Source organism: Amblyomma mixtum, chromosome 1, assembly GCF_055824585.1.
Source record: "Amblyomma mixtum isolate Tamu chromosome 1, ASM5582458v1, whole genome shotgun sequence".
Classification (NCBI taxonomy): Eukaryota; Metazoa; Arthropoda; class Arachnida; order Ixodida; family Ixodidae; genus Amblyomma; species Amblyomma mixtum.
In genome coordinates, this window is record NC_143012.1 from 169947414 (window position 1) to 170081036 (window position 133623).

General features: G+C 47.0%; 2 pseudogenes; both read right to left on the minus strand.

Annotated features, from left to right (window-relative positions):
- Positions 1 to 49319: 49319 nt before the first annotated feature.
- On the minus strand, positions 49320 to 53330 carry LOC149369751 (uncharacterized; annotated as a pseudogene).
- Positions 53331 to 77207: 23877 nt separating this feature from the next.
- Positions 77208 to 78614, minus strand: LOC149369752 (uncharacterized; annotated as a pseudogene).
- Positions 78615 to 133623: the final 55009 nt, after the last annotated feature.

Sequence of the window (133623 nt, forward strand, 5' to 3'; positions counted from 1 at the left end):
ATCCTGGTGGTTGAGCCGATGCCGAGCGTTTGGACCCTTAAGGCCCCTCGGCGGAGGCAACACACCACTTTGGCCCCAGCTTCCTGTAGACGGCACCTCCGGCCTGACCCGACCGGGGGAAATCGGCAGTCGCCTTTTCCTGTTCTCCTCTCCATCTTTCACTTTCCTATCTCCTTTCTTACAACTCTCCTGTATCCTCCTCTTTTCTTCGTTTTTCCTCTTTTTCCTGGCGGCGAGGGTTAACCGTGTGTGACCAACTACCCTGAGTTGAGTCATATTAGGTTATAGTTAAGGTGTACAGCTGGCGTGGGCAGGACTTGCTTTCAAGTTCCTGTCGCGTCCCCCTGTTGGACTCCATGGTGGGTGGCTGGCACCATGACCGAAAAACATCAATTTTTTATGGCTCCCCCCCTTTCAAAACCTGATCGCTCTCTTAAAAGAGTGCGGAACGAAGCATCAGACTTTTTTTCGAAAAAGAAACCTACATTCTCAAAGTTTCATGTGATACATAGCAACAGTGACCAAAAGCAAGCTCGAATAATATCCCCATTTCTTGTGACCAAATGTTTAACAGATACCTTAGGGCCTGGCTACAAGGTATCCAAAATGTCCAGCGGCGACCTACTCCTCGAACTCCGTGAGAGCATCCAATGCTCGAAACTCTCAAACATTGCTTCCATAGGGGACATCTCTGTCTCCGTGACTCCCCACCGATCTCTTAACACAGTTAAAGGCGTTATCTCAGAAGCTGACTTCATCCATCTAACAGAAACCGAAATGCTTGAAGGACTTTCTGATCAAAATGTAATTGACGTGCACAGAATCAAAATTCGCAAAGACAACAAAGAAATAGACACCAAACACATGGTCCTCACGTTTAACACTAGCAGTTTGCCCGAAACAATCGATGTTGGATACCTGAAAATCACCGTCAGACACTACATACCCAATCCCCGCCGCTGTTTTAACTGTCAGAAGTTTGGCCACGGCTCACAGAGTTGCCGCGGCCGCAAAACCTGCGCGAAATGCGCTTCGAAGGACCACCCTTCTGAGGAATGCGACGCAGCCCTACGCTGCGCGAATTGTGAAGGAGATCACGCTGCATACTCCAGGGCGTGTCCGTCCTGGAAAAAGGAAAAAGAAATCATCACCATTAAGACCAAAGAAAACATTTCATTCAAAGAAGCGAGGAGGCGTTTTGCAGTTAACAACACATTCTCCTTCACAGCGAAACCAAACTTCGCTGATGTGGTGCGCGGGGGCGTAGCACCACACAGCGCTCCGGCACCTGCCGCGGCCACTTCCACCGCGCCTGTGGCAGTGCCATCCACGCCCCAGGCAGAGACAGCGAAAGCTGCTCTGCCAACTACAAGCCAGGGAGTGCCGGCCCACAAGTCAGCATCCCGCAGGACTTCCCCCCGTCGGGGGAGGCCTGACACCCACACACCCGCGGCTTCTTCGCGGTCGTCCAGCACCTCTTCCGAGGTGATGGACCAAACTCCCAGCCCGCCTGCTCTACAGCGGCGGAACAGCTCTCTTGAGCGAAAAAAAGGCAGGGCTACCATAACGGCCCCAGAACATAAGTAAACCTCTCGTTGCTCCTACCCCAAAACATAAACATGGCTTTTCTAGTTCAGTGGAACTGTAGAGGAATATTGAGAAATTACGATGACATAAAAAACATTTTAGGGTCAATGTCACCCGTAGCCTTATGTCTCCAGGAAACGAATCTAGGTCCGCAACATATGAACATCCTGAAGCATTATAAAACTTTTAGACGAGATCGTGAACAGGCAAATAGACTCTCTGGAGGCGTCGCGATTGTCGTGCAAAGCGGCGTCCCTGCTCGAGAAATCTCACTCAAAACGAAGCTTGAAGCTGTTGCGGTCAGTGTCGTCAGCCATAAAACAATTTCTCTCTGTTCTGTATATATTCCTCCACATTCTACATTAACAGTCCACGATTTACAAGAACTTATCAATGAACTTCCAGAACCGTATCTAGTAGTTGGGGACTTTAACGCTCACTCCCCCTTTTGGGGAAGCGAGCACTGTGACTCTAGGGGTCAAATAATCGAAGATTTTATCCTGACAAACAATGTATGTATTTTAAATACAGGAAAAGCCACCTACTGCTCCCCTGCCTCGGGGAAAATGACCTTTTTAGATTTGTCTTTTAGCTCACCTTCTGTTTTTAATGATTTTAACTGGGACGTCATTGACAATCCATATGGCAGCGATCACCTCCCTGTACTAATCACTTTAACATCCCCACCGGAAATAATCCCCACAAGGCCACGGCGCTGGAAGCTTCACCTCGCCGACTGGTCACTTTTTAGAGCAAAGGCAACTTTAGAAAATATAGTTTTAGAAAATCTTACTATCGACCAGATAAACGAAAAGTTTACTAATTGTATCATAACTGCCGCACTCACAGCTATTCCTCAGTCGTCAGGAGTGACGCGACAAAACCATAAAGTATGGTGGACAAAAGAATGTAAAGAAGCTAAAAAACAACAAAACAGAGCTTGGGGTAAATTCCGTAGGTATCCGACACATGAAAATCTCTTAATTTTTAAAAAAGCAAAAGCTAAAGCTCGGTACGTCCGTCGCAGTGCCGAGAAAGCTTCATGGCAGAATTATGTTTCATCTATCAACAGTCAGATCCCATCTAAAAAAATGTGGGAGCAGGTTCGAAAATTAAACGGTAGCTTTTCACCATTCACAATTCCGCTTTTAACAACACCCGGCACACAAACAAGCATAGAGGAACAGGCAGACATACTAGGGGAACATTTCGCTGCAGTTTCAAGTTCATCTCACTATACACAGTCTTTTTTAAACTACAAAAACACAGCTGAAAAACAGAGGCTCCCGACAAGTGGAGGCACAAATGAAAAATACAATTGTCAAATTACCCTCCAAGAAATCAATAAAGTACTATCTGCCGGCAAAAAAACTGCTCCAGGACCCGACGAAATACACTATGAAATGCTTGCGCATCTTTCCGAGCCAGCCGTGGACGCACTTTTAAGATTCTTTAACACAATATTCATGTCTGGGAAAATACCGGAAGCCTGGAAGAAAGCTATTATTGTACCGCTTCTTAAGCCTAGTAAACCCCCAACTTCTCCTAGTAGTTATAGACCCATAGCCCTGACTAGTTGCCTTGCCAAATCCTTCGAAAGTGTCCTAAATATAAGACTAACCTTTGTTCTTCAATCTGGTGAACTTCTTGATATCCATCAGTGTGGATTTAAAAAGGGATGCTGCACTACAGACCACCTAGTCCGCCTTGAAAATACTGTCAGAGAAGCTTTTATACACAAGCAACACTGTCTTAGCGTCTTTTTTGATTTAGAAAAAGCATATGATACAACCTGGAGGTTCGGGATCCTCCAGGACTTAGCTGAGCTTGGCATCCGTGGTAGAATACTGAACTCAATTAAAGACTTTTTGACTAACCGTTCATTTAATGTCCGTCTAGGCTCAACCCTTTCAAGGAATTTTATTCAGGAAAATGGAGTGCCTCAAGGGTGTATTTTAAGCACAACTCTTTTTATTGTAAAAATGAATTCTCTTAACAAAATTATACCAAGGTCCATAACATATTCAGTCTATGTCGACGATCTTCAGATAGCGTGCACATCTTCCAATATATCTACATGTGAAAGACAAGTACAACTTACAATCAACAAACTGGCAACATGGGCAGACAAGAATGGTTTCCAGTTCTCACCACAGAAAACAGTGGCCTTACTTTTTTCGCTCAAACGAGGCTTGCACACAGATCCCACATTACACCTAAACCAAACCAAACTGCCTTTAAAAAAAGAACACAAATTTCTAGGCATCACCTTCGATAAAAAGCTTACTTTCCTGCCTCACATAAACGCACTAAAGAAGAAAGCGTCGCTATCACTGAACATACTTAAAGTCCTTTCACGCAAACACTGGGGTTCTGATCGGATATGCCTTCTACAGATTTATCGCTCTGTAGTACGTTCTGTTTTAGATTATGGCTGCATAGTGTATGGATCAGCAAGGCCGTCGTACTTGAAGCGACTGGACCCTGTGCACAATATGGGTTTGCGTCTTTCAACTGGTGCTTACAGGACATCACCCATAAAAAGCCTTTACGTAGAAACCAATGAACCACCACTTGCAGACAGACGAACAATGCTCACATGCTCATACATCTTAAAGATCCGTTCCCAGCCTAAACACATCTGTTACCCACTCGTTACAAAGTGTCCATCTCGAACACTATTTACCAACAAACCTCTAGCAATCAGACCACTTCTTCTCCGCTTTGAAGAGAAATGCCAAGAACTAGACATAATGAACATATTACCTAATATTGCCCGCAAACCTGATCCACTCCCGCCTTGGTACTGCCTGCCATCTGTGTGCGACTTCACATTAACACAATTTCGGAAAAAACATACACCACATGAACAGATATTACAAGAATATTTAGCACTCAAGGAAAAATACAGAAAATACGAAGCATTTTATACCGATGGATCAAAATCTGCGCACTGTGTGGGAAGTGCTGTAGTTCAGAATAATTGGGAAAAAATAGTACGGCTACCTGAGTGTACATCCATTTTCACCGCCGAGGGTTACGCAGTCTTGGTGGCTGTAGAAAAAATAATAAATGAGAACACTGAGAACAGTATCATTTACACTGATTCTCTGAGCATACTAACCTCACTTCACCATAGAAATGCAGTGACACCACTAATTGGTAATATCATACACAACATAAAGAGCGCCACAATACAGGGACAAGACATAAAATTTTGCTGGGTTCCCAGCCACATTGGAATCACTGGCAATGAGAAGGCGGATGAATGTGCTGCGAAAGCTCGCAACAAAGAAATAAAGAAAGTGAACATCCCCTACAATGACTGTATGAAGTTGGTACAGTGCAAGCTAAGAAATAAATGGCAGTCGCAATGGAATATTGAGCGAAATAATAAGCTCCACTTAGTAAAACCATTTATAGAAGAATGGAAGTCATGCTCCCACCAAGAACGTTTCATCGAAGTTATTTTATGCCGCCTCCGTATTGGACACACACATCTCACACACAACTTCCTACTTACAAAAGAAGACAAACCTGTTTGCGAAAAGTGCGGAGATGAACTAACAGTAAACCACATATTATTCTCATGTACAGAACTCGAATCACTAAGAAAAAAACATTTTACTACCTTTTACAAAGAACACATTCCTTTTCATCCAGCATTGATTTTAGGCAAAGATGCACTTGTCAGTATACCGTGTGTTTTTAGCTTTTTAAGGGAAGCCAGTATTCTTCATCACCTCTAATCTACTCACCCTGTGCTTCGCTACATACAATTATACACCTCAGCCACTTTCTCAATCACGAGAAGGAGGCTGAGGTCTTTATCTGAGCTGTTGGGAGCCTCGAAATCCTTGCCGAGCCAAGGATGTCTGCGGAGGTAACCCAACCTTTAAAAGTTTCTGCTATCAGACATTTTTTTAAAATTCTTGTCTTTCTTCAGCTAGTTAGTAAAAATAACTTTTAGGCCCTTTACACCACCGTTTTTATCCACTTTGTTTTCAAACTCTGCTCAAGCATATTTTCTCCATACCTTGTTCTTGGCGCATGATAGCCTTAGCTGCTTATGCGCCAATAAACCCAACACAACACAACACAACACAATAAACACAACTTTTGTATTTTTTTTTCATCAATTTCAAATGGTGAAGCTTTGCACACCAATAACCATGCGACGCTCGCAAGCGTTTTCGCCCAAACAGCCAGCTTTTTAAAGCAAATGGGAGCGGGCGCGCCGTGTGAATTTTGGTATAACAAAATGTGTCAGAAGCAAACCTCTAGCAATTTCCCTAGCAGCAGTCAGGCAACGGCAAAAAGGTCTGGTATGAACTGCATATAGCTGACCTGTTTTGCTGTATGCTGTTATTAATAGCGTGGGCTATTTCGTCACTCGCGTGTCATTATTTTAAAAGCGTTTGAGTATTTAGCTTTTACTGTTAGAAAGAATGCATAAGATTGTTGTCTGGGCCACATATTTCTACATGCTAGTTACCGACTGTAACCCTTCTCACGGGCTCTGTTCGAAAGACACTGGCAGTTGGTGTTCACACACAAGCCTGATCAAATACTAATCCGAATTAGTTACGCCATAGAGTCTGTTTTTGACCATTTCTTCAGGCAGGTCTCAGGGAATACTTTCGCATATGAACCCAAAGTGCCAAATGAGTCCTGTAACCGTGTCGTCACTTAGTCTACACGAAAGCATAATTACATTGCCTTCTTTACAAAGCCCATCTCTCATTTGCCATGTTACACAGCATTACGAAGCCGACACCACTGAAGGTGCTTGGTATATTACTGGAGTGATACATTGTTTTATGGGTACACGAAGTGGACCTACCACTCTAAAAATGCTCACAAGTCTGTCAGTATCGCCGCATAACAAGAAATCAACTTAGTTCAGTTTAAACCATATGAATTTCAAATTATTCTAAATGTGCTATATTGATTACTTCATGACAAAGCAGGTAATATATTTAGTTAACACCAGTGTCCATTAAGGCAGTATCCTTGGTCCTTAGCTTTTTAATCTGTATATTAATGATTTTGAAAGTCTGACACTACTGCCTGCTTTACAATTTATGCAGATGATACTACTACCCTTATGTCTGGCGACACCTTCAAAGGTCTAAACATACATGAGAATGACATATTAAAACTTTGGAAACGCTCAGGCACAACTTTTTCCTCGGTAAACATGAACAAAATCCAAGGCTGCACTTTTCCGTCTCAGCTGTAAGATTTGTAATGCAGAAATAGCTCTACCTTCCAGATCGCAAGTACCTGAAGCAGTGAACTCAAATTACTCTGCCTGTACTTTCAAGAAAAGCATGCAGTGGGATCCCTGTGTTAATGATGTGATGTTGAACAAGGCATGTAAGGCTGTTGGGATTCCTATTGCGTCATAGAACTATTTGACGAGAAAAAATTCAAATTAAGTGCCGTATAAAACTTTCATCTGCTGCAGCCAAAATTACTCCACACAAGTGTGGCCAACAGCACATTGTAACGTACAGAAAATATTGGTATTTCTTCAAAAAAACATTCTTTGTATAGTCCATGACCCACCTAGGAGGCACGCAACCCAGGATCTCATAATTAACTATGCAATCATTACGAAACACAATATTTATGGGTATAAACTATTGCACTGCTTTAAAATTGAGAAAAAAGACAAATCAACACCATTTTATCACTGGTTCACGGGCATCAAACTCAGTGGCCCTTATCCACGGTTACGAACCACACTGGATTTCAACCATTACAACAGGTAACTACGACCGTGAAAAGGTTGGTTACCAGTCAGAGATTTTGCTGAATATCTTTACTACACGTAAGGAGAGCTTCCCTGATATTAGTATGTCACCTCTCCGAACTGCTATTGTTCATTTCAGATATTGTTAATACATTCTGTACTGCTCTGTAGTGCATTTTCCTGTTTTTTTTTTGCTCATTTATGTTTATCTGCATATCGTTTCATTACATATACTTTCACGTATTCTACTGGACTGTGCACACTACAGGTGATTTTTTTATATGTTATGTTACAGTGAATAATTGACTCACTACATTTGCACAAGCGTTTCTTGTCCCCTGTCACTGCCATCTTTACAGGAGCTGAGCGCATTTGTCATGCGGGTTTCCGTTATTTTTCTGCCCTACTCCCTCAAATTGTAACTGTTCCGACAAGACCACTATCTAGATGCTGATATGAACCAGCGTATGCAGGCATATCCTGAAAACTGTAGAAATGTTAGGTTTAAGTCTCCACATTGGGGAAGTCAGTAATAACGCTAACCAGAAGACATCAGCCTATAATATATGTACAATTGTCAACAACCTGGAATATTATGATAGGAAACCATTATTCGTGCAGTATTGCAGGGGAATTACCCCACGGTGGTGTAGCTTTGTAATAACGGCGAATTGCTCATAATCATCCACCCAAGTGCAGCCTTAATGCTACAAACAAAATCTATATCACTGTGTAGCCTTTTCTTTCAGTCGAATATGCCCCCACTTGTATTGATGCTAATGAGCATTTACTCCGTTTACAAAAAAATTACACCAAATGGGCAGGGAAGCACCATGTGCATACACCATGTTGAAATCGTACCTCAAAGAGGCGCACAGGGGGATGAGAATCAACGGACTCATTCCCAGTTGCAACAGAACTTATAATTTTTCTATATGTACAACTTCTACCGGTCTGCACAGTGTCAACATGATGCGACAGAAAGCCCAAAGCTTGATACAGTGCTCAAGTCGCTTCTTTCATTCGACATATGCTAAAGCTGCCCTGAAATTTAAAAATAAATACATTGTACGCGCCTCTTCTTCCCACAGTGTTAACATTCATTTGATCAGTGTGACCCTCATACATGCGTGGAGACAACTAACACCAAAGCCAATCTGTTTTCAATATGCACTGTAAACTGTTCATTATAGCACTAAACAACGGAAACACCAGAGAAGCCTCTTTATTGTCTTAGTTGTTTAGCACTATGGTGTATAGTTCAATCCAACCAGGCCAACTTTCCGTTACTGTAAGATGCACTGTCAACAATTGGGGAAGGGGTGTAGTGTAGGTTTCAAAAGCACCCAGACTGGCGAGTATGATGCTACAGTTGCACAAATTAACAGCCTACGAAGTTTCATGCTATAGAGTGGCAAAATCACTTTGTACTCAAATAACTTCACGTGATCAGCATTGCTGGAAATGTGCTGCCACTAAAGCAAAGTAATGTTACTGTTCAGCAGCACATGCAACGTGGCATCATTTGAAAATGTGTACGGTGCAAAGTCACTGCAATGCTTTTATGTACACCTAGAATGCAACTGTCAAGTATTGCCTCGAGCAGTTCTGTCAGAACAAAATGACAAAGGTTCATATGCTAGCTGCGCAAGCTAAAAATGCCCAGTCCACAACACAGCACCTTGGAACACATTTCTGTTAAGTACACACTCACAGGAGTGTTCAACTTGTTGCCCTGCATTTACGAGGCTCTCTTGAATTGGTTTCTCCTGTACATATTCATTATAAGTAAGCTTTGCTATGCAAACTGTTCCCGAGCTTATATGGACGTATGGCACTACACGGATTTCAGTAAAGCGCACCACGGCGCGAGGCTGCATGTATAAGGAATGAACAGTCTGCAACATGAGCAATAGTTGTTTCAAACTGCATGTTTATTCAGCTTCTAAGAAGAAAGCAATCCACAAGACGCTTGCCCGCGGTGCTCCTAAGCGAAACTGCATCTGCCTGTTGGTCCGCGAGGAGCAGGCACCACTACTGTAGACTGTGCTTATCACTGCACTGCACTACAGCCGGCCCCCTATCCGCCACCTGGGGACCGCGCTCTCTAGATGGCAGGTTCTGCCGAGAGTGCCACTGCATGGTCTGGTTTCCCAGCCGTTGAAAGGATATGAAGGTGGAAACGTGAAGCACACAGACACATAATTATGGCATATAATTAATGATGATGGCGAAGGTGATACTCGACACAGCCCAGCGAACACATGTAGTGGCATATACAGAAGCAACAATCTCGGAAAAGGATATGCAGACGACCACAGTGTGGGCTGCAACACCTCCATACAGCTTCAAAGCAACCTTTGCCACAAGCCTGAAAAGAAACAGAGGCACAAACAGACAGGCACAGGCACAAACAGAAAAAGGACGAAACAAATAAAACAATGTCATCAGGCATGGCACACGCAAAAGATGAAAACCTACAGGCAACTTTCACACAACAGACTGACATGCACATGTGCATGTGATGCGAGCTGTGCAGCCAGGCCAGGGCACTAAATGTGGCCGGTTGGTCTGAACCTGGGCCATCCAAGCGCCTCTGAAAGGGCCCGTTGAACCAGGCTCAGGCCGAGAACTGGTAGCGGCAGCAGAACGACATCACCGTTAAGGATTCAAGAAATGAGAACCAAGCCTACAAGTGCGCAACACATATAGCGTCTTCGCGCTGTGCTGCCACTGCAAGTCAGTAATTGCTTCAATTCCTAAATGCAGTGCGCAGAACACATGCAGATGGCTATTTACAAAGCAGTGCGAGCTGTGCAGCCAGGCCAGGGCACCAAATGTGGATGAATGGTCTAAACCTGGGCCATCCGAGCGACTCTGAAAGGGTCCGTTGAACCAGACCCAGGCCAAAACCTGGTACAGGCAGTTTAACTACAGCACTGTTGCCTTTCATTCTGGTCCGTCCTGGTTGTCGGCAATGTCCTGCATGAACCGGACTAAAAGCTGTGCGTGCCTCCTCTCTGGAACATTCTTCATTAGGTGGGCTGCATTTAACAAAAGCAATTCAAGGTGATTAAGTTCCGAAATGTGCCTTTTCGTGCACATTTGTTTGTTTTGCTCTGTCTCTTGAACCATCTGCTTGGCACACAAGGCAAGCAGCACTTGTCCCTCGGTGGGCACAGCGCTCTGCCGTTTCCTTTTGGGGACTCGCCATCCAGTTGGACGACCTCTGCCTGGCAGCCTCCTTCCACCTTGTGGTGAGTCGTTGGAAGGGCCAGCTGCCGGCTCCAAGCGGTCGTGCTGAAAGTTATTGGCATACTTGGGCTCTTGGTTTCGGAGCAGAGTATGAATATATGGGCGTGATTAAGAATACAGCCAGCGAAACGCAGCCTGTTATCCTGATGGCAGAGTTTCAATTAATAAAAGATTACTTATTAGTGGTTCTGTTAGGCTTTTCTTTATGCAAGTGCCCAATAGCTCTTTTGTATTACTATTGCAGAGTTATACAGAGAGGCAAATCTTTGTACACGCTGAATAAAATATACTTACCGCCTCCTCCATGCAGTCTAAAGTGAGGTTACGCATGCCGTGGTCATCGCAGGCGACCTCATTTTGGCTCTGATCTTCCAAGCTATTGTCCTCTTGTGGCTGGTCACTGCTGCAGTTGAGCAGTATGGTGCCCTGGCTTGACGGTTCAGTCTGTGACCATGCCATGGAGGATAGCTGCAGAACAGTTGGAATAATATGCAAGCCTCACTAACAATGCAAACAAACTGTGCATTGACACGTTGAGATTTGCAGGAAGGAAACAATACTGTCACGTTGGAGTGACGGCATTCCAGCGTTCAGCAATACAACAACAAGGCTTGCAAACAAAGCTCTTTATTTGGGCTGACTTGCGCCCGCAAAAGAACTGAATCACTCGGCGGTGGCGTAAGCAACAAACGTGCTCGTCGGTCGTCGTACTACGGAATGCCCGCTGCCCGCGGCATCGTTCAATTTAAAGCCGGCAAGGACACTTCGAGATAACCAGTCGAGATCATCTAGAGTAATCTGGAAACACATAGATGCAGCTCTGTGTGGCTGTGATCAATAGAGATTAGTCCGGTCGCTTCTCGCGTCCCGAACAAAAATGATAACACCCCTTTCCGGCCGCCTTGCGCGAACGAACGGACACTACAATCACACGTGGCAATACCTTCAGCAGTGAGAAGCATTTCACCTGCTGAGGAAGCACTGAGGTACAGAGACGCATGCCGCACGCTGGTTTCATATAAGTCTCTCCTGAACGAAACGTGAGGGTGGCCAAGTCAGCTTTCTTTGGAGTGCAGAACTGACTTGTGCAACAGGTGCTACTATCATGCTTTTTGTTCACTGTGCACCTATATTGAAATTCATTTGCAACTTGAAATGACTGCTGCATTTATATTCTCTGTATGATGTAGACACTAACACTTAACTGCCTAAAAATTACAACCTCATTGCAATGAGCATGGTATGTACAGTGGTGAGCAGCCTTGTCTAGAGCGCTCGTGCGGTGCACTTCCTTGCAAACAAATCCAGATTTTGTGGCAGCCTCTAGGGTCCATCTGCAACGCTTGCACGGAAGTAGCGCCAGATAGCTTCGTAAACAAAGCAGGCACGAAAACTTTGCCCTGTAATGAGGGGCTGCTCTCTAATTTCGGTTTTTGTTACAAAGTGCGCACTGCTCAAGCGCTCTAGACAAGGCTGCTCACCACTGTACATGCTGTATATGTAGGGACATATTTTTATTGTGTGTATGCGTCATTTTTTTTATTTGCTGTTACTAAATATAGATGAAATGTTAGACGCCATGCTGCATTCACTTACGTACCTCCGACCCGTGGCGTGGTTCAGCAGAAAAGACATGAGCTGGAAGTATGCCCAACACTTTGCTGAACTGCCAGCTAAGCCGCTCTTCGGCATTTTGTTTACCACTTTCTGAAACTAGTCGCATAGATACGTCCACTTCCTTTTGCACAGTTCAGCTGAACAGAAGGCAGCAGAAAAAATACGCGATGAATGAATCCAAGATTCTTTATAGATTGCCCAATATAGGTTACACAATATAGATTACCGAATATAGATTACCCAGAAATGTTAGACGCCATGTCGCTTTCACTTACGTACCTCCGACCCGTGGCGTGGTAAAGCAGAAAAGACATAAGCTGGAAGCAAGCCCAGCACTTTGTTGAATTGCCAGCTGAGCCACTCTTCAGCTTTTTGTTTGCCACTTTCTGAAACTTGTCGCGTAGATACGTCCACTTCCTTTTGCACAACTCAGCCAAAAAGAAGGCAGCAGAAAAAAATACACGATTAATGAATCCAAGATTCTTTATAGATTGCCCAATATAGATTACCGAGAAATGTTAGACGCCATGCCCCTTTTACTTACGTACCTCCGACCCGTGGCGTGGTCAAGCAGAAAAGACATCAGCTGGAAGCAAGCCCAGCACTTTGTTGAATTGCCAGCTGAGCCACTCTTCAGCTTTTTGTTTGCCACTTTCTGAAACTTGTCGCGTAGATACGTCCACTTCCTTTTGCACAACTCAGCCAAAAAGAAGGCAGCAGAAAAAAATACATGATTAATGAATCCAAGATTCTTTATAGATTGCCCAATATAGATTACCGAGAAATGTTAGACGCCATGCCCCTTTTACTTACGTACCTCCGACCCGTGGCGTGGTCAAGCAGAAAAGGCATCAGCTGGAAGCAAGCCCAGCACTTTTTTGAATTGCCAGCTGAGCCACTCTTCAGCTTTTTGTTTGCCACTTTCTGAAACTTGTCGCGTAGATACGTCCACTTCCTTTTGCACAACTCACCCAAAAAGAAGGCAGCAGAAAAAAATACACGATTAATGAATCCAAGGTTCTTTATAGATTGCCCAATATAGATTACCGAGAAATGTTAGACGCCATGCCCCTTTTACTTACGTACCTCCGACCCGTGGCGTGGTCAAGCAGAAAAGACATCAGCTGGAAGCAAGCCCAGCACTTTGTTGAACTGCCAGCTGAGCCACTCTTCAGCTTTTTGTTTGCCACTTTCTGAAATTTGTCGCGTAGATACGTCCACTTCCTTTTGCACAGGCCGCCGCGGTGGCTCAGTGGCTATGGTGCTCGGCTGCTGGCCCGAAAGACGCGGGTTCGATCCCGGCCGCGCCGGTTGAATTTCTTTGGAGGAGAAATTCGAGGCCCGTGTCGTGTGCGATGTCAGTGCACGTTAAAGAACCCCAGGTGGTGGAAATTTCCGGAGCCCTCCACTACGGCGTCTCTCATAGCCTTAGTCGATTTGGGACGTTAAACCCCATAAACCAACGAACCTTTTGCAGAGCGCAGCTAAAAAGAAGGCAGGAGAAAAAATACACGATGAATGAATCCAAGATTCTTTATAGATTACCCAATATAGATTACCCAGAAATGTTAGACGCTATGCCCCTTTTGCTTACGTACCTCGGGCCCGTGGCGCGGTTAAGCAGAAAAGACATCAGCTGAGAGCAAGCCCAGCACATTGTTCAACTGCCAGCTAAGCCACTCTTCAGCTTTTTGTTTGCCACTTTCTGAAACTTGTCGCGTTGATACGTCCACTTCCTTTTGCACAGCTCAGCTAAGAAGGCAGCAGAAAAAATACACGATGAATGAATCCAAGATTCTTTATAGATTACCCAATATAGATTACCCAGAAATGTTAGACGCTATGCCCCTTTTGCTTACGTACCTCGGGCCCGTGGCGCGGTTAAGCAGAAAAGATATCAGCTGAGAGCAAGCCCAGCACATTGTTCAACTGCCAGCTGAGCCACTCTTCAGCTTTTTGTTCCTTTTGCACAGCTCAGCTAAAAAGAAGGCAGCAGAAAAAATACACGATGAATAAATCCAAGGTGCTTGTCTTTCCCTGCAAACAGATGTCACGCGCCAAGATAAACCAATCGGTGGCGCTGCGCGTGAGCATGTTAATGCTAGAGTTTTGTTTGACACATGTGCCAAACGAAACACTAGCTACTTGATTTACCACGCTGCGTCTCGAGAAACGCATGGCTGTGTTCCATCCAAGCCGGCTAGACCTTGCGTTTTTTTTTCGCTGGCACAAACCCCGCGAATTTGAAAGTCGCCACATGATAGGTCGCCCGAGTGGGACGCAGTGACATGGCGTGCAACTTCAGCATCCCAGAAAAATATTAACGTGGTGTTTTTTGCACACTCTAGGATAGGTGAACTGCGATACAAAAGCGTATGCGGCTGGCGGGGGCGGGCTGTCCACTAGGCAACAAAGAAGACCCAGAGAACGTGAAATACATGTACAAGAAGGATATATACGAAACAACGTTCAGCTGGCCTAGTTGTGTCCAAAGGATGGGTGTGTCGGGTCTTTTTTTTCCCCCGAATCACTGCATGGGTCAGCTGTGATGCCTAGCAAAGAAGAATGTGCAGCGTTGTGAAGGTGTGCACACGACATGTAGATGTGCTCCCGAATTAGTTACCGTGCTGGACATGTACGCTACCTGTGCGTTTCCTGAGTTGTTCACAGAGTGCGATAGGTGGCTGTTCATTTGGCCAACAATTATCGGACATTTTCAGTTACCTAATCTCATCAGATAATGACTAAAGAAAGGAACGAAAAATGAACTTACCGTCGATGCTCGATTCTTGTCCAATCGCAATCAGCATGAGAATCCTCTTCGCGTTGTCCTTGTACTCGGGAAGTGACATATTGTACAGGGCAGGGTTGACCTGAACAAGGCCAATTAATCTTTGACGTGGGAGTCGGTCAGCGAAGATGATTGATTACCGCCAGCCATGTCGAGATCACCTTGCGGATGCAAGAGAGTTGCACGTGCTTGGTCCGTCTTATATATACAGATGGATGTGCTGTGGGGTGAGTGATTCTCTCCCTCGCGTGGTACCCAGATTCCGGATGGGATTATTGCTTCCCCCGGGTTTCTTTTCTCCCGTCGTCACCAAAAACCTAATTTCCGCACACACAATACCGCTAAATAATGCGTCTTCTAGTCAGCTCTACAGGCAGCCGTTGGAAAACATGCGCAGGCGCTGCTGCTTATGGCACGAAGGCGCTGCGATTTGCATTTTTGAGCCGCATTTAAAAGGTATGTCATATACCACTCCTTGTGCACATGGCACAAAGGGTGATTCATGATCCACCTGGCATGCATTTTTTCTTTTGCCTCTTATTTGCTTATGTTCCCGGGCTCTTTTGTCAACAATAGCACAAAACTTGCCTAGTTTCTTAGGGACCAAAAAGAGCACTTTAACCCCATATCTAGTGCCAACCTGCTTAAGCCTATGGGATAACTGATGAATGTAGGGTATTACCGCATACTTCGTTCTATCATTACCGGAATTTTCCTGTGCTTCATGTCTACCATTTCATGTCTACCATTTCATTCATGTCTAGCATTTTTGAGATCACAAGCGCGGGAAAACAACCAAATATTTAACGAAAACCACACTTTCTCCGGCAACTGGACGAACGACATCCCAGGCAGCGCAACAACTTTGGTCGAGCGTCGGGCAATTGTTGGCAAAAATTGGCACGAGCATCGGTCCTACACTGGCATTTGGCCCGAGGGCTACCACTTTGACACATTGGCCCTACTTTCATGCCAGTTTAGAGCCAACGTTCGGCCGATCAAGCGGCCAACGCAGGCCCGATGTTCTTTCTGCAGCATGGGTCAGCAAAGGTCTCATACTGGCATCCAACTTTGAAACATTGGTAGCCAGCTATCGAATAATGGTCTCCAGCTTTCGATTAATGGCATCCAGCTTTCGATTAATGGCATCCAGCTTTCGAATAGTGGTTTTCCAGCTTTCGAATAGTGGTTTTCCAGCTTTCGAATGGTGGTTTTCCAGCTTTCGAATAGTGCAATCCAGCTTTCGAACGCTGGCACATGCAAACCCAGCCGCTGGCTACTGACCAGAATTTTAGGTCTAGACTTCGAAAGTAACCAGGCTGCATGGCTGGCTTCTTGCATGGAGTACCAAACATATATAGGGTAAGAACCCTAGGATCTCCTCGCCGTCCAAAACTCATCGTTAGAGAATTAAGAGTTCCCCTATACAACTGTGATGGAAACTATGCACCCTGGTTACTTTTTGCAAATATGGTACAATTCCACCTACCAAGCCACAGGAAGGCAAGCAAGAAATGCGGCAACCAAATGTATTCACAAAATAAGATCAAATAAGCTGTGCTTGGGTGTGCAGGGGTGGGTGCGGGGCAGGGACTGGGTGGGAGGTAGGACTTGGGGTGGGATGCTGGAATATGGGTAGGGTGCCAGGCTGGGCCTGGGGTGGGGTGCAGGGCAGGGCGAGCAAGCAGGGGGAAGAGCCAGCGCTGGGCTGGGTGGCTGCCGAGGCGGCAGGTTGGAGGGGCTACCTAAATTCCTCGGCATACCTCCTCGGTAAATTGACCCCGGCAGCCACCTTAGAATAAATCCCAGTGCTTCAGCCTGGCCAACCCCCTGCTTCTCAGTAACTGCACCTGTGTAAAATAAGTATACATTAAATAAAACATTTAGGGGCGTGCGACAGTACTTTCTCAACAGCAAATACAAATAGCTTAGCTAAAAACCAAACTGAACAGGAATGAAGCTAAGATTCACTACTTGTGCTAATATTCGTAGAAAATGATTATCGTGCCAAATATTATAGCATCAGTAACGGTGCTGTGTTAAAATACTAAAGGCTAACACCCCCGCAGATAAAAGATGCAACCCTAATCTCCTCGAAGTGGCTGTAGCATGAAGTCAGCATATTACATCTATAAGAATAACGTTATATGTACGGGCTATTTTTGACTAATGAGAATAAAATTGAGGCTGCACCTCTGAACAAAAGATGGGCGCCTGCTACATATGAGCCATAGCCTCAGAGATCTGCCATCAAAGCATGGTTTTCCGAGCTTGCTTGAGCCCGTATGTGCCGTCCAGATTTCAAGGCCATGTACGAGTCCTGTGTATACTGCTACACAAATTGACCATGCTGTGGCACTGAACTCTTGGTCCCATGCATATGAATTGCGTCAGAATGGCTCATGGCATTGGTGTAGGCGCCGTTTTTGAAACAGCTGATGAAAAATACAGCAGGTCTTATTTGAACATTGTGCCAATTATTTGAAAGCATTCCAGCAGTTGACAACATTATGAACAATTTTGAACAAACAGATTTGATTCATTTGAATAATCCCACATCTAGCAGGGTGCTCATTTCATTTCACTATTCAAACTGCTGGGATATTCGCATACTCTTGAAATATGTGGCAGCACGTAGTGCTGTCTACAGGCAGCAGAAGAATAGAACATAGAATGGAATATACATGTCGCCACCTTGCACAGCGTCATGTTGATAAACGACTTATTTCCCTTCCGTCCGTGAAGACTAAATTGCTCCTGCACCCTCACACCCATGATGCTCGTCATAATATTGGACCCCACCTCCCGCAAGGATCGTCCATCCAAGCGGGCCAGTTTCCTTTGCTACAAAAATATAAGAAATGCGACACGACCTCTTTTTGGTTATAACACTATCTTCAGCCGTAGTAACTACCTGTCAGCACCAAACAGAAAACAAAACAGAAAGGAGACGCAGTTCCGCTGAAGCCCTAGCGAAGCTGAAAAAAAAATGCTTCAAATAAGTGTTTAGAACCAAATCATCATATGCCACTCCCCTACTTTGCGAGAGGCTAAAGACCTAAACGAACACTGACTGGTGAAGCAGTCAGTGGGGAAAGTACAGTATTGTACATCTTTATCGCGAAGACTTTAAAAAAAATTTTCGCCTCAACAGCTTGCTCGTTTATACTGAAAATGTCCACTGAACTTGGGTATTGCAGGTAACTTTTGACTCGTAGTAAGTTTGTCAACAGTACTTGCCTGGTTCAGCCGCACATGGTGCAAACCCGTAATCGTTTGGTTCGAAACTGATAAACTGAAAGCCGGCAACCCTAGGTTTTCACAAAATGGTGTTCGTGGCGCCATCTGTTGTTTACGGAGGAATGCGCCACGACGCAAAGAGTGCCGAGATCAACATTACAAGCTGCGCAGGTCCCTCGACGGCGCCACTGCCGCCCTTCGCGGCAATCTGGCGTTGGCGGCTTTCAGTTCGTGGTTCTCGGTGCAAACGATTACAGAGTTGCATCATTTCCGGCTGATTCAAGTAAGTATCAGTGTAAAACTTGCTATGGGACAAAAGTTACCACAGCGCGCAAGCTCTGTGCCCAGTTTTGCCACAAACGAGCCAGCGGTTGAGGCGAGAAAATATTTTTGAAGTCTTCACGATGAACATGAACGATACTGTATACCTGACCAGAAAGGGTTAATATGTATATTCACATGCCACATAGGAATTATGGGTAAGAAAAGCATCATTACTAACCACTGCATCCAACTAATCTTGGCGGGTGACTTATTTCTTAATAGAACTAGGAAAAACAAGCAAAACACTCACATACATTTATCACTGGTCACTGCAATCACTGCATAAAATAAACAAACAGCAGATTACCACAGCAGCGGCCACGCCCGAATCCTGTACTGCTGCTTCCGCTGCCTCCAATTCCTCCAAGGTATACGCAGGTAGGGTGGGCAGCTCCACACTTGGGGCTGAAGGAGGCTGAGCTTCAGCCTGGGCCCCGTTCGATGCCTCCAGCCCCGCCAGCTTCTCTGAGATCTTTTCATTTTGCTGCGAATTATGATGCAGCTGCTGGCGCACCTCCAGGAGAAGGTGCAGCACCCGCAGAGTGATCGCTGAAACAAACATTTAAGTCAGAGGAGGCTTCTGCACATCAGACAGTGACACATCCACATACAGGACAACCTCCATAATTCGAACTCTGTTGGTTCGAAATCACGGATAATTTGAAGAATTTTTGCAATCCCATTATTTATACTGCAAAATTGATCATATAATTCAAAGCAGCGGCATGCACTAGCCCGGTTATTTGATGATCTTAGATGCCATGCGAGGATGTCCGATCCTGATTTTGTCACAAACCGATGAAGTGACAGCCACTTCCAGCCGCGCCGCGAGGCAACGCTGCAAAGCATTGCCGATTAGTAATGCCGATGCTCAATATGCAAAGCACCCCAGTCCCAGTACTCACAGCAAAAAACGAATCAGCTACGGCTTGTGGACCGCTGAAGCATGCGCCTTCAGAGGAAAAGACATGTTATACTGCAACACAGGCGAGAATACCAGCTTCCACGTGACAGGCTCCCCAACGCTTCGTCAAGACATGGCCAAACTAGAGGCAGTGGTGCGCATGCTTGTCGCTCATCCCCGGCCTGGTCGCGGTCAAGACAGCATCTAGAAGGGGTGCTGGCATCAAAGCACCTCCTGGCCCTAACATCGTCAGTGTGTGCTTCACAATGCGACCATTCTGATGTGCCGGCGACAGGTTGGCTCCACGCAATGCCGCCCTGCGCCGTTTCTTTGAGTAGTGTGTGCCGTGACATGAGGGTTAGGTCAAGCTTCAAATTACGATCATTCTAAAATTCGGTATCGACCTGCACACAGAGTTAATCTATTTAACGGTGTCTAAGGTTGTTTGGACGAGCACCAGGTAGTACGCACCCTGAGCTGGTGCCTGTTCACCGGCAGGATGCATGGGGCTCCTTACATAAAACAAAGCTGCTAATTCGCATGCTAATCAGTTCCTCTGAAGAAAATTCAAATTTTGCGGTGTTTACCCAGCTCATTTGCGCTGGCGATCACTTCCTTGGACAAAGGGTAGGTAGTACAGGGACACATTTACAACCGTTAATATCCAGGGTGTGCATCGCACCGCAGTATGAACCTACAGAATCGTAGTTTAGTTGGTTGCTTGTCATTGAGGCCACACGCGAGTGTGGAACACCGCTTTTTTGCTTGTTATTTTCAGTGGCTTCAGACTGCTGTCCTTGTAATTGCGTAGTTACACATTTGACATTTGTTTCTCTGAGTTTCGCGTGCGCCGCGATGCCACCCCGTGGGAAAATACAAAACAAAATGGAGTGGTGGGACAAAGCATGCAGAGCTAGGGTGTGCAATGACCTTTTTTTGGGGGTGAGGGCGAGCAAGGGCTACGAGCCGGAGGGTCGACCTTTCGTAATTATAATGTAATCACAAATATAGCATATTCTCGCAACAAAATTTTTGCCTGCGTCCATTTTTTTTGCTGTGGTCTTTTAATTCGAAACCCGGTTAATTACAATATTTTTTGCAGTCCTGATGACTTCCAACTAATTAGGTTTTACTGTTTATGCCAGTGACGCTTTGATCATTGTATATGTTGTGCCCTCAATGAGCTGATATCTAACGCTAATGCTAAGTGCTAATAATTGCCACGTGCCACGTATATACGCAGGCCTCAACCAGTGGACCCTCTGATTGCTTAGCTTGCCTCGCATTCGGCCAGCGTCAGTGTTGCGCCAATGATGATTATGATGGGATTGTCATACCCTTTGTAGCGAGCAGGCATTTCACAATGCGCTGACCACTGCCTCCACATGGCAGAACCAGCAAGTACAACGCTGACCCCCGGGTCGGCGGGCCCAAAGACCTTTTCCCACAGGTCGAGGTCAAACTCGAAAATCAATGTGCCTCCTGCACGGTCGTCCAGTGCCTCTGCAGAGGTGATGGACACGACCCCGGGCAGCCCCTCGCCGTCCACGTCGGGCGGTCGGCGGAGCTCCCTGGATCGGTCAAAAAAAGACAGGCCCCGAGTCACGGGGCCATAAACAACTTGATCTAGTTTTTCAATCAGTACAAACACAAAACTAAGATGGCTTTCATAATACAATGGAACTGTAGAGGACTTCTAAACAACTACAGTGACATAAAAGACATACTAGGATCACACGCTCCTATCGCCTAATGTCTACAAGAGACAAATTTAGGTCCTCGTCACACGAATTTGCTAAAGAGATATACTGTCTTCCGTCGTGACCGAGAGGGCGCGAGCAGACTTTCAGGAGGCGTAGCCATCTTTGTGCAACCCGGAGTTGGAGCTCGAGAACTCACACTGAAAACTAGGTTCAAAGCCGTAGCAGCCACTGTGGTTGCTCACAACCATTACATTATGTTCCATATATCTTCAACCACACCTCGAAATAACACTCCATGAATTAGAGAACCTTCTACAGCAGTTACCGGAGCCATACCTGGTTTTTGGAGATTTTAATGCACACTCTTGTTTTTGGGGCAGTGAGAAAACAGATAGCAGGGGTCATGTCATCGAAGATTTTATACTACTTAATAATATTTGTTTATTGAACACCGGTAAACCTACTTATTGCTCTTCTAGCTCTGGAAAAATGAGTGTTTTAGATCTGTCTTTTAGTTATCCATCTGTGTTTAGCGATTTTAAATGGGATGTTTTAGACAACCCCTTTGGAAGGGATCATCTGCCTGTTGAAATCAGTCTGTCATCTCCACCATCAGTCACCCCGACAAAAGCACGGCGTTGGAAGCTTCATTTAGCCGACTGGAAACTTTTTAGAACAGAAGCCACTTTAGAAAAAATTGTTTTAGAAAATCTTAATGTCCACGAAATAAATGAACAGTTCACAACTTGTATCATGGCTGCCGCACACTTGGCTATTCCGCAATCTTCAGGAGTAGTACGACAGAATCATAAAGTATGGTGGACTCGAGATTGCAAAGAAGCAAAAAAACTGCAAAACAAAGCTTGGGGTATATTTCGGGGATACCCTACGCAGGAGAACTTTATTAACTTTAAAAAAGCAAGAGCTAGGGCTCGGTACGTGCGTCTAAATGCCGAAAAAGCATCATGGCAGAGCTTCGTTTCATCAATAAGCAGCCATATAACGTCAAAAAAAAAAAGGTGGGAGCAGGTACACAAACTAGATGGTCGTTACTTCCCATTCACGGTTCCTCTTCTGACGGCTCCTGGTGTGCAGACAAATATAAAAGAACAAGCAGATATTGCCACGTTTCCAAAAGCAGCCACTAGGCGGCTGCTCTTCGCAAGGCGCGTGCACCGCCGTGTGAAAGAAGAAGAAGATCGGTCCCGGCCTTCTCTGGGTGCTCTTGGTTTGTTCTCCGGTGCCGTCCACGTCACCCCCCATTAAAGCCTTTCGGTTACGAGCCCCAACGGCTACGTAACACTGGTGGAGGTGCATTCACGATCCCATGTCCCGGACCTCTTCTCGCAGCGGTTCAGCGAGTCCCGACCGACTCTCGCTGGTGTCTACGCCCGTTCATCGCAGCAGCCGCCGCGTTCACGGCCTCTCCCCAGAGTTCGGTCTCCTTCCCGACCGCCGCCCCGTCCAGCTTCATCCCATGGCGCAGGCGAGTTCCCCTCATCTGACCCTCCAGCAGCCCCGTGTACCGACGAGTTTCCATGGCGCTCCTGCTGAAGACGTCGACGACTGGCTTGAACAGTTTGAACGTGTGGCCAACTTTAATCAGTGGAGTAATGCCATGAAGCTGCGCAACGTATACTTCGCGCTGGAGGACGGCGCCAAAACCTGGTACGAGAACCGGGAGACCGGTCCTCAAAGCTGGGATGCCTTCCGCCAGCAGCTGCGCGATACGTTTTCCAGCCCCGACCGCCGCGACCGAGCGCGCCGCCTCCTGGAAGCCCGTATCCAAAAGCCCAACGAGAGCGTCGCCATGTTTGCCGAGGACGTGACCCGTCTTTGTCGGCGGGCTGATCCCGACATGACGGAGGCCGCGAAGTTGCGCCACCTGATGCAGGGGGTAAAAGAACATCTTTTCGCTGGTTTGGTGCGGAATCCCCCCCAGACCGTTGCCGACTTCATCAGTGAAGCAACCCTCATCGAGCGAGCCCTGCAGCAACGCTCCCGACGAAATGAGTCTGCGTGCGTTCAGCCCTTCAGCTCAGTGGCCGCTTCGTGCAGCGCCAGTGAACATTCCTCTTTGCGAGAGTTGATCCGAGACGTAGTTCGCGAGGAGCTCCGGAAACTCCACATCATCTCGCCTGATCCCACAGCCGCTGCCCTCACTGAAGTCGTGCGCGAGGAGATCCGGCAAGCGTTTGCACCGCCTCAGTTGCTGCCCGAGCCACGCCCTCTGAGTTATGCAGCAGCTGTCCGTCAGCCCGCGGTGCCTCCCGCGCAGCCTATCCCGTTCGACTCGCAGCCGCCGTCCGTTCTGCCGCCACCCTCCTACCAGCGGCCACCGCAGCAGGGACTCGACATGCAACCACCGGTCCGGAAGGCCGACATCTGGCGCACTCCTCGTCAGCGGCCGCTCTGCTTCCACTGCGGGGAAGCCGGCCACCTGTATCGGCGCTGCCCCTACCGGGAACTCGGGCTTCAGGGATTTTCACGTCACGCCCCGCGCCCACGGTTCGGTGAGCGACCTCGGGAAATCGAGGAATACCTTGCTGCCCAGCAGACTTCACCGAACGGCCGCCAACGGTCACCTTCTCCCGTCCGCTACTCGTCACCTAGCCGTCGTACTTTCAGCGATACGATGAGGGGGCGGTCGCCAAGCCCACGCCGGGGAAACTGAAGGCGGCGACCTCAGGGGGGCAGGTTGCTGAAAAACGAAACCGACGTCCCGAAGACCCCCCCGTGACGACGCAGCGTGATTCCGTGACAGCGATGCCGCCGCAGCGTGATTCCGTGACTCCGAGTTTCCCTCATACCGATGACACAGCTAGCGCCGACCTTCCCGTGCTTGTTGACGGGCACCCAGTGACTGCTTTAGTAGATACAGGAGCAGACTTCTCAATAATCAGCAAGAATTTCGCGGATCGGCTCGCAAAAGTTAGGACTGAATGGCCTGGACCCCAAATTCGTACTGCTGGTGGCCACCTTATGACACCTTTAGGGCGTTGCACTGCACGAGTCACCATTGCCGACTCCGTGTTTGTTGCGGTTTTCGTTATTCTGCCCAACTGTTGCAAGGACCTCATCCTCGGCCTTGACTTTTTACGACAGCATGGTGCCGTCATTAACGTTCCTCGCCGTTTGGTCACGTTTTCACCGCCTGCACCGACTTCCGCAGACGCCGAACGACGCCACGCACCTTTGCGCATCCTTGACGCGGATGTAACCGTGCCGCCCCGCTCATGTACTCTCGTTACCGTCAGGTGCGATGACAAGTCCAGTGCTGCAGGGGTGGCCGAACAGAACACTGAGCTGCTGCTCCATCACGGCGTCTGTGTTGCCCGCGGTATCGTCCATCCGACCAACGGCCTCGCGGATGTACTCCTTACCAACTTCGGCAATGAGCGACAACGCATCGCTAAAGGGACCACGGTCGCCTACTTGGAAGATATCGCCGAAACTTCTGATTGCATCGCACTCCAGACCGGGACATCTGCCAGCCGAACGGCCCAATTCGCCCTCGATGTGAACCCCGCTCTATCACCTACCGAGAAGGATCGACTTGTCGGGCTGCTCTGTCAGTTTCAAGACTGTTTCTCGTCTGCCTCCGCGGTCAAGCAGACGCCCCTCACCAAACACCGCATAATAACCGACGAACGTATCCGACCAGTCCGACAGAACCCATACCGAGTGTCACCGCGGGAACGCGAAGTCATCGCTCAGCAGGTAGACGAAATGCTGAATGACGGTGTCATACAGCCATCGAGGAGTCCCTGGGCTTCACCTGTCGTCTTGGTTAAGAAGAAAGACGGCAGTCTGAGATTCTGTGTTGACTACCGCAAACTCAACCAGGTCACAAAAAAAGACGTCTACCCGCTACCACGCATTGATGACTCCTTGGACCGGCTGCGCCATGCGCGCTACTTCTCCTCGCTCGATCTCAAAAGCGGTTATTGGCAGATCGAAGTAGACGAACGGGACCGTGAGAAGACTGCGTTTGTCACGCCGGATGGACTTTACGAGTTCAAGGTCCTACCGTTTGGATTGTGCTCCGCTCCAGCGACATTCCAGCGAATGATGGACGCAGTCTTATCCGGCCTTAAATGGCAAACTTGTTTAGTATATCTGGACGACGTTATTGTGTTTTCCCCAACGTTCGAGGAACACCTCCAACGCCTTTCCACCGTGCTCCGGGCTATAAGATCTGCCGGCCTCACGTTAAAACCTGAAAAGTGCCACTTCGGTTACGAAGAGCTCCTGTTCCTGGGCCACGTCGTCAGCCGTCGAGGTGTTCAGCCCGATCCCGCCAAAACTGCAGCCGTCGCCAACTTCCCTACTCCCTCCGACAAGAAGACAGTCCGGCGGTTTTTGGGACTCTGCGCCTATTACCGCCGATTCATTGCAAACTTTTCACGAATTGCTGCCCCGTTGACGCGTCTCACCCGAGATGATGTCACCTTCGCCTGGACAGACGAACAGCAAAAGGCATTCGATGACTTACGCCACCGCTTGCAAACAACGCCTGTGCTTGCCCACTTCGATGCCCATGCCGAGACCCTGGTTCACACGGATGCAAGCAACGTAGGCCTCGGCGCTGTGCTCGTACAGTGGCAGGATGGCGCTGAGCGAGTCATCGCGTACGCTAGCCGGACTTTGTCTCGTGCTGAAACCAATTATTCCACCACCGAGAAAGAGTGCCTCGCTGTTGTCTGGGCAGTGATGAAATTTCGCCCGTATCTTTATGGCCGCCGCTTCCAGGTTGTGAGCGACCATCATTCTCTTTGCTGGTTGACGAACTTGCGCGATCCCTCCGGACGCCTTGCACGTTGGAGTTTACGTCTACAAGAGTTCGACATGACCATCGTGTATAAGTCCGGACGCCAGCACAACGACGCCGACTGCTTGTCCCGTTCGCCTATCCAGTCGGCGAACGAAGACGAAGAGCCGGACTTCCCTCTTATCGCAACTGTCGACGCAGTCACTGTTTTGCAGCGCCAGCGTGAGGACCCGGGACTCGCTCCACTCATCGACTTCCTGAAAGCGCGTACTACGGAAGTACCCCGTCCCTTCGCCAGAACGCACTCCTCGTTTTGTCTCCTAAACGACGTGCTCTACAAGATCAACTTCTCTCCCACGGGAAGGGATTATCTCCTCGTCGTGCCAGACACTCTCCGCGACGAAGTCTTGCAGGCATGTCATGATGAGCCCACCGCCGGTCATCTCGGCTATGCTCGAACTTTGGCTCGCATTCAAAAGAGTTTTTACTGGCCCAAACTTGCGGCGGCAGTGCGCCACTATGTACGAACGTGCCACGAATGCCAGCGACGGAAAATACCGTCTGTAAGGCCAGCTGGTTTACTGCAGCCTGTCCAAGTGCCCAGACTTCCATTCGAGCAGGTTGGCATGGACTTGTTGGGCCCTTTTCCAACTTCCTCCTCGGGCAACCGGTGGATAATAGTCGCTACCGATTACCTCACGCGCTATGCTGAAACAAAGGCCCTCGAACGAGGCACGGCAGCCGAAGCAGCGAAATTTTTCGTCGAGCGCATCGTCCTCAGGCACGGCGCCCCGTCAGTTGTCATAACGGACCGAGGCACAGCTTTCACGGCCAAGCTGCTGGAATCCGTCATGCAGCTGAGTGGCACTGCCCACCGTAAATCCACCGCCTACCATCCACAGACGAATGGCCTGACCGAACGTCTCAACAAAACTCTCGCCGACATGCTGTCTATGTACGTGGACGTTGAACATCGGTCTTGGGATGACATCCTACCGTACGTCACATTCGCGTACAATACGGCACAACAAGAGACCACGCGCATGACGCCCTTCTCTCTGTTGTATGGCCGCGAGGTGTCCACCATGCTAGAGGCCATGTTGCTCCTTAACGGTCATGACCCCGAAGCTGGTACCGAGGAATTCACTCAGCGCGCCGAAGAAGCACGGCAGCTTGCGCGACTGCGCATCCGGACCCGGCAAGGCCGAGACGCTCGGCGTTACAATCACCGTCACCGAGTAGTGACCTTCGAACCGGACGACATGGTGTGGGTGTGGACTCCGATTCGACGCCGAGGGCTTTCCGAAAAACTGCTAAAGCAGTACTTCGGTCCCTACAGAGTGGTCCGTCAGCTCAGTGACGTCACATACGAACTTCTTCCAGCCGGCTCTTCTACTTCTCATCGCCGCCAGCAGAAGCCCGAAGTCGTCCATGTCGTGCGAATGAAGCCGTACTTTTCGCGCGAGCACCGCTAGCTTACGAACTGCTTATTTCCTGCCATGTTCTTGTGAACTGCTTTTCTTACCTTCTTTTCTTGCGCATGCATCGGGTCGATGTTTTTTTTTAGGGAGGGGGGTAATGCCACGTTTCCAAAAGCAGCCACTAGGCGGCTGCTCTTCGCAAGGCGCGTGCACCGCCGTGTGAAAGAAGAAGAAGATCGGTCCCGGCCTTCTCTGGGTGCTCTTGGTTTGTTCTCCGGTGCCGTCCACGTCACCCCCCATTAAAGCCTTTCGGTTACGAGCCCCAACGGCTACGTAACAATATATTAGGTGAACATTTTTCCTATGTATCTAGTACCTCTCACTATACAGATACATTTTTACAATATAAAAACATGGCTGAAAGACAAAGACTGCCGACAACTGGAAATGCTCACGAAGCATATAATAGTCCAATCACACTCCAAGAAATTAAAAGCGTTCTTTCTTCCGGTAAACAGGCAGCACCAGGACCAGATCGTATCCATTACGAAATGCTCGCCCATCTGTCCCAACCCACTGTAGACTCACTTCTGAAATTTTTTAATAAAATATGGATATCAGGCGAAATACCGGAGGATTGAAAAAAAGCAGTTATTATACCACTGTTGAAGCCAGGAAAGAAGCCCACCTCCCCAAGCAATTACAGGCCCATAGCCCTGACAAGCGTGCTTTCAAAATCCTTTGAAAGCGTTCTGAACATATGGTTGAGGTTTGTATTAGAATCCCGTGAACATCTTGAAATTCATCGGTGTGGGTTCAAAAAAGCATGCTCTACAACAGACCGTCTAGTCCGCTTTGAGAACACAGTCCGAGAAGCATTTATCCACAGACAACACTGCTTAGCGGTCTTTTTTGATTTGGAGAAAGCCTATGACACCACATGGAGGTTTAGCATTCTGCGGGACCTTGGAGACCTCGGTATCCGGGGTAGGATGCTGAAATGCTTAAGTGACTTTTTGTCCAATCGCTCATTTAAAGTACATCTCGGAGCCACCTATTCTAAGAACTTCACTCAAGAAAACGGTGTACCTCAAGGATGGATTTTAAGCACTACGCTTTTCATAGTAAAAATGAATTCCCTAGCAAAAATAATTCTAAATTCCATCATGTATTCACTCTATGCAGACGATCTCCAGATTGCTTGCACATCCTCTAGCGTTATATCGTGTGAGAGACAAATACAGCTGACAGTAAACAGAGTAACAACATGGGCAGAAAAAAATGGTTTAAAGTTTTCCTCGCAAAAGTCAGTAGCTGCTCTGTTTTCGCTCAGAAGAGGACTGCACACTGATCGCACCCTTTTAATGAATGAGGTCACATTACCAGTAAAAGATGAGCACAAATTTTTAGGAATAACTTTTGACAAAAAACTCACATTCGTGCCACACATAAACACCCTTAAAAAGAAAGCTTCTCGCTCCCTGAATACACTAAAAGTGCTGTCACGAAAACATTGGGGTTCCGATAGAACATGTCTTCTACATATTTACCGCTCTGTAGTGCGCTCTACCATGGACTATGGATGTATAATTTATGGATCAGCGAGACCATCATACATTAAACAACTGGATCCAGTGCATAATCTAGGTTTACGTCGTTCCACCGGTGCATACAGAACGTCACACATAACCAGTCTGTATGTAAAGACTAACGAACAATCACTTGCAGACAGGAGAACCATGCTCACATGTACCTACATTCTAAAAATCCGTTCATTGCGGAAGCATATATGTTACCCAATCGCCACAAAGTGTCCATCTAGAATACTTTTTAATAACAAACCACAAGCTACCCGGCCATTACTCTTAAGATTTGAAGAGATATGCCAGAACCTGGGCATACTAAACACTTTACCACGCATTGTTCAAAGACGACATCCACTGCCACCGTGGTATAATTTCCCTGCAGTCTGCGATTTCAGCCTTACACAGTTCTGTAAAACAAAAATCCCACAACAACATATAATACAAGAATTTCTTACACTCGAAGAAAAGTACAGTACTTTTACAGCTTTTTACACAGATGCTTCAAAAACAGATACCTACACTGGAAGCGCGGTGGTGCAAGGAAATTGGAATGAAATAGTAAGGCTTCCACACTGTGCATCCATCTTCACTGCCGAATGTTACGCGATTTGTGTAGCCGTAGATAAAATAGTAAACAACAACATTGCAAACAGTATTATTTACACTGACTGACTCGCTAAGTGTCCTTACAGCCCTTAACTATAAAAATGGAACCACCCCGCTGGTTGGCGATATCATACACAACATAACAACAGCCATCGCGCAAGGGCAAAACAAGGCTATGCTGGGTACCAAGTCATGTTGGCATCAGAGGCAACGAAAGAGCAGATGTCTGCGCTGCCCAAGCTCGTGGCAAGCAAATTAAAAATATTGTAAGGAAGAGAGTTGGAGTTCGATGCCCCAGCAGCTAGCGCCGACGAAGGCGAGGAAGAAGATAGGCGAAGCCGACGAAGTTCGGGTTTTGCGCTTGCGAACGCTGGCCTGCTGAGCGGCACAGCTGGGACAAGGACTGTGCCCGTCCACGCTAACTGTGCGAGATTCCACATTACACTTGGTGGAGGTGCTGCTTGTTCTCCCCGTGGACCTACGCCACGATGCCCAGGCTACAAGGCTCTACCACGACGTCCGACACCTCGGTCCAACTTGCCCAGCCTGTCCTCTGTTCTGGTGCCGTCCGTCAGCGCGACCCGGCGATCTTCAGCGGCACTGACGACACTGACGTAGAAGATTGGCTCGCCTCCTACGAACGCGTGAGCGCATACAACAAATGGGATGACGTCGTTAAGCTCACGAACGTCGTCTTCTACTTGACCGACGTCGCCAACTTATGGTTCCGCAACCACGAGGCGGATTTTACTACCTGGGCGGCTCTAAAAAGCAGCCTGACTGACGTTTTCGGCCGCCCCGCTGTCCGAAAACTTCGCGCTGAAAAACGGTTGCGCAGTCGTGCCCAACAGAACGGCGAGAACTTCACAAGTTATATCGAGGACGTCGTTGATTTGTGTAAGCGGCTCAATCCATCTATGAGCGAGGCTGACAAAATCCGACACATTCTGAAAGGGATTGAGGACGATGCGTTTCAAATGTTGGTGTCTAAAGACCCCCAAACCATCTCCGACGTCGTGTCTTTGTGCCAGAGCTACGACGAGCTCCGCAAACAGCGACATGTCACCCGCCGTACCACTTGCTCGGACACCACCATTTCGAGCTTGGAAGCAAGCAGTCCTGCCCACGATCAGCCGCCACTTCTTGAGCACATCAAGCAGTTTGTGCGGGAGGAGGTGGCTCGTCAATTATCGCTGGTTACCTCCCAACCCGGCCCTTCGCCATCGCTGTCTCCTTCAATTCAGCGTGTCATCCAGGAGCAGGTAGCTGAGGTCCTGCCGCCCACTAATCCACCCCCTCTGGTCACTGCACCACTGACATATGCGGGAGCACTCATCCGGCCACGACCTCAGCCGGTTGTTCCCACTTATGCGCCACCTGTCAACGTGTACCCACAGCAGCAGCTCGCCCCTGCGCTGCCACGCACTCACCATCCTTTGACTCGCACCGGTCCCCGCCCTATCAATCCGTGGCGCACCCCAGATAACCGGCCGATATGCTACGCCTGCGGTCTCGCTGGTCATGTGGCCCGCTGGTGCCGCACGCGCGGCTCCGGTCCTTTCGACTACGGGCACTCGCCAACGTACGACGCTCCATTGCCCTCCGTCCCTGTCTCTTCTCCTCTGCCGCCTCCGAATCCCTCTCTGCCTCGCTCCGACTCCTACAACCGAAGCCATCGGTCACCGTCTCCTCGACGCCGTTCGCCCTCTCCTATGCGCCGCCGGTCCCCACCACTTCAAGCGGAAAACTAGGCGCCGCAGTTCCGGAGGCAAGAACTGCGCCGTCAACGACCGTCTCAAGCCCTATCGCCGCTCCTATGAACGTTATTGAAGTGATCGTTGAAGGTCTTCCTGTTGACGCGCTTATTGACACTGGTGCTGCCGTGTCCATCATTAGTCGCAACTTGTGCCGCAAATTAAAAAAAGTGATGACGCCGCTTTCTGACCTTTCGCTTCGGACCGCCAGCGCTGACCCCATTCGCCCTCTCGCAGCGTGCACTGCCCGCCTCGTCATTCAAGGTCTCTCCTACACCATTGAGTTCTTCGTTCTCGCCCGCTCCTCTCATGACATTATCCTCGGGTGGGACTTTCTGTCCGCGCATCGCGCCATCATTGACTGTGCACGTGCTCAAATTGACTTGTCGCCGCTGTGTGATGCTCTTGTGGACGCCTCCCCTGTTACCGCCGCGCCTATTCTCGCCGCTGACGACGTCGACTTGCCAGCTTTCTCTTCTGTTCTTGTGCCGCTGACTTGTGCTGCCCTCTCTGACGATACTGTTCTTTATTCACCCTCTCCTCTTTGTGCGCACCGCAAGTCTGTTTTGCTCCCTCATGCCGTGCTCACCCTTTCTGGTGGTTGTGGCGCTCTGTACGTCGCGAACCCGTTGCCTTTCCCCACCACTTTACATCGGGGAGAATCGCTCGGCACGGTTGATGTCATCGATCTCGACGACGCTTCTCCTGTCCTTGATGACCCTGACACCCATGACATCAACGCCCTCACCCCTCCTGCCGACGTCGCCGCCCCGTCCTCCCCGGATATGTTTTCCCATTCTGTCGACGCCGCTCTACCACGTCACCAATGCGCCCAGCTCATCGCTTTGCTGCAGCGCTTCCGCGCATCCTTCGACTCTCCTCAAGCACCGTTGGGTCGTGCAACCGCGGTTCGCCACCATATCGACACTGGCACCCATGGACCTTTGCGCCAACGCCCCTATCGCGTCTCCTCCGCCGAGCGCCGCATCATTGATGAACAGGTGACCGACATGCTGAACCGCGGCGTGATCCAGCCCTCTCACAGCCCGTGGGCTTCTCCAGTCGTGCTCGTCAAGAAAAAGGACGGCTCCATTCGATTCTGCGTAGACTACCGCCGGCTAAACAAAATTACTCGGAAGGACGTCTACCCACTGCCTCGTATAGATGACGCGCTGGATTGCCTGCAGGGAGCGGAGTACTTTTCTTCGTTGGATCTGCGCTCTGGGTACTGGCAGGTGCCGATGGCCGACGTCGATCGCCCGAAAACAGCTTTAATCACGCCTGATGGGCTGTATGAATTTAATGTGATGCCCTTCGGTCTGTGCAACGCGCCTGCCACTTTTGAGCGTATGATGGACAACATCCTCCGTGGGCTTAAATGGCAGACATGCCTCTGCTTCTTGGACGATGTTGTCATCTTCTCCCAGAATTTTCCGTCTCATCTTCTTCGCCTGGCGAGTGTTCTTCGCTGCCTCAGTGACGCTGGCCTGCAGCTGAACTTGAAAAAGTGTCGCTTCGGCGCTCGACAGCTGACTATCCTAGGCCACGTCGTGTCCAAGGATGGTGTACTACCGGACCCTGCCAAGCTCCGTGCAGTTGCTGATTTCCCGAAGCCCACATCCCTGAAAGAACTCAGAAGCTTTCTCGGCCTTTGTTCTTACTTTCGCCTGTTCGTCAAGAATTTTGCTGCCGTTATCGCCCCGCTGACGCAACTTCTCGCTGGTAGCCACGACCTGTCGGCTTGGTCCCCTGCATGTCACGAAGCTTTTGCAACGCTGCGCCAGCTCCTCACCTCTCCTCCGATCTTGCGCCATTTCGACCCTTCCGCGCCTACAGAACTGCACACAGACGCCAGCGGCATTGGTCTCGGTGCCGTTCTAGCTCAGCGGAAACCTGGTTTCAATGAGTACGTCGTTGCCTACGCCAGCCGTGCGCTCACAAAAGCGGAGACTAACTATTCCGTCACAGAAAAAGAATGTTTGGCGATTATTTGGGCGATCGCAAAATTTCGTCCTTACTTATATGGGCGCCCGTTCGATGTCATTACAGATCACCATGCCCTTCGTTGGCTGTCGTCACTCAAAGATCCATCTGGCCGCCTCGCTCGTTGGGCTCTGCGTTTACAAGATTACGACATTCGGGTCATTTATCGTTCCGGTCGTAAACACTCCGATGCCGACGCTCTCTCGCGCTCCCCTGTGACCTCTGAGCCTGACCCGCCATCTATTTCCGGCCTCACACCTTCTCTTGACACTATTGATATGGCTTCTGAGCAGCACAAGGATCCTTGGATTACTTCTCTTCTGGATTTCTTAAACAACCGATCAGCCCGCCTCCCTTCTCGAGCGCTCCGTCGTCAAGCTCATCACTTTGTCGTGCGTGACCAGCTGCTGTACCGTCGGAATTACCTCCCCGACGGTCGCAAATGGCTGCTCGTGATCCCCAGGCATCTCCGCTCCGCCATTTGTGCCAGTTATCATGACGACCCGCAATGTGCTCATGCCGGTGTGCTGAAAACTTTTACCCGCCTGCGTCTTCGGTATTATTGGCGGGGTATGTGCCGTTTTGTCCGCCAGTACATACGCTCTTGTCTGGAATGTCAGCGCCGCAAGAACCCTCCACCGCACTCACCTGCTCCTCTGCAACCGTTACCGTGTCCGGCCCGACCATTCGACCATGTTGGAATCGACCTTTATGGCCCTCTTCCCAGCACTGCCGCAGGGAACCGCTGGATCATCGTCGCCATTGATCATCTCACGCGCTATGCGGAAACTGCCCCGTTGCCAGCTGCGACGGCCTCTGACGTAGCCGGTTTCATACTACAGAATATCATTCTTCGTCACGGTGCGCCTCAGGAATTGCTCAGCGATCGGGGTCGCGTCTTCTTGTCCGGCGTAGTGGAAGCCCTTCTTCGCGAGTGTCATATCGTTCATCGCACGACGTCTTCGTACCATCCACAGACGAACGGCATGACCGAACGCTTTAACCGGACCCTCGGTGACATGATGGCCAAGTACGTTTCTACCGATCACTCCGACTGGGACCGCGTTCTACCTTTCGTTGCATACGCTTACAACTCTGCAACGCAAGCCACTACTGGTTTTTCCCCGTATTTTCTTCTCTACGGACGCGAGCCTTCTTCCTCCATGGACACCATACTCCCTTACCGCCCCGATTCGTCCGACTTTACAACCGTCTCTCAAGCCGCTGCGCATGCCGAAGAATGCCGTCAACTCGCCCGTTCCTTTACTTCTCACGATCAGCACCGTCAGAAAAGCGCCCGCGCCGCTCCTTCCGGTCTGCCGCCGTCATATCTGCCTGAATCCTTCGTTTGGCTGTGGGTGCCCTCCTCCAGCCCCGGCCAGTCTACAAAACTGCTGAGCAAATACCAGGGCCCCTATCGCGTTATTCAGCAGGTCTCCCCAGTTAATTATCTGGTCGAGCCCATGACGCCTTCGTCTGACCATCGCCGCCGCGGTCGTGAAATTGTGCACTTAGACCGCCTGAAGCCCTACTACGACCCAGCCATTGTCTCGTGCCCTTAGGCCGCCAGGATGGCGCCTCTTCACCCCGGGGGTATTGTAAGGAAGAGAGTTGGAGTTCGATGCCCCAGCAGCTAGCGCCGACGAAGGCGAGGAAGAAGATAGGCGAAGCCGACGAAGTTCGGGTTTTGCGCTTGCGAACGCTGGCCTGCTGAGCGGCACCGCTGGGACAAGGACTGTGCCCGTCCACGCTAACTGTGCGAGTTTCCACATTACAATATAAATATGCCGTATAAAGATTGCGTAAACTTAGTACACCTTAAAGCACGACAAAAATCTACCTTCATGCCTTCATCAATCTACCTTCGTACCTTCTTCGTCTACCTTCGTACAATGTTCCCCTTATAATCTTTCTTGTCCATGATATGTACCCACTTTCCGCGAAATACGAATACAAATTAGAACTGCTGCCACATTGACCATCAAGCTTTGAAGGGGATAGGTGGTGTTCCATATCAAACTGAAACGCAAGAGAATGAATGGCAGTTGCTCCTTGCTGCCTGCTATTCTGTCCGCTCTGACACATTGTGTTCAGTTCGACAAAAACTTATTTTTTGAATAAGGCAAGCCGTCTGAGTAGTTGGTGTTGCATCATTTCCAGCAGCACGTAGCAGCATGAGTGCAATGCACTTTCAAAACACGAAGGCAGAACAAGCCCTGAAGTTCAACTTCAATTCGGAGAATTGCCAAAACACTGCATATATACTCCCAGAAAAAGAGAAAACACCCACCATGATTACAAAATTTTCTGGCAATCCTGGTCGGTGTTTTTTTTTTCAGAGGGTGTTTTTGCAGTGTTTTGGCAATTCTCGGTATTGAAGTTCAGGCCTTGTTCTGCCTTCGTGTTTTGAAAGTGCTCTGTGCTCATGCTGCTACGTGCTACTGAAAATTCGTTATTTATTGAACTTATTGTACGTCTTGAAAGGTATACTTTGCAATAAACTGCAAAAGTTCCATTTGACGTTTGTGCTCTCTTGGGCATTCGCGCAGCTTGTGCGCCACAATTTGTCCATACAGAGAGGCCTGGTCCCTGTCATCTTTTATCAGCTGGTCCACCCTCTGTATGTCGTCGTCCAGCCTCGTTCTTTCATCCCGGCGCCTCTTTTTTGCGATCCGCTGCCCTTGTCGAGGGGTTGCTGAGGCAGTCTGTGAGCAGCCATTGTATGTGCTCGGCTCCGGGCTGTCTCTGCCGAAGACGCTGCTCTCCTGTGTCGGTTCTATGAGAAAAAAATAGAATTGTGGAACTGAATCTCTGCAAAGCATTGTATATTCTGCAACAAAAGAGCCTTCAGGAGAGCAAAATGACTGTAAAAAAAACTTGTGCTGCTTCCATACATGAGCTCACAGGGACAAAGATAAAGTTCGGCCAGTAACTGCAGTAACATGCAATGGTAGTTCTCACTTTTTAAGACCAGCTTGTTGCGTTTCTGGATGGTCCTTGCAAAAAGTTCAAGTGCATTTTATGTCTCTGTATGGCTTCAATATTGCCTGGTTCTGTTGCATATGTGGACCCTCTGATGTAACTTTGCTTAGACCAGCTTGTGGTGTTTCTGGATAGTCCTTGCGAAAATCTCAGTTGCATTTTATATCTTTATGGCTTCAATATTGCCTGGTTCTGCTTGCTCTCGGGAGAATCACCTGCATGCTACGAGGGGACAACACTCTGCCTGACACTAGCGGTGAAAACGCGTGTTTCGCTCGCAAAGTTAAATTGACACTCACGCCGGTAGGCAGCTGCAATGAACCTTAACAGAAGGTTACTATTTCACAACTACCTCCAGGTTTTACAATACTATTGGAGACACCCAATACAGAAGGGGTCAAATGACAAATGCACAAACACAAGTGCAGTGTGTGTTTTGCGCTTGTGTCTGTTTCTTTTTTTATCTGGTCCCTTTGTGCTCTTCACTAGTGCATAGGTCTCCGATATGATCATCCCTATGTTGGCACTGTTGCCTACTATTCTTTGTAGTTTCTGTAGTCCGCTGCGTTTTCCTTGGGAGGTGTCACGGGAAAGTGGCAGCCGTCCAACGCTCCGACCGCTTGCGGAAATTGGCACGCTGCGTTGAACTCCCCGATGGGTTCAGGCATGGTGTCCTGCGTCGGCATCTTCACCCAATCACCTTTCATAAGCTTGGAAACGGCCCCGCATAGCTCGCGGTAAGCCTGGTTCACTGTCGACCGTCCGACGACCAACAACTCTGCGATGCTGCGTTCTTGGCTTGAAGAGCACAGCCGGTGAAACCTGATGGCGACTCGCTTGTCGACAGGGGTAGTTTCCCTAATGTTGGTGTCCTGCCGCTCGAGCAGCGGTTGCACAGTTTCGACAATGTATCGGAAGGTAGCAGGTTACACACGAAACGCGCACCTGAAGTACCTTTCGTCGAGCTGCTGCAGCGTCTCCTCAAACCACTTTGTGTTCCGGTAAAAACACCACCTTTCGCGGTTCACTGTCCTGCCGCATGCGAATATGGACGCGTTCAATGAACTGACATATACCAGCTCTTCTTCAATCCGATCAGCCTCGGCTTTCGGCGCCTCGCCGTCAGCGTCAAGCGTAGGCGATGAATGCCAGAAGCACCATAACCTCCGTCTGTGCATCCCGAGTGTGTCGCGCTCCGTCACCCATGTCGGTGAAAAGGCACCAACGCTCAAGATTCCAGAGATTGGAACCGCCGTAAGCGAGAACACGAAAAAACGCGACCTATGCACGAAGCAGTAGGAAGCAAAGAGACCACGGAAACGCCACCGGTGTCAGTGTTTCCAGAGCGTTACAAAACATCAAGAAATAATCATACCAAAGAAAATTATCTGACTAAAACGTAACTAGGCTTTAATATTAGCTACAAGCTTTCTACTCCAAAAAGAAGTCCATTATTACAGTATATCTGGGTTCGTAAAAACATTTTTCTTATTAGCGCAAAATAGAAAGTAGCGACTGTGGCGCCACACATCCTTGTCGTAAAACACGAGAACCATTTCAACGGTTATTGAAATGTGCCGTGTAGCAGCACCATGGCTCCCTCGAGTTCTATAGCGATCGAAAATCTCGAAGGCCCTCGATTCAATTGCCATTGATCTGGGCGTGTGACAGGGGTATAAAAACTCTCTAATGGAATTAAGCTCGAGCGCTCCAACTAGGCAACGAGCTCACATCCTCTAATGCGCAACAAGCTCATCTTTCCTCATTTGCTTGCACATTGTAGCGAAGTACAGTGCACGACTAGGCCCAGTTACGAACATTCTGCAAAGTTTACTACACATCGGCTTCCATTCTTTACACGTCCAGATCACTGAGTTGCAGAATATTTTTCGCGGCCACCGGATGCTGAGGAGCAGTTCTCTGACACAATAAACACAGCAAGAGAAGCGGCCAAGCATTTCAACATGTTGGTGTCAGCACCAAGACAGGCCTCTAGTCGACCCATCGAGACAACTATGGGATTCGGTCGCCGGAGGCATCCTATTGCATGGCAGTGTACAGGGTGTCCACGCTAACTTTAGCCAAGGGTTAAAAAATAAGATATTTGAGATAGGCCAGAGAAACCGCTCATATACAGCTACCAACCAGCTTGCGCACTATAGGCAATTTTTTTCTTCGCAATTAAGCGGCAATTCAGATATTTTTTCCTAAATGCGTAAATATTGACTTTAGACAGCAGATGTGAACAGCAAAGTTGGAGAGCAACTTCAGAAATCCTAATTCCTATTTATTTGCAATGAATAAAGACCCATGTGTATCTTTTTTCCGAGCTCCAAAGAAAGCCCGCGAAATACAAAAAAAAATCACTTAACTGGCGCATTCGCGCGCCACAATTTTGCTGCTCTCAACCGTAGCTTGAGTGAACGAAATCAGCTGCTGGCAAGGCGCGACGACCCCATTGCTCCGGCAGGCCGATATGTCGATGGTGGTTGCGGCGCCAGCGCGAGCCAATCTGCAAGCGCGACGGGGCAAAATCAAGCTTATGGCGGCCAAGAGTTAGAGCAAGGGATGGAAGCTGGAGTTTTTGGGATTTGATATGGCGAATTGCAAGCCTAATTCGAATGGCACTAGGAGGAGACTATCTTGCATGGATGTAATTTGGAGGATGATGACCACATAAACACAAGCATCAAATCTTTGAATGTGGCATTTAGTCATGCTCTACTATGTTGTGCAAGGTGCACACATCGCACTTCCTTTCATCTGCAAAATCAACGAAGACGCAATGCACTGAAATATCAGATGGCTCAAGAACAACAAAAGTAGCCACTGGTGATCTAAAATATATTCTAATATGACCCGGAAGGCTATCAATAGCTTCATCAAGAACTAGTTTCTGGCAGAGCAGAATCACTCTGCCAGTACCGTTAGAATTGAGCTGAATTGCTTGCAAAATGTTTTTCACAAGGAAAAAGCCGCCATCATAGGTCAGTATTGCTGAACTCTACTTTTTCTGGCTTTTTCGTATTGCAGGCTGTGGATAATTATACCCTGTAAGCTCATCCTTAACAATTCATTGATGTTTTTTTTCCTCCCAGCTTAAAAAATTATTCACAGCTTGTTCCTCCTCTGTTGTGAGCTGTGGCTTGGATGGAGCACCAAAGACACGAACATCTGCAACACGAACAGTTGAGTATCTCCAGGGCCTAGTAATCTAGCACAAAAAGCCATTGCGTTGCTCGGTAAACACACTGCATGAAATGCACGCTCAAGCTCTTGCTCCACAAGCACCCTCTCTAGGATCTGCATCGGGGCCCCCTTTGCAGCTTTCACCATTTTTGTCAATTTACTATTTCCCGAATGAAATGGGAATGCTGAGTTGGCCCAGAGTGGTCCCAAACCTTCCACACCTGTGGCAAGATGGAGCAGTTGGTGAACATTGAAGGTCATGAAGCATGCACCATAAACCTCTGCGGCCCTGGACACAAACAGCTGAATGAGGCTTCCTGAAGAAAGAATACAACACACTGATATATACAGTGCTCAAAGAAAGTTGAATAACAAACACTTTAAATCATATACTGATGCAAAAACCATTGCACACATGAGCTTATTATAACTGATATACTGTCATAAGAGGAAGGCATGTTTTAAAACCAACTGTTTAAAATTCTTGGGGTGATCTTGTCAAGTAATCTGAGACTCAAGCGGAAACTCGGTATAGGCAGTTTAACTACAGGACTGCTGCCTTTCGTTCCAGTCCGTCCTGGTTGCTGGCAATGGCCTGCGTGAACCGGGCCAAAAGCTCTGCGTGCCTCCTCTCTGGAACATTCTTCAGTAGGTGGGTTGTCTGCAACAATAGCAATGCGAGGTGATTAACGTCCGAAATGTGCCGTTTCTTGCAAGTTTGTTTGTTCTGTGTTGTCTCCTGAGCCGTCTGTTTGGCATACAAGGCGAGCAGTAGTTCGCCCTGGGTGGGCTCGGTGGTCTGCCGCTTCCTTTTCGGGACTCGCCATCTAGGTGGACGACCTCTGCCTGGCAGCCTCTTTCCACCTTGTGGTGAGTCGTTGGAAGGGCCAGCTGCCGGCTCCAAGCGGTTGTGCTGAAAGTTATTGGCATACTTGGGCTCTTGGTTTCGGAGCACAGTATGAATATATGGGCGTGATTAAGAATACAGCTAGCGAAACGCAGCCTGTTATCCTGATGGCAGAGTTTCAGTTAATAAAAGATTACTTATTAGTGGTTCTGTTAGGCTTTTCTTTATGCAGGTGCCCAACAGCTCTTTTGTATTACTATTGCAGAGTTATACACAGAGGCAAATTTTTGTACACGCTGAATAAAATATACTTACCGGCTCCACCATGCAGTCTAAAGTGAGGTTACCTACGTCCTGGTCATCGCAGGAGAGCTCATTTTGGCTCTGATCCTCCAAGCTGTTGTCCTCTTGTGGCTGCTTGAGCAATGAGGTACCGTGGCTCGACGGTCCACAGTCTGTGACCATGCCATGGAGGGTAGCTGCAGAACAGCTGGAATAGCATCCAAGTGCCACTAAAAATGCAAGAAAACAGTGCATTGACGCGTTAAGATTTGTAGGAAGCATTGTGAAGCATTTCTCCTGTTGAAGAAGCATTGAGGTCCAGAGACGCGTGCCACGCGCTGGTTTCATACAAGCATCTTCTTAGGTTGGCCATCTTAGGTTAGGTTGGCCATGTTAGCTTTCTTTGGAGTGCAGAACTGACTTGTGCAAGGGGTGGTGCTATTGTGCTTTTTGTTTACTGGGAACCTATATTGATATTCATTTGCAACTTGAGATGACTGCTGCAGTTGTAAGCTGTGTATGATGCAGGCACTACCACACAACTGCCTAAACGTTACAACAGCATTTCAATCCCAGCACTTGGCTCCACTGTCAGCTGAGGCACTCTTCGGCGAATAAAAAGCCGCTGACATGAGGAAATTCTTCACCACTTGCCTGTATCGAGGACCTCTGCGGGAGCAGCTGGTTCACCTTCCTTCCACTGAAATATTTCAATGGCGCCCCGCACATCACTGATGGCACCGGGCTCCGTCAGCAGACGCAACCAGTCGGCCGTATTTGCCATGGCGTGCATTGGGTATGCGTCCCATTTCTCCTCCTCGGTCCATTTTCTCAGGACGTGGTCCATTGCCAACGACAAGCGTGATAGAAAGATAGAGATATATGCTCACGCCAATATCTTGCATCGCGAACACCACGAACGCACCTTTTTGTCAAACTTTCTAGGGAGGATGGGATGGTAGTGTAATACTAGGCGCGTCAAACTGCACCCTATTATTGGAAGTACGTGGCTACAAGGGTAACGGGGCTTGTAGGTCACAAAATTATGTCTCATTTCGTCTGCACTGGCCATGACAATGCTCCGAAACAGACTTTCTTCATAGCTGGTTATTTTTCTTCTGAATATTTGTTTCTTCGCGGTTTGTTATTACAAATGACTGACTTTATGGGTAGTCTTTATCGGGGAGACAAAATATCTATATTAAAGAGGCACGACTGTGTCTCATCTATGCTATCTGCAAGAAATTTTGTAATGCATTATTGACAGGGGTCATGCTCAAGTTGTTCCATCTAAGATGTGTGTATTTTACGTATGCTTTCAACAAAACTGTTTTAGTCACCAAAAATCTGGCTGCAATGGAGAAAGATAGTTTTGCTATTGTTTCACATGTTTTTCAGTGCTGCTGCTTGTTCTCCGATCTTGTAAGATACGCGTCTGCTCTTTAGCATTCGTTTTACCGTGCATCTTTTCATGCGCAGAGATGTGTGGGTTTTGTTGAGGATATCTATTTTGAAGAGAAAATACGTGACAGCTGTATCTTTCCGGTACTCACCTCTGGGGCAGAAACGTGGAGGCTAAAGAAAAGGGTTCACCTTAAATTAAGGACAACACCGCGAGCCATGGAAAGCGAAAGGATAGTTGTAACGTTAAGAGACCAGAAGTGGGCAGAGTGGGCGAGGGAACAAACGCGTGTTGATGACATCCTAGCCGAAACCAAGAGGAAGAAATTGGCGTGGGCAGGGCATGCAATGCGAAGACAAGGTAACCGCTGGTCCTTGGGGGTAACATACTTGATTCTAAGAGAAGGCCCCCGTAGGAGACAGTGACAGAAAGTTAGGTGGACAGATGAGACTGGGAAGTTTGCAGGAACAGGATAGTCGCAGCTGAATCAGAACAGGGTTGGTTGGCAGGATATGCAAGTCCTTTGCCGTACAGTGGACGTTGTTACTGTGATGATGATGTAACGGGGCATTATGTGCATCTTTTTCATACATGTGTTAATCATACCAGTAACTGATGCATTAGTTTGAGTGTAAGTTGCTGTACAAAGCTAGTGCTTCTAAATATATTCGGTCACAGTGTAATTATTGAATTTTTTTGTATTGCATGTTTGTGTTTGAGGCAGAAACACATTTCCACATGCTACTACAAAGTGACAAACATGTTCTGTTTTTTAGGTTCCAAATGACACCTTGTGGAATGTAACACTGCATGCATGCTGTATTCATGTCTTACCACAAAAATGTTTTTGCTTTGGGGGATCTTCATAAGGAAGATTTCATGGAAATGCAGCAAGTACTTAGTGTAGGTACTTAGTGCAACAAGTACTTAGGTGGAACAGATGAAGTGCAATAATCATTGCAGTGACGCACAACATAAGCATTCGGTGCTTCCTGATGTCTGGTTTGCCCATGTTTTGTAGTTTGTGAGAAAAAATAAATATTGCCAAACATCGGGTTTGTGCCACAGTACAGACCACATGTATAATGATCTTCTGTGAACTGCCTATTCAGGTTTTTCCTTCTATCCGTCCCAAATGTCTTAACTGGCGGCCAAGCATTGATATATCCCGGTCAAAAAATCCTTCAAAGTTCCTTCAGGGAGCCAACAGGATTCTTGACTGTCACCTCTACATGCACCTGAAGGTCCTGAAGGAATCTGCATGGAGGCTCCGTTTGCAATGGCGCGACTCTGGCGGTGCTGAAGGCATCTCCGTCAGCAGCTCTGTTTGCACCGGCGCGTCTCTGAAGGTGCTGAAGGGATCTCCGTCAGCACGTCTGTTTGTACCGGCACGACTCTGACGGTGCTGAAGGCATCTCCGCCAGCAGCTCTGTTTGCACCGGCGCGTCTCTGAAGGTGCTGAAGGGATCTCCGTCAGCACGTCTGTTTGTACCGGCACGACTCTGACGGTGCTGAAGGCATCTCCATTAGCAGCTCTGTTTACCGGCCGGCGTGACTCCGACGGTCCTGCAGAAATCTGCATGCAGCGCTGCTCTGTCTGCGGGCGACGTTAGCTTCGACCGTCACCGGTATAGCTGCGATTCGCTTCGGGAAAGTTATAATACTGGCAAGAAGCTTAATTGTACATTTTAATCGGTTTGTGTAGCACACATCTTGCAGTACCAGCACAACCGCTCACCGGTGGAGATTTATTTGGCCAGAAAGCAGCTTACGAAATTAGCGGGGACATATCTGAAACACACGTACGTATGCTCAAACACATACAATATTCGTGCAAATTGCATGATTCTTGCAAGCACGCATTAATGAGCTGCGCGCCCTTCCGATAGTGCCTGAAAATTCTTTGCACGGAGGCCATGAATCGCTGTAGAGCTCGCGCTCTCGATCATATGCTTAGCTTTCAAGGATCATCCGGCCGGCTTCACTCGATCCTGGCTCATTTTCGGCAAAGATGTACACATATCATATATCAATATTGGACGGTAAACGTTGTCTCGAAGTGAACTTGACAACTGATGCGTACAACCAAGCGGTTCGCATAACTGAAGTACTTCTGCGTTTCGTGCGAAGCATATATATGGCCACCCATGCAAAGACGGCCGGCCGCTATTCGGCTTTGCTGACTTTTCTTCACTCGTCCTCGGCGCAGACGATTCCAGGCGCACGGCATAAACTACGGCCAGGTGAAAAAAAATGTGTGTTAGCTGCGCAGTTAATTTTAATCTAGGGAAAACCATCAATTGAGGCGAATGAATTTTTACAAGGTGCTGCACAATTAATTCTAGCTTAACGCGTTTGTGCGCGTTGCGCGCAAAAAGTAGAGCAAATGTGGTATCGGTACGTACGTCGATCATACTTCATACTCAAAACTGATTAGGTTCGACCTTTCCGCTATGCATATGCTGCACACCGCGTGCAGTGAACCCGCCCGCTATCAGGGCAGATTTGCCTATCTGATAGCCAGTACACGTACGCATGTTTGTGTGCGGCATACACCGGCCAGGAACTGCGCCAGTCGGAATTAACTTTTTCTACTACGCATAGCCTTCCCTCGATCCTCGATCATCCTTTCAGCAAGGTGGAGACGCTGCATGCATGCTCGATCGTCCAGAGCTTCCTCGATCGGGCAACGAAACCAGTGCCCATATTCTACGCGGGGGCGCGTGCCCGCACCGATTTTCGTAGTCACGAGGAATTCATACGCCAGCGCACCTTTCAGTCGGGGATTAAGGTGACTGAATGCAGCGCACAGCGCTATAAGCGCGGCAAAGACGTGCAGCGAATTGCTCGCGCTGAACGACAGCGCAAATATTTTTTTTTTCCATGGCGCGACGTTTCTGTTTAAATAATTTTCACCAAGCAGGAAAGCGCCCTGCACTTGCATTGACTGTTGAAGCCAAGCGCAGTGAGTACACTGAAGTCCCCTCGAGGCATCTGTGTTGTCATGAGAAGCCGCACAACTCATGTGCGGCTCTCCTTCAGTCTTTATCTCCCAAATTCCCCTCCCTACGCAGAGTAGCATGCCAGCGATATTGAAACGCCGGCTAAATTCTCTGTATTTCATTAAAGAGTCTCTCTCTCTCTGGCGATCTGTATCGTTGAAAACATTAAACTCGCCCACCTAGCACCGCGATGTCTAGTGAACATATTCCTTGACGCTGGATTCATGATCTCTATGCAGTTAATTCCCAGCCCCCTGTATGTCACACTAAGTGAATGGGGATTAACCATCACATCACACCAACTGGCCAGCTCCACTGGCTGGAGGACCTTCTTTGAAAGGCATTTGCGTAAAAATTCTTCGTATCACTGTAGAGCAGTAACACAATTTTGGTTCCCGGAACACACACATGGAACATGTAACGCTGCATCAAAAATAAGTGCAGCCAGTTTTGAGGCTTTGAGGTTTTGAGGATTGTTCTCGCAATCACTCTCCGAAGGTACCATTCCAGACGACTGGGAAGTGGGGAAGGTCGTTCCCGTCCACAAATCAGGTAGTACTGATTCACCTCTTAATTATCGCCCCATTTCATTAACAAGTGTACCGTGCAAAATCATGGAACATGTCATTTACTCTCAAATCATGCAATTTTTGGATTCAAATAATTTCTTCCATCCATCACAGCATGCATTTCGCAAGGGTTTCTCCTGCGAAACTCAAATAGCCATTTTTCTACATGATATTCACGCCAACCTTGATACTAACCTGCAAACTGACTCCATTTTCCTAGATTTCGCTAAGGCATTCGACAAAGTACCTCATCAACGCTTGCTTCTTAAGCTCTCCCAGTTGAAGTATACATCCGAACATAATTGCATGGATTAAAGCTTTCCTCACGCATCGCTCTCAGTCCGTCGTCATTAATAACCAACTTTCCAACCCGCTTCCAGTAACCTCTGGCGTCCCACAGGGTTCTGTTCTGGGTCCTTTGTTATTCCTCATATATATTAATGATTTACCCCAGCATGTCTCTTGTGACATCCGCTTGTTCGCCAATGATTGCGTCATTTATCGCTCAGTGACTGACCATTTTGACCAAGAATCCCTTCAGGAAGACCTGCGCCATGTGCAAGACTGGTGCTCCCAGTGGATGATGATGCTCAACTCTAACAAATGCAAGTGCATGTCCTTTCACCGCCGTCGAAATCCTCTTGTTTTCAAATACACAGTCTGCAATTCCCCAGTTGACCTCGTCCAGTCATATAAATACTTAGGAGTCACCATTTCTAATGATTTATCTTGGCGTTTGCACGTGACTAACCTGATATCATCTGCTAATAAAACACTAGGTTTCTTAAAACGTCACCTACGGGAGGCCCCACAACACGTAAGACTACAAGCGTACATCTCATTCATTAGAACTAAACTTGAATACGCATCACCCATCTGGAGCCCTTATCAAGAATATTTAACACACGCTATCGAATCTTCAAAACAGGGCTATCAGATTCATGCACTCCTCATACTAGTAGGACGTCAGCATATCATCCCTCAAATCGTAGTCAGGTCTAGCTAATGTTTCTAGTCACCGTCGCATAGCCAGTCTTGTCCTGTTTCACAAGTTCTTTTATTCACCACTAAAACAAGAACATACATTTGCGCACTTCCACGACGTAGGTCCCACCGCATCGGTCGATCATTCTCTTCCAAGTTTTGCGTCCACGAGGCCGTACCACTGTTTTAGCCAACTCATTTTTTTCTCGTGCAGCAGCTGACTGGAACGGCCTTCCCCATAATATTGCTGCCATAACATGTTCATCATCATTTTCAAGCACTGTTGATTGCTGCATTTCGTAAACCCCACCCCTTATGTAACGCCCTGGAAAAGGGTCTTTAAGGAAAATACAGTGATGTGATGTGATCTACAAACATGATTTATTACACACACTAGGCCACAACAACAAAGTATAGGGAGTAATAAATGTTGGACAGGAACGTGCATTATTCTTTACACTTAAAAGCAGCAAACATTTTAAACACATGAAAAAACAAGGATGACAAAGCATCATACTATCAGGCTGCAAGGCCAGGTATATCCTTATGTCTAGAGACCAGATTTTAGGCAAATGCCTATTTTTTTCAAGGCATCATAGGCGCACCATTTTTACATATGAGCATGAATTAGGCGTTCACGACATGTTTAATACACATTTGATGGTGCCTATAAATGCCTATTTTGGGCGTCAGCGCCTATAAATGCCGATTTGCAACGTTGGTGTCTAAAAATGCCCTATTTTGAAGAAAATGGCCCTGATATACGTTGTGGTTTTGTTTTCAGATTCTCTGTTTTCGAATCCATTTCGGTTTCGAGTTGAACCCACACATGGCAACATTAAATGACTTCGTCACTTGGATGTGGTGAACACTACTCCAACGCCGACTGTGTAGACAATGTCAACCACATCAGCCAAAAATATCGAAATAACCTTTTTCCTGTTTCTGCCATTTTGTAGTTACAACTTGTAAACTCTGGCCGTTAAAATGGTAGTTGACCAGATGGTGCTACATTTTCGAAAGTACATGAAGTACGTAAGTTTCGTCCACATAATTCCCAGTGGGTTCGAGTTGACTGCAAATTGTTCCATAAGCTGGCTGGATAAAGTTTAACTGGATAAAATTTGCCATATTGGTAATCTGCCTTATGATCATTCCTTGTGCCTCATCTGCATGTCATCCTAATCAAATAGCCTTTGGCGGCAGTTTTCTTGGAGCAGGCCGCACTGGACAGCTGAGCCGTGCCAGTCGTGCGTGTATATGGAACACATTCATGCACTCAAACAATGTTTGATGCTTGTATGAACATCAGTCTTCTGGCGTCACTCCTATGTCATATTATCTCAACCCTTCAATCGAAATGGTTTCCTACAGGCACACTCCTGTAACATCCGTTGGTGTGGAGCGTTCCTTTTCAGCTTACAAGCTTGTTCTCAGTGAGAAGAGGCACAATTTTGAGCCCACCAACATGGAGACGTTGCTTGTGTGCTACTGCTTTCATGACTTCAGCAGTGATTACTATATGAACGGTGTTTGTTTATTATGAACCCCCGTGGATGTACGTAGGCCCGTGCTGAACTATATAATTATTTTCGGCATATAAAGCATCACCAGCACTAAGCGGCTACATTTTTAGCATCTCGTACTTATGGTTTCCAGACCCTTTTAATAGCAAGCACCATTTTAAGTCCGCGTGACTTCCGACACTTGGAGCCACTAACTATAAAACGCAGTTTACACAAATGGCGACACATTTATTAATGTTAAAGCACCGTGCATGCCTGCAATAGATAAGTTTAATTCCTATGAGGATGACTCTGAACACATGTCGGATCCTTTAAAGTCACATTTGCGTCAATTGCTAAATGCATGGCCTCTTGTTTTACTATTGTGCACGACAAGCAAATTGTTTGTTTCCAGGTATGCCAACGCATTTTAAAAGGCTTTGTAACCATCTCTTTTGCTCTGCTGAAGCATGCGTGTTTTACGAAAAGCTTCACGACAGCTTTAAAAAGAGTGCTTCTAAGGTTCGCACACAATGGTTAAGATCTCAAATCATTCCGGCTGTTTTTACTTTATGGCAGATATTGCGTGCTGATGTTCGGATCTGATAAGTGCAATTTTGATGCAGTTTATAGTGCCTATTTTTCTTTTTAGGTGCCTAAAATCAAATCTTAGCCACCTATTTTTGGCGCCTAAAACATGCCTTCTTGGTGCCTAAAAATCCGGCCTCTACTTATGTCTTATAAATCCCATCAACAGACTTTCTCAGCATGCATGGCAATGTGTTCTCTCTTGCATTATTTGCACTAAATACTTTGAAGCATAAATGTTCCAAGAATAAAAGAAACTTTGAGATTAGTGCAATATTTTCACGTAGTTGTGATGGCTGCAATTTGGCAGTCAGGTAGACAGCAAAACGGCTTCCAAAAAAACACTGTTGGGCTCTTTCACACCCACAAAGAACTGAACGACTCGGCAGCAGCGTAGCAACAAGCGTGCTTGGCGGTCGTCCAAGACAATGCCTGCCGCTTGTGGCCGTGCTGAATTTATAACTGACGACGAACTTTTCACAATGTGACAATATGGAGCAAGCTCCCGTCACAATCTGAAGATTGGTGTAATTGCTGCTAACTGCAATGAATTTCATGGCCACAAGTTTGAAAAAAAGTTAAACACACTGAAGAGCTACCTTAAAGGAATACAAAAAAAAATACACTGAAACTACCTTCATGAACTGCACATCATACATCACTACCAGATCAATCTCTTTCCTTCTGATTGGGCACTTCACACAAGTATTAAACATTATTAATACTAAAGAAAACACATTGCAGAGACACATCATCAAGGGAGTGCAAACAATGATTCTGATCAGCCGGTGGGTGCTGACACTGCATGATATGTAGGACATCAAATACAAGTGGTGAAACAAGAAGCCTTTGGGAGTGAAAATATATTCAGTCTGCAATCTCATAAATTCCAAGTACATAACAGTATGAGCCGTCTACCATTTTAACATAACAAGAGCAGGTCTTTTTTGGAGTCGAATAATCCGAACTGTGTATAATAATGCTGCCAATTTGTGCTCGAAAGTACGTAGACATCTGAGGAATGCAGCCAAAGCGTGAATTGAAAATCATTTTTAGCTGCTCGGGAAATGAAGGAACAGGGTGTGGCACACCTAGAGCACATGTCTGGTAGCTGTTTGTGTGCTGAGCGCCAATATTTTTCTTGGCAAAAGCCAAATGAGCTGGGAGCTCCAAATTTCTTTCTAAGCTTCGGTAGCACTGCTGCATTATGCACCGTTCAGCGACCTGCATAGGCACCAGCTTGGCTGCTGACACAAGCCGCAGTGCACGGCCAATCCCATCTTCAAAAGGAAACGTGGACACACCCCATAATGGGCCAAACATGCGCGTAGCCTTAGAAAGGTGCAGCAGCTGGTGAACATTATATGTCATAGCTGCCTCACCATAGAGCCTCGCTGCTTGCTGTACAAATGACAGCAATAACATTTCAGCTGCACATATGTCACCCTCGCTTACAGTATCTTGCAGCAACAAAAACACTGCCTTTACAAGGAGCACAAAGTGTACCATATATGGCCGAGGAAGCAGATCTGACAAACATGGGATACAGTAGAACAAAAGCCAGTACCGCCATTCTGTTGCCTTCCAGTAAGCACGTTCTGAAAGGGGTCGTGCAGTCCTTGAAAAAGTGATGGGAGGCCTAATAGTGCACAGTCGAGAGTCCAAAAGCCTGACATGCCGTCCAATGTAGAAGGCTGAGCCGGTAGCTGACAGCCACAGTTCAACCAGCTGCTTTGTCACACCCTCAAGGACACAATGCATATAGTCTGGTGGTAGGCCCCACACAAGGTCAAGGCCTTTCAGTTTGAGAAATGAAGATGGCCCCTTGAGTCCCTCAAATGTTGCATCCGGTCCCCTTGCTTGGCGCATTGCTTCTAGCACACGTCCATGTGTCCGTTCACAGGTTGCCTGGCCATGGAAGAGGTACTTGACCGTGCCTGCAAAAATTGCATAGTTTGCAGTTTCCTTATTCTAATAATATATGGCTTGCAAAACTCAGCCTGAACCTACCACTTGCATTGGAAATGAGACCCAAATGTAATGCATACAGGTACCGCACATAAATCTGACAGCCCAACACCAAATACCAACCCAAATGCATTTGCAATATTATAAATGCATTGCGTTTATTCAATAGTGCATTCACCTTTTTGAACGTGATGGTCTACACTGGGAACAGTACTCGAGCGACTTAACATCAGGAAGTAGATCTATATTCGTGAACCTGTTTAAATGTTTAATTTCCTTGCTTTAGTTTCACCTAGCATCCTTCATGATACCATACTGACAATCAATATTACTATGGACACCTTAAGAAATGGACCCACATTGAAATAGTCAATGAAACTTACCATCAACACATGTACCTTCCTCAAGGCACCAGCTGCACCCATAATACCCATTAAATTGCTTCATATTCAGGATGGATGCTCTTGCTGGAGAGTCCACACAACACACAACTGCATGTACTGCAGACTTCACAATTTTTCCTGAATGTGACCATAAATTGCTCCAATATTGTTCACTTCATCAACGAACCTTCGCATAAAAATGTGCATAGGTGGATGCTCCTTCGCGAACCACAGCCCTGACAGCGTGACGTGCTTCCACCGAAGTTCCATGGGCAGTTCGTTCAACATGATCTGGATAGGCCAGATTGAACTTTTTGAGGACTCAAACACAGGTGGCCCATCAGTGTTAAATGTGAGTGTGACATCACTCCATTTCATATTGAGCTGTCGCCGAATACTTTTATAGAGGTCACCGTCGGTCACATCTCTGTAGATTCCCGGCTCTCGGATCTCTGTTGAAAGCTTCTGCAGATTTTCAAAAAGAATGGAACTATAATGCCTGATTAAATCTGTTAATTGTTGCTTGAGGTCGAAAATGATGAAAAAACTTCCCATCCCTATTAAGCTTTTAACATTTTTCTTTAAGTTGCAGCCACCACAAGTTACTTCACTGTTGGCAGGAATTTCACGGGTGGTGCCAAGACGCTCATGGCAATGCTGACAGAATAAATGCAGCCTTAGTGCCTGTTTCCTTTCTTTCCACAACTTCCGTAGCAAGTAGGTAGACGGTGGCATAACTGCTTCTCCAAAAAGGGCATTCAGAAGTGTCAGGAGGCCTTCAACCTGTGACCAGGTAAGCCCTGCTTTCACAATGTAAGCCAAAATTAACAGCAGTGCTTGAGCTTTAGTTGTGGACTGATGTGGCAGTGTTTCCTCCGAGAGCTTCCCAAGGTATACGTCAAAGTCATCAGAAATGTTGGAGAAGTCTGCGCCCTCAGTTTCATTTTCCTCGACATCACTGTTTTCTTCCCTGTCTTCATTAGCACCACATTCCACACATTCTTCGTCAGAGCTGTCTGTGTCTTGGCCATCACTGGCAGAATCGGCACTGTCATTTTCATATGTAGGAAGCATTTCATGAACAGCATCATTCTGTGCTGTCCCTGCCAAGCTTGGACTTGAACCCTCACTGTCATCAACGCTTAAAGATTCATCTTCATTGTTTTCGTGCTGGCTTGAGCCAACAGCTGCTTGGTTCCAATTGTCCTGCAAATGAAAATATCAGTGATTCAAATATTTCTATCTTCACTGAGCAAATTTCATTTTTACAGCAAACAGCACTGTAGTACAGCTTGGATACAAAGCTGCTTTGTTCTCCTTCAGGCTTACACAGATTATTCAAATTTTCTCCTCAGCCATCCACTTTTTTCGAAAATCATGCAAACCTTAAAAGGTTTCATATGGGGAAGCTGTAGCCATGCTGACAGCCAACCCTCCTGTTGAGGAATGAGCAATTTTAGCTGGCTCTATACAGCATGAAAATGCCAATCTCCATGGGGAATGCATTTGAAGGAAGAAAGACAAAAGAGCACAAGAGATAAGGAGGAAGTGAAAAGAAAAAGCAATCAAGGGTGGTCACAGAATTAGGTGCAGTCATTAAAGAGGTGAGAGGAAAACTGGTTCTGAATTCACCAAGAAAGTCGGGCAGACCTACTGACTGAATGCTGCACTTTCTAATGTTATAATGAATTCAGCATGAAGCTTAAACCCTAAAATGTCCGCGGAGTAATGCAATCATTACAAAATGGCTTAAGAGTCATGGAATAGAGGGCACAGAAGTGGCAGCCAGATGTGCTCAAAATTTTCTCTAATCGTTTACTGTCTCCCATTCTGCAGAATACCACTCTGTCTCTGGGAACTTTAGTAAACATGCAGTGTGAAAATAATGTTGAGTACATGAACCTGCCATTAAACTTAAATTTTCTGAACATTTCCTGAGAGGAGCACTCAGCTGCTTATATCAAATGAGTCAGTGACTTCAGTCCGAATGCCTTGTCGTCCCGAGCATAAGTTGGTCCTGTTGACTGCAAACAAGTGCACGCTGTTAGTACCATAGCCCCAATAGTCGGGTACAACTTAAGAACGCTGCGGCTTTTCCCCCCTCAAAGGACCGCTTTCCAGCCAATGGTGTCGGCCCATGCAATTCACATGACACTGCTAGCATGACAATGCAGACAGCTGTATGGCACTGCTGATAAAACAGACCTACCTGAGCAGCACCTGAAATCCTGGCTCTTTTTATTGCATTGGCCAGAGTCTGCCTGGGAACTTCAACGCTGGTTCCCTGCTCGAGGTAGCGCCGGTAGCGTTGTCGCGGCTTTCGTGGCATCGCGATATTACGCAGCTGAAGCCACCTCGGAACGCCAGTTTTGCGCGCTTTTATCGCATGTAGTACTACAAGGCTACAAGCCTCTCCAGAAAGAGCAAAAATAAAAAATGAGTGAATAAAAATATTAATTTGGCTGTGCGCGGCTTGAGTGGCTTGAGCGAAATAAGCGCAGCAGAGCAGGCAAGCAAAAAGCTAGCTAGGTGAAAACTAGTTGAAAATATTTCCGACGCATCTCGTTCGTTCTCAAAGGTGCGGCGGACGCTACTGTGGCGACTGTAGCATAACTGTAGTAGTCTGGCAACAGTCTAGTATGGCAACACTGGTATAGTAGACGCTGGGTACGTCTCGCGAAACTCTGCCGCGCATCAATCCACCACCTCCTCAAATAGTTTATAAAGGGGGTCGTGCATCAGTCATGCCGCAGTCTTGCTATCTTCTCTGAAAAGCGTTTGCAAGATGCACGCGGTACTTTTGAGAAGCTGCAAAGAGAAGTTTGCCAATGCTTATATCCCCGATTGTCCCGCAATGTATTACCGGTGACGACGAATCATATCTAGCTTCTCCGCTCGTCGCGACTAAGCCCATCTTACATGTACGAAGGATACGCGATCATAAATGCAAGTGATTACGTAATGAAACAACCGAAAAAGTCGCACAGACAGCGTCTTCAGGTCCGGTTGTGGGCGGAGAGCACCACCGTCACTCGCACCAAGTCGCACGTGCAAGCGACGCAACAGGCAGCAGATATATTGCGCATTCGCTGAGGTTTCGCCCGGCTAAGTGAAACAGTAATGTGTCCTCGTTCTGGTCGTAATTTCTGCAAGTGTTTTCCTTTTCCAACATCTTCTTTTATATTTTATTAAACCGCTACGAATATACGCCTGAGTCATTTTACCGTGTGCCAAACAATGTTAGGCAGCTACGAAAGACACAGACTCTGTCGGTGTATGATATATATAACTGTACTGTACGAAGATGATGAGCCCGGGCAAATTAATTCCCGCCCCAGCGGGCCGCACTTCTGTGCTGGTTGGTTGGCTGAAACATATTCTTTCAGTTGCACATATTGTTCGAGGCACTTCGGTTGTGGCGGGCGCGTATCCCACCGTTTCAGGCGGACTCTAGGCGAACGCTAATCTGGTCACCGCCAACTGCCGTAAAGCGTATATGTTGCATCGAGCCTTATGTGCCACAAATTCCTGGAGCTTGTCCAGAGCAGAGCGACGATCGTGGTCTCTTGTGTTGCTGAAAGATCCTTTCTTCGGGCTCACTGTTGAAAAACTCCTCGGTTAGCGCAGCGGCTAGGAGGCGAGTAGTTAATTCGTGTGACCCTCGGTATCTCCTCCGCGGCGCATATGGGTAGGACGCGCTTGCTCCTGAGCACGGAGACGATGAAAAGACGATTGAAAGATATGTGCTGTGCTATGGCCACTCGATTTCCCTGGCATATAAGAGGCATATATGTGAACAGACTACACGCCTGAACTATGTGAAATCGCATCAAGTCCTGTTTATGTATGGCTCACGTCGTTCCAGTGCAAATGCGCGACCAGCACTTAAAATTAGAAGGTATACAGTAAGCAATATGGAAGGGAACATGTGGCCTCCGCACTTCGCTGCCACCGACAGATGACGAGAATGGTCAGCACCAGGGGAGTGCTCGGAAAGAGCAGCCGGCCATGCTTATATTTGCATACGCCTTTACCACGGATTTTCGCCGTCTGTCCGTGGCAGCGCTTTGCGAAGCGCGGGGGCCGCGCTCTCGTGTTCCCTTTGATATTGCTTCCAGCTGTACGTCAGTTCTCTTGAACTCTACTGAAAGCTGTGAGCATTTGATATAGCTCGATCATAGCTGCATCAGCGCGTTTGTTTCCCGATAATGACCTAGCATATGGCATATGGGATCCACTGAAGCCGTCTGCAAGGAATAGACAGCACAGTGCGTCTGACTATATATGGCACTTCGCAGTTGGCTTCATGCATATACGTGTTCATTTGAGTTGAAGAGCTTTTTCGCCAAATACGGTCAATTGCATGGCGGTGTGCTGGCGGGCGGCCTCTCTTATCACGATCACACCCTCCAATATATGTACAATTCCTGCAGGCGCGGCCGCCTTCAGCTAGCATCTGTAGCAGAGTAGGAAAATGCTGGTATTCATGTCTTAGAAACCTTGAACCACATTTGCACAAATAGGTATGAGCTCTGAGAGAGGCAGACAAGAGCGGCGGTGATGAGGAACAGGGGCTGCGGTCCACATCTAGAGATAACTGAAGTAAAAATCAGGAAACGACCGCGCTGTTCGCCGCTTCGCTGGCTTCGGCATGCATGCCAGCCTGGCCAATGTTACCAGGACGGTTTTGGTTTGAGTATCCTTGCAATCTCCGGAACAGTGAGTAACAGGTGAATTGCAAATGTATCACCAGCAGAGTTCTAACCTATCTCATATGCAAATCGTCAAAAGGAATAGGAGCATTTTGTCTTTATAGTCACGCTAACGATGCTAGCGACGTTGGTATGTGACGATATAAAATACGGCGCGACAGTCGAGGACGAATGGGAGACAAAAACGACAGGACCTGCGCCGTATTTTATACCGTCAATATGAACCAACTAGCCCGCACAAGAGTTTTACTGGTATGTGACAACTGGCGCGGTGTAGTTGTCGTCCTCGCGAGGTAAAAGCATGGGTAAAAGGCACACACCGCCGCATGCCTTACTAACCTCGTCATATAATCAAAACAAACCACCATCTTAATTCATGCTGGCTGGCATCTAAATAGTAAAAAATCAATACAATAACAATGTTGTAGCTGCTTTGAAGTCACGCTAGCGACTGTAACTTGTGGCGGCTGCTGCCCTCATGTGACAAGGCAGTGGTAGCTTTTAGCCGGATTTCGGTTTCGGTTTCGCTCTCTCGCTGTACGAGCAACTGCGCGACCATCTGCTTGTGTTCACTGACGGCTCCGTGGTGAGCGCAGACTGCTCGCTCGCCGCAGCGTCCACCGTACCCGAGCGACGCGTGCGCTGACTGCGGCGCAGTGGAGACACTGGAGCACATACTCCTTCGCTGTGCCGCGTCGCGAGATTCTCGCGGCCTGCAGGGCGCTGGGAATCATCCCGGACAGTCTCGAAGCGCTCCTGTGGCCGCGCGGCAGTGCGCTCACCCGTGACAGAACAATGGTGAACCTCTGTCCGTTCATCGAGCAGGCGGGATTGACTTCCCGCTCGCTCTCCACCAGGTAGTGCACGCGTGACACGAACGCTCCGTGGGCACCCCGGCCGCTAGTGCAGTGTGCCGCGCGCGCGATTAGTCCGAGACAGGACGCTACGAGCGCGCGGCTATGTGTACATACAGTTTACTTCTTTTTGTGATTGCGCGCAGTGGCCGGGAGAACACGCGCAGGGGCAGACGTAAAGCCGCCGGCATTCTCTCTCGACAGCGAGAGAGAGAGAAATACTTCACTGCTGCATTTCACGTCGGAACCGCGTATGTGCGCGAGCGTATTCGGCACGACTTGTGCCGGGCCCATGGGCGGGCCGAAGTCCGCCTGAGAAATAGAATCTTGCGCAGCGCGCCGGAGCGCTCGTTAAACACGTCCGTCCGCCGTCAGCGCTCTGGAAGCCGCTGCGCCCCTTTTTAGAGACTCGTTTCTTCGCCTACTCTCGAGTCCTCCGCTTATAGCATGCGCTGAAATAAACGTTCCGTATGAGTATATAACGACGAAAGGAATTCCTCTCCATTCTCTTTATGAACCACAGTTGAACAGTGACGAGGTCGCGGCCGCACCCTTTGATGAAAAGTTTACCTGCAGTTTTCTACGGTGCACCCAAAAACTCAAGAGTGCAATCAACAGAAGTGTTGAGACGCGGAGCCTTCAGACAACCTCGAGATCGGTACGCATTCCGCCAAAGCTGCAACACAGGCGCTGCGCTTCTGCGCTACATCGGAGCACGGACGTTCACTAAAAAGCACCGCCGGTTGGCAGTCTGGTGACTGGAGGGCCCATTTCCCAAGAGTCAGTGCGCCCTCGGCAGCGGCTGAGGAGGATGGCTTGCAGAGGCTGAGCGCACTCTCTCCTAGTTCTCTTTCCATGGATGCTGCGGTCCCCGCACCACGCGCCGTTCTGCCTTGATCTCCTTCCTGTGCTACGCTCGCTTCTCTTCGGTTGTTCCCAGGCGCTCGTTTCATTTGCCACACTTTTGACGCGGCCTGACACAGACATGTTCGTGCTAGTCGAGTATGTATGCGACTCTACGCTTGCAATACTGCAGCACACTGACGTCGAAAATTTCAGTCCGCAAAATGTAGCGGATTTTGATGGGGCCGCTACATACGAAGCCTACTGGCAAGGCAATGATACGACCGTGGGCGGCTACTACGCTGCAAAGATTCTTCATTTGACCGGTAAGTGACGCATTATAATTTTGTTTTGTTACCCTTCTGGGTTTCTTGTGTGCAAATTAAATTACCTCAAGTAGCTCTATATCGTGAAGAATCCTTGATCACGGCCCCGCCGCGATGGCTCATTGTTATTGCTCGACTGCTGTGCCCGATCATCAGGCTGCAGTGTAATGTTAAAAAAGAAAAACAATTCTAGCAAGTGAGCACAACAATACAAGCACTGTACAACCTGTGGAATACATTCTTCTGTTTACTGCTTTCACTTCATTTATGCATTCCATGATTAGCATGCATGTTCGGCTAACATGTAATTTATAGGACATTGAGTTCAGCAAACAACGCTGGCCACACAACAGTTGCATGACGCTCATTTTAGCTGCAGGTGTGCATCTTTTCAAATTTCTAATAATCTCGAAATTTCCAATAATCCACAGCTTCGCAGTCATCGAAAAGTCGTTATAATGAAGCGCAAGAGAAATCTCTCACGTATGCTTAATAAGCCAGAAAAATGCGGTAACATGACTTGTCGAATCTTCCTTGCTTGCTTACCAGCCGCAGTAAATGTGTTTTCAGTATGTTAGTTCTTTTCGGCGCATGTGTGCAATTCATTGAAAACAAATTAAGAGCGCAGTCAGTACAGTTCCAAGTGCACGTGCTCAAATGTTTAACCTGAAAGTGGACGAACCTGTACTTTATTGTAGTACAATTCTGCGACCTTGGCAAGTGACTTTAGATGTTGCATTTATGGCGGTGATGGATCACTGCTTCAATCAGCGAAACTTGTGTCATGATCGTCTTAAGAGAGAGTAGGAATGCTGCAGTGTTTTGCTATCTCAAGCACGTTTTTCTCTTTCAGAAACGGATGAAGAAATGAAGAACTTCACCGAAAAGAGGCGCAGGAGACCTGTGCTGCCGAACTGTGGAAAAAGAAAAGGAAAGGACAAGGACAAGGTACCGTGACTGCAGCATGTTTGCCACAGTTGTTTCATTTATGCCTTAATACCTCGAAATATTGGCTGAAGGCTTCACTTCAACAGGCACCAGATTCCTGGCCTTGGGGAGGGATGACAGTAGCACTGCTTTTGCAATTAAATGTCCATTATGCGCTTGTGCTTATTCAAACCAGAACTTGCGATTAAGGCGTTTTCTAAACTCACCAGCGCAGTCACCTTCACTTTGCCAATACCCATACTATACCAACAAGCTGATTTAGTCAAAGTGCTCACAGCAACAGCTGGGAGGTTGGTCATATACTATTTTCCTTCCTTTGTTTGTATGGTTTTTCAATGTTGCTGCTGTTTTTTACGCCAATAAAGTCATCCCATAGTACAGTGGCAAGCTGGGCTAATTGGTGGTTGTCCAGCTTGGGAATGTGGTTAGTGTGCTAGAGAACAGACAACAGAAGCAAAAGTGGACAGGATGCATGCAAGCTCACAGCTGAACTGTACTTCACGAAAGATGACCGAGTCAGTTGTTGTCTTCATGTGCTGGAGACGCGCTGTCAGTGTGCTGCCCATACAACACCTTGGGTGCATGAATTATACTAATGGAAAGGGGCTGGTCTTGCCTGTTCTGCTGGGCAGCACAAGAGTGGAGCACAAGCAGGACTTTCCTATTTTTTTCGACAAAATGATCGGACTCAACAAGCCACTTGGTGGATGCGTCACCTCTTGTCCCGACACCTTGTCTAGACTTGTGCTTAGTGCACAGTTCTGAAACAAACAAACAGACAAACAAAAAAACAGAAGAGCACCGTACAGGGCTTTGTGTCATGCCTGTAGCATATGCAACCATAGCTCCCAGAGCACTCCTCCTTGTGAGGCTTACCAATGAAAAGCGGCAGCTGCCAGTTAGTTCATTGCTAATGAACAAAAGGATGGTGAAGTGAAACTGAATGCCGTTTACTCCAGTACAGTGCATTGCCTTTCATGCCATGTATTTTTGATGCCTGCATCAGATAAAAAGTTTTGCACATATCTCCGTTATTTTTTATGACTTCCTTAGGTAATGACATTCGTTTTGTGGAACGGGGGGAAGGGGTTGTCGTAAAGCCTTGAAGGCATTTGTCCCTCTTGGCTCCTGCAAGGCTGCAGCTGAGTTTGCGCAGCGCTTCCTCATTCGCGTTAACCAATTTGTGGGGGACACTGTTGTTCATTGCATCTGTTACATGAATGATGGTGAGGTAGGATTGTAGCTTGTTCATGGCATGTGCTTGTGGTATACAGGATGTTTCACCTAAGACTTTCTGCTATTTTTAAAAATGGTCTCTTTGAGCGAGAAGAGTGCTTTTGTCAACATAACATTGTCAGCAGTGTAGTACATCAGAATACAGCTTAGACGTGCTGACTACCAGGCTGGTTTGCTAATTTTAAACAGTTAACATTTTAATTATTACTGTTGAGCTCCTTAATTATTGAGAGGCATGTAGCCCACCGTAAGTAATATCCATATCACTTTTTAGAATTTCAAAAGGCAGTTGCCTCAGCGCTGTGGCCTTGCAAGTTTTGGCTGAATCACACCAAAATACATGTGCTTTTGAGAAGCTTTGAAGCAAAGCAAGCTCTCTATTGCATGTAACATGTTGAAGTAGCCCAAATTTGTTATGGCACAGCATCAAGGATAACCACATTTTCTAAAAAGTGATATGGATATTACCTGTGGTGGGCTACATACATGTCAGTATTGAGGAGCCTAATAGTAATAGTTAAAAGGCTAACTATTCAATATTATTTAACCAGCCTGCTACTTAGTACTTGTTAGTTGTATTCAAAGAACTGCACTGCTCACATTGCTCTGCAGAAAAAGCGCTCTTCTAACTCAAAAAACCTATTTTTAAAAATTGCAGAAAGTCCTAGGGTGCTTACATGAGGCGCCCTTTACAATGAGTCGTTCTGATTTAATACTTTCAAGGAGCCAACCTAGAAAACATGTAAATGGACTGCAGTGGCATGTTGCAATGTGAAATATAGATGCTTTTGATAAATGTCAAATTACAGGTACCACCATCAACAAAGAAGGTGCGCAAGGAAGTGCAGCAGAAGCACGAGCAAGAGCTGCTGCACGACCTGCAACAGGACCTGCAGCAGGACCTGCAGCAGGACCTGCAGCAGGACCTGCAACAGGACCTGCAACAGGACCTGCAACAGGACCTGCAACAGGACCTGCAACAGGACCTGCAACAGGACCTGCAACAGGACCTGCAACAGGACCTGCAACAGGACCTGCAACAGGACCTGCAACAGGACCTGCAACAGGACCTGCAACAGGACCTGCAACAGGACCTGCAACAGGACCTGCAACAGGACCTGCAGCAGGACCTGCAGCAGGACACCTTAGGAAAAACCTGCGCAGCATTAAAAGAGCAGCTGCGTGCCATGCAGGTAGAGCTCACTGAGCTCAAACATCGCATGGCTGAAAGAGCTGCCGTTGACGCTCCCCCTCATGACACCTGTGCATGCACACAGGAGGTGGAGGAATTGAGGAAAGAGGTGAAGGAGGTGCGGGCTCTGAATACAGACCTGCAGAAGAGTCTGACACAAAAAATATTTGCATGTGGTGAGTGCATTATTTGGTTATATTTTTTGGTTACCAACGTTAGCCACTATGCAACGTGGACAAAATGTGCATTTACATAGTATGTAAATGCATGCAAAAAAATGCAGTTCAGTGTCCTGAAGAACAACTTACTTCAGTTCCCACCACTGTTTCCATTTGGCGTCTGTCAAGAACTGCACAGTAGTGGTGGCATGTTGCAATTAGGGGTAGGATAACGGATTGGAGATAATGGTGGTAGGGTGTTCAGCATCAATTTTAGGCTCTTGTTGCATCAAATGTGGCCTATTTTGTGATGTTTCAGAAAGCAGAGTTATCTACGTTGCGTCACTCGATGTGCGGGTCAACTCTGGAGCACATGGGCCGACTCAAAGGCAGAAAGGCAAGTGTGCTTTCTTGGAAAACATTCATGATCGTGTGCTGTTCAAACCTAATTGCAATTGCTAATTGCAGTCAGGCACCTACAATAAGTAAAAAGGGTAATGACTAGAATTTAGTAAATCGCCTAAGTGCCTAAGTCATCGACTATGCTTATAAAACGACTATGCAAGCAGCTGTGTGAAATTGCATTTGCTGTAGCACCTGAGACAGTTTGCTTTTTAGGGATCCTTAACGTGCTGCATGAAGTCCAAAAGTGTATCTTAATTAATTCTACCTCTCTCACAGCGTTGCTCCTAGCAATGCGATCTACTAGGAGCCAGAGTGGCTCACTGGATTGGGCTAAATGCAGTGAAAATATAAATGGAAAATATAATGGAAAAACTCCATAATGCAGTAAAGGCAGTTGTGAATTGCGACTCCTTGTTTGGTGGGCTAAAGCATTCGTCATGTTGGTAATGCATGTTGTAGGGCCCTCGGCAAGTGGATCCTCAAGGGCTGCAAGCAGCATCAGCCGCCTGGACCATCTTGGTGAGCACATTTGCTTGTGGTGCATACTAAGATGTTAGAAGTAGTGCTTAAATCAGTGACCATGCTTTTAAGCTTTTGCACATGGCTGCTAGATGTGCACATGGCTGCTAGATGTGCAGGTCTGAGAGGTAGTCAATAAAATAATTGCTTTCCTCTCATTTATGCTTGGAAAGAGTTGCTTTGGTCACTTTCAGTGCCACGGCTGTCATACTGGCCAGATCTCGGTTGCGCACATTTTCTTCACAGTACTTTGAAGTTTCTGGTTAGGCATGCTTTAACGAGTGGTCAGGCTCCTTAGCTTGGTTTCCTTGAACTGATGTTTTGAAAGTTTAAGGGGGCTCTAATAAAGTTGCAGTATGCCTGGGATGTTAAAGGCTGCCACTTCAAGAATATCTTCCAGCAAGAATTTTAGCGATGCTTTTCGCAGAGCCTGAGTTATCTCTATTTAAAATTTGGATCTCAGCGTTTCGTGCCTCTTTGTGTCCTTTTCTCACTATCTGCATGCTGAAAGGTCAGTGCTATTTCACTGGCCCCACTTCAGATGTGCACTGGGGTTCTGAGCAGGTGGAGCTGTCTGATGCACCAAAATGCCGTGGCTTACTGGCCGTGTCCATGGTACCTGCCTAACATCTAGAAGAATATAAAACTAGTAGCTAGCCATCACTGAACCGGCATATGCAGGAGCGTGCAATGGAGGAGGGTGCGAGCATAAAAAAATTTCCGGAAAGGGCTTTCCCACTTTCGTGCATGATTGTGGATTCTCTGCTGCATGTAGAAGTGTGTTATTTGGCTCAGGTGTTTGTGACAAAATAGTCCAGTGATTGGACGACTTGATGTGCTTTTCTTGGAAGGTGTTTCAAAGCGCCTTTAAGATGCAGACTTCACATTCCAGATAAGGCAATTTGCATATTGGGTCTGTTTTAGTTAAATGCTTTGCATAGGGGTATTCAGATATATACACATTGTGGGGCACCCAGCAAGTCCTCCAGCGCTTGTCTTCATCGTCCTTTCAGTCCTCGTGTGTTTTTAGCGCTATTTTTTCAGTCATGAACTTTCACCAACTAGCCCAGCTTTCTGCTTTACTAAGTCCTCCAAACAGGGATGCAACAAGTTGCATCAGTTTAAGCTGTTCATGTGAGCATTGACGCTTGTGATATGCACTGATATTTTTTATGCTGACAGCTGTGTTTTGCTCCATCACTTCGTGCCTTGCGGCTCAGTCTAGCAGCTTGCTAAAATCACGTGTTGTGGGGGTCGCAGTGCACATGGATGTTATAGCACAAAGCAATAATTTATTCTCTAGGGCTGTTGCATTAATATGCTTTGTGTAGTCGCAATACATTTTAAATGTGCCAATTTTACAGCACGGGCCCCAGCAGTGCTGCCTACCTTGGCTGGGACGGCCGCTGTTGCGACTGGCAGCCCACAAGAACCAGGTGAGCAGCTTGCTGCAATAGTTTTCACAGTAAAAGGAGTCAATTTCCGTTACGGGTTTGTTTCCTGAATGCTTTGCACTAAGAGTACTGCAAATCTCCGTTTCAGGGCCACCAGGAAGCCCCATTAGGGCTGTAGCAAGCTGCAGTGGCACAAGCCATTTAGGTAAGCACATACTTCCAGCGTGCAGCGTGCACTTTATTGCTAGGAATGCTCAGCCGCATAGCCTCATCCCTTTTGTCTTAGCTATAAGCTACTTCATCAAATTGCATGTTGTAGGTATCACCATGCATGTAGATCTTAGAGCTTAAAACAAGTGCTCTTGGAAGTCACCTTCAGGTGAATTCACACGGTGGACTGAATTGCAAATCTTGAGGGTGAACTGTGCATTATGTGGCTTGACGTCACGAATTGACGCCAACCAATGGGTGTCTGCAGAGGGAAAGAGGAGGGCTTTTTTTTCTATTAGGACAAGATCTGCTGTTTTCATCTCATGCGTGAATGCTTTCAGCATGCGGACACTGCCTTTACTTGAGGTGATGCTATAGATCTTTTTGCGACCTCATCCGTTGTGTGAATATACCTTTGATGTGCATTTTGGTATAAGGACATGAACTCTAACTATACCAAATTCACAGAACTGGCCCCAGCGATGACATCCATCGATGGGGCGAGCGGCAGTGGGCCAGACGAGTTTGGTGAGCGAACCTTCTTGTGATGCATGCCATTTTTTTATTTTTCATAATCAAATCGGCCTAAGAAAATGTTCACTGCAAGACAAAGGATTTGTGCAATGAGCACCTGTTAACCTTGTCCTGTGCCACTTGAGGGCGCCTTATCCCCTGAAGCTTCTAGTCTCATCCTTCCACCATCTCTGCTGTGCCCCTAACTTTGACTGCATTTACAATTTCTTGAAATGGGTTACATACCCTACCCAGGCCCCATTTCTTTCTGTACTTTTTATCTCCACTTTGTGTCGCTCTCCTACTCTACTGTGTGATTACATCTACACCTTTCGATAGCTTGCCTTCCTGCCTTCAGTTGCATTTCAAGCCTTTTTATTAAGCTTCATGTTTCTTTCCCATAGTTATCTAATAATTAAAAGCTTTTTAAATGATTGACATCCCCTTTCTTGTGAATTAACAAAATATATTAGCATTATTCTGGTCGTCTGGTACATTCAAAGTTGTTAGGCGTTGTACCGTGTACAGGTTGAAAAGTTTTCTGGCACAGTATTCCTGCTGTCCTTCAGCAGATGCGCAGTTAATTGAACCTGTAGTTTTTTTTTTCTTTTTGCATTGCCTATGAGGCTTGCTGTACTACCCCTTTCATTTTTGGCAGGATATGCGATTTTTCTGAACTGCTCTTGCTCCGCAATGTTCTGCTGTGTCTTTAAGGCTCGTTTATGGGGGTTTAACGTCCCAAAGCGACTCGGGCTATGAGGGACGTCGTAGTGGAGGGCTCCGGAAATTTCGGCCACCTGGGGTTCTTTAACGTGCACTGACATCGCACAGCACACGGGCCTCTAGAATTTCGCCTCCATTGAAATTCCATTGCCGCAGCTGGATCGAACTCGCGTCATTTGGGTCAGCAGCCAAGCGTCATAGCCACTGCGGCCACGGTGGTCACTTGTCACTGAGCCCTCATTATTTCACCAGTTATCTTTTTAGCCATCAGTGTTAGTGTAGCAGCCGATCAACTCTTCACTGAGATGTGTTTCTCATATTAATGTTTCTACAAGTTTTAATACAGCATAACCCTGCTGATGTACTCCTCACGGGACTAAAAAAATTGGCTGTGGCTTAGTTCAGCTATGCCAGATATACGTAGCGAGAGGTAATGGACCTTCAGAGGCTAGGCGAACTCGTTGAGCTGCATCTTTACGGCGTCGCTTATTGAGACGTTTTGCGTGTTCTTCCTCGGTCTCGTCGCCTTTGCCTTGTTTCGTTCCAACAGCTAAGCCTGGTTTGTTTCAGCCTCTCCGACTCGCTCTCCATCTCTGGCCACAACAGCTTCAACGAACCACCCCCTTATACAGGCCGCTACGTGTGCCTGCTGCTCATTCGTTCATAAATCTTTAATCACAAGGATGACCTGAGGCCTAAGGGGGAAGTGGGTTGGTTAGGTGAAGGTGAGGGTGTCGGTCTCTGACATGAAGTCTAGCAGGGCACTGAGCTTGCGCTTGGCGTCGGTACTGGGGGCCGTCCAGTCTTCGTATGTCTGGATGTGGCAGGCAGAGGTGTAGCAGGCGCAAAGGCTCGCAGTGCCAGGTCAGGTCCAGATCAGGTGGTGCAAATCAACAGAGTCAGCAGGGCAATTGGGGCAGCCGATCCTGGTTCGGTGCCATCGACTCGGGATGTCCGGGGTGTACGCTGCACCGGCTCGCACCTTGTGAGCGAGAACTTGGGCCGGGCGAGAAAGGCCAGAAGGAATGGATGGAGTAATCTCTGGGACAAAGTCCCACGACAAACCCCTCCGCTCTTGTTAAAGGCGTGTGATGATAGAGTCAGGTATTATGAGCGGGATGGGAGAACAATAAGGGTGGTCCGAGTTGGTCGGCTCACGTTAAGGCAATGCCGACGGTCTTCCTCTAGCTGCGCGCCAGCAGCCTCGTGGGCAGTCCTGTTCCCGGTCCCTTGTGCGTGATCTCTGGGTGTCTAGTGAATGCGTACCGAGACTTGGGAGGTCTCTTGGCGTGCCTGCTGCTGTCTCTGGCTCTCCTCCTCCTCTGACGTTGCACCAGATGGCGGGGCTCCATCTGGCGACGGTTGCTAGGCAACGGCGCAAGAAGCGGTGTCACCACGGCGTGACCACCGCCGCAGTGAAAATGCTACTTGGCGACCAATAGCTCTTGCTACAAAAACAAAATGCAAGAGGGAGGAAACATTGGAGGCAGGAAGTAGGACAAATTGAAAAATGACAGAACTCAAGAACTGAACACATTTATTGCAGTGCTGGCACTTGAAAAAAATCATGCAGCATTCTCTGCTGCATTTTCTTACGTCCGGTGACGACTACTCATTTCTCCAGAATTTACGGGGCTATGTGGCTGTTGCGATCGTTGCAAACATACTTTCTGAGAATGTCTAATGCCGCTACAGCCAACATAATGGTTGGTTCCAGCGGTGGCTAGCCCTCTTCCTCTTTGTTGCCACTGCTGTGTGCATCCAGAAGTCACAAAAAGGTGTGATGAGGTGCGGAAGGACAAAATCAATCACGCCAGCCACACTAACACTAGGAGCACAATTACAAAGAAACAAGGATAGGTCAAGAAAAAATTAGCTGTGGTTTAGCTCTGATTAAACATGGCGAGAAGCGGTAGCTTCATGTGGCTGCGCTTTGCAAAGCTTTGTTTGTTTCTTGTTTCTCGGCTTGTTGAAAGATTGTTGTTTCTTTGGACTTTGCCGCACGTAGCTACGTGAAACTACTGCTTCTCACCAGGTTTAACCGAAGCTAAACCACAGCTGATTTTTTCCTATACCCGCGGTGTTAGATTTTCTGCGTGTGGAGCGCTAATCTTCCTCTTTGTATTCTTCGTCTTCTTCTTGTTATTCCTCTTCTAACTCCTCTCGAAATCGCCTGTCACTGATCATTCATGAATCGCTCGAATCACAAATTACCATGATATTGCATGAGCAGCTGTGTAACCTAGCAGTTAGTATACAGGAAGCACATATACAGGGTGTCCCAGCTAAAAGTAACCAAGCTTGTAAAAAAGAGGATGATCCCTAGCCGAGTGAGACCAACTCAGGGTTGTTGCCAGTCGCGTGTCCTAGTCTGCAGTATTTTTTTATTATGCAAACATGATTAATTAGCAGAGATTGAGTAGCTAACTTTTTAATTATTGCCTTCAGGAAGAAAGTGCCAATGCAGGAGTTGTAGATCCCTTAGAAAAATAACCGTTTGCCGTGTTTGCAGCCAAGTACCACTGATACAGCTTCTTTTATTTAAAAGAAAGCCCGCGAAATACAAAAAGAACCACATGATAGGGAAGCAGTTTCAGCGCTCCCAGATGACCGGCCAAGCAAACACATTCGCTTATCTTTGCAACGTTGTCCCGCACGGGGTTCGGCGTTTTGCGGTGGTTGCGAGATATACACCAGCAACTCTCGTATCGGCGCTAGGGCGACCGTTTCTTCAGCGCGTGACGGTGCAAGTTCGGTGGCACGGCCACATTCCTATCACTCGAGGCGAGGTTTCGCGTGAAAAAGCGCTCCATGCGAGCCGCGCTTCACTTCCTTGAAAAGCAGCACCCGCTCACTTTCCATGACGCATAAGCAGTTCCTGGCGCATATCTCGCCACCACCTCAAAACTCCAAACGCTGTTCGGGACAGCGTTGCAAACATAAGCGGATGTCGTTGCTTGATCGCTCATCTGGGAGCGCTGTAACTGCTTCCCTATCACGTGGTTCTTTTTGTATTTCGCAGGCTTTCTTTTAAGTCAGATAAAAGATGTTGTATCAGTGGTACTTAGCTGCAAACACAGCAAACGATTATTTTTCTAAGGGATCTACAGCTCCTGCATTGACACTTTCTTCCTGTAGGCAATAATTAAAAAGTTAGCTACTCAGTCTCTTCTAATTAATCATGTTTGCATAATAAAAAAATACTGCAGACTAGGACACGCGACTGGCAACAACCCTCAATTGGTCTCACTCGGCTAGGGATCATCCTCTTTTTAACAAGCTTGGTTACTTTTAGCTGGGACACCCTGTATATCTCCAGTTTTATTGAATTGTCACGCCATGGGTTTGAAGCTTAGTGGTTAGCGCACCTGGCTCTCGCCCAATGGACCTGAGTTTGAATCCCGCTGATTGTGAGGTTTTTTTGTTTGTTTATTTTATTTGTGGCAGACTTGAAGGTCATGTGGCGTGCATGGCGACCTGAGCCGTGCACCTGTAGCAGTGAAGCTGCTGCTTCAAAAGAGTGCAACCACTGTGGATGATGATGGCACAGCCTGTCTGAATGCCGTCTGCCTAACACAGTGGTGCTAGACATGCAGGACAAGTAAAGCCGCTTTAGAAGTAAACATATGACCGCCACCGTTTCTCATTTAGGCTGGCATGGGGTGTTATTTCACAAGTATTACTGTGTAGGAATGTGGCCGAAGTTACATTGCAACGAACAGCAGGGTTTATAATGCATGGAACCCTATTATCATCATGCCAGATCTAGACCACTACAATGTGTAGCAGCCAGGAAAATGCAGCACCCATCAACTCAGCAGCGAGGTTCTACTGTGCAAAGCTTTCACTGTTACCTTGACAGCAAAATACTAATTTTTTTTCATTTACTTGATAGCCCACAATGTCAAACTGAACTCAGTTTGCTTTTTGCTTATATGTGCTGCTGAGGTGCATTGACATTTGTGTACTTCCTTTTCTTGTCAAAAAAGCATGCTCAGCCGAGGGGATGGAGAGCGCCGCGGACTGCCAGCTCCAGCTGCCTGGTGGGCAGGACATGGTGATAGGTTCTTCTAGGGATGATGGAAAGGTGATTGTGCATGTTCTTAAGTCATGTAGTGTATCAAATACCATAGTAGAGTGAGTGAATGATTCTTAATTAAATTGGGGCTGGTACATAGTGAAATGGGTACAGTTTAGAGGGTGATGCTAGCTTACAGTAGAATCTTATACTAGTCCCAGTAAGTGTGCCGAAAAGGGTAGTGTGCAAAGCATAGATGTGTGGTTTCAGAGAATATCATGTAAGGCACAGGTCAGCATTTCTAATTTGTCATTTTTGTACTTCATTACCTGACGATGCCATAATGGGTCTGCAGTTATTCTTGTCCTGAGGAAATTCTTAGTACACAAATAATTTTTGATCATGAGGAGGTTGCCTTGTTCTGTCAGGTATGCCTAGTTGTTGGTATGTGAAATTTATTCTTATTTCTGAAGTTTGTTTGAATTAGGCCAGAGAACATTATTTCAACTTTTGGCGGTATTTGACTCGGAAATTATAAGGCTAGAAAATCTACTGATTTTGGACACTGCTCGCTGTAAAAGAGTGCATTCATGCCTACATAATTTTTATGTTTTTCAGCTGTTTGTTTTAAGTGATGAAATATTTAAAATCCCTTTATTCATTGCTGTTAATGTGCACAAATGCGAAATTCTCCACGTTTGCTGCAGGTCTATGCAGGCAGTGGGCTCTGGATGGAGCCTGGTGCCTGGCAGATGCTCCTGAGGGCACCAACAGATTCAATGTTCTGCCGCGGTGCTAGCCAGGTGTACTGGACACCTGATGAGCTGAAGAGCCGCAGCGTGACAGGCGTTCTTTCAAATAAGTGCCGGTCTCTTGGCAGAACAGAGGCGAAACCGGCACTTACACCGGAAAAAGTCTCTTCACTGAAAGGTGCTAGTGCTTTTTTTTTGCTTTGAGTAACACCTAGGCAATCAAACTTTGCTTCAGCCAAATACAGTCGCACTCACTTATAGAAAGCGTGATAGTCATGGAGATCCTGTTCATTGTATCCGAGGTTTGTAACAACTGCAATGTCCTTATTGCAGCCAAAACTGCAAAGTCGGGCAAAAGTGACGTTTAGTTTTTGCAGGGTGTGTTATGCCCATAGGTTTCTTCATGCAGGCTCTATCACAGCACTTTCAGAGATCTCCACACTGTAGTGTGGCTCTCGATAAGATCTGTTCTGCCAGTAAGCTGATTTATCTATTTGGTTGTGAAATTAGCGTTCTCAGCGACTGGTGGCAAGTCATTGTGCGCGTTCTCCGATCTTGCTGGGACAAAGATAGTGCATTTGACATATCTGCACAGAATGTATAAATAGCATTTCCTCTTGTTTCGAGCAATCGCTGTCTTTGGTTTTCATGTAAGCATCTCAATGCATCCAACAACACACAGCAGACGCGGAGTGGGTAGGCGCATGTGTCGTCAGCAATCAGAGGTTGCCAGACAAGCAGTCAGTTCGCAAAGGAAACGAAAATCGTTTTAAAGATATCTGCCGCACGGAATCAACTGAAAGTTTTGGGTATTGTAATTTAATGTGTTGGGAATTAAATGCTACAACAAGGGTATGCACGAAAGTAGGCTTCATGGCCCCTTTAATGGTGAACATTCGTTTCTGTATTCTTTACAATGAGAGTGGTAATTCTGAATCTCACTTTTGCATTTATCATGTATCTAATTGTGTTCAAATGTGGCCTATTGTGTGTTCTATTGTGCAGCTCTGTTTCACATCTACATGGGAGACGTACCAAAGGAGCTTGCAGAGAAGAGACTGAAAGCCGTTCGCAAGCACCTCTCACAGAAGCTGGGCGACGTGCAACGCAAAATTGGAGGTCATGAAGCATAACAAAACGTTCAGTTGGGCGAGTTGGTAGATATTCATGATGTAAACAGCGCGAACTACAAGGGACAAGAAAAGAAGGGACACAGGACGAGCGCTGACTCGCAACTAAAAGGTTTATTCACTGAAACCTTCTTATATGAAGAAGCAATCAAAGGGAAGAAACAACACACAAAAAACTAAAAACCATGAAACACAACATTCGTCAGGTGCTCCCGAGAAAATTCATCTCCCTATCGCAAAAGAAAACAGATGGTTTGCTGACGCAATTCAGTTGATCCCTGCGATGTGAAAAGCCTCGACAACTTCTCGTGTCGTCTGATCGCTGTGGGTGTATAGTACACGTGTTTGATTGAATAATGCAGTGCATTTTTTCTTTTTCTTTTTCATGACTTTACATTCTAGACAATGTTTGACCAAATGTGAAAGGTCATCACCAATGTTTAATACCCCTGCTACACGGGCGTTTCGAATGCCTTCCAACCGAACGTCATTCGACTCGAATGCCAAACGTGTGCTGCTACACGACGTTTTTGAACGGCATTCGGTTGGAATGACTTTCCAGTCGACGGCGCTCCACGAAGACATTCGAGATTTTGGAATGCCTTCGAGGCACAAGCGCGTGTACTCTCGAGCGCAGCGTCTTTGCGCCACAAGTTGGAGCAGAACTAGCGAAGAGCAAATGCGTTCGCTAAACGACGGAATTTTAATTTTTTTTTACATATAATGCACAAATCCTTGCTAAAAGTGTTGTTTTCAAGCAAATTGACCACATACTCTAGAACCCAATGTAGAACCGAGAGGAAGCCATATTGGAAGAGCCAGTTTTTCTGTTTGTGGTGGTGTTGCGATTGCTTTGTTTTTGTTGTACATTTTGTAGTTGTGTTCGTGTGTGCGTCTGCGTGTGTGTGTGTGTGTGTGTGTGCGTGCGTTTAGTGAGGCTTTTTTTAAAATTAAGTGAAGTTTATTGCACTTTTTCGATTCATTTTTTTTATTTTGACGTGGTTTAATGAATGAAATGGAAGCAGAAAACGAGGCACAATCAAATTAACGAGCGCAGCCATCAACCGCGGCAGGTTTGGACAGAGCGAGAGACAAGTGTCTTGATTGACTGTTGGGAGGAGAGGCTGGCCGACCTGCGTCGGCGAAAGCGTAACAGCAACATTTACGCAGAAATTGGTGCTGAGCTTCGAGCTGCCGGCTTCCAGAGGACAAAACAGCAAGTTCACACAAAGATAGAGAATTTGTCCCACAAATTCCGGTAAGAACTTTTTATACATCGCGCGCCGCTGCCGCCGCACAGGAGGCCAAATTGTGACCGGCACAGTGCAGCTGTCCCCTATTTAGCAGCAGACTTGCTGCATTGCTACCAGTACTTGCGGCCCCGTTTACGAATCGCGCAGATCAGAGGCAGGCATGCAAAGCAAGGGGAGCGGTGACACATTTTCGGAAATTTTCGTTGCGAAGGCGATCACTCGCGTGCATCCGCAACGCCGCTGGTTAGGACGCTGCAGTGGTGTACAGTGTCAAACGCACATCAAGCTGGTGTTCTATCATTTCGGCACCATTGAAATGCAGCCGCCGCTTCTGAGGTTCGCTTTCGCGTTCAGCAGCAGAACTCCTTACCCAGTGCGACACTGCGGCGTTTACACAGGTGCTTTTGTTTTTTTATATTCTTGGTAGAGAGAGTGCAGAGGGCCTCGCCGCGTTTATCGTCCAGACTTTGTACTACCGCGATTATGAAATTACTTTGTGGCATGCATCCTTTCACACATCGCGGATTAGAAGTACAAGGATTACAGGTGGAAGTAAAAAAAAAGGCGTTTCAAAACAAACTGTACTAATCCAAACAAACTAGTTTGTACTGCCAATTGCACCCATTTATGATGATTGTGGAGAATGAACTGTGATGCAAGTTAATACGCTGTTATTACCAAAATCGGGCCATGGGGGCCTATAGTCTGCAATGCAGTTCAAAAGTTTTTCAAGAAGATAGGCTTGGTTAGGTGCAGGACACAAAATGTGCAGCACTTTGTATGCTTATTGCTTTTAAACCACCTCATCCTACCTTTTGCAGCACTAAGCTGCTCAGGCATTTTTCTGTCAAACGAGAAGGCATGCTGTTCAATTTTCAAACAGTACTCTTGTCCTTTATTTCAGTTTCTGGCAAAAGAAACAGACTACAGGGTCCGGCGCCATCCCGTGACCGCACTTCCACCGCCTGGCAAAATTTCTGGGGCGCCTTCCTATGAATGACGCTTCACTTGTGCGTGAAAGCACTGCTTCCATGGAACAGGTATACGAGTCATAAGCACGCAGTTGTATCCTTCCTGTTCCTTGACTGTTTTTTTCAGTGTGACACAGATGACGCTTACAGTTACATGCAAGGTTTCATGTTCTGCTAGAGCTGCTCCTCAAGGGAAGCTTTATATATGGTGAAAGGTGTTTCTAAACTTGAGGTCATGTTTTTCACTGTGCATCCATTTTATTGCATTGTGCAGATCATTCGGGGCATGGAGTCTGGAGAGCACAGCGCCACAGATGACGAACCGCAGTGCTCAGCTGTGGTCCAGTCATCTGTGGTCCACGACCGCAGCGACCTGGAGGGGGAAGAGAGCTGCTCACAGCTGCCTTCTGTAGACCCTGCTGCTGCCCACTCAGCTGGAGGTGCGCAGCAAATGCAGCAGAGTAGGCAACGGCAGCCAGCACGAGGCCGCAAGAGGCCAGCCTCTGTTCATTTTGCTGCATTACTAGAAGAGCAAAAGAGAATACGAGAGGACCTCCGGGCAGCAAGACAGAAAGAATTTGACCTGCGGGAGCGCCAGCTTCAAATGCAAGAGAAACTGTACAGCGCAATGACAAAATATTTTGAAAGAGCCAACAAAGAATGAAAAAAAAGAAAATAAATAACATTTACCCCACGATGTTGCTAGGAATGATTTATTCAAAGAACAGTAATCTGTGCATGGCTCGCAGTGCAATAAAAATTACAGGGTATTTAGGACAGACATGACGACAATGCACAGCAGTGGTTGAACGGACACATAAGGTTAAAGCACAGTGGTGCCTCGTTGATCTGAACATGTTTGTTCCACAACAAACGCGTCCAGAAAGCAAGCCATCCAATAATGAATTGTGAGGAAAAATCTTTTCCACGGAATAAACACTTTATGCTTCAACTTTTCTTCTGTACGTAGCGGTCAACAGTGAAGTGGAAGTTAAGACAAAATTATAGAAAAGTGCAACAAGCTTCACAACGAATAATGCAAGAAGAAAGCTCAGGTTAACAAGGCTGCGCACAATTTCAAAAGCATACGAGATGAGCCGCAAGTGTCGGAAATGGGGAACAATGCAAAAAGTTTTTGCACTCGAGAGCACCAGTGCAAGAAAGTGTCACTGTTCTGCGGAGCCATAATGCGACCCAAAGCAGATCTTTCAATACAGTGTCAATGAAGCAAGAACGTTACCTGCTCCCACTTCTGTTGTATGAGCACTGCACCCCTTCATGCAGGACAAAAAAAAACATTGCAAACAGGCCATCCACGCGGAACAAGATTCATGCTAGCTTGGAATCAGACGTACATTCAACCTTTCTCGTAGCCATGAAAATACAAATGGACTGGGTTAATGATATCCTGGTCAAAATCAATAAATAATGGCCACTGGCAGGGCTTGTAACGAGAAGGCAAGACGAGTGTTGTCTCTCCTTGGCAGACCAAAGCATTCACAAATATACATAGCTTGCACCGACGTCACATCCGGTGGCCGTCCGCTGCTAGTCGGCCATGCTGCCGAACCACCGCCAAACCGCTTCTAGCTTACCGCTGCCTGTGTTAGCTCGCATCGTGTTGGTTCTCGTCCATCCGTAGATTCAGTATGATTTTGTGTGCCATCCTTGGCTGCTCCAACCGTAGCGACAGGTCCAGGTGAAACGAGAAGCCGATTAACACGAACTTCACCTCCATTCGTCAGATAATCGTAGGCATGCAAGTGCGAACGCTCCATGACTTAGTACGAATCTGAGCGAGCTGTGGCTGGCTCGCATTAAGCGCGACAATTTGGACCCCGATAACTGAAATTTACTTGTGTGCGGAGCCCACTTTGTGACAGGTAAGAGGCTTGAGTCGTCAACTAAATGTTTGCGAAAACGTGGGAAGCAATGGTTACACCTTGAAGTGAATGTTGCTGTTTTGATTGACCCCATCCGATTTGTCTGACTACACAAACCCAGACTGGGTCCCGCGTCGTTGCATCCTAGCTACAGCACTAGGCAAGCTGGTTCGGATCGCCACGACCGCCGCGAGCAATGACGGCAGAGAAAGCGGCGTGCCGAGGCCGAGCTTTTCGGCTCGTAGGTGCATCGCAGACAGGCTTCTCACCTACCTATACTGTAGAATTCGTTGTCTGCTTCCATTGATTAGAAGGCTTTCATTTCTTCCAATTTCACAAAGCTGGAAAGAGTACACGATATCCCCCTGGTTCACTTCAGGGAACACATCCACGCCCATCGCCGCATCGACTCCCGGTCGCAGCGTGTACGGACCTATGTCGTCGCAAATTTTCACCTTGTGTGCGTAGCGTACGCGCGGCGATCAAATAAGTTCAGACCAGTAGCCTGCACTGAATGGTTCATTCCTCTGTGGAGTAGGCATCGCGCCCTAAAGATAAAAAAAAATGATCGAAAGTGTCCGAGGAGTGGTCAGGCATCGCAGGGCGGACGGGTGGAGACGGCCGAATGGTTCGGCAGCATGGCCGCAAGCGCTTGATGGAGGCGGAAGTGACGTCACGTGCAAGCTATGTATTTACATCTTCCCACATTCATATACACACACACGGGTGTTCACAGCATGCCGATGAATCCGGTCTTTTCCCGGTAGACTCATGAGCACACACACACACTAACAAGCCGCCATGGTGGCTCAGCGGTTATGGCACTCGGCTGCTGACCTGGTCAAAATCAATAAATACTGGGCATTGGCAGGGCATTTAACAAGAAGGCAAGACGAGCGTTCTCTCCTTGGCAGGCCGAAGCATACACAGATATTTACACCTTCCCACATTCATATTGTTGCGGGAAAGAATATATTTACAGATATTTACAAATAGACAAGAACGGCTGCGAGCGGCACCGAGAACACAGTCCGAACTTCGTTGTCGTCTTCTACTCTTCCCACTCGTGCCATCGCTGTTTGTCGTCGTCGTCTACCCGCTTCAATATGCACACACGGGTGTTCACAGCATGCCGATGAATCCTGTCTTTCCCCGGTAGACTGATGAGCACGCACACACACACACACTAACAAGCCGCCATGGTGGCTCAGCGGTTATAGCACTCGGCTGCTGACCTGGTCAAAATCAATAAATACTGGACATTGGCAGGGCATTTAACAAGAAGGCAAGACGAGTGTTCTCTCCTTGGCAGGCCGAAGCATACACAGATATTTACACCTTCCCACATTCATATGCACACACACGGGTGTTCACAGCATGCCGATGAATCCTGTCTTTCCCCGGTAGACTGATGAGCACGCACACACACACACACTAACAAGCCGCCATGGTGGCTCAGCGGTTATGGCACTCGGCTGCTGACCTGGTCAAAATCAATAAATACTGGGCATTGGCAGGGCATTTAACAAGAAGGCAAGACGAGTGTTCTCTCCTTGGCAGGCCGAAGCATACACAGATATTTACACCTTCCCACATTCATATGCACACACACGGGTGTTCACAGCATGCCGATGAATCCTGTCTTTCCCCGGTAGACTGATGAGCACACACACACTAACAAGCCGCCATGGTGGCTCAGCGGTTATGGCACTCGGCTGCTGACCTGGTCAAAATCAGTAAATACTGGGCATTGGCAGGGCATTTAACAAGAAGGCAAGTCGAGTGTTCTCTCCTTGGCAGGCCGAAGCATACACAGATATTTACACCTTCCCACATTCATATGCACACACACGGGTGTTCACAGCATGCCGATGAATCCTGTCTTTCCCCGGTAGACTGATGAGCACACAAACACACACACTAACAAGCCGCCATGGTGGCTCAGCGGTTATGGCACTCGGCTGCTGACCCGAAAGACTCTGGTTCGATCCCAGCCGCGGCGGTCAAATATCGATGGTGGTGAAAATCTAGAGACCCGTGCACTGTGCGATGTCAGTGCACGTTAAAGAGCCCCAGGTGGTTGAAATTTCGAGAGACCTTCACTATGGTGTCCCTCATAGCCTGAGTACACACGTTTTGTACGTTTTGTTTTCCGGCACAACATGTTTACTGCTGTCGGTAAAATTCTACAACTGCTTCCCGTACAGCTTGGCCAGTGCCTAGCACAACGTCAGTGGTGTGCGCTGGCTGTTCAAGGACCATGCTGTTAGCCTCAGCCTCAGCATGCCACTGTGGGAGCACCTCATCCCGAAAATGCTCGCATACGTTGTGCAAGACACAACTTGCATGGATGGCAAGGCGAGCATTGTCAATTGTGCACTCCATGCGCTTCGTACCAAACCGGAACCTCGCCTTCATCCTGCCAAATGCGTTTTCTACTATCCGCCTGGACTTGGACAGGTGATAGTTGAAAGTCTTTTTTGCCTCGTTCAGCTGCCCTCGGTGGCTAAATGTATTTATTAGGTTGGCAGTCAGGGGGAATGCCTGGTCGCACAGAATGAGCGGTGGCACTGCGGTGCCGCTCATCATGGCGACTGGCGACTGATATAAGGGTCCGTCGACGATGTATAGGAGTCATGGCACCGTCCTGGCCAACCAACGCTTATAAACATAAACTTGTATCGGTGGTCCACCAGGGCCAGCAGGATTATGCTGTACCTGCAGAGTTTTAGGACAAGCAAAGAGGTGACATGAATACAGTGCAAATATCACAACTTCCAAAAAGTGAAAATGATACATATACGGCCAGATGAGGGGAGGGAGGGACGTCATCCCCCTCCCTGTACGAGGACACTACATAAGCCCAATTTCTTTGAATTAAAAATATTTCATACAGAGTTAAATTGACCCTCCCACCCTTCTCTACTCCACTGCTTCCTCCAAGAGTGTCCCATAAGTACGCCATGGGTCAGCACTGCCACAGAAGTCAAAACGGGCTAAGAGTAAACTAGTTTAAGTGAAAGAACTGAGGAGGCTAAAAACATGGTTGTTTGTACGCGCTGTCGCTGCTTTTGTACCAAACAAATTAGCAGCAATAAAACACAGCTTTTAATTCAGGTACTGAGCAGGAAGCCAGGCGGCATAAAAGTTTGTCTGTTGCATATGCAATCATATCCTCTTAAAACATATCCTCTTAAAACGAATGTCATACATTTGAACATGTGATGAAATTATAGAAACTGCTTACCACCCCTTGTAGTTCATGTAGTCGCTAGCGTGTTCTTCCGGTGGCGACACAGGGAAGTGACACCCGTCCAAGGCGCCCACTGCGTGCGGGAATGCAGATACGGCAAGAAACTCCTGCATGTGCTCCTCCATGCCTTGCGCAGTGGGCATCCGGATCCAGTCGGCATCCAGAACTTCCACGACGACCAAACAAAACTCGTGGAACACTGCATTTACCGACGACCGCCCGACACCAAAAACGAGAGCGACAGTCCTGTCTTCCGCCGAGGAGCACAACTTGAAAAGTCCGATGGCAACCCGCTTCTCGACAGAGATAGCCTCGCGCATATTGGTGTCCATGCGCTGCAGAATCCGTCGGCACTTGTCAGCTATATACCGAAACGTAGCGCGTGTCACACGGAAGTGTCTTCTAAATTCCAGTTCGCTGAGCTGGGGCACAATTCGCTCGAACCAACCTTCGTTGCGAGGGAGCATCCACACACTCCTTTCTACTCGTGCAGATGCCATGGCAGCTCCAGTGATCAGGCCGTTCAGGAAATGTAGCCGCTCCTCAATTTCGTCAGCTTCCGCTTTTGCCGCTTCTATTTCTGAGTCCAGCTGCATGATGTTAACAACCTCTAAAGCTAGCTGAAAATCTTCGTTGTCACTCATTTTCAGACGGTTGCAGAAAACAGCGAGCGACCAGCACGAGCAACGCAGTAGTGAGAGACGAGTGTAGCCAACAGACCGCAAAAAATATATATACATATGACGTCACGCCTGTGGGCTCTTGGCTCTTGTCTAACACAGAACTTTTACTAATAGATAAATACAAATTTTTCTTCGAAAAGGCGTTTTATTGCAGAAGGGTGCAGTTTTCTAATGAATTACAACTATACAAATTAAATGTTGCTGCTGTACTTTTCAAAACAAAACTTGACGGCAGCAGCGCCCCTGAAGCATAGCGACAGAATACTGAAGCTTTCGAATGCGTTTGGAAACGGTCGTGTAGCACCGCGCGGGTCCGTCCATTCCGAATGCCATTCGAAGTTTCGAATGCCGTTCGACTCGAATGCCATTCCAACGTATCCGTGTAGCACAGGTATAAGTTGTTCCTGTGCTCTTGTAGGCGCTTGTTAAGAGGGGACCCTGGTCTTGAAAAAAATTTTTTATTAATCTAGATATAGTAATGAAATTTTCAGGCCACATGTATTTTTGTATGCTGATTTTAGATGTCATTTAATTTTGTGTAAAACAATTCGTTGAGCACTTGTGCAATTTTTATGCAAGTCTTTTGGAGAGAGCATATAAGAAAATTTGCTGCAGAAAAGTCGCTGAAATGCATGCCATTGGGCTCTCTGGACACCAAGGAATGCAATAAGGGTAAAACTATCATCCTGGCTGTCATAGAACTTGAGTTACAGGGTACTAAACCTGCCACTTCACAAACAGGAGTACACACTTTTCTTCTCATTTCTGAAGCGACAACTTCAAAACTCTATAACTCAAGTTCTATGATAGCCAGGATGATAATTTTACCCTTATTGCATTCCTTGGTGTCCAGAGAGCCCAATGGCATGCATTTCAGCGAGTTTCCTGCAGCAAATTTTCTTATATGCTCTCTCCAAAAGACTTGCATAAAAATTGCACAAGTGCTCAACGAATTGTTTTACACAAAATTAAGCCAACGCCCGGTCTGACCAATGTAACGCGCTCCACAGGAAAGGGGTACACTGTATACAACGCATGTTTTACAGGCCACAAACTTATCCCTGTGCGCAACGCCACATCCTTCTTTTTTCTTCTTGGCCTCTTTCTTTCTTTCAATGGCAGGGCATATCTGTTTGAGCTTGACGGGGGCTGAAAGAAACACGCCAACTTTGTACCTACTTGCTACGTTCTTTAGTCCGTGGGAGACTCGGTGTACATATGGCAAAACGGCAAATTTCTTCTTTTCAGGCTGGACGTCTGTCGTAAGCGGAGTGGCCTGACGCTTTAATGACTGAATTCCAGCCCCAGTTGTCTAGGGTTAAGTTTGCTGGATATCAAGACCAGATGATAGCAGGGGCGTGTTCTCGGTTAATTCAGTCATTAAAGCGTCAGGCCACTCCGCTTACGACAGACGTCCAGCCTGAAAAGAAGAAATTTGCTGTTTTTCCATATGTACACCGCGTCTCCCACAGACTAAAGAACGTAGCAATTAGGTACAAAGTTGGCGTGTTTCTTTCAGCCCCCGTCAAGCTCAAACAGATATGCCCTGCCATTGAAAGAAAGAAAGAGGCCAAGAAGAAAAAAGAAGGATGTGGCGTTGCGCACAGGGATAAGTTTGTGGCCTGTAAAACATGCGTTGTATACAGTGTACCCCTTTCCTGTGGAGGGCGTTACATTAGTCAGACCGGGCGTTGCCTTAACAAGCGCCTACAAGAGCACAGGAACAACTTAAACATTGGTGATGACCTTTCACATTTGGTCAAACATTGTCTAGAGTGTAAAGTCATGAAAAAGAAAAAATGCACTGCATTATTCAATCAAACACGTGTACTATACACCCACAGTGATCAGACGACACGAGAAGTTGTCGAGGCTTTTCACATCGCAGGGGATCAACTGAATTGCGTCAGCAAACCATCTGTTTTCCTTTGCGATAGGGAGATGAATTTTCTCGGGAGCACCTGACGAATGTGCGTTGCATGGTTTTTAATTTTTTGTGTTGTTTCTTCCCTTTGATTGTTTCTTCATATAAGAAGGTTTCAGTGAATAAACCTTTTAGTTGCGAGTCAGCGCTCGTCCTGTGTCCCTTCTTTTCTTGTCCCTTGTAGTTCGCGCTGTTTACATCATGATGCATAAATTTATTTTGCCACTCACCTACGCCGAAGCCGTCAGGCGACCCCGCCCAGAAACGTTCGTTTCGTACCAGCATCCACCGCAGTCGACACCATTTCGTCCTGCCCGGCCACCACCGCAGCGTTTCCGTCCATGGCGGACACCGGACACCTTGCCCATTTGTTATGCCTGCGGCATTCCTGGTCACGTGATGCGTCACTGCCGCCGCCAACTGTTGTCCCCTGCTGCCGATCCCGACCCTCGAGGTTACGCCTACGCCCCTCCCCAGCCTTTTCACCGCACTTCGCCTTCTGAGCCCACTGGTTCCTCCGATTACAGCCCCTCTATTCGCCGCCATTCTCCATCTCCGCGTCGTCGCTCAGTTTCCCCGATGCGCCGTCGTCCCTCATCCCCTTTGGAAAACTAGTGCCCGCAGTTCCAGAGGCAAGAACTGCGTGCTCGTCGCCAAGCTCAAGACCTCGCCTTTCTCCGACAAATTTGATCACGGTTTCTGTGGAGGGAACCGATGCTTTCGCGCTTGTTGACACCGGCGCTGCTGTATCTGTACTAAGTGAGAAATTGTGCCGCCAGTTACGAAAAGTGATGACTCCGCTATATGGTTTTATGCTTCGCGCCGCTAATTCGCAACTTATTGCGCCTTTGGGGGCATGTACAGCCCGAGTTACTATTCAGGACGTTCTGTATATTGTTGAATTCATCGTCTTCCCATGGTCGTCTCACGACGTCATCTTAGGCTGGGACTTTCTCTCCCAACATGACGCTGTCATCGACTGCACTCGTTCCGAAGTCGCCCTTCTTCCCTTTCGGCGACGACTTGGTGAACGCTTCCACTAACTTGTGCTCCAAGCTGACTGTGGCTGATGACGTCATGATCCCGCCGTGCTCTGCTGTGCTCGTCTCTGTTCATTGCGACTCTGCATCTAGCGGCCCTGTCATCTTCATCCCGTCCGACTCCTTCGCTTCTCGCCACTGTCTGCCCCTGCCATTCGCCGTGCTTACCGTCTCAGCCGGCTGAAGCGCCTTGCGCCTGACGAATCCATTCCTGTGCCCCTCCACTCTTCTTCGCGGTGAATGCTTGGGATGTGTCCAGCCTTTCGCCTCCATCGTCGCCTGGGACCCATCTGAGGACGACTCCTGCCGCCTGCAAGTGTAGTCACTTACTTCTCCTCCCCTCCCCCCCCCCCCCGTCTCCTGATCCCGCTCCCTAGGCCGTCTTCGCGAGCTCAATCGACGCGAATCTTTCGCCACCGGAGAAGACCCAGCTTGCGGCCCTGCTAGGTAAGTTTCGGTCATCGTTTGACTTCTCTCACCACCGTTTGGGTCGCACTTCAGCTGTTACCCATCGGATCGACACAGGCGGCCATTCGCCGTTGCGCCAACGCCCATATCGCGTCTCGGCCACCGAACGCCAGGTTATCGACACCCAGGTCAATGATATGCTGCAGCGTGGCGTCATTGTAAGGAGATAGCGCCATCCAGCGTCGATTGTGAGGCAGGAGAAGAAAAAGCACGAGGAGCGCGTGCGGAGGTGTACGCCGGGACAGGTGGAAGAGGATTACGTGGCAGAGAAGAGAAGACCGCGGTGGGCGACGGACGTGGACGAGTTCTGCTGGCTCCCCGAGTTCCGGGCTTGGGCCTCAGGCGCAGACGTCCGGGCCACCAGACCTGGACATCCGTCGTCAAGAGCCTCAACCACCAGGCCCAGGCGCCACTCCTCTCCCTCCATGCGTCAGCTGCTCCAAACAGGCTGCCTCTGGCGCCTACGTGGCTTTTCCGCGATACCAGACCTGGGAACCGTGCTGGGAGCCCACAGACGCTGACGCTGCGGTAGCGTTGAAGGCCAACGGGTGAAACGCCGGCAACAGTGCATCGACACTGGAACGCCCAGAGACTGCCTGACTGCCCGACACCCAGCCAGTCCTCCCCGCTCGATGTTCGTATGAGAGACACGTATTTGTGCCTTTCCTTTTTGACTTTCTTTTTCCTGTATTTTTCGCAAGGATTGTGTTCTGTTCCCCCGTGTGTTTTTTTCTGTGTGTTGTTGCGTTCCTCTCGTGTTTCTTTCCTTTTTCCAAACCCATACCGAGATTAGTTTCCTTTCCTATAAAAGCCGCCTCATTTATTGCTTATACCTTTAGTGTATGTGTAAATTCAACCTGCAATCTCCCACATCATCACAAATTTGGCGTCCGCTACGACAGGACGAGGTCGGTTTTTATTTCTTCGCCTGTTGTGTTAATTTAGTAACAGTATGAGCGCTTCAGAGTTGGTTGCTTTAGGCGAGCGCATGGGCTTGCGCGGGGCGGAGTTGCGAGTGTGGGTGGAGGACGAGCTTCGTAAGGCACGGGAAGAGAGAAACGCTGAGCGTGAAGCTTTGAAGCAGAAACTGGATTTAGAGGCACGGAATTTAGAGACGGAGAAGCAGAGATTGGAGTTAGAGGCGCGGAACTTGCAGCTAAAAATAACGCTCATGGGGGGTGGCCCAAACCCTTCTAGTGACCGTGGAGAGCGTAGCGTGGCACCGGCCAGCTCCATTAACCCGCACAGCCTCATACCACAGTTCAATGAAGCGCGGGATGACCTCAATGCCTACTTAGAGGTTTGAGCATGTGGCCACGTGGCAGGGCTGGCCAAAAGAAAAGTGGGCAACGGCGTTGAGCTTGTGCCTTGGCGGCGAAGCACTTAGGGTCTTCGGTCGGCTCTCGCGTGAGGATTCCGTGGACTATGACAAAGCGAAGCTTGCCTTGCTTCAGAGGTTTAGGTTTACCGCGGAAGGGTACCGAGAAAAGTTTCGCCAGAGCAAGGCCCAGGATGGCGAAACGGCCTCGCAATATGCTGCCAGGTTGTTTAGCTTCTTTGACCGTTGGGTCGAGATGCGAAGAGAAGGCCGAACTTTTGAGGTGGTTCGCGAGATGGTCGTGAGCGAGCAATTCCTGAACAACTAGCTGTCCTTCCTGTTTAGCCCTTTTCTTACGTGAGTGGGAGGGCAAGACAGTTGCCAAGCTGGCGGAGGCTGCCGATCATTTTCTCGAAGCACAACGGCAAAATAACTTTTTCTTTAAAGAGCAGGGGGAGCATATACTAAATAAGGCCAAGGACGAGGTTTCAGGTTCACAATCCCGCCTTCGGTGTTTTCTTTGCGAGAAGACTGGGCACAAGGCGTCGAATTGTCGGACGAAGCCGAAGCAATTGTATTGCGCCTGGTGCCGCGAGGTAGGACATGATGCCCAGTCGTGCAAAGCTAAGAGACCAGGAGACCGTGAGGAGTCCGCCTGTTGCATGAGAGCTCGATATTCACATCCCGATAACCCTGCAGAGGTAACGCGCATAGAGAGCCAGTTGGGAGAGATGATCGATGGTCTGCCCTTCCAACCCTGTGGAAGCTGCTATGCCCGTGGGGCACTGTGAGGTGTTCGGCCAGCCTGGTTCGGTATTACGGGATACGGGCAGCACCGGTATTGTTTTGCGTGAGTCCCTTGTACCGGCAGCGGCACTTACAGGGAAAAAGGCTACATTATTCTTGGCCAATGGGACCCATGTAGAAGTTCCGGAAGCGGAGGTGGTGATTTCTTCACCATACTTTTCGGGTAAGGCCATCGCGCGGTGCTTGTCTACACCCATGTACGACATCATAATAGGCAATGTCCCTGGCGCTAAAGCTCCATTCTCGGTCGACCCGCCAGTTCTAACTGATCAGGCAGTTTCCCTTGCCATGACGAGTTCGGAAGATGTTCCTTCCCTTACGGTGACAGCGAAAGTTTCAGAGAGTAGCAAAAGCCCCACTCTTAATACACTCCACTTGTCACGGCCGGAGTATCGCCTCAAACAGGAAGAAGACCCGACCTTAGAGGTGTGTCGCAAAAAGTTGGGGCAAACATTTCGTGGCAAGGGACAGACAGCTGGCCCATACTTTTCATACAGATGACGGGGTTCTTTTCCGAACATACCAAGTAGGTCCCGGCCGAGTCGTTGAGCAAGCGGTGGTACCGAAGTGCTTACGCACGCAAGTCCTCATGTCGGCGCATGAGAGCACGCTATCCGGTCATTGAGGGATACGCAAAACGATCGCTAAGGTGCTCAGTGAGTTTTATTGGCCCGGTGTACAGGCTGACATTAAGAGTTATGTCAGATCGTGTGTGACGTGTCAACGGACTGTGTCGAAGGAAAGGGAGAACAAAGTAAATGACGCCGTTATTCCATCGGTGCCGGCGGACAACGGCCGGCACAGAGTGTATAACATCGTAGGACAGGAACATTTAAAATAACGGTGGAGACCGAGATCGGTTTGGAGAAACCGGTTTCACAAAGGAAAACGGAAGTACTAGCTGAAAGAGTTCTCGGGGCGGTGAAGTGATTTGATGTGAAGAATGGAATACGGAAGAATGTAGCCCACACCTGTTCTTGTAGGCATTGTCTTTGTTTGTTCATGTTTGTTTTTGAGTGTCGGCTACCTACTTTTTATGCCTTTCGTGTTTCTTCGCCCTCTATGGACGCTTTACGTTGACATTTCATATACTCTCTGTGCTGTGTGTGCGATTGTCTGTGTACGCTTCGAACATTGACGGCCGTCGTATTGTGTGTGGCGGGTAGTGTGCGCGCTGTGGTGTGGTGTTCTGTGGTGCGATCGTCGAATAAGTCTGGGGTCGCTCTCCTGGAGTAGAGATCTTTCCCTTGGAAAAACTTCCGAAGAAGGGGCCTTCTGTAAGGAGATAGCGCCATCCAGCGTCGATTGTGAGGCAGAAGAAGAAAAAGCACGAGGAGCGCGTGCGGAGGGGTACGCCGGGACAGGTGGAAGAGGATTACGTGGCAGAGAAGAGAAGAGCGCGGTGGGCGACGGACGTGGACGAGTTCTGCTGGCTCCCCGAGTTCCGGGCTTGGGCCTCAGGAGCAGACGTCCGGGCCACCAGACCTGGACATCCGTCAAGAGCCTCAACCACCAGGCCCAGGCGCCACTCCTCTCCGTCCATCCGTCAGCTGCTCCAAACAGGCTGCCTCTGGCGCCTACATGGCTTTTCCGCGATTCCAGACCTGGGAACCGTGCTGGGAGCCCACAGACGCTGACGCTGCGGTAGCGTTGAAGGCCAACGGGTGAAACGCCGGCAACAGTGCATCGACACTGGAACGCCCAGAGACTGCCTGACTGCCCGACACCCAGCCAGTCCTCCCTGCTCGATGTTCGTATGAGAGACAAGTATTTGTGCCTTTCCTTTTTGACTTTCTTTTTCCTGTATTTTTCGCAAGGATTTTGTTCTGTTCCCCCGTGTGTTTTTTTTTGTGTTGTTGCGTTCCTCTCGTGTTTCTTTCCTTTTTCCAAACCCATACCGAGATTAGTTTCCTTTCCTATAAAAGCCGCCTCGTTTATTGCTTATACCTTTAGTGTATGTGTAAATTCAACCTGCAATCTCTCACATCCTCACAGTCATACAACCATCACACAGTCCTTTGGCTTCCCCCGTCGTCCTTGTCGCCAAGAAAGACGGCTCTATCCGCTTTTGCGTTGACTACCGGCGCCTCAACAAAATCACTCGAAAAGACGTCTATCCGCTACCCCGCACCTCCACCAAGATGTAACGGCCTTTCTTGACTGTTGTGAAGGCCGGTTAGAGCGGGCAAGGTCCCGGAACAGTTCACGCTCTCATCTCACGCCGCGCGTCAGCTCTGCTGATTCAGCTGCCGATCGTCGTCTTCTCGTCTCGCACCTCACCTCGGTTCTGCTGCTCTGACTGCTGATCCTCTTCCTCTTTACAGGTTTCGTTATTTTATAATAAAGCTTTCGTTTGCCCTAAATCTGGTTGTCAGTATATATATCGCAGTGCATTACAGACCCTTTTGGCCAGCTTAATTGGAAAATATTATTAGTAGCAGGCGCTGCCTTTTTGCAACAGCTTGCGATGCACTAATTGAAGAAGCTATTTATCATGCGCAATGTGCAGCACACATTTCTGAGTGATGAAAAAACATATCTATGGTGCGCCATTAGGACTGGCGTCCCTCATTAGGCCTAACACTATCCCGATACCTGCAAGCAGGATCTGTGCGAACAGGCCGACGCCATTAGAACCAACAGGTCTGACACCGACAGGTCCATCACTAACAGGCCCAACAGGCCCATCACTAACAGGCCCAACAGACCCATCACCAACAGCCCAACAGGCCCATCACCACCAACCCAACAGGCCCATCACCAACAGGCCCAAATTACGGGTTCCTTCAGCCTTCAGACCGATAGGCTGAAGGAATTTTTGACTGGGATGGGCTACATGATTAGTTTATTTGATCGAAAAAACTATCACAATAAAAAGTGCATTGCAAGATCAACCATTTGCTTGATTCAATGACTCAAAGGCAGATTGCTTGACAAATGCACACGCGGTGTGAATACAAAAAAAGGCTCTGTGGCAGGAGCTTCACTTTTGTTTTTATTGCTTATATATACACTCCAGAAGGAAAACACAAGTGAAAAAGGGCAATATTTGTCGCAGAGGGGTGGCGGCGTTACTAGTAATTTAGCGTGTACGTCTGATTAGCGTGCAGCATGTAATTTACAGTACTGATACTAGGCCTCGCGCTATGAACTGTGCTCCCTGCCACCAGATAACACAATCGGCCATGATAAGAGGAGAGGATTGTACAGAAAAGGTCTGTGTGTTTGAGCGCTTCACTCGTTGCTCCCAAAGTCCGCGTGCTATGAGGTCTTTTCACATGAGCTGTGAATGCCAGAGAGGTGTATAGGATACATACGTGCTCGGCGCACTGTGTCGCATGCATGCATATTATTCATATGTAAAATAAGTATGTACTACTGCAGTTCCTACCTGCACACGCATACGGAGACTGCTTGTTGTCTTTTCCGAGTGATTTTATCATTGCTGTAATATCTACTCACTATGACGTTCTGTAATTCCTACATACTCGGCCTATGGCATCTGTATTGCACATGTATGGAGGGCGTTTAAAGGAGTAAGGTCTATAAAATTTTTACGCAAACGGGCCTATTACGAACTCTTGTAATTCGTACAAACTGTCTATAACATGAGTATTGTAGTCGTATAAGTAAGATCACACAGCCAAACCAGGAAGCGTTATAAAATTTAACTAAGGCAGTCCTACAGAATCTGTTCTGTCTGCAGACGGAGCAAGTTTATATAGTGAAGGCACGAAAGAAGCTCTATGAAATCGGCCTTATTATGAAGTCATACAGACCCAGTTCAAATTGCCTGTTTTTACTGCAAATGGAGCGAGTTTATATAGGGAATGCACGAAACAAGCTATATGTAATTCTACTCATTACGAAGTCTTACTCCGCTATTTCTATAGAACACTTTTTGACTTCAAACGGAGCGAGTTCTTATAGTGAAAACACAAAACGAACTCTATAAAATCTAGCTCATTATAAAGTCTTACCAAGCCAGTTCAATAGAATCTGTTTTGACTGCAAATAAAGCGAGTTTATCTAGGAAATGCATGAAATAAGCTCTATAAATTTCGACTCATTACGAAGTCTTACTGAGCAATATCTACAGAGCCCCTTTTGACTTCGAACGGAGCGAGTTCATACAGTGAAGGCACAAAACAATCTTTATAAAGGTTGACTCATTATAAAGTCTTATTCAGCTAATTTTATAGAATTCCTATGGACTGTGAACAGAGCTGAACTTTATAGTTTTGTCTGATTAAAGAATACGTAGACTGCTTAATGAGCTGGCTCGATAGCCATCGAGTGCATATAGAGATCCTTTAGAATGATTAGGCTCTCTATACATGTTTAAAAGTCCCCGCAGGGAGGCGTCTGCAGCATGCAGACGTTGGTGAGTGGCGACACCACGGGGTTAACCCGAGCATCCGCAGGGACATCCCCGCAGGGGGATGATGGTGAACAATGCGTCACCACGGACCCGAGCATCCGCGCTTAGCCGTGCGTGGCATCGCCGTGTCCAGGGAAAAGGGGATCCTGGTGGTTGAGCCGATGCCGAGCGTTTGGACCCTTAAGGCCCCTCGGCGGAGACAACACACCACTTTGGCCCCAGCTTCCTGTAGACGGCACCTCCGGCCTGACCCGACCGGGGGAAATCGGCAGTCGCCTTTTCCTGTCCTCCCCTCTATTTCTCACTTTCCTATTTCCTTTCTTACAACTTTCCTGTATTCTCCTCTCTTCTTCGTTTTTTCCTCTTTTTCCTGGCGGCGAGGGTTAACCGTGTGTGACCAACTACCCTGAGTTGAGTCATATTAGGTTATAGTTACGGTGTACAGCTGGCGTAGGCAGGACTTGCCTTCAAGTTCCTGTCGCGTCCCCTTGTTGGACTCCATGGTGGGTGGCTGGCACCATGACCGAAAAACATCAAATTTTATGGCTCCCCCCCTTTCCAAACCTGATCGCTCTCTTAAAAGAGTGCGGAACGAGGCAGAGAACTTTTTTTCTAAAAAGAAACCAACATTTGCGAAATTCCATGTCGTCCACAGTGAAATTCAAGATAAACAGGCCAGAATTCTATCCCCCTTCATGGTATCGAAATGCTTAACAGAAGCTTTGGGCCCCGGCTACAAAGTATCGAAAATGACCAGTGGCGATTTATTGCTAGAACTCCGAGAAAATGTCCAAACCACCAAACTCTGTAACATAGTGTCTATTGGGGACACACCTGTCTCCATCACTGCACACCGATCCCTCAACACTGTCCGTGGCGTCATCTCAGAGAATGATTTTCTACATCTCACAGAGAAAGAAATGCTGGAAGGCCTTTCCGATCAAAACGTCATTGATGTGTACCGAATCAAAATCCGCAAGGACAACAAAGATATAGATACCAAACACCTGGTCCTGACTTTCAACACATGCACATTGCCAGAAACCATTGACATTGGATACCTCAAAGTAAATGTTAGACACTATATCCCTAACCCCCGAAGATGCTTTAACTGTCAGCGGTTTGGCCACGGCTCACAGAGTTGCCGCGGCCGCAAAACTTGCGCGAAATGTGCATCAAAAGACCACCATTCTGAGGAATGTGACGCAGCTCTACGCTGCGCTAACTGCGAAGGTGACCATGCTGCGTACTCCAGGGCATGTCCGTCCTGGAAAAAGGAGAAAGAAATCATCACCATTAAGACCAAAGAAAACATTTCCTTCAAAGAAGCCAGAAGGCGTTTAGCACTGACAAATACATTCTCTTTCACAGCCAACCAAACTATGCTGACGTGGCGCGCAGGGGCGGTGCACCACGCAGCACTCCGGCATCTTCCGCGGCCACTCCCACCGCGCCTGTGGTAGTGCCATCAACGCCCCAGGCAGAGACAGCCAAGGCTGCTCTGCCAACTCCAAGCCAGGGAGTGCCGGCCCATGGGCCAGCATCCCGCAGGACTTCCCCCCGTCGGGGGAGGCCTGACACCAACACATCCGCGGCTTCGCGGTCCTCCAGCACCTCTGGTGAGGTGATGGATACAACTACCACTCCGCCCGCTTTGCGGCGGCGGACCGGCTCTCACGAGCGAAGAAAAGATAAAACCCCGGTAACGGGCCCAGAACAGTAAATTCCTTCAGTTCCATTCACACCCAAAAAAACAAACATGATATTTGCGATTCAATGGAACTGTAGAGGAATGTTAAGGAACTACAGTGATATAACACATATTCTAGGGTCCGTGATGCCTCTAGCTCTATGTCTCCAGGAGACCAATCTTGGTCCACAACATTCAAATATCTTAAAGCATTATACAACTTTTAGGCGTGATCGCGAACATGCAAGTAGACTCTCGGGAGGCGTCGCAATCATCATCCAAAGCGGCATCCCGGCTCAAGAAATCAAACTGAAAACAAAACTTGAGGCGGTTGCGGTTAGCGTCATCAGCTACAAAACCATAACAATATGTTCTCTATATCTTCCCCCACACATCACATTAACATGCCAAGATCTAGAAGGCCTGATCGATGAACTGCCGGAGCCATTTCTGGTAGTTGGCGATTTTAACGCTCACTCTCCGTTTTGGGGAAGCGAACGCTGCGACTCTAGAGGCCAAACAATCGAAGATTTTATACTTTCGAATAATATCTGTCTTTTAAATACGGGAAAAGCCACATATTGCTGTCCAAGCTCAGCAAAAATGAGCTCTCTCGACTTAGCTTTCGCATCACCATTACATTTTAACGATTTTAAATGGGATGTTTTAAATGACCCCATGGGCAGCGATCACTTACCTACCGTCATCAGGCTCTCATCATCCACTCCAATCATCCCCACAAGGCCACGGCGCTGGAAAATTCAGCTTGCCGACTGGTCACTCTTTACAAAAAGTGCCACTCTGGAAAAGGAATTTTGTGACGACCTTAGCACAGATGAAATTAATCAGAAGTTTACTGAATGCATAATATCGGCCGCAACACTCGCTATACCACAAACAACAGGACTTGCACAAAAGAAACACAAAGTGTGGTGGACAAAAGAATGCACATTAGCAAAAAAACAACAAAACAAAGCCTGGAGCGCTCTGCGTCGATATCCCACTGCAGAGAACTTACTTACCTTTAAGAAGGCAAAAGCCAGAGCGCGGTATGTCCGAAGAAATGCAGAAAAAACCTCTTGGCAGAAATATGTCTCCTCAATAAACAGCTCAACAACATCAAAGAAAATGTGGGAAAAAGTTCGTAAATTTACTGGTGACCATACCCCTTTCACACTTCCTCTCTTGACAGCACCCGGGACACAAACATCTTTAGAAGAACAGGCCAACATATTGGGCGAACATTTTGCTGAGATCTCAAGCTCATCCAATTACACAAACACATTTCAGAAACACAAAGCAATAGCTGAAAAACAAAAATTCCCATCTGGAGCAGGTGTACATGAGGATTACAACCAGCCTCTCACACTACAAGAAATAAATAAGGTATTATCTTCTGGAAAAAAGACAGCACCAGGACCAGACAACGTGCATTACGCTATGCTTGCACACCTCTCCGAGGCTGCTGTAGAGGCACTGTTAAAATTCTTTAATAAAATCTGGATAACTGGAAACATACCTGACGAGTGGAAAAAAGCAGTCATAATACCTTTTCTCAAACCCGCAAAACCACCAACAAGTCTTAGCAGTTACAGACCAATAGCTCTCACCAGCTGCATTGCTAAATCTTTCTAAAGTGTAATAAACATTAGACTGACCTTCATACTTGAATCTCGGCAACTACTAGATAAACACCAATGTGGGTTTAAGAAAACATGCTCCACCACAGATCACCTTGTCCGCCTAGAAAACACCATCCGGGAGGCGTTCATCCACAAGCAGCACTGTATTGGGGTCTTCTTCGACCTGGAGAAGGCCTACGATACTACGTGGAAGTTCGGCATCCTCCGTGACCTAGCAGAGCTAGGTATCCGCGGCAAGATGTTGAACTGCTTGAACGACTTCCTGGCTAACCGCACATTCCGAGTCCGCCTAGGAGCAACTCTCTCCATGACTTTCACCCAAGAGAACGGCGCCCCAGGGGTGCATTCTAAGCACGACACTCTTTATAATAAAAATGAATTCCTTAGCTAAAGAAATACCCAAGTCCATAATGTATTCAGTTTATGTAGATGACCTACAAATAGCATGCACGTCCTCCAGCATATCAACCTGTGAGAGACAAATACAAATCACACTAAATAAACTAGGTGCTTGGGCAGACAGAAATGGGTTCAAATTTTCTCCTCAAAAAACAGTACCTGTTCTTTTTTCATTGCGACGAGGCCTACAGGTCGATCCCAATCTATACCTGAATCACACTGCACTACCAATTAAACAAGAACACAAATTTTTAGGCCTAACTTTTGACAAGAAACTCACATTTCTACCACACATCAACAACCTTAAAAAGAAAGCTTCTCAAGCCCTCAATGTCTTAAAAGTGCTCTCACGGAAGCGGTGGGGGTCCGATAGAGCAAGCCTTTTACAAATATATCGCTCTCTGGTGCGCTCCAAGCTGGACTACGGGTGCATAGTATATGGTTCGGCAAGACCATCCTACTTGAAAAGATTAGACCCCATTCATAATCTTGGTTTGCGGCTATCATCTGGAGCATACAGAACATCACCAGTAGTTAGCCTTTACGTTGAAACTAATGAAGCCGCTCTTGAGGATCGAAGAATTGCCCTTACATGCTCATATGTCTTAAAAATCCGTTCTCTTCCGAAACATCTCTGCCATCCAATTGTCACCAAGTGCCCATCTAAAAGATTATTCATCAACAAACCACACTCTATCAGACCATTACTACTGCGCTTTGAAGATAAATGCGAAGAGCTAACAGTGCTAGATGCCCTACCAAATATTGCACAAAGGAATGAATGTTTGCCACCATGGTACAGCCTGCCTTCAGTATGTGACTTCACAATGACACATTTAGATAAAAAGCAAACGCCACATGAGTACATATTACAGGAATTCTTTGCACTACAAGAAAAGTATGACACCTACATTGAATTTTATACCGATGGCTCAAAAACAGAAAGTCACGTTTGAAGTGCAGTAATCCAGGGAAAAAATGAACAGATAATGCGACTACCAGAATGCGCATCGGTTTTTACTGCTGAGTGTTATGCCATCTTTGTAGCTGTAGAAAAAATAGTAAGAGAGAATATCAAAAATAGCATCATTTACACCGATTCCCTGAGTATTCTTAAAGCACTGCACTCCAGAAATGCAGCTGAACCCATAATAGGTAACATCATACATAAAATTTTTAAAATCACAAAACAAAAACATAACATTAAATTCTGCTGGGTTCCTAGCCATGTTGGAATCGTAGGTAATGAGAAAGCAGATGTATGCGCTGCACAAGCCCGGAATGGCCAAATAAAGCAAGTGAACATACCGCACAGGGATTCCTTAAAGTTTATCAACAGTAAACTCAGAAATAAGTGGCAGGCCGCATGGCAAGATCACGTAAACAACAAATTACATTCTGTGAAACCAATTTTAGGGGAATGGCAATCATGTAGGCATCAAGAATGTTTTACCGAAGTTATTTTATGTCGACTCCGCATTGGACACACCCACCTCACGCACAACTTTCTGCTAGCCAAACAAAACAAACCTCTCTGTGAAATGTGTGGTGCTGAACTCACAGTGAACCACATTTTAATTTCATGCATAAAACTAGAAGAACTAAGAAAGAAATATTTCACAACATTTTACAGGGAAAGCATCCCATTACACCCCATGCTACTCTTAGGTGATCGAGCACTGGTTGACATTTCATGTATTTTTAGGTTTCTCAAGGAAACCAACGTTTTAAACAAACTCTAAGTATTTTTAGAAAGCTTCACCATTAACAAAAACTCTAACCTTGTGTTTGGCGCATCATAGCCTCAGTTGTTTTTGCGCCATAAAAATCAATATAACTAACTAACTAACATGTTTAAAAGAAACTATAAATCTATTTTTATAAGGGCGGGCTGTTTACCCCAGGAGGTCGAATTAGTTCGAAGCGCTCCAGTGCGCTGTCCCCAAAGCCTGCACTTGAACGAATCTATTTCATTATAGGTTTTCGCAGTTGCCAAATTACTATGCCTGTAACACTTTTTATTTCTGTGGTCGTGTGAAAAACTAACTGTACTGCACTGAGCATTACTATCGCATGCTATGACAGGTGCAGTGTTTGGTTTAATCAGGCAAACACAAGTGTAATAGAGGGATAGAGTGCGACAAAAAGTACTAGAAGCTAGCATGAATCAGCAATACAAGCAGCCCCGAATTACATTCCATGTTACAAAGTTAATGAGAACATCGAATAGGCAGGGAGGCCATTATTGCACGTAGCGGAAAGCAGAATGTCAGCAAATTACCATGGATGATGGGGAAGCCTTCGTAGCGATGACACTCACGTGAAGTGATCTGTTCCGTTTACAGTATAATTGTGATTTACTAACATAGGCACTTCATATTCGAAACACTGGAGATTACATTTTGTCCTACTTTGCTCCTTAGGGGAGGAAATGGAACCATTGGAATAGGCCTATTTTCATGGCGTCACTGTCAACAGCCTTGCACCCATCACGCTAGCTGCTAACAGGTGCTGAAGGACCTGAAACTTCGCCACAATAATGCAATGCGCTTTAACAAGAACAATAGTGTCGACATAAAATATTTGATTATACACTGTCTTATGCAACATTTGGAAACAAAATCTGTGCAATCAGAATCACTTAGTGTGATGAACCTGAACGGTACACTTCAAGCTTCAGGAATATGGATATAACTGAAAACATTTCACAGCAAAATGGCATACAAAAGAAGCAATGTTTTACAAAAAGAATAGTTTAGTTTATGGGGTTTTAACGTCCCAAAGCGACTAAGGCTATGAGAGACGCCACAAAAAGAATAGAAACAAGACAAACTTTTAATCGGTTGCCAAAAGAAAATTATTCACACTAAGAAGGACGTACAAATGAACATAAAACTGCTCATGGAATGAAGCATTGCTGTCGTCACTTTTCTCGAGCCTGTTTGTGCGCATTGTGCACTCGATGCTAGTGTAAGATCGACGCCCTACAAGCATGAACAAATTTGCTAACTTTGGCATAATATTTTTTTCCTTCCGTGCCGCAGAACTTAAAGGCTGATATGCATATTCCTCTTCGAAGCTTCCCGCAGTATTTTTTATTTTTTTTATTTTTTTTCTAGCTGCATTGATTTCGTTATAAATGGGTTTTCCGTGGTTTGATTAGATCAAAGTTGCTTACGCAAAGACAAGCCACAAGATCATTTTAAAGGTGACGACGGCAATACATGCGAAACACACATAACACATTTGTATCACACAAAAAAAAATTGCTAAGGGCGGATATGGCAAGGACACACTCACATGATACAAATACACTACTTTTACTACACACCAAACACTCCTTTAGGGGCAGGTTAAATGAGGGATTAGGAACACGCTCTTTATCTTCAATCAGAGATGAACTTTCTAAAGTATAGGTACAACACAGCACAATATGCAGATGAGAAAACAAAACTAATACCCCTGTCACACTAGCAAATTTAATGTCATTCGAATCGAATGACATTGGCACCTAATGTCATAATGTGCTGCTAACGGGAACATTTAATGTCATTAGGTTCGAATGACATTCTCCATCGAATGAGTTCACGAAACACATTCGCATTCGATCTCGAACCAAATGTATACTCTGGAAACCAGATGCACAGCAGATGGTAGCAACGAAAAAAAAAATCTGCGCTCGGGAGAAGTTGTAACCTTTTTTTTATTGAGTTGTACTCAAAATTATATACTTCTGGCGTGAAATTATCGGCACGAAAACGCTGTTGTGGGAAGTTTTTACTCTCGCTCTCTCGCCCGGATGTAGACCACTTTTTCGGCGACGCAGCCCACCATATTTGTTGTGTGTTTGTTGTTCATCGGCGTTTCACGTGCTCTCGTTCGTACTCGATATGGCTACGGTTGCGGCAGCGGACCCAAGAGGAAAGGAGAGGGCGCATTGGACGCCGAGTGAGACGTTCGCCCTTATTAAGCTGTGGGAAGACCATCTGCAAGGCTTAAGAAGGGCAAAACGCAATTTAAAAGTGTATCAGGTGATCGTTGAAAAGCTGCTCGACGCTGGAATTTACAAAACTGTCAAGGAAACCAAAACAAAGATAGAAAACCTGACAAACAAATACAGGTGAGCATAATTCTAATATTCGATTTTAGTGCTACATCGGCGTACAAAAAAAAAAGTCTAGGCAGTGCTGCAGGCACGCTTCGTGGTGTTGTAAACGCCGCTGTGGATAACGTTCGCCGTGGGCCGCTCTTTTTTATCGACTGGATGGTCCGCGCCCATGCAGTTCACCACAAAACTAGTGAGAAATCCATGGTGCTGTGGAGTACGTTTATGTGCAAGCTTCTAGCAATGTACAACATTGACCAAGGACTTTGAAAGTGAATATCAATACTATTTGTTGCAATATTATGTAGCACTACATCTCGGCCTTTCGACAGTATATAATTAAGATCAAGCTTGCTCCCACAAAAGAATGCTGTAATGAAACTTTATTTTCATTTCAGATCATTCATCGGATGGAGAGCGGCCACGTAAGTGGAAATGAGGAGCCGCATGGAGCCACCACCGTGGATGAAGAAATTGAACACTTGACCATGGGTGCCTCAGCAGGCATTGATGCCTGTGACACTGTTCTGTCAGCCAGTAACACAATAGAAAACGACACAGTGGAACCTGCGCAAGAAAATGCTGGAAGCCCAAGCTTACCCCAGCAAACGAGGAGGCAAAAGTCTAACAACAACCTACTTGCGCATCTCGTTCAGGAGCAGCGACAGCTACGCCTTAGTATAGATAAGCATATGAAAGGGGAGGAGCAGTACCGGCAAAAACACATTCAATTGCAGGAAAAAGGTGCAGAACGTGAGAATGCGCTCCTGGCGTGCTTGCAAGAATTGTGTAAAAAATAAAGGTTGTGTGGACATGAAAATGCATGTTTTCTGTTCTGTACCAGCCGCAAGGAGCAAGATCATTGCCACTTTTTGCACACAGTTCATGTTGTTCATAAATGCACACTACTGTTTCTTGCACGGTGCAATGCTTGATCACTGATGATGCTCATGTAGGACGCTGAGCATGGCGCCAGAAGTACTCTGCAAGTGCAGCTCGAGCTTCATGTCCTGTCCCGCTGGACACAGTGGTGTTGTGTGAAGGCTGCTGGTAGAATGCATCAAAGGCATGTACATCCTGCTCTCATTGCTGCTCCACAGTGCCTCTGAACGATTCACAAATGTTATGGAGAACACATAATGCCCTGATTGCTTTCTTGGCAGTGGGCAGCTTGCACTCCATCCGCTTCATAATAAACCGGAAACGAGCCTTCAGTCTCCCGAACGCATTTCTACTATGCGCCTTGTTTTGGAAAGGTTGTAGTTGAAGGCACCTTCGGGGGTCCCTGGAGATGCGCTTGAAAATGGTTTGAGCAATGCTGATGTCAAAGGGAACGCCTGATCACACAGTATTACTGATGTCACCGCGGAACCTCCAATCATTGCCACAGGTGATTTTAAGTGACCGCTTTCAATCGAGGTGCACAACTTTGACCATCCGTACACGTTGGCGTCGTGGCAGCGGCCTGGAACTCCAATATTAATGTACCGGGAACGGTACTGGTGGTCCACCAAGGCCAACAGTATTAGGCTGTACCTGCAGAGAAGGAAAAAAAGCACAATTTCATGTCACCAGCCCAGTTTTCAACTGCAGGTGGTCCTCATGGTGGTGTTTTCATCCACCAAGTTAACAGAACACAGTCATGTTGGTAAACTGTGTGTCTTTTAAACTACTGGTAAAGAGATAAATAAAACACGTAAGCTGATAAACTGGTTGAGAGATAAACACATAAGCAGCTACCGAGAACAATACCCTCATGAAGCGTGTGAGTCATCCACAATGGGTTTTCGCTTGCAAATCTCAAAACTTTGTTCGGCCACAAATGGCCACGCGTCAAAGCTCAGTGATTATTTGGATTTCATTGCAGATGGCTGACAAAGAACAAATAGATATGGAGGACTCGGATATAGCCAATCAGAGCTCACATTAAAAGGCAAATGGACTTCAAACTCACGGCACGCAGCTCTTTGCATCTTTGGTATGAAAGTTCTGCACTTGACAATGACTAATGGTAGGAATTCTTTTATAACGATCGAAGGCAATGCACATGATATTTGTATAATACTTTGAAGAAGGATGGATAGCTGGGCCAGTTTGTAATAATACATCGTGGGAGGGTACAGCGTGAACAAGACGAAGAACGAAGCAAGAGGACACACTGACGAGCGCTGACTCGAAAGTGAATATTTTCTAGACCAATGTTCTTTGCTCCGTTTGTTCACGTGATTATGATGTATATATGTTTTCTCTTTTCAATAAAAAATTCAGTTGCGAGTCAGCGCTCGTCTGTGTGTCCTCTTGCTTCGTCCTTCGTCTTATTCGCGCGGTACCCTCCCACGATGTTGTATAATACTGCCCGCAATGAAAAGTTCACTTTTATGAAAGCACGTCATAAAAGCACTTACCAGCTCTTGTAGTTATGATAGTCAATTGCGTTGTGTTTTGGTGGTGACACCGGAAAGTGACATCCGTCAAGAGCGCCAATCCCCTGCGGAAAGCCGGTGAAGGCAAATAATTCCTTCATGTGCTCCTTTAGTTCGCTGCGGCGGACCATTCGCAGCCAATCGCCTTCGAGGCGGTCGAGCACAGCTTGGCAAAACTCTCAACACCACGTTCACTGTGGAACGACCAACGCCGAAAAAATGTGCAATAGTCCTGTCTTCTGCAGAGGAGCACAAACGATAAAGCCCAATGGCTACTCTCTTCTCCACAGAAAGCGGCTCCCTCATCCTCGTCGTTTCTTTCTGCAGAGAGACTTTGCAGGACTCGACGATATACCTGAATGTCGTTCCTGAGACACGGAAAGCTTGTTTGAAGTTGCTCTCCCGAAGATGTGGCAGTGTGTCTTCAAACCAGCGTTCATTCCTTTGGAACGCCCAGCATTCTCGATGGATTGTGGCTTCGTTAGCCACCACAGCCGCAATCGTACAAGAATTTGCGAGAAACTGTAGCTGCAAATTCCTGATGACTTGCGATTGAGCCTCTAACACCATTTGCATTCTCCTCTCTTCATTCTTTCTTTTCGCTCGGAGATACATATACATTGCAATCAAGCGCGTGATATATTCTCTTTCATTTGCATACCGAGCAACGTCTCCACCTTCCTTCGCCATGTCATCCATATTGCTTGTTTACCAGTTTTGGATTTGCGGTTAACTTCGGTCTTGTTTTGGCTTGCGATGACCGATTTGCTACAGCGAAGTAGGGGATAATTATTTGAGAGCTTCAAAATAGTACAGAAATGTTTTTGTCTTCTTTACATATACTGAACAAGCACTACAAATGTGAAGAAGAAGATGGACCCCTTCGCTGGACGCCGATAAAGAAGAAGCGGTTGTGTGATTGCCATCGCGCAGATCATGTTGGTCTTGGTCGCCCCGCTCCATCGCCGACCTCGACCCCGTCCCCGACGTCCTTCTTCTACATTTGGTGGAGGTGCTGCCTGATCCCCTTACCTCACGTATGGCAAGACGAGCTCGTATGGCTGAGGACGAAAACCCACCGGCCGCCCCGATGCCCCAGCCGGTTGTCTGCTCTGGCTCCTTACGCCAGCGCGACCCTGCGCTCTTTAGCGGCACCGACGACACACACTGCGATGACTGGCTTGCTTCATACGAGCGAGTGAGATCCTACAATAAGTGGCACGACGTCACTAAGCTAACAAATGTCATCTTTTATTTGACCGGAGTTGCCAACTTGTGGTATCGTAACCACGAAGCCGATATCACGACATGGGACACATTCAAGGCTAACCTTATCACCGTGTTTGGTCGTCCCGCTGTACGCAAGCTCCGCGCCGAACAACGCCTGCACGATCGATCACAGCGGCTCGGCGAAACATTCACAAGTTATATTGAAGATGTGGTCCACCTCTGCAGTCACGTCAACGCACAGATGTCCGAAAAAGACAAGATCAAGCACATCCTGAAGGACATCGAACATGACGCCTTTCAAATGTTAACGTCCCGGGATTTGACTACTGTTTCCCAAGTTGTCAACCTTTGCCAGAGCTACGATGAGTTACGCAAGCAGCGCCTCATCACTCCACCACCTTCCGGGCCTGTGGAACCACTTTCTGGTCTCCCCTATCAATCTGGGAGCTCCCCGCTGCTGCAGCAGCTCAAGACTTCATCCGGGAGGAAGTTGCTCGCCAGATATCTTCACTTTCGACGAACTGCGAGCTGTCCCAAAATTTGGCGCCCCTTCGACAGGTCATTGCGGACCGCGTGGCAGAGGCCCTTCCCTCTGTCGCTCCACCAGCTCCCATGCCTCAGCCCGCACCAGCCGTTGAGCCCCTCGCATACGCCGACGTCCCTGCCGCTTCACCAATGACGCCCGCTCCTGTCGCACCGCTGACGTACGCTGCCGTCGCTGCCAGACCACGGCCAGCTAGCTACCCTTTGGTCTACGCTACGCCTCCAGGACCTGTACAGGAATTTCTTCCGGCGCCACAGCCTTTTATTCCACCTCCTCCGCAGCGCAGCAATCCATGGCGAACAAGTGACAACCGTCCCATCTGTTATTCCTGTGGGTTTGCTGGCCATGTTGCCCGGTACTGCAGAAATCGCACTCACGACGATTTTGTACCGCGCCGAATGTCAGCTTCCTGGCAGCCGCCCCGAAATCAGTACGCAGCCACTGATACATCTGCAAGTTCCGTCGCGAATGACCGTGGCTCCTTTTCTCCTCGCCGCTCAACCTCGCCGCGTCGCCTCTCCCTATCTCCTCTGCGACGGCGTCCCAATCTTGCGCAAGAGGAAAACTGATTGCCGCTGTTCCTGAGGCGAGAACTGCGCAACGAGCGAACTGTCAAAGGCCTCACGTATCTCCCGCGAATCTACTTGAAGTTTCTGTTGAGGGCGTTATAGTACTGGCTCTGGTCGACACCGGCGCTGCTGTTTCTGACATGGCTGCAAGTCTTTGTCGTTCATTGCGCAAATTAACGACACCTATTTCAGGATGCTCACTTTGCACGGCAAGTGCCCAGCCTGTCAACCCTATAGCGGTGTGCACAGCACGAGTCGTCATTCAGGAAGTTGTGTACGCAATAGAGTTCGTCGTTTTGCCTTCCTGCTCTCATGATCTTATCTTGGGCTGGGATTTTCTGTCGCGAAATAATGCGGTGATTAACTGTGCTCGTGCCGAACTGGAGTTTTTTGCGCTTGACGTACCGTTGCCGAACGTTCCTTCTCCGAAAGTCGTCGTTGCCGAAGATATTGACCTCCCTGCGTGCTCTTTCGTCCTTGTGCCCACCGCTTGTGATTTTCCCCGCAGTATTGATGTCCTTTTCACACCCTCGCCCATGTTTCTAAACCGCAAAAGTCTTCCGCTGCCTTATGCCGTACTTTCTATATCAGCTGGCCTCATCGCGCTCTGGATTTCTAATCCGTTCTCATTTCCCGTCTCCCTGCGTCGTGGCGTGCGTCGTCTTCTACACAAACACTTTTTATTTGCTGTGACTTTTCTTATATGTGCAATATTTCTTTACCTGATCGTCATTGCCATCATTTGCGAATGACATTATTTTTTACTGTGTAGCACGGGAAGAACCCGAATGACATTAGATGCATCGAATGTCATTCGATTCGAATGACATTAAATTTGCTAGTGTGACAGGGGTATAAAAGGCACTTCTCTCACTACATAACTGTTATCTCCTCCTGCGGCTGCAGTCATTGCTTTTCTCTTTTTTTAATTAAAATGTGGTGAAATTTTTCTATTGGTTTGATTTTCGTTGATACTCCCACAGCTCGAAGCTCCGTGTGCAATTCTCATTCATCCATATCGTCTACACTCTGTAGCGGGTTTCCTTCAGTCACTTTTTCTCCTGCACAGCGTTACCTCTTCGCTTGTGTCTCTTGAATATGTCCCTCAAACCAATACTCTTGGCCCCGGTTCTTGTATGCAGGGCTTATTCCAGTGTTTTCACTCCGAGCATTTTCGCCAGCTTGAGGGCTTCAGCGTCTATATTCCACTTGTTAGACTTTCCATGGTATAGATCCCTTAGCAAAAACTAATGCGTTTGGAATATAGGGTGGGCTATTTAAATTGTATTTTGAACACATTTTGTATTCGTGAATGCACTAAAAATATGTAGGAAATACGTTCCTGATATCTCATGCTTGGTATTCGAAATGTATTTTTAAAATGTGCCAAAAATACCTGACTTAAAGCATACTTCGAGCACTTTTGAAATACGTGAAAAAATAAGTATGCAGTTTTAGCATCTTGCCAGTGTATTAAAAGTGTATTTTCGGAAATATGAAATTAATTCATCCAAAGTATACTTCAATTCTAACAAACGGGCAGTTTTTTTAAACGTATTTGCACCACACTTCTAGCTGTCGTTGAACAGTCGAGTGCTCGAAATCGCGTTTCGGGAAATGGAATTTGCGTGTTGTCAATGTATTTGTCAATGTATCTAGGGCTCGAAATGACGTTTTAGCGAAGAGTGAAAACTTTCCCTTTCTTGTCATCCTTTGCCTTCAAACCGAATGTCATCTAACGCTGCTACACGTGTTCTGTCTAAGGGAGTGCTTGAAGATAATATTACGTCAATGAATATTAACCGCGTCAGCATGAAATTTCCCCAGGAGTGCGCCGATGAGGACGACTGCACTCATACTGTTGTTTACATCGCTGCGTACGAACAGCTAGTGCTCGTTTCATAACATAAAACGCAATCTGCGCTTTAGTTCTATTAAACAATCTGGTTTCTTTTTTATTGGTTGTACTCGTGCTTGTTCACGCAGTGCGACAATATGTGGGAAGCGATGATGCGATCGCACGCCTGAGAAACACTTGGCAGCCGGGTTGTTGGCATCGCGCAGGATCAGCGCTTTTCGCTTCTTGTACCGGGTTTCTCCGACGTGACCAGTACTTTTTTTAAACTACTTTATCCAGAAGTATGTTTGGCGACTGTTCGCTTTAACTGAAACGGCCTAACTTGTTTATCCAGAAGCTAGCGACGGCGACGACTGCTGCTGGCCGTAAAGCACGGCTCGGCAGTCTGGGTCACACCGCCGTTTCCCGTTCATCGTATGCGTGCCCTGCGATGTAAGCAATAGTTGATTTCAGGTCACTGTTGTCAAAACTACACCCGGTGACCATTTGCATTCGCTAAAGCTTGTGATTCGCTCTTCACAACCGCCGCAATCACTGATCCAACCCTGCGGATTCGCTGGGCCTAGTCGTCGCGGAAGGGAAGAGAGCCGTCGTCGACTGAAATTGATTTGGCAAGCGCTTATCGCTGGTGAGTGTTCAGGTGTGCACATGTGAAATATAGCCGCTTGTTTCGCTCATTTAGAAGCGCGAGCATATTCACACCGCCGCCTCATCACCGTGCTCTCGCTCAGCCGCCGACAAGGCTGACCGTCCGCCGACCGGATTCATCGGTGTCGTTGGCCTGAAAAACATGTCCCTCTGCAATCATATTATAGTAAACTAGATATTTCACTATAATCACATGCTCTTGTTGAGCGTGATATATACTGCCGTTGTCGGACTAGTGTGACCGCCGCCGTCGTCGTCGTCGCTGTACACTGAAAACGAGCTGAGGCTTTCGAATGCGTTTGGAAAGTGTCGTGTAGCACCGCGGGAGTCCGTCGATTCCGAATGTCATTCCAATTCTCGAATGACATGCGACTCAGATGTCATTTGACAATTCCGAGTGAGAACATGATAGCATTATACCAGCAAAAGCGTCTTGGGTACTTCTGGGCCCGAATACGCCAGCGGAACGGACCCCGACCGGCAAGGCCGACCGGCTCCTTAGACGCGCGTGTATCTTTTGGTTGACAATTCGACTCCTGGCCTATACCTGACGCAAGTTTCAACTAGCAATTCCGTTCTAGATTAGCCGCAGATTCGAACCCGATCAGTAGGGTACTTCTGCGATAACTTGGCAGCCCACAGTCTTTGCGCAAAAAAGGCCTCACCGGGCAAGATAGTGCATCGTTCTCGGTGGGTATATATAAGGCAAGCCAAGTACAGCGCTTGTCGTAGGATTTCTAGTTTCCTGCGTCACCGTCGTCGTGGTATGCTGTGTGTAGGTATGTGCCGTTCCAATCCGTCACGTGACCTTATAATTTCAGACTCCTCTTAATTGGTGATAAATACTCGTGTACAATTTGTTCTCCAGTTGTAGCATTAACCCGCCTCATTCCATGGAACCGCCCAGTAAACGTTTTTTTTTAAGGCCGGGTAAATATATTTCTAATGTATTACATGTATATTTTTAGTCTATTTCTAATGTATATTTTTAATGCATTATAAATACGCTAAGCGGGCAAACATGTATTTTTCACGTATATTTAAGAACGTTCAAAAATTATTCCTAGTATACTTAGAAAGCATTCGTATTGCAGTTTAAGCATAGGGACAAAAAAATGCGAAATAAATATCAAATTAATAAAATACGTTTGAAATGCATTTTTAGCACATCCTCTTTTTCGCTAAGGGATGTTTTTGCGCGTCAATTTTTTCTCTAAACCTTGGCTTTAAAACCAACCAAAGCACTTAAACCTTTCACGCTTTGCGGAAGCGTGGTGCACGAGAATGTGAATATACGGCGTAACTCCATCGCCACCTCAGCCTTTGGCTCCTAATTCTAAGAACTTATAAAACAATTCTGAGGTTTCGCTTTCTATGCGGCGACCTTCAAGATCATTTTTCAGGTGCTACAAAACTTTGCGCAGAAGCTTCCACAGGAGCACAGTTTTTTCCTCCGTTTGAGGGTTCAATTTCCCGGCCAGTTTTTCTGGCAGAGTTCAACAAGCGCTCACAATCGCCCTCCTATAGCGACGTGAATGTTTTTCCGTTGCTTCCTCCATTGGCTTCCCAGACTTGAAGTTTAATCCCACACTTATTTATGGCGTCAACGTCGTCCTGAATGTGCACGGTCATATAACGTGGATTGTGGACTTTTTCTCTGAAATCTCTCTGTTCTGCTTTTCAAAGCAATTCATCTACGAGGCGGTTAACTATTTTTAACTTCATATGCAATAAATCAGAAATTATTAAATCAGAGTCGAAGTGGAACAATGGCAGGTTTTCTATGCCGTTCGCTTCTGAGCAGCAATCCTCTTTTATGTTCTCAAGCGTGCGGGTCCGATGAGGTTCTCTAAAGCTCCTGGTACTTGCCAGAACTGAGCCCCTTGTCTGTGAGTTTGCTCGACAAAATGGACAAGTATAGCGCGATGCAGCAGAGTGAATTACCTACACAGCGAGCAAAAACTTCAAATCTGACTCTAGGTAGATGCAAATCGGAATCTCGGGGTCCCCCACAGATATGCTACCCCTGTGTGCGACACTGTTAATTTCTTTTATCAAAACCCGAAATGCCTCTCTTATTTCAAAATAACCCTCTGAGATCTCCGCCACACCGCGTTTTGCAGATGATGTCGAATGATAATGTTGTCCACGTAGTGCGTCTACTCACAACACTGCCATCACCCTCTACCTTTACCAGGGCCCGCTTGCACAAAGCTCTTTAGTCCAGTCTTAGTCTAATGTTCAGGCTCCGTTTAATCTCATGGACGTCTTATTCTTCCCTAGCCGATAATTCACTTGCGCGAAACGAAATAGTCTGGAACGAGACAGAAAATAAAGTTTTCAATAAGCCTCGAACCAAGGCTGCGTCAGGCAGTCTCAATGAAATCTTTTCCAGTATTCTCCAACATGGCTACCGTGCGGCTGATCCGTCTCGAGTTGCTCACCGATCACCTGTTGCGCCTCGAACGCGTATTTCGTGACAGGGCTTCACATTCAGCGAGGAGCAGCTGCAGCGCTGCTTGGGTTCGGGCGGGAAGGCATGGCTTCGCTCCGAGATCGAGCCCCCGACGCGTCGAAGCGACGCTTTGAGCGCCGAGCTGCAGATGACGCTAGCACTGAATTTTTTTGCCTCCGGCTATTTCCGTATTACTGCCGGAGACGTAATCGGCGCCCACGAATCGACAGCAAGCCGCACAGTGCGCCGAGTTGCTGTCGCCCTCGTCCGCCGCAGCAGAGATTGGACCTGGTAAGCCTATCTCCGGCCTTCTATCTTTCCCTCCATGGTGTTACTGCCGCTTGCTTTCTTTCGCTCTTCGAGTTCGCATATGCAGTTTAGCCAGTTTGCGCGGCTGGAATATCGGCTGCCGTGCGTACGATGTCTCAAATATGTACCTGTATTTGCGCGTACCGGACGGCACGCGAAAGGATCGCAAGTAGTGTGTTGCTCGCTCGCCATGAATGTTTTGCTGCTCAAGCGCGCTTTCCTTGATTTTGTTCTTTCAAGTCGTCGTCGAGCAAGGCTGCGTGAGGGTCAGCATGAGAATAATGTTATATATAAATGCGCCTCCCTTAATACGTGCGGGTGCGACTTTTTGCAAGGCCGCGCAAGACATCGGCGTCAAGCATAAACATGACCACCCCCGTTTCCTTTCCAGCTGGCCGTCGCCTAGCCAGCTGCGGGAAGCCAAAAGCGGCTTCTACGCTGTCGCCGGCTTTCAGCGCGTCGTCGGTGCAATCGACGGCACCGGTGTTCGAATACAGGCTCCCGAAGACCATGAAGGAGCCTATATCAGCCGCCACTTTCATCATTCGATCAACGTGCAGCTGGTGGTTGACAGCCAATGCCGCATCATCAATGTGGTCGCACGGTGGCCGAGCGGCACTCACGATGCGCGGATGCTGGCGAACAGCAGCGTGGCCCAACGCTTCGACGATGGTGTCTACACCGGCGTGCTACTCGGAGACAGCGGATATCCATGCAGGCCATGCACGCTTAACCGTGCGTGTCATCGCCGTGTCCGGGGAAAAGGGGATCCTGGTAGTTGAGCCAATGCCCAGTGTTTGGACCTTTAAGGCCCCTCGGCGGGGGCAACACACCACCCAAACCCCCTGCGCCAACTCCTGCGCGGGAGGATCAATACACCCCCCCCCCCCCTCCCCGGTATGAGCTGCACAGGGCCCACCGAAGACCGGTCCACTTGCCATGGAGCCAGAGACAGGGCTGCTGCGGCCTGAGCCAAGATGCCCGGAGACCTGGTGACCACGTCCACTGCGTGCGCGTCGCAAGCGAATGCCCCCCCCCCCCCCCCCCACATCCCACTCCCCTTCCCCGCTCCAAGCAGTGCCCCCACGACAAGGGTGGCAGAAGCCGAGCTCATACCCCCCCACACACGTAACCACAAGCATAGCCACAAGTATTAGTTTCGAAGCTTGGCAGGGAGACTGGAGAACGTCCTTGTGAATGCAAAGCGGGAGCCGGAACAGATAGCATGAAAGTGTGCACGGCTCCACTCTTGCTTCTAGCCTGTTTCCCTCAACAGCAACGCAGAAGTACTTTGTTAGTGCTAGAAAGCCGCTAGCCTGAACCCAACCCCCCCCCCCCCCCCCCCACACACACACACACACACACAAATATCTCTTCCAAGAAATAGGAAAAACCACAATCCTCCTCGGTGGCACGGGACAGATGCTCGCACTGCTCTTACAGCGGACAGCTTGAGAAGCTCACTCGCCTTCCAACCACCACTTCTGAAATGAAAAAAAATAAAGCGCACTCTGCGCTCCCAGAACTGGTAGTGCAGTGGTGGTGATAGTGGTTTATTTTTAAAAGAAAAAGAAAAAAAAGGCGAAGCAAAAGAGTGTTGCCGGCAGGGGCAATTACTGTCTAATATCTTAAAGCCGGCGGAAATGAAAGGCAAAGAGAAAGGGGATAGTGAGAAGTACAGAGGGCAGCGACAGCAAGAAAGGACAGGGGAGAGCTTTGGACACTATTTACAAAATACGAAACTATTCAAGTTCGCTCCACAGTTCTCGACATGTGACTGCGCATCACCCCCTCCCCACTTCCGCGCTTAGACACGGTACGTTATCGTCGTCAGTTGATTTTGCCTAACATTCTAAAAGTCCGCCGCGTTTTTACGAGCCACTCTTCAGAAGGTAGAGTGAGAACGGTTTGGTTGTAATCCCGCTACCGTCGTCTCCAAAATGACACATGTACTTGTGAAATGGAACGAAGAGGAAAAATGGGATGTTTATGCTGTCCGTGCCATGGACGCCGATGCTGGTATGAAGCTTTTACGGAAGGAAAGCGGCATAGAAGAACTGCGCGGCACAACAGCCATGGTGGAATTGGAAGCCGGCCAGCCACCAGCGCTGGAAACCCTTCTGGATTTCGGTGAGTTTCGTCGTTTACTTTTCGGTGACGTTTATGAACGCCAGGAGTATGTCATGATTTGGTGCGTTGCATGAAATGCAGGCACGATGCGCGCGATGGAGCGCCAAAGGACGAGAGTCGTCCAGGAATCTGAAGCACGCGCCGTCCCGGAAAACACTACCGAGAGTGGAACAGAGCCGCAACCGAAGAAACAAAAAGTATGTGTGGTCATCTCCAACATTCTCTTCACCTTCGGTAATCAGTAACGCTATTAATATAACGTGTGCTGCCTGCCTCTGTCAGAACGTAAATTCAATGTTGAGAGAAGTAGACAGCCTTTTTTTCGGGAATGGTAAGCAATGTGTACTTACGGTGAACAAAATGTAGGCAGACTGGTTTATGGCTGAAGCGAGTAAATCGCGATGAGTGGAGGTTAAGCGGCCGCGAAGAGACCCCTTAGATTACAGATACCATCATCATCATCATCATCACCCGGACTATACCTACTGCAGGGCGAAAGCCTGTCCCATATTCCTCCAATTAACCTGGTCCTGTGCGAGCTGCATCAATTTGACCCCTGCAAACTTCCTTGATTCCAAGGGAAGAAAAGCAGTAGCAGGCGGCGGCAAAAAAATTAGGTAGGCGGATGATGTCAAAGTCAACAGAAGTTCGAGCTAATATGTAATACAGACAAAAGAATAATTGTAACTCCTCAAGAGCAGGATTTGAGGAAAGGCAGTATATCCTGCTGGCTGCCAGCTGAAATTCCGGGTCGAAATTTGCCTTCTCATTGTATACTCAGCATGCCATAAGAACAGCATTCCTGCAGTTGTTTGTGGCATCGAATCAGCCGGCAAAGTTCGTTTTCGCCGCTGCCGGAAGCAGTACCAGACTGACCCACCTTTTGCCAGTGGTCGGATATAGCTTAAGAGTAGTCCATCCATTATCTCTTCTGGCCATCCCCGTCTAGTGAGAACTTCGGAGTGCTAATCTTAAATTACCATTGCGGCTGGAGGCAACCACAAGCGGAAGAATGCATTATATTCTGCGCCACGACAAAATGTTCAGCGTAGAGGTCCCATGTCAACAGTTGTGCAAGTCTCTAGCCCGGTAATTAACCTAAATAATTTTGCACGTTGTCCCCCTTCCTCGTTTTGTCTTTTACTCTATATTATCTTTTGGTTAGTGCGCAATCCATAAACCGCACTTTTTTCAATGTTCAGTGAGTACAAATTCCACGCCGTGACCACTGGGTGTTACTTGGCTCACAATACAGCGCTGCCTGCAGGCACTCACGGCCCAAGCAGCAGTCAAGTTTCTCTCGATTATAATTTTTAAACGACAGTGTAGCACGGAATGTCTTGAAAGCTTTTGACGGAAATGAATGTACTAAAAATCAGCTTTCATGACAAAGTGTCACTTCGATTTCTGTATCCTGTTAGAGTTGAGAGCCGGGATTTAGGGTTTCAGCGCGGAAATTCTCCGGCCTGCGGGCAAAGTAGACCCCACCGAAAAAAATGCTTTACTGTGCCGAAAGCCGGCGGAAAAAGCACCGTTGTTCGAAAATTAAGATTTCGATGTACACGGCTCAAAACTGCCGAAATTTAGTAAAAAGAACGGTAATCGCCATCCAGATGCAGGCAATTATTTCTATGTATATTGATGGCAGCGTTCAGAAATATACTCCGCGTCCCTTGCTCATTTGCTATCCGGTCTGAGTCCCTAGTCTACCCGTCAGCCTTTTCCCATTTTTGCTTTTTTTTGTTTTTGTGCTTGTAAGGGGTTAGTAGACTCCAAGTAAACTGCATTGCGCTCGATATTTAATATGTAGAAATTCCACGCTGAAATTTTGTCACGCTTTCGCACTGGTGGTGTGGCCCTATTTTTCAACCTTTGATATTTAGAGTTCTCCTAGTCAACGACCAAGATTTCTTCATCCAGTGGATGAAGCAAGTGTGTGCCATTATGTTTCATGCTATTCAGTGAATAGCTCCAATTACCTTTTTTCTTTTGTGAACAAACGTCTCTTGTAAGTTACTGTCGATGATTGCACACCATAAAGGTATCGTAAGGCTACACGTAAGTTGGCTCTTTGCAACATAAAATCTAGCGAAAACACAAAAAGACAGCATAGACTGTATTTGTGTCGTTGCCTGCAGTAAGACCAGCGTTCCTATTCGTTAAGGTTAGATTCTATGTTCGGTGAGCGCCTAACGCTCGATCCACCAAAATTATCGTCAAGAAATACTCTCAAGGTTCTAATTGTAAACAAGTTTAGCTAGGCTGTCCACGGAAATGATTCTCCAGCCTGAATACTGATTACTCAATAAATTCCGACAAAAACCGTTTAGAAAGTCTTAACTGGTATGACTAAAAAGTCGCAGCTGTGCCTGGTGAAACCGAGACTGCTGGAATATAACTGTTACAAGGAATTGTTGAGAGCGCGCTGGGTTATCGTCTCCATTAAAATAAAAGAGGACCTGAAAATTGGTTGCCTGATTTTTTTTTAGTGGGGTTGCATTGCATCAAAACTGATGTTGGAAGAGTTCAAGCTCTTATGACTGTAAAGATCATACACCTTGTTCATTCCTTCCGTTTCCCCATCTCCGTTTGCTCAGTAAAAATCAAAACTGCTGGCATTGCTTTTGAATTTCTCAATTCATTGATCTTCTAATCGTACTACATTGTATCGATGCAGGCCCCAGGTGACGGCAGTTGTGGCGCGGCAGAGTGCGTACAAAAACTGGAGCAGCAGATTGATTTGTTAGAAGAGAGGATTGTCTCCACTGAGGATAACTACAGTAAGTCACTTCTCATTCTCCTTTCTTTGCAAGCTTTTCTGCTATGCCTTGAAATTTGGTGGCTCTCCACGAAGTTTTGTGTGTAGCTAACCAGAGCTCAAAATAAATTTAGACCACAATGACATTCAATTGATCAACTACCCATGATAAGCAGCTTTCATGCGTCTGAGCGCAGAGGCTCATGCATGAATTAGTGCTTTCCTCCTGGGCAGATCTGTTCAAGATTATGGTTCCCACGGAGTATTAGAATATTTTCGACCGCTAGTATATTTACGCTTGCTCCCTTCCCACCCAAGAGGATGCAGTGCCTACATCACTGCCGGCAGCATCATCGAATGAACAATTTTTTTTTCGCAGCCTAGCAAACATTCTAGGGATCTGGAACATTCCGCGCATTCCTTTCCAACATGATTGCTGCCATGATTTGCAGTAGTACTGGTCAAATGGCATAAACGTCTACTGTTCAGTACTTTAACGAAATCCCGTCTTCCTTGGGCTGATTAAGTTATTATTGCTGTTAGTTACTGTGATAAATTTCGTGTATTTAAGGCCCAAGCTAGTAATCCGCCGCAGCCTTTAGCCATTTCATGTCGCCCTCATTAGAAGATTTCAATTTTTGTCCACTTCGTACACTTTTGACCATGAAGTATTTTGTATTGGCGTTTTTCACACCGTGGGCGTGCCCCTGTGGATACTATAAGCCGAGAATGCAATAATCGAACTTCTTGTACAATAAAGAAAATATGAGTCAGGAAACGCTGGTTGGCTTTTTAAACCATTTTCGTTGCATTTATTTACTTTTTCTTGCTTGTGGTTATTGTCCAGAAAACATCTTAGAACTTTGCAACTTATCGTGGTCTAATTTGCGCTGCGTATTGAAGGACTTTATATGCTGATTTATCAGACTTCCCAAAAGGATGTTTTATGATCGTTTCCCTTTTTGCTGAATCATACAAGATGGTTAAAAAGAAAAAATTCTGACGCAAAGAAGTGAGCCAAATACTGTTGCGGTCCCAAAGGTAAATAGTTAATTTTTTTCTCGCATTGTGGATACAAATCTATTGGAATATGTATCTTAGCGTCTTTTGAGATAATTTCACACTGCTTTGAAGTTAGAAGGGCCTACTTTACATGCTCTGCACTGGAAAACTGCAATCCTTATGGACGAACGAACCAGCAGTGGGAGTTTTAGTGAGTAGTAAATTTAATGGCAAATGATACCTCGTGGTTTACCTAACAAAGCGACGTTTCCTATTAGGGACGTCGTAGTGGAGTGCTCGGAAGTAATTTCCACTACCGCTAGTAGGATAGACCTTAAAAGGAACAGCAGTTCTTAACACTCGGCCACGGTGCACGGCGTCCTGTATTCCTCCACTGGCTAATCACAACAGTAAAATAATTTTTTTTTAATGTTTTCCTGAATTAAACAAGCCAGGTATCGAAATCTTAGATCTTACATTTTTTTATTGTGATAAGCTTCTTGCTTAAGTAAAAAAAGAGCATTAAAGGACTATAGACATCTAATTTTGGTGGCATGTTTTCTTTTCTGTAATGATGCGCATGACACTACTATGCATGTATCACCATGCAATATTCGCCTAGGACCGCTAAATAATTCATAATTGAATTTTTCTCTCATCCTGTTCCGGTTTCAGCAGCCGAACGGTGGCTGTGACGAAAAAGTGTGGTTATAGGTCACCTGAGACATGAAAAAACTGCGATATAATCACTGTTTCGTCACTTTAATTCACTGCAGTGCTGAAGCCAACCTTCTTCGGGCCTTAATGACAGCGTATGGAGAAGCACCGATTAAATTGCAGTTTTTCATGCCTCACGTGACCTATAACCTCTCTTTGAGGTGACAGCCATCATTCAGCTTTTGAAACAGATACCGAAACAGCACGACAAAGAAATTCGATTGCAAATTATTTATCGGTCGTGTTAGGATACTACGGGGTAATCCGTGTATAATAATTACCAAGAACTTACCAAGTGTACAATAATTACCAAGAAAAAAACACGCACCCAAAAGTTAGGTGTCTAAATTCCTTTGACTGTGGACTTTTTGTCGTAGACAAATTCTGTGCGGCGGTCCTCAATCTGGTCGGAGCTCCACTGCGAGTTAAGTTGTATCCTCTATCAAAACGCGGCCACCACGGACCGAACCGGACCCCAAGTCCTCGGGTTGAGCAGTACGCGGGTTCGACACCGATCGCGTTTCGATGAAGGCGAAGCCCAAGGCCCCACTGTTCTCTGCGGTGTCATGCACGTTAAAGAATCCTTTGTTAGGGAAATTTCGGAAACCTCCTGTACAACGTCTCTCATAGCGTGAAATGATGAGAATTTCAGCAACGGCTGGTGGCCTGCAAGTAATAAGCTACAGGTAGCGTGACCTCCGATACTGCCCACGCTGGGTTGTTGCCGTGAGCGTAGAACATGGCTACTCTGTCTCGCTGCTGTTCTTGGTGGCTCTCCTTAGTTTTTCTGTCACGAGATGGAAGCGCACATTTGCTCGTACCTCCAACTTGCTGAGCAAACAAGCGCTTTTAATGATCGCTCTAAATAACAACCTAGCTGAAGGAACAAGGTTCACAATTCATGTCCCTTTTTGAAAGTATGCTGACTTGGTTATCAAGGTATTGTTTAAAACTTAATTTCGCAGTTCGAAATCGGCAACGATATTTGTATGGAAAAAACGGTCATCGAGCGTTTGCTGGATCACTGCCGAAGTCAACCCTGCAAGTTTGCCCTCCACCGCCTGCGTAGTGTCTTCACAGTCGAAGAACTCCGTGGCAGATCACTGACTGGCAAAGGCAGCAACGCCAACAAGGACGCAAAAAACAAAGAAGCACTTGATTCGGACCGAGTTGGCGCCATTATGGGTATGTCTGTGCATTTCATTATTTTAGCCTCGCGGCAGGAGCTTTGCAAAGAAGACGCAGAGTTTACTCTTAAATAACGAAAATATGTATTAGGGCACTTTACCTACCTCTTAAAGAAATCAATTTAAAGAACGTAAGTAAATGATAGTTTGTAAGATTTCTTTGTATACAGAAGGTTCTCCATTTTGACTTTTTGTTAGTCGAAGATTAAGTGATTAAATGAAAGCACGCGAAATGTTACAACCTGCAACATATTGTGCTGCATTTACCGATAACCGGAACTTCAGTCTTTACTGTGGAGCATGCAATACGAAGACAATTAATTCTTGTTTCATTCTGGAAGGCTCGGAAAAGTTGTCAGGGAAGGATCCATATCGATTCAAAAAAAAGTACGCACAATTCGTTTTAGAAACCTTAATTACGTTGAGGAAAAAGGATTCAATGGAAAACAGGACACTAAACAACGTTTTGTCCTTCTGAGATAAATTCAAATGTCATCTCTTTGGTGCCGTGATTATTACGTGCAGTGAAATGCACTGTAACCAAATTAAGAATACTTAATTTTTTTCTTGGAACATGCGGCTACGTTTCGAGCAGTGCGTGTTCTCTTACTCTCGCCGAACGAAGACTGCAGATGCACAGGTGCCAGACATTCCCTCCTCTATAGCAGCAGTGAGCATCTTAGCGGTCCCCACAGATCGATGTGCTGCACTAATGATCTTATGAAGATGGGTCGATGCAGGTACTTAATATCTAATGTGGTTCTGCAGTCGTCCTCCTCCCAGCGCTTTTTTATAAAATTAGGTTTTATGTTTCCCTTGTGTTGTTCCTAAATGGATGAAATGTTAGTGACGTGTAAAATGCACATTTTGCTTCTTCCACTTTTTTTTATGATTACCTCGTTCCATAAATGTTGCTTATGTCCTTGAACCACAATCAGGGTCCGATGCAAGGACCTGATCCTTTGAAATTGAATTCAGAGCATGCACATGCTACAACTGCTCTAAACTGTGTTTTTCTTTTCTTTTTTAGGTTCAACATGCTCCAGAATTTCCACGAGTGGCGGTGCAGCAGATAAGGACTAGACTTTCATCAATGGTGTCGCGAGAAATAAAATGACAAGGCCATGGACAGTTGTTCTTAACGATTCATGTTACCGTTTTGGAATAAATGAATACTTAAAAGCTGTACCTGCTCAGTTTACTTGTTGCCTGAAGCATTCATATATTTTTGGTATTTATATGGATGCATTCAAAGAATATTTTACTAAAGATACAGATCCGCACAAGTACCGTCGTTACGCCCTTCTTGCACGATAAAATCATATGGCGACAATGTTTCTAAAATTATTTCTCTCATCGCTAATCTCCTCAAAAAATCAGACATTACATCCACACTACAGAATTTGACATCAGATCCACATTACAAAATGGGACATCACATTAAGATCAAAATCTCAGGCATCACGTCCACATCAGGAAATCGGGCATCGAACCACATCACAAAATTTGACATCACATCCACATCACATAATCGGACATCACATCCACATCACAAACTCAGACATCACGTCCTCGTCAGGAAATCAGACATCGCACCAAATCAAGCATTACATCCACATCAGAAAATCAAGCTTCACATCCACATCACAAAATCAGACGTCACATCCACATCAGGAAATCAAGCATTACATCCACATCACAAAATCAGAATTCACATCCACATCACAAAATCAGAATTCACATCCACACCACGAAATCGGACATCACATTCACATCACAAACCCTTTGTGAATTCCTCAGTGGCCTGGGTCGTCTTGCTATCCCAGTTGCCAGATCTAGTGCACACATCTGCGCGGGCCTCCGCTAATTTCCGCGAGGGGAGAGGCACCTGTGCTTCCTTGCTTGACCAGTCCGCGGGCCGACAGCGCGCCTCTCAATGTGGTGAAGCATGAACACTTAATGCGCGGGCCGCGGACGAATGGACCGTCGTGTGAATTGGCCTTAAATAGTGGCCTTCACCCACTCTCGTCAATGCGCCATATAGAGTCGGCGGCGGCGAAGCGCCGAAAGAGAGCTGCCAATCGACTGCCAGACGCGCCGTGGTGCGTGGTTGGTAGTGTACTAACTAACATGGTTACAGAGGCGCAACTCTCCCCACCCCTGTTATCCGCCGCGGCCAGACGGGAGAGTGTGCTGAGGCACCTGTACTTCTATAATCAAGTGGGGCCTTCGCCTCTTCTCCATCTGAAAGCATCTGAGAAGCGTTGCTTTTAGAAATAACGATGAAAACAAAATTGTGTGTCCGCTATTTCTACCCACTGTTCATCACCTGCACTTTAGGCAGCAGCGTTGCATGCAGCGTCAAAAACGATGTTCATGGCGGTGATACTGCCCATGCAGTGTATGATATGCACTGCTTATTTCTGTTTTCAACAAGTGCTTGACTTTGGGTTTTGTCCAGGGTTGCTAGTGTGGTCAAAAAAGTTGGTCCTGGGTTGTCTTTCTATCATTTCATAGCGGCTAAAGCGGCATAATGGGTCTAGAAAACTCTGGAGATAGTAAAGGCAAATAAGACTGACAAATCAAGCGGTGACTGTGTTAACCAAACCTGCTCACTGCTTTCGAGAAAGCAAATTCGCTATTGAGACAGTGAATCGTAGCTTTTAGTCTTATTTTTTGTCACAGTATCGTGCTTTTTTCCTCGTTTTTCAATGTATATATCTACTCGGAGCATTGCAATAAAACGCTCTTGTTGTTTATTACTGCTCCTCCTGCTGTCTTTTTATTACCGATTTAATTTTTTACGCTGCAGTAGCCGAGATTGAAGCGGACCAATAAGCACGACTTCCAGTCCTGTTTTAGTGTATTTCTATCGATTGTTATTTCCTTCCTGGCCGCCACTTTCTCTCCGTCACTAGTCTTGATTCTGAAAGCCGTTCGGCAAATCCGTCTGACAACTGTATCTGTGGAAGAATCCTCCCTGCAAGGGGGTCAAGGATGCATCGTCAGTGGAATTCCACTCAGAACCCTTCAGCTGACACCAGACACCGGAAAGGTAATCGAAACCACGTGTCCAGGAGTGGAGCGTTTTATGAGGAAGCGTCAGGAAACAAGCTTCCATGAAAGCATCCAGCGCAGTAATGACTCATGTCTGCGTATCCATTTGCTATTATTATATTTTTCACAACAAAAAAAATGGGAGGAGTCTGCAGCGCTGTTCTGTATTCTATCCCTTTGGAGCCGACAGGAAGAAATGGAAATCGGAGAACGAGGAGGAATAAACTTCATTTCAATGAGGGAAGGAAGCTTGCCACCAATGCGAGCATCATGGTGCAATAGTAAACATCTCATCTGGAAAATTCGACATGAAACTTGTGTCCAAGGAGCACTGTCAATACAAGAAATCTTACATTATGTGCTGGCTTTTCCTCTTCATAAAATAACCTGAATATTTGAGAAAGCATGTCTGACAGCCTTTCGTCCCATTCAGAACGCCGCCTCATTTGCAGGAATCGGACCCATAGTTTCCTGCTCAGCAACACAGCTCCTTCGCAAGTATGCCATTCTGCGGATGAGCCGAAAAAAAAAGGCGATACATGGGAGACTAACATATCCAAATATAACGGAATACGCAAGATCCAGGAAAAATATTCCCTTTTAAGTACTGATAATACAGATACGGACTCTATCAATTAACGAATGAAGAGTGTGACTCCCATATATTAATGCATCCGGAAGAAAAACAGCATATTTTCAAGCGTGCTAATAATCATCTTCGCGGGTGTCTAAAGAAGACAATGTTAAAACCTACGACGCGTACGAGGCTAGCCCATTTATATAGTTCCTCTTTAAAGCTTATAATTGCCAGCATACTGGCTGCGGAACAGCACAGACAAACTGCTGCCAGATAGAATGTACTGGTTTATAGTGAATGAATGATGTATTGATGGCTGATACAGCATAGAAAGCTTTTGTGCTGAAATGCGAAGCTAAAACTCTTCGGTTGCCTGGTAACCAAAGCTTTATTTAAATTCTAAAGTACTTTTAGGCCGCTACTAGAATCGACGAGTTGTGAGCGTTATTACAGCGCCGCCGATAATGGGGTGTTTGCAGGCAGAAGTATCGTTGGGCAGAAGGCTGCGGAACAGCACAGACAAACTGCTGCCAGATAGAATGTACTGGTTTATAGTGAATGAATGATGTATTGATGGCTGAAACAGCATAGAAAGCTTTTGTGCTGAAATGCGAAGCTAAAACTCTTCGATTGCCTGGTAACCAAAGCTTTATTTAAATTCTGAAGTACTTTTAGGCCGCTACTAGAATCGACGAGTTGTGAGCGTTATTACAGCGCCACCGATAATGGGGTGTTTGCAGGCAGAAGTATCGTTGGGCAGAAGGCTGCGGAACAGCACAGACAAACTGCTGCCAGATAGAATGTACTGGTTTATACTGAATGAATGATGTATTGATGGCTGAAACAGCATAGAAAGCTTTTGTGCTGAAATGCGAAGCTAAAACTCTTCGATTGCCTGGTAACCAAAGCTTTATTTAAATTCTGAAGTACTTTTAGGCCGCTACTAGAATCGACGAGTTGTGAGCGTTATTACAGCGCCACCGATAATGGGGTGTTTGCAGGCAGAAGTATCGTTGGGCAGAAGGCTGCGGAACAGCACAGACAAACTGCTGCCAGATAGAATGTACTGGTTTATACTGAATGAATGATGTATTGATGGCTGAAACAGCATAGAAAGCTTTTGTGCTGAAATGCGAAGCTAAAACTCTTCGATTGCCTGGTAACCAAAGCATTATTTAAATTCTGAAGTACTTTTAGGCCGCTACTAGAATCGACGTGTTGTGAGCGTTATTACAGCGCCGCCGATAATGCGGTGTTTGCAGGCAGAAGTATCGTTGGGCAGAGGGTCGGTTCTGGTGCGTGTAAGAAGACCACATGATTAGCCCGAGCGTTCTTCACGCGCTCGTGCCCGCTGAGCCTTTATTGCAGCTTCAAGCGGAGGAATACCTAACATGCTAACAATCGGGCTCGAATTTTAAGTGTTGGGATGGAACGTTGCACGACAGTTAGAGTAAATGAGCGTTTATTTCACACGCCACAAGGCGACTTCGTCACCAAAACAGCTTTTTCGAAAATGAAGACATGCTTCAAGTTTTGCAAAAATAATTTATCAATAAAAAAGGAAAGGTAAAATATGTTCAGTGCCTTAATAAAATGACTCAAATGTATCAAGTAGCAAAAGAATACACAACAAAACTACACCATTGAATGGCAGCAATCAAGCACAGCAGTTGGGCTTAATTTAAGTTAGAAATGAATGAACAAACAATTAAGTTCTTGTAAGATAATAAGACGTTTGGAAACTGATCGGTTTCTCTATTAGGTGTAATTGCGGGAGATTTGCAGCTTTTCTCAACTGCCGGGTCACTGAACGCAAACTATGCTTGTAAGAAGAGGGAATGGCTTCCAGGGAGCGATTAACATTCCCATGCGTCTATTGAATGTGCCGTGACTCAAGCATACGCGCCTCCCGCACGATTTGGCTCGGTGTCCCGCACAATGGTTCTTTCAAAGTCAATCCTGGGCTCACATGCCTGGCAGCGCTCGCTTAGCCAGCGCCATCTTGCTTAGCGCGCTCCCTTCCCTGTGCTTTTGTCGGACATATGCATTGTGCTGTTCCATCCCTTCCGTCGAAATCTGATGGCATCCTCGATCGCCCGCACCGGTGCGAACCGGGGCGCCTTGGTGCGAACCGGGGCGCCTTGGTGCGCACCGGGGCGCCTTGGTGCGCACCTTCCATCCTCGATCAACTGCACCGGTGCGCACCCGCGGTCCTCGATCACCGGAAGCGCACCCTGCCGGGCCAGTTTTTCGTTGCCCCGACTCGCACCCGGAAATCGGCGGTTCGCAAGGGTGCAATCCCGGCAAGCATTGCGGGACGCGTGCTGCGGACAAGCCGCCTTTACCCGTATCCTGCTGTTCTGCTCGTGTCTGCCCGCAGACTCACGCCATGGAGCAGAAAATACGGATGGTTGCGGCATTGATGAACTACTGTCAAGTTCATCTGATAGCGAAGATGACACGATAATCGACCTGATACAACCTAAAAACGGCGATGAACGCCCGAAAGTTGATCAGTTCGTTGATCGGGTCGTCAGGCGCCTCGACGACACCGGAGTGAGTGTCTGTTTACATTTCACTGCTTGGTGTACATAGCTATGTGCATGGCCTTTAACATGGGAAATGTGGGATTTACTTGCAGTTCCGAAAGCATTTTCGAGTCAGCAGGAGCGTGTGCTATAACATGATTGACCACTATGAAAAGTCGTGCTTCTACTCAAAGCACCACGGGGGTCCTTACCCACAGAAGACGGCTGAGGAGCACATCCTTTCATTTCTTTGGTACGTATAGCTTACACCGATATGTTTTTGAGTAACAACGATTGTATGCGTAGTAAGTGGCTTTGCTTCGTCAGGTATGCGGGGAACAAAACTAGTGAAAGAGCGGTCGCCATCATATTTGGAATGGCAGAAAGCACACTCCACGGCATAATCGACCGTGTAGCAGGCTACTTGGACTCCATCAGCGCGGACGTCATGCGCTTCCCCGATACAGCTGAAGCAAAAATATCTGTCAGCGCCAGGTTCGAAGAGGTAAGGCTACAGTGCTGTCGTTAAGCAAAACTAATTTTGTTGGGCTTGTAGTATGGTAATGTCATTTAGTCTGTCATTTAGGATTGATCAACACTGAACTGTGCTCCAAGTGCACGATTTTTATATGTTGCGTTTTCCTGTGCGTTTTACTTTTAGCCGAAACCAATAAGCTGAATGGGAGAGTTTTCGTGTCCACTTTTTAGTCTTTCACTGCTTTTGTTGTAATACATGCTCGGGGGCTAGTTGGTGTGTATTTCCACAAAAAGACGGCGCCAAAAAACATCGCACAGAGAGGTGGCTCTCTTTCTGTGTGATGTTTTTTTTTCACCGGGTTTTTTTTTTGCATTTGTTGTAAGCACTTCTTTATATATAGCTAAGACACATACTCATAATTGTGTGATGGGCATACCATATTACTTTAAGCATTTTTAGTGGCTTTAGTTTGCGCATTTTGTGTGCAAGAACAGGTAATTTTGGTATTTTAGCATTTTATTGACGTAACTAAAAGTTTATATTATTTTCTTTAAAATTCACTGACTTCAGATTTCAGGTTTCCCAAATGCTCTGGGATGCATCGATGGGACCTACATTGAGACAAGGTGCCCAGCTGGGGAAACGACAAAAAGTCTTATGGCGTGGAAGCCATCTGCAGTGCAGACCGCAAATTTATTGATGTGTTTCTTGGCCACACAGGCAAGACACATGATGCACAAGCATTCAAGCGTTGTTTTGCTTTGGGCAAACTTCCCGAAGTTTGTGAAAACAAATACCATATACTTGGTGATGCTGCTTACCCTCTAAGAGAGTACTTGTTGACCCCATTCAGGGATTATGGTTCCTTGACTCCTGAATGTATAACTATAACTTGCGCCTTAGCCAAACACGTGTGCGCATCGAAAATGCATTTCGTCTTTTAAAAGGTCGGTTTAGACAGCTTATGCTTCTAGAATTTTGGTCAGTAAAAAAGGCAACATTGTTTATCCTTGCTTGCTGTGTTCTACATAATCTATGCATTGAAGCAGCAGATGGTGGCCTTGATTATGAAGACCATTCTATTACAAGTGCCAACAAGCCTGACCCCAGCGCAGTGCTCGCCTCTACAGACACGAAGGCAGAAAGAATAATGAAACAGCTGGGGGAACAGAAACGACACCAAATTGTTCAGTACCTGCAGATCATTCATCAAGCCAAAAAATAATACTTAATTTGTCTTTCCTTTTTTTCTTTTCAATAATACTCTACTAATGTTGTCAGTATCAGTATCTTGAATTCCCCTGCTTTCCTTGTTGCCACTTTTTTTTCATTGCCTTTTTCCGAATCCTTGTAAGTACATTGTGTTTGTATGTATGTTGTCGTATATAACTGATATTAAAGTGAATCTTGTTCATCTTACTTCGAATCGCTGTTGTTTGTTCGCTGCCAGCAGTAGCTGGACACAATAACATATACTCGTAGCAGTCGTGAACACTGACAAAATATGAATATGTTTATTAAGTGATAGCAAGAGCACAAAGGTATACTAGGTGTGCTTGACGAATACTATGTTCTTATATTATGACGTATAATGCAACGATCATGTTTATTGCACAATGCAATATTTATTGCACAATAAGCTAAAGCGAGAAGAGTAAGCAAGGAAAACTGCACAAGGAGCAAGACTCATCTGAAAGGAGAACTAGATGAGTGCTCATCCTGCCCCTCCTCTATGTGTTGTCCCAAATGCAGTCTTTATTTTTTAAACCAAGGATAAATCGCACTAAGGGCTTGAAGAAGGTGTTGACACTGTTGCCTCATTTGGAGATCCCAGTAGATGTTTCAACAACTCTAGCTTCTCCTTGTGTCGTCGCTTCCGCTGCTCTTCTCGGTCTTAATGAATTTTCCACATCATTTCTGGGATGGACAGTTTAGGCCTTTTTGATGGAACGCTGTCATTTTGTTGTTCTCTACATTCAACTCTCCCTGGCCTTCTCAACAGCTCAGGTTCAAAGCTGTCATCAATTGATTTAATTTTTGAGAATTCATCATCGAATGGAACTTGAACTGGTTCAGATCCTAATGTACCATTGTGCTTTTTTCCTTCAGAGCGCCGTTTCTTGATGGTCTTGAACCTGTTGTGGCACTGTTCTCATGTTTTGAAGTTCCCTGTTTCTGCATCTATGTCTAGTGCTATTTCAGCCCACATGGCTTTTTTATTTCTGAACCTTTTCATTGGCCCCACTTGGCTAAGGTATTCATAGTATTTGTCCAAAAGAACCTTCGTTTCACCTTCAGTTCATTCGCTTGAAAATTGGGCAGGAATTTTGATGCCCTGCTCATTTCTTTGATCGGTGCTTGCTATAAGGAAAGAAATTTGAGCAGGTCTGTTAATGTTAACGAATGGTTCACTGCCAGGAACAGAAATTGTCGTACAAGAAATGAGCAATGACCAGGGAATGATATGAATGTGATAATGTACGATACACAGCTGTTAATTATGGTTGCATTGTTGCTTTCTGCCGTATGTATTTGGTGATGGTCCACATTTTCCCTGCATTAGTCAACACAGCTTACTGCATAATAAAGACTAAAACAACGCTTGCCAGGGTTGGTAGTCAAGGTGGTGCTCGTAAGCCTCGAGGGTCGTGCCACTTGTCTTGAATTTCAGCCTGCCTCACTGGTGGAAGACTCGAACAGTGCCTGAAGCTTTGGGGGATCTGTAAAACGTTGCAGTAGATATCTTAGGAGTACTTCATGTTTACTGCTAACACGATCCGCTGCAGCGGAGCGCAGAAACGGACTATGCTAAAAATGCTAAAAACTATGCTATGCTAAAAACTAAAGCTTCCAAAATCTAAGAAAAAAAATACTTACCAGGGACAGTAGGCAAGGTGGCACATGTAAGCATCGAGGGCCCTGCCAATGCACTCTGAGCGTCGGCTTTCGCATAGCGGCTTGCCTCGCCGGTGATTGATTCCAACAGCGCCTGAAGCTTTGGCGGATCTGTAAAGCGTCGCGGTATAATACGTAGAATTACTCTGACGCTAATGTTTACTGCTGCCACGATCCGATGGCAACGAAACGCGGAAGCACACCACGCTGCTAAAAATGTTTGACTGCGTGCATACTCAAAACAAATACTTACTCGCCAAGACTTCTTGGACCTCTTCCGCAGACATTGCCAGATAATGCCTCTTGCCGTTAATTATAAAATCCATTGCTGTTTTCCAAAACGATGGGTGCGGAGTGCGCAGCTTGGCGAGGTGGCAAACGTTGTGACAGAAGCACGTGTGACCGCTGTTGTGGTTTACAATCAAATGCGCGCGCCATAAGAAAGGCGGCGCTGCATGCATGCCCCCGCGGGGTGCATCATTTGTCCTCGATGTTGACCCTCGCCGGGGCGCCACCGCCGCGGTGCGCAGGGAACTGCGATGGTTTCGGGGCGCACTCGGTGCGAGGTGATCGAGGAAGCTATGACTTTCCCCAACCAGCTTTGCATAGGGCGAGGGTGTTGTCGAAACGTCTCCTCTCTTCGGACTGTCGGAAACCGGTGTCGCCGCCGCTTCCATCGTGCTCGCGCGAGGTGCTCATTTCACCGAGTCGCTTGCAGATTTTTACAGCCGCTTGTTGCGTTTTTTTGGCTTATTCGCACTTTTCCTGCAAATATTGTTATTTTAATGCCCGTCAAGCGGGTTTGTCGTTATATATACGCGATAGTAGCAGTAGCCACAAAGCACGAAACAGTCCCTATCAATTCATTAATGTTTTGACGCCTTGCCAGCACTCCTGGTCGTCTACGTCGTAGTGTGTTGGCGGTGTTCTTTGTGCAAAATGGCTTCGAAGAGGTTCAAATATGGTAAACAAGTTTCGAGGTGTTTGCAGCCGGGACTTTCAACCGACATTAAAAATGTTACAGCTATTCAACTCGAAAAACATGTATGGTTCCGAAGTGGTTCCTGTATGGTTCCTGAGTGTGTTCCCTCATTCTTGTGGTTATCGTCGCTGTTCAAAATAAAGTAATTTTCCCGGCCGCGGCGGTTGAATTTCTTTGGAGGAGAAATTCTAGAGGCCCGTGTACTGTGCGATGTCAGTGCACGTTAAAGAACCCCAGGTGGTCGAAATTTCCGGAGCCCTCCACTACGGCGTCCCTCATAGCCTTAGTCGCTTTGGGACGTTAAACCCCATAAACCAAACTAAAATAAAGTAATTTGGTCACCTTCCGTTCGTATTTCTGTGATTTTTGGATACTATAATTAAACGATTTCCAAGAATGAGAAAATTTGTTATCGTCCGCTTCTTTTGGGCTTCTTAGCAAAGTCGCGCCGCTTTTTTTGGGCTTGTTTTGGGGTGGTTGTTTGCTTGTTTTCTCGGCGCCATCTGGCAACTCTGCTCACGACAGTCCAATGAACAACATGGCAGCGCCCAGGGAGCCCTTATTGCAAGGATCTATACGACTTAACTGAGCAGAACATTGGGCCGGCTGGTGTAGCGACATACTCAAGAAAACTTTGCGCAGATTAAAACAAGACGGAGGGAGAAACACGCACAAACACACACGAGCGCAAACTTGCAACTGTATTCTCGGAAACGATACATCGCCTTAAGAAGGAGGAAGGGCGCAAGCGTACAATATCCAGTGGAACACTGGTGCAACAAATATAGCATCAGTGATAGATATAAGACAATTCATACCGGAACTCAGCGGAAATGCCCAGAAACCAGGGAAAAGGAAGCGGGTTATCGATCGCGAAGAAAATTCTTTTTTGAGAAGGGCTACCGATGCCTTACTGACGCAGCCTTCCGTAGTAGATATATCGAGGGCCTCCACAATTTCCCGGGCCAGCCTATCGGAAGCTCTCTCGATAACAACCGTAGAACGGAGGAGAGGACGGCATTATTTTTTCTTCTTATTCCACTCAATATAACGTTTGCATTTGAGGCAATGCAATGACAGGTTCGAGCCGTCATTTGAGCCCAGGGAAATGGCATGCTCTCTGAGCCTGTCATTTAGACAGCGCCCTGTTTGGCCTATGTACACAGACCCACAGCTGAGTGGAACCTTATACACCACACCAACAGTGCAGGGCACAAACTCCGTCCGTCTTCACCCATGAGCTCACCCCTTCCGTCATCTCACGATTTAGATTTTTCTCAGATGCCCTCCATTCACATTGCAATGGAAGGTACAGTGGAAAAAAAAATCGGAGGCGGCTTTTAAGCTCCGCCTGAAGGGCATGACGCGGTAGAGTAGTGGGTTAGGCTTCCCATTTTGAGCGCGACTGTACTAAATTTCGGCAGGCATTAATCGATTACTGCAGGGAATAAATTATATAATGCACATCAGTCTCCAAACCAGTACTTTGACCAGTACTCATTTTTGTTCTTCCTGCCTCCTACAACCTGTCTGCCTGTCTGCATTGATTCAACATTGTATTCTGACTTTATCGCATCCTGTTGTATTGTATTATATGATGTTGCATCGCATGATTTATCTGTATTTGGTGTATTTTGTTTGCCAGCCCCCCCCCTCCCTCTATTATGCACTGTACAGCCTTTGTGAAAAGTTTAGAGCCCAGGGGGTTTGCTTCTAAGAACTATTGTTGCGCTCCTGTAGCACTCGTGGAAGTCCTACGCATTGAAGGGAGCAGGACCAAAAATCTTACCTTCAGGAGATTTGGGACGCTATAAGGACGCAATACGAGCAAAGCAGTGTGGCCCAGAAGCAAACCCCCTGGGCTCTAAACTTTTGACAAAGGCTGTACCAATAGGGGTCTTTAAGGGTAAAATAATGATGATGAATGATGATCATTATTGTGGCTGGACATCAAGCTGAATCCTGTTAATTGTACTAGTGTGAACTCAAGTTGTTCTTTCTTCGCCCACATAACTAAATGTTGCTAGGCGTGTTATATGTGCAGGTTTAAGATAGAAGTCGTTTAGTACTCTTCATACCACGGAAACCATGCTCAGGAGTTGTTTGTGTTACTTAGGTGAGTCGCATCGGGTAAATTATATGTTTATTCCGCCAGCCTAGTTTTAGAGCGCAGCTCTTAACGACCGTTCGCGGTTTGGGAGGCGCCGCCGTTGCCGTCGGTGTAACCGGCGGATAGGGATAGGGGGGTCCAGGTGGCCAGCCTATCGCAGGTGGCACTGACCAACCTGGGGCACAAGATTCTGCTCAGCCTCTTACACTTAAACAAATGACATACTGGTTTCAGCAAAATAAATTAAAATGTCGTGCGGGAATACTGAATGAAGTACACATCCTTACGGCGTCATTTTACGGTTTCGGTTTTTTTTTACTTTGGACTAGTATAATGGAACAAAGGAACGCAAACAACGCTCCATGGATTTGTCTGATAACTACGTAAAAGAAGCAAGAAACTATCCTTCTCATGCTCTGTGCAGCTTGTTGGGAGAGCGGTGGTCGTGGTGTCTACAGTGTAAAAAAAGTCCGTGACTTTACGGACACTTACAACGTGGAAAAAAGGAACCATTTGCATTTTTAGAAAACACGGAGGGGGAGACCGTACTTCAGTTCAACAACGGAGGAATCGTCATTATTCACCCGTAGACGTTGCAGGGAAGAAAACTTGAACATTCTGTTAGGCAGCAAAGCTTAATATTACACAGCGGTTGACTCCTTCGGCATTGTGTTACCGCCAAACGCATTAATAACTTAATTAACGACAACAGAAACAGAGCAAAGGTTGTCATGATTTGACGCCGCTGCTTATATATACCTTCATGCCTGCATGATCAATAATAATTTGATATTGGAAAGAGGGCAATATCTGTCTCACTGTTTCGGTGGGCCCCTGAAGCCGTCCCAGCTAATACGGGAACCATCACAGAAGCGTTACGTTTTTGTTTTGGTCAAACGTTAATGACATTGCTGTTAAATTCTTTTGATAGCATTTGTCAAACGCTGCAAATGGTAGGAGAGGAGTCACTGGCGCAATTTTAATATTCGCTTCGGTTCAGGGCTGCCCACACAGCCGAAATACTCCAGGCCGTAGCACCTACTAAGACTTTTGAAAAGTGGTGTTTGGGTTACAACACATTCAATTCAATTTCAATTCTATTTTGCAAATGCAATATTGCCTCTGAAATGGATAATTGTAACTTGAAGCATTTTGTTAACTGACACCCTTTTTTTGCACGGTGCCACATTTCCAGGGGGTGTCACGCGTTACGCTCTGACAGCAGATGTGAAAATGGGCTTACGCAGCATTATGTCTTTGCAAAATTGGTGCAGAAAAAAAAATTGCATGTCTGCTACATTTGCGATCTCTGGGAACGAAAGGGGGGAGGCCAGGGGCATGTGCGCAGCCAAGCAAGTTGAGCTGGTGCTCATACACCCTTCATCCCACTCCCCTCTCCTCCCACGAAATTTTAGAGATACTCGCTTTGAGCTCGGTAGGTGCCTTGGGGTCACATTTATACCCCTACGCCACTGTGTGCGCTGCTGTGGTGGCGGCTGCACTTTGTTTCTCTTTTCAACGCCAATTTGCGTTCTTGTAGACGCAGTGGCGAAAGTACGCTTTGACGCACGGAAGACAGATGTGTGAAAGGTAAGTGTAATTTCACTGCTCTGCATCAAGCGATTTGTCGTGCCGGAGTCTCTATTTCACCTTTCGCTGCGAATACAGGTGCTGTCTGCCGCCGCCGCGGTGGCTCAGTGATTATGGTGCTCGGCTGCTGACCCAAAAGACGCGGGTTCGATCCCGGCCGCGGTGGCTGGAATTTCTTTGGAGGAGAAATTCTAGAGGCCCGTGTACTGTGCGATGTCAGTGCACGTTAAAGAACCCCAGGTGGTCTAAATTTCCGGAGCCCTCCACTACGGCGTCTCTCATAGCCTTAGTCGCTTTGGGACGTTAAACCCCATAAACCAAACCAAACCAAACAGGTGCTGTCTCAAGCGCGCACAGCTCGGTGTTCCTGCGTAAACGACATTCCAGGTCCCAGGTATGCAAAAGCGTTGTCAGTAGACCACAAGAATCTCGCGTTCATTTAGTGCTTGCTACGGAATGCCCTAATGCGTCGCGTAGATTACAGAGCAGAGTGCAGCAGCTTCCAGAGAGAGAGAAACAACTTTATTTGGCAGCCGCTTCCAGCAACCTTCGAAAAATGACCTGTTTTGTTCGTAACGCAAATATGTTTCGTTAGCTTTAGATCAATTATAAATACGACTAAACTTTAACAAACTGATTTAATTAACGCATTGGAAAACAAGAAAGCAGTACGCAGATATTGCTCAATACAACTGCATCCCCGCAGGGGGTCGTCTGCAGCATGCAGACGTTGGTGAGTGGCGACACCGCGGAGTTAACCCGAGCATCCGCAGGGACAACCCCGCAGGGGGATGATGGTGAACAATGCGTCACCACGGACCCGAGCATCCGCGCTTAGCCGTGCGTGGCCTTGCCGTGTCCGGGGAAAAGGGGATCCTGGTGGTTGAGCCAATGCCGAGCGTTTGGACCCTTAAGGCCCCTCGGCGGAGGCAACACACCACTTTGGCCCCAGCCTCCTGTAGACGGCACCTCCGGCCTGACCCGACCGCGGGAAATCGGCAGTCGCCTTTTCCTGTTCTTCTCTCCATCTTTCACTTTCCTATCTTCTTTCTTACAACTTTCCTGTATCCTCCTCCCTTAGTTTTTTCCTCTTTTTCCTGGCGGCGAGGGTTAACCGTGTGTGACCAACTACCCCGAGTTGAGTCATATTAGGTTATAGTTAAGGTGTACAGCTGGCGTAGGCAGGACTTTCTTTCAAGTTCCTGTCGCGTCCCCTTGTTGGACTCCATGGTGGGTGGCTAGCACCATGACCGAAAAACATCAAATTTTATGCCTCCCCCCCTTTCCAAAAAAGATCGCCCTCTCAAAAGAGGGCGGACCGATGTGACAGCTGAATACATCCAGAAATCTAAAGTAACTTTCACCAAATTCCATGTGCTCCACAGCGAAGCGACAGATAAAACTGCCCGAACGATATCTCCATTCTTGGTAGCGAAAAGCCTGACCGATGCCTTGGGCACGGGTTACAAGCTAAAAAAAATGCCTACTGGCGACCTCCTTCTGTACCTTAAAGACAACGGCCAACTTTCCAAGCTCTCCACCATATTCTCAGTCGGGGAAACCCCAATCTCAATAACTCCACACCGTTCCTTGAACACTGTCCGTGGTGTCATTTCCGAAGCAGACTTTGTCTGCCTCACTGAGGAAGAAATCCTTGAGGGTCTCAGTGACCAGAATGTTACAAACGTGCATCGTATTAAAATAAGGAAAGATGACAAGGAAATCCCGACGAAACATATTGTTCTGACATTCAACTCTAGCACACTTCCAGGCTCCATCGAAGCAGGCTATTTGAAAATAAATGTACGTCATTACATACCGAATCCACGAAGGTGCTTCAACTCTCAAAGGTGCGGACATGAGTCACAGAGCTGCCGTGGCCACAAAACTTGCGCTAAATGCGCCTCAAAAGACCATGCTTCTGAGAACTGTGAAGGAGCAGCTGTTCACTGCGCAAACTGCGACGGTGATCATCCTGCATATTCTAGGTCATGTTCTTCTTGGAAGGCTGAGAAAGAAATCATAACAATGAAAACTAAACATAACTTTCAAAGAAGCAAGACAACTCTACCACGCAAAGAACACCTTCACGTTCTCAACAAAAACAAACTTTGCTGATGTGGTGCGCAGGGGCGTAGCACCACACAGCACTCCGGTACCTGCCGCGGGCACTTGCACCGCGCCTGTGGCAGTGCCATCCACGCCCCAGGCAGAGACAGCGAAAGCTGCTCTGCCAACTACAAGCAAGGGTGTGCCGGCCCACAGGTCAGCATCCCGCAGGACTTCCCCCCATCGGGGGAGGCCAGACACCCACACACCCGTGGCTTCTTCGCGGTCGTCCAGCACCTCTTCCGAGGTGATGGACCAAACTCCCAGCCCGCCTGCTTTACAGCGGCGGAACAGCTCTCTTGAGCGGAAAAAAGGCAGAGCTACCATAACGGCCCCAGAACATAAGTAAACCTCTCGTTGCTCCTACCCCAAAACAAAAACATGGCTTTTCTAGTTCAGTGGAACTGTAGAGGAATATTGAGAAATTACGATGACATAAAAAACATTTTAAGGTCCATGTCTCCAGGAAACCAACCTAGGTCCACAACATATGAACATCCTGAAGCATTATAAAACTTTTAGACGCGATCGTGAGCAGGCAAATAGACTCTCGGGAGGCGTCGCGATTGTCGTACAAAGCGGCGTCCCTGCTCAAGAGATCAGACTCAAAACAAAACTTGAGGCAGTTGCAGTCAGCATTGTAAGCTACAAAACAATTACAATCTGCTCTGTATATATTCCTCCACATCTCACACTAACAGTCCACGATCTACAAGGCCTCATTGATGAACTTCCAGAACCATATCTAGTAGTCGGGGATTTTAACGCTCACTCCCCTTTTTGGGGAAGTGAGCGCTGTGACTCTAGGGGTCAAATAATCGAAGATTTTAACCTCACAAATAGTGTATGCCTTTTAAATACCGAAAAAGCCACAAACTGCTCCCCTGCCTCAGGGAAAATGACCTGTTTAGATTTGTCTTTTAGTTCACCTGCTGTTTTTAACGATTTTAACTGGGACGTCATTGACAACCCATATGGCAGCGATAACCTCCCTATACTAATTACTTTAACATCCCCACCGGAAATAATCCCCACAAGGCCACGGCGCTGGAAGCTTCACCTCGCCGACTGGTCACTTTTTAGAGCAAAGGCAACCTTAAAAAATATAGTTTTAGAAAATCTCACCATCGACCAAATAAATGAAAAGTTCACTAATTGTATCATAACTGCCGCACTCACAGCTATTCCTCAGTCGTCAGGACTGGCGCGACAAAACCATAAAGTATGGTGGACAAAGGACTGTAAAGAAGCAAAAAAAACAGCAAAATAGAGCTTGGGGTAAATTCCGCAGGTATCCCACACATGAAAATCTCTTAAATTTTAAAAAGGCAAAAGCTAAAGCTCGGTACGTCCGTCGCAGTGCCGAGAAAGCTTCATGGCAAAATTATGTTTCATCTATCAACAGTCGGATCCCATCTAAAAAAATGTGGGAGCAGGTTCGAAAATTAAATGGCAACTTTTCACCATTCACAATTCCTTTTTTAACAACACCTGGTGCCCAAACGAGTATAGAGGAACAAGCAGACATCTTAGGCGAACATTTCTCTAACGTTTCCAGCTCTTCACACTACACACAAGAATTTCTACAATACAAAAACACATCTGAGAAACAAAGACTCCCTAAAAGCGCTTGCACAAATGAAGCATACAATAGTTCTATTACAATTCATGAAATAAACAGAGTTTTATCTGCTGGCAAACAAACCGCGCCCGGCCCTGATCAAATTCATTATCAAATGTTGGCACATCTTTCTCAGCCGTCTGTAGAAGCACTTTTGAGTTTTTTCAAGAAAATATGGATGTCAAGAAAAATACCTGAAGCGTGGAAAAAGGCCATTATTGTATCATTCTTGGAACCCGGAAAACCACCAGCCTCCCCCAACAGTTACAGGCCCATAGCCCTCACAAGCTGTCTCGCAAAATCGTTCGAAAGCGTTGTTAACATTAGGCTGATGTTTGTCCTTAGAACACGTGAACTTCTCGACATCCACCAATGTGGTTTCAAAAATTCTTTTTCAACAACTGACCATCTCGTCCGCCTGGAAAATACAGTTAGAGAAGCATTCATACATAAACAACACTGCCTAGCAATATTTTTTGATATAGAGAAAGCTTAATTATGACACCACCTGGAGGTTTGGCATACTCCGTGACCTAGCAGACCTGGGTATCCGCGGAAGGATGTTGAACTGCTTAAAAGACTTCCTTTCTGAGCGTTCCTTTCATGTACGCCTAGGTTCCACCCTTTCCAAAAAATTCGCTCAGGAGAATGGGGTTCCGCAGGGGTGTATTTTAAGTACTACCCTCTTTCTCGTGAAAATAAATTCCATAGCCAAGATATTTCCAAAGTCCATTATGCATTCTTTATATGTCGATGACCTTCAAATAGCATGTACATCGTCCAGCCTACCAACCTGTGAACGACAGATACAACTGACATTAAACCGACTTTCGGTTTGGGCAGACAAAAATGGGTTTAAGTTCTCCCCACAAAAAACAGTTGCTGTCCTTTTCTCGCTCAAAAGAGGTTTGCAGACTGATCCCACCTTGCATTTAAATGACACCGTACTTCCAGTAAAACATGAACATAAATTTTTGGGCATAACATTTGACAAGGAACTCTCATTTCTGCCACACATACGTATGATCAAAAAGAGAGCCTCCCGATCCCTGAATATACTCAAAATACTTTCACGAAAGCGGTGGGGATCTGAT